Below are 132659 nucleotides of genomic sequence, written 5' to 3' on the forward strand. Positions count from 1 at the left end.
TTTCCCCCAATATACAATGCTTTCCTTAACCTCTGAGACAAGAAGAATGTATTTCTTCAGTACGATGAGAGGGAGCTGTACATGGAATGTGATATTTCTTGTAAATCTCAGCAGGACATTATAATGAATGCATGTATCGTTTTTGTGCAATTGCTCTTGGGATGCCTTCTGCACGGAGTTCCTAAAAAGCATGTTTTCCTAAAGCTCCATCCCACTAAAGGAAGCAGATACACAATATATGCTGGAAATACGATGGCATGGCCTTTCTGTAGCTTGATGGATCTGTCAGATTGATCCATGCTCTAATTTGCTTCTGTCTCCATCATTTAGCTAGACAACGTGTGACACGTCCCAATAAAATTCTTGTCGAGCAATTACTGCCGTATCTATTTTCCATTAGAGGGGTTTAGGCCTCCTGTTGTGCTTCAGGCTCTTACTGCACATGACTGTTGCTCTGGTGATGTCAGGTCGTGGGTTTAAAAAGTGAAAAAGCTCCTAGTGGCAAGTGACTGACTGGAGAAAGCGAATAGAGTTGAGATTTTAAAGAAATATGTTTTTCTATTTCTAAGTCATGTTGAATCAGTTTGAGATTTCATGATTCTGGCATTCGCTGACATGAGACCAAACATTTCATCCACTGGGATCTTTTGTCTCCAGTGGTGCTACAGGTTGAGAGGCCAACAGACTAAACATGCACGCTGACACTCTCTGAAAGCCTGCTGTAAAGTCAAGGCCAGAGCAGTGGTGGCCAGTCTCAAAGAAGAGAGAAGGCCTTTTGTTGTACTTTGAGATTTTAAACAACCTTCAAGTTTCACCACATTATTGCTTACATTCAAGCATCAGATTACAGGGAAACATTTTAATTGAAACATATACCAGCACAGTGTATAAGATGTTTTAGGAAGAGTGCTGCACAGATGCTGTTAAATAAACCAAATATCCCTTTTGCGCTGTGTGACATGAAGCTTTTACTGTCCTGTTTAAAGCCTAAAAGTCACTTTCCTGATTCCTTTCTTCAGAATATTATTATTGTGAAATCCTCCAGCATGAGTTATTCAAACATCATATCATAAAATCATCCAAAGGAAACAGGATATCTATGTATTATTCAGCTATTAGCAAATTATTAATAATACTTCCCTTTCACTTCTTTTCCTTCTATACTCTCTGTATATTTTTTATGTTTTTTTGCTCCAATTTTCTGTGTTTTTCTCTGTTTATACACAGCTTTTTAAAGAAAAAAAATATTACATCCCACTTACAAAAACGAACCCCATAGTAATTGCCCCCATTTAGACTTTACTGTGTGTCTCTGTGTGAGTTTTGTTTTGATGTGTGTGTGTGTTCATATACAACATAAATCTTAGTGATAGATTGTTTCTGGATGAAGCTCAAATGTGGCTTCTGAACAGGAAATGCTAAAATGGTGGTGGTAACTGATATGTCTGCTAGTTATGTGATTGCTTCTGAGTGGTAGAGAGCCAAAGATGAAATGCTTCACGTTGTTTTGAATGAAACACTGGCGGCTTCAGTTCCAGATGTTTAAAAACTGCATGCTTAAAATTTTACATTTCATGTCACCTCACGTTTATGGTTTGGTGCAGCCTACATCTCTTCATGATTGATGGTACACATCCATCTTATCTTAGACTTAAATATTATTATATAAATATTATTTATGAATGGTTTCGGATGTGGTGGACATAAGCTGTTAACAGCGAGTCTGCCTGTAAACTGAAACCTCAGTCTTGGTTCAGTCTTTCTGATTCACACGGCATTTTTCTGAAATGAATAGACTTCCCCTACTGACACAGTGGGAGCAGCAGGGAAGCGGTGTCAGATGTTACACTGCATGTGTGTATTCTGATTGTGTGCGTGTACTCGTGTGAGTGTGTGTTTATGTGTATTTATATTGCGCTCATTACTGCTTTCAATCCCTTGGCAATAGACCATGAGGTCTTCACATTATGTCTCTTGTTTAACCTCTCATATCATCACAGACTGGCTCCACAACCCTGCCATTCAGACTGAAAGGATCCAAACCATGGGATTTTAAAGGAAAAGCTCCTATCAGGCCTCATGAGCCTCAGACTCTATTATGAAGCCTTAATAAAACTCATATACAGTCATGTGAAAAATAAAGATTTCACAGGACTCTCTGAAGTCATGGGGAAAATACTAAGTGCACCCTTCCTGCTTCCATAGGAATAAGGAGGGTAGGTAGCATCCAAGTGCTGATAATAATATGAATTTGATCAGCAGGTCATTAGTAGAAAGCAGATGTTTTTGTCAGTTTGCTGATCTGAAGCATTCAGGTGTGTGTTAACACAATGTCAAGGTAGATGGACACCAGCAAATATCTCACAGAAGCAGTTGTTGCTGCCCATCAGTCTCAGACATTTCCAAACAATATGATATAAGTGTAGCATTTCACACTGAGAAAGATTATTCACAAGCAGAAAACATTCACAGCAGTTGTCATTGTGTCCTGGAAAATTCACCCCAAGACCGTCAGCCTGTGCAATGCTCAGAGAAACTGCTACATCTCAGACTCTACAGGTCTTGGATGGCATGCTAAATATTAATATTCATGACAGCACAATTAGAAAAGACTGAATATGTGTGGCTTATTTGGAAGGGTTGCTAGGTGGATGCTTCTTCACTATAAAAAAAAAGATACATTTGCAAAATTGCACCTGAAAAAAACGACAAGACTTCTGGAACAATGTCGTTTGAAGACAACATGTCTGGCCATAATGCACATGACCATGTGTACATGACCATGTGCACATGGCCATGTGCATTATCAGCAAAAACACCCCATACCAACCATCAGCATAGGGCTGCAGCAGTGATGGGCTTGTTTTCCAGCCACAGGACCATTAATTTGACCATGAACTCCTCAGTATGTCAAAGTATTCTAGATTTAATTGTGAGGCCACTTGTCCCACAGCTAAAGATCGCTCTAAACTAGGCCATGCAACAGGACAATGATCTCAAGCACAGCAGCAAATCTGCAACAGAATGACTAAAAAGAGTAAAGTTTGCCCTGATCAAAACCCAGACCTTAATCTGATTGAAATGCTGGGGCGGGCTCTTAATGCAACACTTAATTTACATAGTGTTGCATAGAGCTTTCCTTTGTTAACACGACTGTAGATGTTCACTCTTCCTCCTATACTCCCCTCTACCTTCTTGTACCTCAGACATGAGGCAAAGACAGATGAGAGATTTTAACCGGAGATGTCTGATGTCATGGTTGGCAGCAAATAAACTTCAAGCAGGAACAACATTCTGTCAGTACAGTGATCCTAATGGAATGGGAAATAAGCTAATTTTTCTGGAAGTGGAAACACTGTGGATCTGTATGTTTTACCTTCTGAATGCATTGCGTATAAATGCATGGCCTCACTATTCGCAAGAGTTTTGTCCTGGAAAACTCATAAAATATCAATTAAATCATAATTAAGTGGCCATGTGTAAGTGTCAGCAGTAGCTATGATCTCACCAGCACATCCATTTTACAAGCATAATAGAGGTGTGGGGCCAGATTTGGGAGATAAAGCTGTAAGGAGAGTGCAGATTGGTTCATGACAGTGTCAGCGGTGAGACATGTGGCACACACCAGAGTACGTCTCCTAACACCCAGACGTCTGCTGTACCACATAGAGCCGATTGTTCTCCAGCCATGGGCTCTTCCATTCAGCGCTTCTCCAGTCCATCCCAGGCCCAGAGAGGACTCCCCTATCCTGGGGTGACTAATGCTGAATGACAGGCAGACAGTGATCAAAGCTGCTCCTGGAAGCCCTCCTGTCACAGTTCAGAGGGGGCAGAGAGGAGACGATAAGTGAAGAGACAGGAGCAGTATGCCCGATCTGGAGCTGGGCCAAGAATCAAGGATCAGACAGCATGGTTGGACTTTATTAGCTTCATCAGAGACAATGCACTCTCCACAGTGGACCTTCACCATGGCCAGATTATCTCATCTCTTTTTATAGCTCAGTGGCTTGGAGCCACACCACACTGGAGTCCTGTAGCCATGAGGTGAAGAGATGCCTGGCTAATAGATGTAGAGTCTGGTCTGCTATCATCTTCTTACATTGTTAGTAATACAGAAAATCACACCAGGGGGAGAGTCAAAATAAGATTTCAGTTTCATTCATTGTTCTTTATACATTGTAAAGTGTATAAAACAGCAAGGTCTTCAGGGGAGAAGCAAATAACTACGTTCTCCTACATTTGTGCCAATATATGTCTATGCACTGCAGTCCCCAAAACACCCCCTGCATGAATTTTAATGTTAAAATGAACCACTGAGCAATGGATGAAGTAGACTCTGTCTTCCATCTCCCTTAAAAATGTTTATATTTTTATTATAAAGTACATGTCATGGTATATCCTGGGTCCTTTCATCCATGGTACCCGTTCTGACTGGAGCCAACAAAAACACTTTGCTTGGCTCTGACCTGCTCTTTACTGTTAGTACACTTGGTGAAAAGCTGGGGTATAAAGTCTTGTTTTCCAGACAGGAAGCACAATACCAGCCTTTAGTTAATCTGTTTTGCAAAATGTTTGCTCAAAAACCTTTGTGTGTATGTCTGCTTAAAAGTATAAAGACGAGATTTGTCAAGAACCCAGAACATTCCTTTTGGGTGAACTTCTTCCCACCTCTGGTGACGACAATAGAAATGTCTCTGTTGTATGAAGGAAATTAAAGCTATTGTGCAATCATGGCCTGAATGATATATCCCATCAGGAGAAAACTGCTCAAGGAGTTTCTCAAGTTTCATATTGCCTTGACACCACCTGATGGCTGTTGTTTCCACTACAAGGGTATGGTTAAGATTTAGGAAGTGCTTCATGACCTCTATGGTCTGTGCCTTAAGGCAGCTTTTACACGGAGCAGCACCCAGTGCTATAGCTCAGTGGCATTAATTGCTTGTAGGAGCTCTGCGTTCAGAAAGCCCTTGATGTGATGGATGAATGAAGGGAGCAGAGAAGCACTCTGGGGCCGATTGTGTTTCTCTTCAGTCACCACATTGCCAATACAAACCTGGACAAGCAAAGACAAACAGGAGAAAAGCCAATAACACTCTCCAACTGTCAAAAGAAGGAACTGTGGGTACTAGAAATTGCATGTAGCTTGTAAGACCATGGCGGGAGACAAATTACATTCAATAAACTACTAATAAAATTATGTAAAATTGTCACTGGCAAAGCAGATCCACTTGGGGCACCCTTTGTGTGCATGTGTGAAGTTGTGATTGACGTTCTTGCTTGCCGCTTCGTGCGCCCAAGGTAAAAGAATATCATTCTGCTTTGCGTCTCTCATCATATCTCAGTATGTCATTAGGATTGTTTATGTTTATGTAATTATTTCCTTTTTGTGGAGCCGGAGGGATAGTTCAGTGTTTTAATATTGCATTTGATCTGGGGATCTTCAAACATGTTCCCATAAATCCTGAAATGCAAATCATAGACCCGGAGGATTGCTGTGGTGCCTTGAGGTCTGAGTGCAGTTTTGATGGGGTGAAATTCAAAAGAATAATCATGGTTTTGGGGAATGAAAACTGAAACTGTAGCCAAGCAGGATCCTCTCTGAAGTGCTTCCGTATGCCTCCTGAGTCAAAAGGCCTATTTCATTGTTGAGCCAGTCGGGTTCTGAGTTCATATCATTCCTATTATTATCCATCCACATCCACCTCATTAACTCAGCCTCTCCTTGTTTCGCTGAAATTGTTTCAGTGAAGCTCAAAAGTGGCTTGTTTAATTTAAAACTCCATCCACAACAATAAAACACTGTTGCTGTGGCCTCCAGGGCTGCTTCTAAAATAGTACTCTAAGTGTCTGCTTTAATAGCAGAGATCCGCGGAAGAGTCTTTGAAAATAGATCTAGCTCTGCTGTTTGGCCGACCACAACAACCAGCTTGAACAGAATGTGGTGGCTGATCCAAATAGAACCAAAATGTGTTTTAGAGCATTTACCCTGCGTATGCCTGGTTATGATGTACAAAGATAGGGGACATTATCTCTGTTTTTGCTCATTTTCTTCCAATTTTAGATAATTTGGCCACCTAAATCACAATACAGAAGAAAACATACACAAAGTCTCCACTTAATCTGTTTGTAATCTAGGTGTGCTAATAGTTTGCCCATTTTTAAAAAAAGATCTGTTCTTTGAATTGTCCAGAGTAAGGAACTGGTTCTCGTGGATTTTATACCCTTAAATCTAATTTCTTTATTGCCTTGTGCACTGCAAATCAGCTTAAATTTACCTCCAACATACTTATTATGAAAGTGGCCACAAACTACAGATTATGCAAAACCCCAAAAATCTGTTTGGAAAATGTGGTTAGACTCTTTATTTAGTCAAAACAATGAAGAAGTAATATTATCCTCACCCAAGAATGGTGATGATATATTTCTGTGGCTCTTACTTCCCAGAATGACAAAAAAAGAAAAGATCATTTAAACTCGCCCAATGACACCCTTGAGATCACCTTTCTGTGCCCCCCTGAACATTGATATTTCTACAGTGTTAATTAAATGACCTGTTTTGACTACTTGTATTGCATGTCTATTTTATCCCAGGATCCAAAACTCATGGGAAGAGAATTTAGCACCTTCTGTGTTTCACTTTCTTGCTGACGAGTCTCTCACTACTACCTAAAGACCAAAACAGCCATTTTTCAGTGGAATATCCCAAAGTGTCCAAGCCTGAAGGCAATAAATCTCACAAGGATCATGACCAGGACTAATATCCAAATCTGAAGGAAAACATTCAACACAAACCACCTAAATTGTGCCAGCGTATAGTGCATATAAAGTAGAGCAGTGAGTCTGTGGCCACACCAACACAATTTTAGCTTATCACCTGGCTTTCTTATCAGATATGGCTCTGTGTGACTCCACCAAACTTCTTGTTGAAGGGTGGGTGTTTTGACACAGTGGCTCAAGTCCAGTACAAATGGTCAAAAGTGGACTTTCATGTAAAAATGACAGCTGGAAGCAAAGACAGGAAAACAACTTTAAAGGGTAGTTATGCCCCATTTAAATTGTATATTGTGTTTTAAGTGGCATCTGGGTGGTTTTCTGACTCCACACAGATTATCAGAGGAGTTTTAAAGGTGTGTGGTGAGATGCCAGTTTTGTCATGCAGGAAGTTTGCAGCTTGGTTAAGGAATATTGGTCCTAAAGAACAACACACGAGTCTAGAATAAATAAAAGACCAGACACTTGGAATAAATTAGTTGTAAAATTGTTTCATGGGATTTCTGAAATCTGTGGATGACACCATCGTAGCTATGTCCATTTTTATACTGTCTATTGTCATTGTTTGGTCAGCTTTTACCTTTTGTGTAAGCAAGCAAAGACATAGAAATGAACGAAAACATTTCTATATTTTAGACTTCTAAAAATAAAAAGCAGTTCGATTCTTCTGAGAGACTGCAAAAGCTGTAGTTTAGTAGTGCTGGTCAGTAGTGTTAATGCAATATGTGGAGAAGCAGGAATAACATGTGTAACATGTGTACCTTATATACTGTAGGGTTTGATTGCTGGATGGCCATTGGGTATGCATGTAGATTTCAGTTCAGGAGACAACTGGAAGGCCAAGGCCATACTTGCAATAAACACGAGGAACAAAGGACCTTTCTATAACAGAGTGGTGTACCAAATGGCACTAAAGGATCAAGTTATGTAGCAATACTCTTATCTTACTACCAACAGGGTATAACACTAGTTTCAGGGTATTATTTGTGCAAACTTGATAAAAACAAAATAAATATTTGACAGAAAGCAAAGTATTTAGACACCAGGCAGCTATCAGTGTAGGCTGTTTAGCAGCAGAGTTGGTGAAAGGTCAGAGGACTTTATAAACTCGTATGGCACATGACCAGTGGTTTTTGACAGCTGTAACAAGAGTCAGTTGATCGTTTTTTGGACACTGTCGCTTCAAAATATTTGTCTCTTGCTGTCACTCTGGCCAAAGCCACATCTCAAGCAGCTCTCAGCAGCATTGCAGTACTATTATAAATAATCAGAGGGGTGTATGATGAGCACCAAAATGTCTTTCTTCTAAAACCTGGCTGCTGCACGATGCCTGGGAGGAAGGAAGTAGAGGGAGATGACAGCTGACAGATGCATCGCTCTTGGTGGCCACTAGTGCTTTTTGGGGACTTGGATTGGATCAGTGGTTGATACTGAGCAACCACTTTTCAATGTCTCCTTCACGAAATGCAGCTGAACAAGGTCCAGAGAGTGTGTAGTGCCCAGCCATGTGGCCTGAAGAAGATGAGAAACTTTGTCCTTCGTTTTCAAACTCCCACGTCTTTTATCTTAATTCTGCTCTTCTGCTTGAGAACTTGCAACTTTCTGTAAAGGCTTTCACGGTGGGTGGGTCATCGGGACCATATGAGTTCCCATGAGAATGGTTGATCTGCCCACTGCTCCAGAAAGGTGATGTAGTTCAGCCGTTTTGTTTTCTTGCTTTACTGCAGCAAGCCTCTCACATGACATGACCCACAGTTAATTTGGATTCCTGAAACCCCAAAGCCAGCACTTTATTCTTTCTTTGTGTTTTATGTCCTTTTTTTCTTCTGTGAAGCTGCTTCGGATTGGAGGAGCTTTATCAGCCTTACTTGCCTGCTGGGATGATAAAACCCCGTGGTGCCGAGTCTAATGAGTCCAGCTTGTTGATTTATTCCTGCATTTAGACCTGCATGTCTCTCTCCAAATCAGTGTTTTCATTCTTTTCCTCTTTGGTTAGGTCAGCGACACAGGGAGGAGTGGATAAAGTTGTTTTTCTTTTACAGACATTCTGTGTTTCACTCAAAACACTCATACAACCTTAGTTTGCCCACTCTCACCAGCTGGCAGCCTCAGACTGTGGAAGAAGAGGGCTTTGTGATTTGAGGGCGGCCTGCTGAGCATGCTCTAAACACACCCACGGTGCTTCAGGGGAGAGGAGCTGGGAAAGGAGAGGCCTAAGAGAACACAGAGGCCTCAAAGCAGCAACTAGTGACCCGGCCTGCTGCTAACACTTTACATTACTGGCCCAATACCATTACAACAAACAAATAGAAACTACTGTAAAAAAAAAAAAAAAGAGTTATAAGTGCTAAAGTATGTGGTGAACTGGCTGCCTCCAAGTCAGGTGAAGAAGCAGAGACAGAAAGAAAGCAGAAGTTTGAGGCTCAGCAGACTTCTATAATGTGCAGGGCACCTCGGCGTTTAAAAGCATAGCCAAATAAACTGAGTGCCAGAGCCAAACGTATAACTGGACCTCAAAAAGTCTGCATGCATAACTCAAAGATAAAACATGTGAGAGGAGAAAGAATAATAAACTCCTGGCAGGAGGAGGCCCGAGCTGAGCTGAGAAAGGCCTGTCAATCGCTTTGTGTATGTGTTGGTGTGCGTATTTGTTCAGAGACAGAATAAGATTGATGAGGCTGTCGTCTTTGGTGGTATCATGGCATCATGGTAGCATGGTAACACTGTAATAGCGTAATGGGGTGGAGATTTGAACTGGGGCGTAATGGCTCTCAGATGTGTGTGTGTGTGTGGCAGCACTCAACAGGTGTGCCCTGGCTTGTCATCACATCATAGTCTTTCTTTTCACATTCATTAGTGCTCTATTTAAAACTATTAGAACCCATATTGACCATGTAATGTGGGAACTGAGAAATTGATTCTGATTTGAAACCCAGAATTCTGTCTGCAAGTGAACATTATTAGATTTCTGTGAAACGTTGGGAAACATCTCATCAGCTGCCAGGGAGCTTGGGTTTCGTGTTTTTCCACGTTTTCGTTTCATGGCCAGGCAGTATAGTGAGATTTTCATACCCAGAAAACATCTGACATTTACACCTGGAATCGAGTTTAATGACAGCAGTGAAAGTGAGCAAAAACAATGAAGAAACAATGAGAAAGAAAGATGCAAAAATAGAAAACTGAAGGGAGTTCCATTTGAGTTTGGTGGTGGCCTCGTTCTAAAAGTCATCCAATACAAAGGTGATAAAAATCTTGCCTTTTAACCATGACATCAGCTGCCAAATGATCCGTGATATTCCATGACACAGTTCATTCTGCCAGTCTGCATCAGCCAGTCTGCTTTCTGCATGTGTGACAGTATGGAAAGAATTAGTGTTGAGATGTTCGGCTTCAGCTTTAATATATTCCAGTCCAAAACTTTGTCCTTCATGAGCAGCTAGTGCCATTTTTTGTTTATCTAAAATCCAATGCTAGGAGTCACCAAATCAATGAAAATGTCATTCTTTTTCATTTGTCACCCTCCCACAACCTCACCAGTGCTAGTATATCTATTAGTTTCCATTGACTTTTTAAAGCTGTATTTCTGCCTTGATATGTATTCACACTAAAATGGTCCCTCTTCCCCACTTCTCTTGTTAAATGTTATGTTTCCAGCCTGTGTTCTCTCTGCAGGCTTTACCTGGTAAACAGCAGAAACACCTAAAATCGTTGGAAAATGTGCGTCATGGAATTGGGGAGCACCCCTTCCCTTTACCCAGCATTCTGCTAAAGTATAAAACACTACAGCCAGATGGAAACCATAAACCAAATAAAACAATTCAAATAAAGTCAAATAAAGTAAAAATATGGATCTAATGAGAAGCAAGAAGGAATATTAATAGTACGAACTTTTCATCACACCCTGGGCTGTCAACATAGGTCTAAAAACTGTAGGAGGTCCTCAAATACACTTCTGGGATTGTTTGTGTCTGTTTTTGTTTATTGTAAATTATTGTATTTTGAAATGTAATGAAAAAATTCAAAAGTAAGGAGGAAATGGATTGACCTTTTTTGCTTCCACCCTGACATATCTGGCTAATAAGTGGACTGAGCTTTGTCATGTGGTTTGTAGTGACCAGTTGTGGTCCAATGAGAGTTTTCTCTGTGCAAATAAAATCCAAAACACAGGAAAAAGCTACAAATTTATGAACTCATCACCTGATTCAGATCAGAGTAAAGAAACTATGGGTGTGAAACAGCCCCTGAGCTCTTGGAATGGTTGGGAAAACGAGCACTTGACTTAGAGACTTGAGAGGGTTCAAAAGTATTATGGAGTTTATATTATTTCTACTGTAATCAGTAAGTTACTAATTCTGTGTACTTACAAGCCCAATACAAAATACTCATTAAAGTGATACTTATAAATGAGGTATATTCATAGATGGTACTATAGGCCACCCCATGTGTTATTTTAGCTTCAGTTCAATATGCAAATAAGGACCCAGATTTACGAGTATTTAACATGCTTGCAATGCACTCTGAAAAGCTGTAGGTGTCTGGTACTGCAATCACTTGAGGTTCTCAGACAATAAAGAAGAATGAATTAGAGCTGCACTGAAGTTCAGTGCTGCTGCACTTCTATGCTCCAGCTATTTGATGTCTTAATAGCATCAGCGAATGCAAACAACCTGCCGACTTCCTGCACGGTTTTATCTTTGTCCAAGAGAAGCAGAAATTAGCATACCTCACTCTCTCTGCATGTATGCATGTCACTGTCTATTAGTGCCTATGAGCGTTGGTGACTGCACGGGTGGAGGAAAAAGCTGTCGGGGAAAGCCCTGGTGAGGTGTCCCCCTCTAACTGTGGCAAGCTAGTTAGAATTTCCAGGCACTTATAAGAAACACTGTTATTTTAACACGCACATGCACACACGCACATACACGTGACCTTTTTTGTTGAAAACAAGGCATCAGTGTTCTCAATTTTGTCTTGGCCTGTCATAGGTCTGTGACTCAATATACATCACAAGACTGTCTACGTAGACGAGAGGGTCGAATAGTTTTTTTTCTCTAAAGGAGTGCGATAGGTGATTCCCGAGAAACTGAAAGAAGTGAATAAAAGCCTCTTTACGTGTTTTACGGCCCCTGTTATAAGGTCACAGGCTCAGAGTAGTCACAGCTCAGTAACGGTTTGACACGGTTGATTTCAGGGATCTGATTGATGCTCTGCAGTAATGATCCCCATATCCCACACTCTGAGGTGTGAGCTTCACTAATTATTAAACAGAATGAAATATGGGTTTGTACTTTAGCAGTAGCATTAGAGGCTTTTGACCTGGGCCCACATGTTTGTTGTTTTAATTAATTTTCTGCTTTTGCAGAGGCTCTGCCTCATTGCATAAAGGTGTAAAAATTGGATTTTTATTGGTGTTACTCCGTTCTCAGATAATAATGTATTTCACAAATATAGGAAGCATTTTTATTAGGGGATGCTCCCCTTACTTACTCGTCAGCAAACATAATGCTTTGCCTTAACTGGGTGTAGAAGAAATTTGATTGATCGTGTGTGTGGGTGGAAAGAGGAAGATAATGAATTCATCAAAGCATTTTTGGCTGTCAGCTCCAAACTTCCTTGACATGTGTGAGAAAATGTCATAAAGTCTGGGTAAGGTCACATGCACGCTCACTCACACACAGAACACACTTACGAATAAAATAACATAAAATACACACTTTTGTATAAAAGTTTTTTACTTAAGCTACATGATTGATGACCGTTCATGCATTTTTTTCTTAATTGTGACAAATGCTTCTTTAAATGGGAATTAATGAGCTCTGCTTTTCTTGCATACATGCACCTAAATGGCAATTTGCACCCATAATGCCTCGTTTGAAAATGAAGATATTTAATGGCAGCTGTCAAAAAATCCCAGAAGAAGCATGTGTCTGCCTTTGCTTGTGGTTTCCCTTTGCAGCATTAGAAATAAACAGTAAAATGCAATGTTTTTATAATTCTGTGGATTAGCATCACTGTTCCATTTTCATTGTTAATTTACATTTACAGGAAAGAAAATATTAGATGCAAGGAAAGTCCATATGAAACACACTCAGCAGATACAGATATACACATCTCTATCTTCTCCTGTCTCTGGCATGGTCGTGCTGCCTTTGCTTTGTGCTCTAAACATCTTCCCATCCTCAAAGAAAGCCTCTGATGGGCCTCTTTGACATGCATTGTTTGTGCAAGAAAATTTAGACCCCTAGCTCCTGGCCTTGGCCCTCATCTGCAATCCAGTCATAGGCGGGGCCGCCACTGTGACTAATGCCTAATAGATCAGCCTCTTTGAGTGTGTGCGTGCATACATGTTCGTGTGTGTGCCCGAGAAAGAGAGTAAGTGTGACTAATGTCTAGAGAATGGTATTTATACATTAGGGGGCCATTAGTGGCTTAGACTCCTGGGTGGAACAGCAAGGGGTGAGACAGGCATTGTCGCGGCCCCCATCACCCCTATCACACCCACTGCTATCCTTGCGGCACCCACAGCCATTTTTAGGATGTTGGAGAAACAAACAACAGCTGCCTAAGCACTGGCACATACTAAATGAACATCCAGACAAGCACTTAGATGTTTAATCCGATTTTAGTTCAGAGTCTTCAACTGAAGAGTCTTTTACATGGATTACATGTTCCAGTACTACGCTTACGTCACAATTTTATTCATTTTAAGCTCTTCTTTTTCTCAGAAACATCCATAGAAGATGAAAACTTAATTCATTCATTGCAAAGAGTTTTCTTTCCCTCCAATTCTGGGGAAAAAATTACACTATCAGAAAGACCAAAATAGAAATATTACTAAAACACAAGCTAAACAAAGATTTTAAATCTTGTCAAGCAAGCAACATAACATTTTAAATGTGAGCAAGCAAACCTGTGTTTTCAGGTCTTTTTCCCCATGATATAGCGTGAGTAACACCACAGAAAGTAATGTAGCTAAAGTTAGCTAGATAGCTAGGGCTAGCAAGCTGACCCTGCTGCTGTAAAACTAACATGCAGAGACGAGAAGATTAGTTTGTGCACTTAAATAACTTTTTTCTATGACTAAAGTAAACACCCTTCTTTTATGATGTTTATTTTATAAAGTATAGTCCTCATTAAGCCCAAAAAGGAGGACAACGCAGGGTAATCTTTATAGGCCAACCCTGGGCTTGTGACGTCTAATTCGAAAATGTCAAGATGGCATAAAGGACGATGCTCAGCTTGATGCTTCAAGGTTCTGCACCATCACACAGTATGCTGCCTTAATTTTTTATGTTTAGTTTGTGCCTTCATTGAATGCTTTTGGACACAATTACAAATAGAAAGAGTTACTGATGGCTGCTCCCTTTCCACGAGGTCACCGGACTGGGTAGCTCTGCATGTTTTTGATTTGAAAGTTTTACACTGGATGTCCTTCCTGACACAAACCTAATGGGGATTTGTATCTCCAGCTAGAATCAAACCAGCGACCTTTCGCTTGCAAAGCAAAGGTCTTACACACATTTACGCAATTGGAAACATGTTACAGAGAGCTTTTTTTTTTTTAACTTCCTGTAAAAGAGAGTAAATTGGAATAATTAAGACTGTCTACTTTTCAGAAACACACAAAGCTGCATGCTAATATAAAAGTGCTCCAAGTTACACTTCCTCTATATAGCATTCATGCATAAAAAAAGATCTTAGTTTCTTACTGTATTACCCGAGAAGAAAAGTTTTATGTATTGTTATTTCTTTTCATCGTGCTTTTGCAGTCCATACTAGTTGTCACAAAAAATATTATCATTCAAGGGAAGGAAAGGCCAGCAGTTCAAAATACTCCAATAGGTGCATCCAGATAAGGAGTTTGTGTAACACAGGAAGTCAGTAATTCCCCAGTGAAGCTTGGTTATGGTGGTGAAAAGCTGTGTACACTGATAACAGAAAAGAACAGAAAAATGTTGAATGATGGTATAAATGAAAAAACACAAGGAGGCAAAAGAACACAATATTAAAAAAAATAAATTTGTGCTTAAAATGAACATGGCTTCCTGTTTTAATTCTAAAATAAATAAAGCAATAGTTGCTGGCCTGACTCACAATAGACATCAGTTTGATCAGTTAACAGAACTCAGCACATCTGTGTTATTTCTTATCGCATCGCTGCATTATATTTGACTGTTTGCTGCCATAGACTGGCTACTGGACTGGTAATGGATGATAAGGTTGTTGCTCAAAAAGTTAATCTATTACAGATTACATGGTATTTTTTTGAACTTCATTGCATTACTTAATTATGCCCCAGAGAAGGTAATTTGTTACTTTACTTTTGTGTTACTCTGTAACATGTCCTAAAATGTCTGTCACATAGTTACCAGTTAACAATATAAGCCTTGGGCTTCAAACACACTGACATAAACCTTTGTCCTAAAGTGGATGCATCCTTAATGTTTAAGTTTAAATGCAAAAATTAAACAACAAATCGAACTTTAGAAGCTGCTAAAAGAGGCCTCAAAGGGATTCTATTGTAGAAATATATGCAGGTATGGATGGAGGCTACAATGAATGCTCAAAACTGCCTTTATTACCTGCTGACTGTTGGAGCCAGTTTTGTGGCATCATCTTGTCTGGGCAGATGTTTCCAAAAGAGCGAACATCTGCACAGACAGCATGATATGTTGATGTTGTGCTAACATTATAAAGCAGTTGCTTCTGTTCTGAAAGTTAGTAAATTTCATATCTCTGGTCCTCTGAAGTTATAACCTCTCCACCACGTTCCTTCCCCCTGCATACAAACTGAAACCAGCCGATTGTAGTCCAAGTATGCGAAAAGAAAAATCTGTTTGATGTTTTTTTTTTCATTCTATCTACTCACCATGCAGCTTATTGAAGAACTTTTGTAGCTCAAATAAATACATAATTATAACTGTAACATTATTGCCTTACTGAATCATGTGATTACTATGAGTCACTTTGTAGCATTATGCCTGGTAATAATGGTGAAATTGGCTCTTTTTCATGGTGCCTTTCATCCAAGGGAGGGTCTGGACTGAATTGAGTGAGTGTGGCTTGTCCTTATCCTATCAGGATTAATGGCAGAGTTTACACATATATACTGGATGAGTTGAATTTAAAGTTGTCCATCCAAATGTAGAGTAGACTCATAAGATTTCTAAATTAGGACTTTTGTTTACCTTAAAAAGCTTGTTGTGGTGCTGGGCCCTGTTACTTGTCTTTATGTTTAATTGCAAAGACATGAGAGGATGTCTTAGAGTAGTATTATGCATTATGCACAGTGAGTTGAACTGGGTGGGCAGTGTTGGAAAACCCAAGTGTGTGTGTAAGAGTGAGGCAGTAATGAAAGGTGTAAAAATACCATCCCACTCCAAGATAAACCCTCTCTCCCACGGTCTGACATTTACAGAGCTCAGGATGGAGCGTGGGAGTACGTGAGGGGTTTGCCCTATGAGGGTGTGCCTGTGCTTGCTGTGCGTATACTTCTGTGTATGAGGTTTCCCTCCATCAGAGAGAAAAGGTCCATTGATGTAAGATGGTGCTGCTGATCCTGTGTCAAGTGCAGCTCAAGGTCAGATGGAAACTCTGGAATTTTCCACCGGTATATAGCTGTTTGTGTTTGTGTGTTTTCAGTGTTTGCATAGAAATGTATGACGTTTTAGAGTGTGTTTCATTCATAACTGAGAAGGGAAATCTGTTTTCATACTGCAGAGTTTTAGAAGCGGGGATGACGCTGCCTAGGAAACCCCGTGTTAGAGGAATGTGTCACAGCGATGCATACATAGTGAGATATACTGTATAACCGCTCTTACACAGATCTTAATGAATTTTAGAAAAATGTCAGTCATTGCAGCTTCTCACTGGTGTTTTGATGAAACCTCCACCAGTGTCTGTCTTAGGGAGTCAGAAAATGGGTTTTTCTAGTGACAGGAATTCCTGTGTAAAGACAGGAAAGTTGCAGCCAGCTGTTTAGCAGTGAAATGTGGACTTTGATTGTAATCACTCTTACTTACACCTTCACATCTGCTCATGTGATAAAAGTGTCTATAAAAAGCAAACATGCATATGTGTACATATTATGTATTTGAATTGCTTCTTGGAAGTCTCATTCCAGCCACTTGCACTTGACCACTATGGATCTCGAAATTCTGTAAGCATGAAGAATCACTAAATGAGTTAAATGGACCCAACCTTCATGTAGTGGTTCATTTAGGGCCCCTGTTACATCCCAGAGACCAAACAGCAGTCCACAATTTCAGAGCTAATGACAGAACATCAGCTGTTTGCTAAGCAGCATGCTTGTCCTTTTTTTTTTTTACATTCCCTGGGATTTTGTGCTGTGAATTCATCCCAAATTTTTATAGCAATTTGGGGAAACAACCCTTTGCTGTGGGCAGTGGCTCATCCACAGCAAATTGAAAAGGCTGGAATTTTCCCTCTTGCACTGTTGTCTCCCGCCTAAAGTGAAATTCAAGTTAAAGGGCTGCCTTTTCTGCAAAGTGTCAGGAATCCAGTGCACATCGTGTATGCTAAAGTGCAAGCAGTCAGTGCAAAAATAGCAGTGATACCAACGGCTGAGGTGCAAAAGGAGATGCACCAACATGTTCAGTAGTTCACCTTATAATGATTGTCAACAAAAAATACCTCTGGCCCCATGTCAGATTTCTTTTTCTTTGAATTGCATTCATTTTTAAGAAACACTCTAATGCAATGAATTAGACACACTAGAAGCAAAAATGGACAATAAATGCTGATTATGAAATGGAGTTTACCTTTGCTAACACAGGATTTTTGAGGAGCTTGAGTGTATCAAAAAGCAGAAACGGAAAAAAAAGCCCAGAAAGACCTTGTTGGTTTCCTTCTCTCAAACGGCCATGTTTGACATTTTCATGTCAAGCACAAACAGCCTTTAACCATCAACCTTTGCTCCAACACTGCAACCCACACAGAAGACCCACAAACGCGAACTCACCAGAGACCTGTCAGGTCACTAAAATATGACCTTTGGCATGATACATCTGATAAAGTTCCCCACTTTACACGCTGACAGCCTTTGCTGAAGTAATTTACTGGGCTTCAATAAAGGAGCACTCAGCTCTTTTGCCTCTTTTGGCTCAGTGGTTTGTGACAGGCGGGCAAGTGGAGGAGCAGCCCATTCAGTGACCCGCCATAGTTGATGTTCATCACAGTGACACTGACCTACTTAACTGCCATCTCCTCTTGAATGTCAAAGAAATCACTGCTTGACATTTGGAGGAAAGCTTGGTCAGTATTAGCCAAGAAGGACAAATAATAGCCTGCACACCCTCTGATAACGACTACTGGCAGAAAGGAGAAAAGAATGACTTTTTAGTGGGTAGCTGCATTGTTTGCGTGTGATTGGTGTTATATTTCAGAAGCTAGGTTAATTTGCCTGGAAAGTGCGCTCAGAGCATAAACACAGGCTTAGGAGAGGCCATCACCGCTAACGTCTCAACTCGAATCAGACACAGATTGATGGTGGTGAGGCAAAAAAGGCTCCTCTGCTGCGTATTTAGCAAGCGGCGAATGTGGGAAGCAGTGACCCGAAGCAGAGGTCTCATCAGTGCCTGTCCCTGTCTGAGCCCCCTCTGCCTGTCAAAGTCACATTTTAATCGCAAACATAATTTGAATTTACACTAATGAATACAAATGACTCCCAGGACTCCACAAGCTGAAAGTAATAAATTATTATCGATGCTAACAATCGCATTTCTGAAGCCCTTTTTCAATTAGCCGCCCCTGTGGAGACGATCGTGGAGGGCCCACTCAAATGAAGATAAACGATGCCCCTCGTATCGCCGTGCGCCTGCTTCCCTGATTTAATAGCTTTCTAATTCAGTAACATCTTCGACGTGACGAGGCATGAGGCTCTTTCCCAACCAAAGCTTGATGAGAAAGTCACTTAATTGAAAGCAGGTGTTAATCAACCTTGCTCTGATGTGGCGTGTGATTTAGGAGGGAGTTTGACAAAGAGAACATCGTCCTTGCCACTCATTGACACAGACCATCCAGTTCACAAAGGGCCCTTTTTGCTACACTTAACAGCTTTTGGAGTATATCCTGCGCCATTTAACCAAATATCCCATTATCACTGACTAAGACGTTTAAATGTGACCATTCAAATATTTGCAAACTTTATTTAGTAGATTATAAATTCATTTATTTTTGGCTACACAAGTAGCCCCCTAAAATTGCACTAAATTGTAATGTACTTTTAATTTCTTGTGGCACATATGTACCGTTGTTCCTTCTGGTAAAGCTCATCAACAAAACCAAAGTTTATGTCCACTGACAGGTGCTCGTTTACTCTGGCTGCTTGGAGAGGGCGCATGATAATTACGGCAAATTATGGTTGTGGAAAAAGGTCTTTGCTGAGCTCTGTTGATGGACTCGGGACTTGCTGCTCCAGAACATACAAACCAACATCAAGAATGCAAAATTATTCACCTCCTTTAGCCTATAAGGACTGCTATGGCTATGTTGTGGTTTGCTTCTAATGTAGCTGTGTGGCTAAAAAAAAAGACACTGTTCATGCTTTATTTTAGACAAAATACTCCACAATGCTCTGTGCCCATTTCCTAAAATTCAAATCACCTGGACCTTATTCCAGAATTATCCAGCAATTTTACATGGATCAGTGGCCCTTGTGATATTGGAGACTAACTTTGCTTTCTTCACTACATAAAAGAACTGTACATTGTACAATAAGTCTTATAACAGCGTCTTACAACTTCAAGCCTTTTATAACTATGCTTTTGTGTTGTCTTCTTGACTAGATGTGTCATTTTTCTCAAAAGAAATACATTCTGTAAAGCTGTTAGGAAATTCCCTGCTCATTTTATTAACTGGGCACATGAACCACAAGAAAACGGAGACCAAGCTGTAATTGTATTTAGTTTGTCTTTTGTTGTATGTTTGTTGTTTTCACATTTAACAGGCACAATAGAACGGAGCAGGAAATGAAACAAAATTTACTGGATTCCTCAGTGAATTAGATCATTTGCACAAAGCACCATAGGGTGTAATTATAGACCCCACTTGCAAGTCAAAACAGAAAACCTAATGACGAGCCCAGCTTACCCATTACCTAACCAACTTAAAAGGGGTCCTTTAATCATAACCATCTTCCTTTGACAAGTCTGTGGTTTTTGAAAATCTTGAAAGCCACAAAAGTGACAATCTGCTCCGAGAGCGGATGAATGGCTCTCTGTGTCTCTGTCAGTGGGCCGTCATCACAGTGGAGCCTATGGGGTCGACTCGCAAAAGGGCATGGTCAACAGCAAATCAGAAAATCACATTAGTGCGCATTTATTTAGCCTGAAAATGAATTAAATGCCAGGTTTTGAAGTCCAGAAAGAGCTCAGATTTCTTCTGTGATGGTAGCGTGTGACAGCTGATATCTGTAATGTGGGAAAGCATATTAGGTTGTTTCACTGCATTGATGACAATGAGTCATCTGCTGTAGCACACACATAGATAAACATTCGTTTTCTTTTCAATGCTCTCACTCAGCACATGGCTATTCAACAGAAACAAGTAAAAGTGACAGTCAGAGAGGAAGTGTCAGGGATGGCCGCAGATGTAACCTGAATTTTTTATATCATTATAGTAACGACTGCCCGGTCCTTTCAGCTCTGCAACTCTTTGTGGCATCTTTTTGATGACAAGTGCCGGTGTTAGGTCACTTATCACTTGCAGAGCATTCTTCTTGGGTTCAAAGGGCAGCTGTTTTCAACCAGTTAGATTCAGTATGTTTTCATTATTCAGAGCAGAGGCAGTACAATGAAATTTGCTGCATCAATCAGGGCAGCACAGCACAACAACTAGCATTCAGAAGACAGAAGGCTAACTGCACTACAGTACAATACCATAGAACATGAACAGTTTAAAGATAATGTGTCAAATAGGTTTATTATTCATCTGTTATCATCATTGATAAATTGGTGGTGCGTGTCAGTCATCATGTTACTCCATAACATCAAAGACAATACAATATTTTTTTCCTCTCATTTTTGCTCAGTGCTTGTTTGTTATCAGTTATTCTTCCTTCCAGCATACACAAGGATGTCATTAAGTCTTCCAGAACCACATTCAACCATTGCGTCTTGACTCAAGCTACTCAGGAAAAGAGATAAGGTGAATATGCAAAACCATGCCAGATTTTTTTTTTCCATATCATGCAAAAATATCCATCTAGTGTTCTTGAATTTCAGGACAGGACACGGTGAGTGTTATTCCTGTTTTAGGGACACTGTGAAAGCTGAAACTTTCATATCATTTGTTCTGGTCTAGCAGTCAGGGATAGTTACACTCTGATGATTTTCTTCTGCAGTACTGTAACACACCTCATTTCTTCACCTCAGTGTTTACAACAAGTTTCCTGATTTGTGGCTGCGGCTCAGGTGGTGGAGTGGGCAGAGGGTCAGTGGACTGATCCCCTGGCTCCTTCTATCCTTGTGTCAAAGTATCCCTGGTCAAGATAAGAACCCCAGTTATTTCCCTGGCACAGCTATCAGAGTGTGAATATTAGGAAAATGCACTTGGGCAGAGATAAAAGCACTGTAGGAATGACACCTGCAGTAGGAGGTGCTTTGAGTGTTCAACTTGAGTAGAAAGGTGCTATAGAAGTAATACTGCATTTTCCAAGTAAGATCTTTTGTTTTTTGTAAAAATGCATTCATTCTTTTAAGAGACCACATGTGGTGTATTTAAATGTTTCTGAGCAAAAAAAGTTCGAGTTTTTTGTGAGCTGAGCTCTGAATCTAAACAAACACTTAAAAAATCCAGTGGACATCTACATCATTTATAGTAAAAATTATGACTTTACACTTCTATTTAATCTATGTTTGTGTGTAAATTGTTTATTAGATTTAAAAAAAAATCATATTACTTAAAGTGATGCATCATCCATTAAATGCCTTGATTTAAGGTTTTCACCCCATGTAATGTGTGAAGAGATACACAGAGGTGAAATATGAGGCGACAGCGAAGCTTTAAAGGAGGATGGTTAAGTGTGTCTGTGTGTGTATATGTGCTGCAGTACATAACTTATGTCCATTTAAAAAAAAATGCTACACAGGTGGAAAGTGAACTGGCTTGTTTCCGTGTTACACTGTGAGAACACAAGATTTACCGTTTTCTTCAAATTTTTATGCCTTTTAAACACATTTTCTGACTCATTGCCTCTGTTAAGAATTTACTACCATTTTTGTTCCCAGTTTGAAATGTCTGTATTGTCAAACTCTTAAGAAGTGTTCCATAAAATATATCCCACTTTGATCCTTGGCCCTTTTTCTTGAACTCATCTGTTTTCACAATGACAATAGGACCCAGCAGCTTTATTTTAATGGCAGTGTTGAGTCCTTGAGCCTGTCAGTAATTCCTGCCTTGTGTTGTGGTTTGAATTTGAAACTGACTATTTAATAAAATGACACACACTGAATTGAGTTGCTGGTGTTTTTGCTATAACTCATAGCAATAAGAAGGTCTGAGCTGGGGAGTGAAAAGAAATAGGAGGAATGGGGGTGGGTAACTGGGGGATTGTATGTGTGTGTGTGAGTGGATCTGGTATAGATATCGTACACAAGAGCAGCGGCTGAGAAAGTGGAGAGAGGGCGAGCAAGTAAATCTGCTCTGTGGCTTCCCCAGCATCAGGTTTAAACGTGCGCAGAGTGTGCAGCGTTTTCCGAGGGATTTCCATGCTGTCACAAAAGACCCCTGTGAGACCAGCTTATTTACTCTGCAGTAAAACTCGAGAGGGAGTAAACCATGCAGTAAAAGTAGAAAAAGGGGCACAGTGAAGTTAGATTTAGGGTTGCCTCCGCCTCTCTGTTCTGTGTGTGCCATCAGGGAAAACCCAATCTGCTGCCCTTGTTCCGTTATTCGAGTTGAATTATGTTGTGTTTGGAGTCAAGGGGTAAAATGTGTTGTATAACACACAAACAAGCTTCAGAATAGCTTTTAATTAAAGAGAGAGGTATTACATTGTTCTCAGTTATTGGTTACATAGTGGCTGGTACAGTGACAAGATATTAATTCAGCATAAATAAGCAGTTGTGCAATCAGAGGTTATTATATTTCACAATGCTACGCATAAGCACTTGCTTAACTGTACAAGATGCATTTTCACAGATGAATGCAAAATGTGCTTTTCTTTTGTTCTTTCAAGAATAACCATTTTCAAATATATCAACGAGTTTCAAATAGAACGCGAACTTGCACATAACAGAGGGTTAGCTATCGTTGGAAACCAACCAACCAGCGTGGAGTGAAAAGATGTTTCATACACAGTACAGAGGCTGATGGCTCTGCATGGCCATCCACATGGCAAAAGTACAGTACTGCATATGTCTAACCAACATGCTCCAAACAGTTTGGAAAACTGGGTAACCGATCCAGACATTCAGTTTCCCTCCTCCTCAGGAGTATTGCTTTGTTACATTCCACATTTTGATCATGTTCAAGTCATTTTGTCAAACTCCAGGCTGTACTGTAAGAGTCTGCATGCAATAAGAGAGCTGGTGTGTGTTTGTTAGCAGCTACAGGAACAAAGCTCACAAGCAGTGACATCCAAAGGTTGAGGTTCAAACCAGCAGCTAGAAATCATTTTAGATTTGACTTTGACCGTTGCTTTGTACAATATCTAAAGTGGCAAAATGGAAAGTTTGTAAACCTGGGAATATTTTTTGCATTTTTGGCTGAGTTTGTATTAAAATAGCCAAAGAATACAGAGAAACGATGCTATCACGTAACAACTTACATGTAATAGCCCAGCAACTAATAATTTAAATTACATCTAAATCATTTTTGTACATTTTACAAAAAAAAGGGAATATTTAGAGTTCAAATTTTAGCAAAATAGTGAATTGAAAATTTATGAATTTTCAAAAATTTGTTATGTGGGGTCATTCTTTATCTGTATTTGGGATGAGCAAGTTGTGATAATGTTTAATAAAATGTTCTTTGTGATAGATATTGTATAAAATGAGCACACAAATTAAAAAGAAAAAAAGACTGGAAGGCAGTGTGCGAACACCACACTGTTTCAGAGTTACAACTTAACGAAAAGGTGAGATGTAATGTTCCTCTGGTTTGAATTAACCAAAGTCCACCTTACAAACAGACCAAAAGCTGCTCGTTCACTCCAACCACTATCAGCTGCTCTCAAATCTGTTTCTTGTCCTCCGTCCCTGACCGCTTCAGACAAGTGGGCTGGGGTCAGTATGGAACAAGTGATGCGTATCTTTCCAAGGCACTTAATGCTTTTCATTCCCTTAGATGATTAATTAAAGACAATCAATAATGTTCTTTTGCTAATACCCTTTTCTGCAGGGTACAAATGCACTTAAATGAAATGATAACACAACCTTGAATCAAACGCTAGTCATCGAGGTTTGAAACAGACACTAACTTTGGTATGATGATCTTACACTTGTGCACTTTGATGACATTACTGCCAAGATGTAAATATTACCGGATTTAAAATAACATGCAACATAAAAATGTAAAGAACATGGAGAAAAAAGATTAGATTTAAAAAAACACAATGTTTGAGACAGAAGGCAAATCACTAAACCTGAAAAGGCAAAACAACCTCAGTGATCTAAAATAACGTGAGATAATCACAGCACCAAGAACACATACACAGACAAAGTCAGTTGAAATCATTGTAGCAAAGCTGAGAAGTACAGATTGCATATTATAGCCAGCTAAACTAAAGGAAGCCAAAGAAAACTGTATCATCAACGTATCGCTCTGCTGGGCGCGACTGCACGCGGTCGAACATTCACAGCTTGTTTCTTACAGGTATGGTGGAAACATTCTCAAACTACTTTGTGGTCTCTTGGGTCTTCTGGTTGCCACTGGCTGCCGTGAAGCTGTAAAATCCCCTGTAAAACCTCCAACCAGACTTTGTAGCAGAAAAGGTATTGCTCCTGAAATAAGGGGGACAAAGGACACGTCTAATTTTGCTCACCATCTATTCCAAAGCCTGAATTTTAACCCTTCTGCTGGCACTGACCTTGGTTTGAATCATCCCGTGCCGCTGAAGTCTCATCTCTTTCACAATGTTGCTTACGTTAATCTAAAGGTAAAAAAAGAAAACTGTTAAGTACAGATGAAAATGCATGCATGTTTTATTTCAAATAACAGTGATTAATGAAGTGGCTGCAACCATGTTAGTGCTGCTGGGTTGCACTTTGGCACAGCGGTGGTTTAAGAATAGCCAGTTATAGTAGGATCTGCCCCTGCTGACCTATGTGAAAAATTTCACAGCAGTCTATCCGATAATTGTTTTTTATTTTTCCGGAATGTGATAGAACTGTGCCAGTTGCATGACTAAAACCACTAAATGCCAATGAAAACCCATCAAAGTGGATTCCACTCACAGGCAAATCATTCTCGATGAGGCTAAGGATGATGTCAGTACAAATAAGAACTCCTGTACGTCCTATGCCAGCGCTGCAGTGCACAGTGACAGGCCCTTTATGGTGCACCGCCCTCAGGTAGCGGATGAAGCGAACCAGCTGCTCGGAGGAGTGCGGCACGCCGTGGTCAGGCCAGTGTGTGAACTTCAGGTGTCGAACAAAATGTGTTTCGGCAGTCTGGAATGGCAATTCATCAAAAATTTGCACAAAACTTGTATTTATTCATTTTTTACAGTAAGTCAGAAAAGAAAGTGCCCCTCTCTCACCTCACTCTCCACCATACGGATGATCTTGATGTGGAAGTATTCCAGGTACTGTTGGTTCTCGAGGTGAAGCTGGTACCTGCCTACATCCAAAGGCACACCCAGCTTCTCTGGCCAGTATTTGTGACATTTAATCCTTCCCCGCTCTACTTCCTGGGTCATCATGGAAACGACATCGGATTTATTTTCCCAGATCATCTGCCAGAAGGTTTGCACAGTAGAAGGTAAAGGGCCCTGACAGGAGATGTAGAAGAACTCTTCATCGCCAACTTGCATGCGGATGTAGCTGGCATTGATATAGTCCTGATTCTCTCCAACCACAACACGAGTTTTGTCGTCTAAAGGAAGAAAGAGCAAAAATAACACGCAAAAATAGTCTCGGTGTGTTTTTGAGTTTGAGCCACAGCCACTCAGTGGTTAATGAAGCCTTGACTTGAGCATTTTTATCACCAGCATCTCGATGTTTTGAAACCAGACGTGATGAGCGAGCGGTGCATCTGACTTAGAAGTCGAAGACACTGTGAGTTTATGAGGTAGTGATTAATTCTATCACAAATCAGACAGCAAACCTCTGGAATTCATGGTGATAACACAGCTTGTAATATTATTTGTTCCTGATGCTCCTTCATTTATTAAAAATATAAATCCTAGATAATTACAACATCACATACTTGGCAGACTCAGAGAAAATTATAAGTGTGGTACCAGTGAGTTATTGAGAAATAATTTGTTCTGTGTAAATTAAATTGCTTAACTGTTGTACACAAACATCTTCACTCCCTTCTTTTTTAGAGTCAGCTTAAAGTGAGACAATGAAACAATGGAATGCCAAGTCCCTGAGTATCCATTTTTACGAGCTTTAAACCATCAACGAGAAAGATGGAACCCCTAAAAAAGGGAACATAAAAAGTGCAAGGTTTGAATAAATAATAACATTAAATTTTTACACTCAACTTACAGGGTAGGATGTCTCTGTAGCGGTTCTTGTCTCTGTTCTCAGGAGCTTTTCCCACTAGGCAGTTGTCAGAAGGCTTCAGATGCTCCAGAGCCTTAAGTATAAACATGGACATAATAACCACAATAACTTAAGATAATGCATTTTATTTATTTTAATAAACGCTGATTTTCTACAGCATGGATGTTTGTCTGCCGCTTCACAGTGGAACCCATATTGTAGTAAGTTACATAATAACTTCCTTTTTATGAATCCAGTAGTTCACACAAACCATGAACTCTTTGACCAGTTCCTGCTGGTCCAGTTGATGCTGGAGAATCTGGATGAGAGCTTTGACTCTGGAGCCTGAGTACTGGCTGGTCTTTGCAGGGGTAATAAGAGCTAGACTGGCCAGTTCCTCCTCTGATACTATGGGAGGGCCTGAGAAAAATATAGATTAAAAGAAGTGGAGAAAAGGGTCACTTTAACCCTTTAATGCAAACATTTATCTATTTTAACTCAGACTTGTCATTACAGTACTACAGAAACAGGCACCTGTTTGGGATGAGGCCATTTCCTGACCTTTGGTGCTGAATACATCGTCGTCATCATCTTCACTGCTCCAGCCGTCTGACTGGGGTTTCCGGATGTCTTTGCAGGAGTGGTCCAAAAGTTTGCTCACAATTTGTTTCCTGGGGGAGTCAGGGGGCAGGGCAGGGGTGAGACCAGACCATTTTTAGTCTTCGGTAGGAGGGGATGAAATCATGCAAGGCTGAGCTTCCTTTCCCTGCGCCTTTTCCACCTAAAATACAGTATAAACAAAAGGCTAAAATATATTTTTACTACTGCTGTACCTTTCTTTTTTTAAGCCTGCATGGAATAGTACTATACACTTCCTAGCTGTTACACTAACTGACATTTTCTTCTAATGGGGATCACAGTTTACAAGCGTCAACGTTTATCCCACAGTCATCTTTTATTTATTGCTCTTTGCTGCCTCCTTATGGATAATGCTGGTACTCCAGCATACAAAGATGCAGGAGGAGGGGGGTTGAAGAAGAGGACACGAAATATGTAGACAATACAAGAGAGTAGTACTACCTTTCAGAAGCTCCATGCAACATGTCAGTGACATTGAGGGATGGGCAGCAAGCTTGATGAGAAGGGGTGCTGTTACAGCTCTCCTGTTCCACAGACAAAAAGCCAGAGGAGGCAACAGAGGGAAGGAGCAAGATGTTAGCAGCAGATGTTAGTAAAGATGTAAAGAAGGGTACGATTTAATTTTAATAGTTAATAATGTTGCAGTTAGTTTATATACAGTACTGTACAAAAGTCTTGGGCTGTCTTTTCTTTTTATTTTACTAGGAAAATGAGAAATAGGTGTAGTCGGGTATTGAAACATGAGCAACCACACATGGAAAATGCTGCATACAAGACAAAAACAGAGTTTGTACAACTGTAATGAGCTTGAAAGTCAATATTTGGTATCACCACTTTTATTCTTTAACACAGCCTGAACTCTCTCTGTTTTTGGGATAATGGTCATGCTGAAAAAGAAAGCCTTTCCCAATCAGACGCTTTCCAGGTAGTATTAAATGGTAATGCATTGTACGTCCCCCAACACCCCCAAAGCTGAAATGCAGCCACAATGACAGGACCTTTACCACGTTTTACAGTTGGCCGTAAACCTCTGCTGTGCTTCTTTCCTGACCTCCTTTGTACACACTGATAAAGTTTTGAATCAAAACGTTCAAATTTGCACTCATCATGTCATAAGACCTGTTGCCACAGATTTTCAGTCCACTTCTTGTGTAATTTTCCAAAGCTCTGACTCTTCTCCCTGTTCCCTTTCCTCAAGAATGGGTGAGTGACACTTATTCTTCCTTGAAGACGATTTCTAGGCAAGTTTCAGCAAACAGTAGACAGATCAACTGAGATGTATCTCTCATGTTAACCTTGATTAGGTACCTTTTTAAGGTTCACAGGTCAGGGTTAAATGACTTAACATGCAAAAAACATCCCGCTGAACATGATCAGGTACAGGGACTGGAGCGAAAATGAGTAAAAAAGCAGCCAATGTCCAAAGAAATCTCTGATAGGCCTTCAGAAAGCTGGAGAACGATTGCTCAAGACCACTTTAAGAATTACAAGAAAGTCTGGCTACTTTGAAGCAAAGTTTAAAGAAATGAGAAGTTGCTCAAGACTTTTGCACACTTCTGTATGCTTGTTAGTGTCCACATTACCTGTTTACCTGTAGTCTCATCGGTTACAACTGTCAGTAGGTGAGGTGAGGGAGGGGGCGATGTTAGAACAACATCTGCTTCATTAACCACAGGGTCTGACGTTGCCTCTAAAACAGCAAATGTAGACAAAATGTCAACAAATAACAAGATTAAAATAATCACGCTTTTTGTTAATGAAATATTACAAATCTCTCTGAGTCTACAGCTTGTTTTAAACATCTGCTTTCTACAAATCCTAATAATAAGAAGGGGCCACACTTTATTTTAGAGTAAACTAATAAGACATAAGAGGCTGTATTTGTATCAAATTACACAGAGCTAGAAATAATGTTTTTATTAGGCAAATTTTACAAGCCATACCTTCATTAGGCATTATTCAAGACTTTGCATGAGCTTATTTGACACTACAGTTGTGCTGTAATGTGTTGCCAATAACCCTCTAAGAAAGTGTGAGCCTCTAATAATAGGAGTTAACGAGGGATTTGACTTTATGTCTCAATATAGAGTTGTAATGACAACATAGTAGCTATCATAGCCTGGTATTAGGGGATTGGAAAGTGGCATGATATTTTTAAAAACGTGTGAGAGTAGACTGTCAACAAAGTACCACCTACACGTTGTAAAAGTCTGGACACCATCAAGATTTTAAGGGATGACTGAACATGTGATCCACTATGCTTTAGATTTCTTCTAATGACCAACGAATGATCCAGTAGTAAGGTGAAAGTCAGAGACAATTTGTAAGTATATCTTACGGCACTAAATCTGGTTTTCAAAGCGATCTTAATGTATATGTAAGGCACTATAAACATACTATTTCTAATTCTAGTTATGCCTAATTAGACACAAAATATGGATTTTTACATCTTTTACCATAAAATTTAGCGCAGCTTAGGAAATGTATTTGTCAGAGAGCATACCAGGGGGACGGTCCACTGGCCTGTTCAGCATGAGGTCAGGTGAAGAGCAATTATCAGGGTTGGACACAAGAGCAGGCTGCTCAGCTAAAATAGCTTCAGTTTGAGCTGACATGTTGGGCGGTGTAGGTGACTCGGAGTAGGTCAGGGGCCGGACGTCTCTGCAGATGGTGAGCTGCACAGTCCCTTCAGCTTTGCGCAGGATTTCCACCACCTTACTGTGGCTCAGTCCAGACACAATCACACCATTCACCTAGCATGGGCACAAAGAAAATCAAAGCCTCCCCCTGACTATGGAGGTAAAAAAAAATTATTTGCATTACATACGTTGTTTTGTTACCTCTAACAGAATATCTCCCACTCTCAGGCGACCGTCCTGCTCAGCTACTCCACCTGAGCAAATTTCTCTCACCCTGAGCATGCTGCCATTTGTTCCCCCGACCAATGCAAAACCGAGACCTCCTCCTTCTGGTTTAGTGAACTCCACTTGCATGATGCAATTCTAAGAAGACAAGAATTGAGAAATAAGGAAACAGATTCTCTTATCAGTTTTATAGCTGTGTATTTACAAGGCCAGATTGTATTCTACATTAATAAATTGCCACTGTGTCGTGTACATAAATGAAGAGTAAAGAATGCTTGTCAAACACACAGATAGAGAATACATTAACAGATTGACACTCAGCAGACTCATGTTACAGTGTCCCCTTAGACGGACAATTGTTTAAGCAAAGCAGAAGGTGTACAGGAGAAAAGACCAGGCTAGTGGACAGAAAATACATTTGCTAGTAAACTTACATCCTGTTCTTGGCCGAGAGAGAGACATCTGAATTGTCCAGCAGTCTGATACACAGCTTCAGCTGAAAAAAAAGCCCATTCAGACAAAAAAAAGAGTTAACATGTATATTATTATGCTTTTAGAAAACATCAAGCAAGTTTAACAAAGGGAACTCCTGGAGTTTGGCTCTAAACCAGCAGTGGAACTTTCCTTCTCTACCGATTTGCATCCATGCCACCTTCTGCATCAAAATAAATTTCAAAACAAGACACTTGGAGAAAAAACAGCAACACACACCAACCTCCCACCTCTTCGGACATTTTGAAAGAGAAGTGTTGAGCGGTGTATTTCTTCTATGACAGCAAAACAAAGCTGATCTTTTCAGACTGACCCTCTCCACTTTATACACCGTCACCAGGCAACTGAGATACCTGCCCTATAGACCACTGGCTGTATGATTCTGACTCTGTGTGCATGTGTGTGCGACGCCTTTGGCCTTGCAGTCCAATACGCCAGTGGAGGGCCAGAGGCTCGCTAATTATTAATCCTGCTGTGAGAGCCCAGGATCTGTCTGTCAGCATTCAGATCACACACATGTAAACGCACACACAGCTGCAAAGAGAGCTATCTGTCAGCACCAAGCTCATGCTTCACCCTGACAATGGGACAGCCGTCAAAGGGATGAATGGTAACTAGTTACTGTGCTGATGATGAAAAGAGTTTGGAAGAAGCAAAAAGAGAAATAAATGAATGCGAGAAAGAAAAAAACTCACCATCTTCAGTAGGAGAGTCTTTCTCTGGGGATACTGGCTCTTCAAAACGAGCAAAGGACTTCCTGTCCTTTTTCCAGTCAAACAGACCTGTCAAAGAAAACAAAGAGATCAAACACTAAAAAATACCTTTGCATTACACACAAGTAATTGTTTTGCTTCCCAGAATTTTAAGGTTTTCTGGTAATGATTGAACCTAAATTATCATTGTTGAGCGCAAACATATTTGGTTTCTAAGCAATGCATCATTGCATATACTGCATAGAAACCAAACTATCCTGTTTAGCTGTCCTTGGAGTCCCGATCAAGTGAAGTCATGCCATAAATTCTTTGGAAGCACTTACCGTTCCACTTACCCCTGGGGGTCACTGGCTGCTCTTCTCTGTAACAGACACAAGAACAGACTCATTCAAAGAAAGAGAGGCAAACACTAAAAACATTATCTCTCGAACCATTAATACCTGATGACTTTTAGTTTCACTTTACGTGGAGCGATCTCACAAGCTTTGACTGCATCCTCTAGTGTCATTCCCAGCGTGCACCTTCCACAGATGTACAGGATCTTGTCATTGGGTTGGACACTACCCTCCTCGCTGGCAGGGGAACCTGGCACCACCTCCAGACAGTAGATGCCCTGCCATTTACTACCAATGCCACCTGTCAGCTTTATTCCTGGAAAGGGCACGCACAGAGATTAATTCAAATAATATATGACTGATGTGCTTCTATGCCGTAAGTCGAAGTTTATATAAAGTCCCACCCAGCTGTCCTGAAGGTGTCTTGTGTAGGACAATATCAGGCAGGCTGTCACAAGAGGGTGGAGCCACCAGGTTGCTCACTGCTCTACCTATTGTCATACTCAGTCTCCTTGGAGATGACCTGAGAATAGTCATGGCAACGTCATCTGCCACACTGGTAACATCGTGGCCATTTACCTGGTAAAAGATGACAGACAAAGAACAGTTGTCATATCAACAGGACACGCTTAATGATTACTTTAAATGTGCAGGCGCAAGTTTTGGTGCATACTGTGACGAGCCTGTCTCCTGCCCTGAGTCGTCCATCTGCCTTGGCTGGATTGTCCAATATTTCCTGTATGTAGTAGCAGTTGTCTAGTTTGCTTCGAGTGATGGTGAACCCAAAGCTTCCACTTCTGGACTTAGTCAGAACCACTGACAGCTCAAATTCTTTAACCAATCCCTGTGAGAATAGAAATTAGAAGGTCATGATTTTAAGAAGAAAACAAGAAATTTTTTAATTTGATGGCAGTGGCAAAAGTTTGTGTGGGGGATATAAAAAGCTTCAAAAGTCAGTGGTCCTAAAAAGAAACACCTGGAGGAACATTTGACACTAATAAGGTTCATTAGCACCAGGTCAGTAACATGTATATAAAGAGTATATAAAGATAATCTTAGAGATGCAGAGGTTCAGAGAATCTGTGGCGACGCTTTTTATATTTTAATGTTTTTTGGAGATTTTTATCACAATTTCTTCTGATAATGAGTAGGTGGCACTCACAGGGATCTTTTTCTTTGGAAGAAGAATCATATGATCCATGCCTTTTAGGTTGGTCAGATGCTGCCAACACCAGCCCTTTGATTTTAACATAGAGGGGAGACCCTGGGTTAACTTAGCCAGTCGATAAACAGCGTGATGTAACTGCTTATCCTGATTGCCAATGTTAGTGAATCCAGAATGGAAAGATACCCGGGGTATGTCAAACTGTCTTCATAGTATAGGGCAGAGTAGCACTGCATTAAAAACAGAGCTGACTGTCGTTCCTGTTTTTAATGCAGCCTGCTCCATAGGCTCAGGAACGCTTCCAGAATCATCCTCTGTGAATCCAGAATGTAAATTCAAGCTTACATATATGAACATGATACAGAAACACCACCATCTCCTCTAGATGTCTTATGAGGGACCATACAGCTTGTTATTGGCACTGAGTTCAAAAGCCTGCATCTCCGTTGGTTTAGGGTTACATTAGTGCCTATGGAACTGGCACCTTGCATATTTGGAAAGGCACCATCAATGCTGAAAGGTATATACAGATTTTAGAGCAACATACGATCCCATCCAGAACACCTCTTTATTAGGGAAGACCCTGCATATTTCAGCAAGACGATGCTAAACACCATACTGCAGCTATTATAACAGTAGAAGAACCGAGGCGCTGAACCGGCCTGACCTTTCACCAGTTGAAAAAATGAACAACATAAGACATAAAAATACAAAATAAGACTCTGGACTGTTGAGCAGCTAGCTATTAGACAAGAATGGGAAAACATTAATCTCTCAAAAGTCCAGTGATGGTTCTCTTCAAAAAACTTAATGGAAAACTAGCAGGCAAACTAATATTGATGAAAACACAGCTAAATTTAAGCAGTGGCATAAAAATAGAACATCATCGACTTGCCTTTCTTCGACTCTCTTCCTCTTCCTCATCATATTCGTCATCATCATAATCTTTGTATTCCTTTTCTTTCTTTTCTGGTTCTTCTCTAAATTGGATCGGAGCAGCCGGGGGCAGCAGTGTGGGGGGCAGCACTGGGGGAGGTGGACTAGGACAGGGAGCCACAGAGATAATCTGAGCTGTGATAGGGGTCAGTGGTGGAGGTTGAGGTGGGGGCACCATGGGGCGGCTGATCTTGGACATGGCTTTGTAGTGACTTGGAAGAAGCCCCTGCTGGATTGGGTGGTGCTTGGTTTTAGGGGGCTGTGTTGTGAGTGGCTGGGAGGGATGTGCCAGGGAACAAGTGGTGGGGGTGTCAGATAAGAGGTTGAGGGCAAAGGTGGTGGGGTTGGGGTGTGGATACTGCAAGCTACTTGATGTTTGAGAGCTAAAGTTGGCTGTTTGAGTGCTAGCGGTGGGAAGCATGTGAGGAGGCTCCAGTGTGGAGCTGATGGTCAGGTACTCTTCATCTGCCATGATAGTGAGTCCATTTCCCATGAGGCAATAGGTGACACTTCCATCTGCCTCCTCTCTGACTCCACTGCCGATTAAAAAAAACATTTATTTTGTAGTCTACTTAAAATTAAGCCAAATGTTCATGTTCATCCTAACAATAAAACTCTGTCCTGATAAAAGACATCTGCACGAGTTTTGAAAATAACCACACAACATGCACATCAACACATGACAGCTGGCATCTGAAACATTACCTGGTATACACAGAGTTGGAGCCAGTCTTAGGACAGACATCAATAAGCATCACAGTAGAGCTTGAGGTTGTTGCATCCTCCTCCTCCACATCTTTGCTCTTCTTTTCTGCTTCTGCTTCCTTTTGTTGCTCGAGCTTCCCAGCAGCTAGTTGGGCCTCTGTTGGAGCAGGTGGAGACCCAGAGCCAGGCGAGGTAGGTGAGGCAGGTGATGCTGGCGAGACTGGTGAAGGAGGAGATGTAGGTGATGTTGGTGAAGGAGGTGAGCGAGGGGAAGATGGTGGAGTCTGTTGTGTCTGCACTTCTGCCTTGAGATCCTCCTGGCTCTCTGGGAGTTGTGAAGCTGCAGGAAGTTCTGAGTTTTTCTCTGTTTTGCTGGTCGGCTCCTCCTCCTGGTTGGAGGGCTTTTTGAGGAGCTCGCTGTAGTCCTCCCCCAACCTGATGTCCAGAGACCGCGATCGAGCATCACGGAGGGATGTAAGAGTCTGTAGAGTCAGACAGAAAGTACAATGGTTTGTCTAAAAATGTCTGCCTTGGGACTGGATTTACAGTGATTCATGAGTATATTAGCTCACCAGTGAGTTATTATCTCCATCATTCAGTGCTCCTGGTCCAGGTCGGCAGATCAGCAGATGAACCTCAGAAGGAGCACCACGTAGCAAAAGCAAAACCCTCTGAGACAAACAGAAAAGAAACTTTGAATTGGTTAAAAATGAGTGTTAAGAGAATTTTTATTTTAGTTAAATCATTAAAGTATAATCAAGTAGAAACAAGTATGCCTTATAATCAAGTGTTTATATATTTTCACACGGTAAAGCTTACTGTTGAAAAGAACACAATGTATTCCTTGCTTAAGTGTGTGAGATGTTTGACAAAGACAGGATATATACATGCATTCTTTACTTCAGTGTCTGCGATGTCAGATAAGCATGAATACTGCTGTGTCGTTGTTTTTCAGTTTGTGTGCAGAAGTTAGATAGCTAAGACAATGCCTGAGCTCTCCCCTCTTCAGTTGAAAGAGGAAGTATTATGTAACCCATTTTGCCTTATAAATAAAGCGAGTAAACGGTGCTCGGTGTGTTAGTCTACTCAGAGACTCTCACCCGTGCGCACGTCTTTGAAACTCTGAGTCGGTCTGCCAGTGTCTCATTTCTCTCTTACTGTGTTTGAACAAATTGTCAACCCTTGACAATGAGACAGACTTACACTCAACAAAAATATAAACACAACACCTTTGTTACTGCTCCCATTCCCCATGGGATGGACGTAGAGACCTAAAATTCATTCCAGATACACAATATAACCATCCCTCCCAAACAGTGGTCACAAATCAGTCCAAATGTGTGGTAGTGGGCACATCTGCTATATTGAGATAATCCATCCCACCTCACAGGTGTGCCACATCAGGATGCTGATCTGACATCATGAGTAGTGCACAGGTGTACCTCAGACTGCCCACAACAAAAGGCCACCCTGGAATGTGCAGTTTTGTCTCACAGCAAAATGCCACAGATGCCACAAGCAATGAGGGAGCGTGCAATTGGCATGCTGACAGCAGGAATGTCAACCAGATCTGTCGCCCGTGCATTGAATGTTCATTTCTCAACCATAAGCCGTCTCCACAGGCGTTTCAGAGAATATGGCAGCACATCCAACTGGCCTCACAACCGCAGACCTCGTGTAACCACACCAGCCCAGGACCTCCACATCCAGCAGGTTCACCTCCAAGATCGTCTGAGACCAGCCACCCAGACAGCTGCTGGAACAATTGGTTTGCACAACCAAACAATTTCTGCACAAACTGTCAGAAACCGTCTCAGGGACGCTCAACTGCATGCCCGTCGTCCTCATCGGGGTCTTGACCTGACTCCAGCTCGTCGCCGTAACAGACTTGTGTGGGCAAATGCTCACATTCGATGGCGTCTGGCACGTTGGAGAGGTGTGCGCTTCACGGATGAATCATGGTTCACATTGTTCAGGGCAGATGGCAGCTGAGAATGTCCCAGTTCTTGGACTGATTTGTGACCACTGTTTGGGAGGGATGGTTATATTGTGTATCTGGAATGAATTTTAGGTCTCTACGTCCATCCCGTGGGGAATGGGAGCAGTAACAAAGGTGTTGCGTTTATATTTTTGTTGAGTGTAAAATGTGCACAGATATCTGACCAACATATGTGTAAAAGCAACGCTGCTAATACCATTGTAACTTCTTGGCAGTACAGAGAAGATTAAATGACACAAGCACAATGACACAAACTGCTTTCTATTTCAAGTGGTACAAGATTAAAGGATTAGTGAAACAATGAAGTGAATGAGACTTGAGAGAGAACAAGGTCACTTGTGTTACTTATACACTCGGCAGTCCATTCATGATTATCCATTGTTCTTCCACAGGTTTACACAGTTTTAAGGCTACATTGGCTATTTTGCAAACAGGTTTATTTTGCTTTTTAGCTTCTTATGGTCCAATTGTCCACACACATTCTTGTCCTCTTATAAATATAAGAAATAAAAAACAAACTAAACAAAAAATACACTATCTGATATAAACATATAAATTCTACCTGATAGGGAAGATTCTTGAGAGGCTCTTTGTTGACAGTCAGGATGATGTCTCCTTCCCGCAGCAGGCCACTTTCCTGCGCTGGCTGACCTGGGAACAGACGTTTGATGCGGACCACGCTGCTGCGGTCTGGTCCTGAGTGCAGCTGGGAGATATAAAAGCTGAAGCCGAGGCCAGACAAGCTCTTCCTCAGCACCACCTCACGTGTGTTTTCTACGAACGAGATGAAAGGAAACACTTGAGCATTAACATGTGAATTATGATCTTTAGCAACGTGCTAAGAACATTTTTCAATTCAGTGTCACAAATGCATGTATATTTCTTTTCTGTAATTATTATTTGGTAATACATTTTTCCCAATTTATTTGACTTTTTTTCCTACTATTACCAGTAAAGAAGGGAAGGCTACGTGCCAGCGAACAGGAAGCTTTAAGGTTTCAGTGGATGCAATCCCAAGGGACTGAGGCGGCATCAGCCCTAGATGACTCTGACAGCAACCACAATGTAGCTGTCAGATGACTCACAGTCACCTCTGGGCCATGTGTGCATGAGTGTGTGTCCCTGACACTGTCTATCTTTTCTTTTTTATTACGAGGGTAAATGCCCCTTCGTCTCCCCTCTCACCATCCGTTACAAAGCTGTAGTCCTTGGCTCGACCACTCAAGGTCGTTTCCATGGAGACTTCAGTCCTGAGGGGCTGTGTGTGTGATGCACTGTGGACCAAGGTAGGGCAGGGCGAGTCAGGTCTAGGCTCCAGAATTACTGTGGGCTCCCTCTCGAGCAGCAGGCTCACCACCTATAGGGAGCAGATGACGCACATACTTCCCCTTAATATGCTTGATAAATTTAATTGAACAAATAGCGTCACAGCGGGAACAGAGAATAATGTGTAGCAGCACTGGTTCCTGCCATTTTTTCACTGTGAATAACGCTTCCTTAAAAAAGGTTATGGTGGAAAGGTCTAAAGAGTCAGGTCAAGTCCTTGTAATAGTGAATTCAATAGTTTGGACTTTAGTGCTTTTGTCATTATGTTAACTTTTATGGTTTTATATTTAAGTTAATTTAACTAAAACAGACTCATTAGGGAAGGATTATCATCATGGATCACAAAAACATGGATTTAAAGAGATGAAGAAATATGTAACCTCTGTGAAGGACAGTCACTTAGCACTGATATTAATGTAATCATATCAGCAAACGAGAACATTTGTGTGTGTGATTGTGTTTCATTGCATGAGCAAGTGTTCATGCCCGTGTATGTATACCTCCCCAGTCCTCTTCAGGAACTCGACAGCTTGATGGTGAGTCACGCCCCTCAGGTTGGACCTGTCAACCTCCAGCAGTCTGTCACCTGTCATACGCACAAACACAAACCTCATCATCATTAGCAGCATCCGAACCGAAACGGTTTGCGATGTGTGTGCGTGTGTGTGTATATGTGTGATGACATATCACCAAACTTTAAAGTCTCTCCTGCTCACTGAGGCACGAAACAAGTCACAGCACAGAGGTTTACAAAATGTAAATAACAGCAACAGCAAATGTTTTATAATATAATTTCTCAAATACATTTTTATGATCTTTGGGGTTTAGACTTTTATTATCTTACTGTTCAATACACAGTCACTTATGTAATATGCTGCATATGGAAGCTTAAGAACTTTTGTGTCAGATTCATACTTTATAATGCTGCGATGATGATGATGATGTTAGGGGGACTGTTATTAAGGATATAATTACAATGTAACAACTGATAAACTTAGAATTTATCCAGAATTTAGAAGTTTGATATGGATCCTGCACATTTTAATCATTTATTTTTTTATAACCCTTTACCTTTTTCAACACCTGATCATATCTTCTACTTCCAAATTAAAAGATTACCAATTTGAATGCGACCATCCTGCTCAGCAGCACCTCCAGGCACCAGACTCTTGATGTAAATGCCTCCATCATGCACATTAGTGTTAATTCCTCCCTTTGGCAAGACAGAAAAAAAGAGGAAATTCATTTGGCTGACAGTAAAGCAGTGATCTTACAAAGTTTATATGATTCATATCAATTCAAATTCAGTAAGTCAAGATAAAGTATTTGACATCATATCAAGAACATATTGTATTTTTACAGCTTCCTTATCCAAAATGATTTTTCTTCAAAAATGATTCCGTAAAGAAACCAAACTCTACTTTCTTTTACAACTAGAGAAAATGAGGAAAGCACTCTTCATTAAAACATTTCACTCACAGCAACACTGATGCCAAGGCTTCCACTGCTTTTCTTCAGCTCCACTACAAACCGCTCGCCTGTTTTAAGGCTCAAGATAGAGGGCGACCGAGAGTAAATGTCCTGAAAAAGACGCAGAACAGAGGATTAATGTTAGATTACAAGAAATGATTTCATGAAAAATTACATACAGTAACATGAAAATGTATTGTAATGTTTAGAGGTTATTTCTGCAAGTAAAATGTGAAATTAAAAAACATTTTGATTTAGAGTGTTCGTACTTGTTACTTGAGACTTTTGCAAAATGTGGCAGTTATTCAAAACAATTCTGTAAATGTATGCAAGTTTAAATTAAGTGTCTGCAGCCTATAATATTATAGGTAACAGTGTAAATGTTGCAGTTATAATGACTTTGAAATAATTTAACATCTGTACTGAACTGAAAATAAATAGATCGTTAAAGTGTTCCTAAAAAAGAAAGGAATGAATGAGGGCATATCTTTGGGACACTTCTGAATCCTGTGAATGATGACATCTCTTAGTTTTATCCAATTAATGTGAGCACTTAATCTGTTTATCAGTTGGCATTGGACTCTAATATCAGCTTTGACAGCATTGCTTCTTTTAAAAACAGTAAAGTCAATCGTCTCTAACCGCTGTCTTCTGAGCACTGGTTCTAACCTGGGCATCGTGTATTCGCACCACAGGAATGTGAAGCTTCCTGTTGTGTTTTGGAGTTGCCATGCTGGACAATGTGATGACATCCTCGAGTTCCTCCACTCCGGGACGGTACTCTGTGCTACTCAGGGTAGTCTGTGACCCAAAGTTCCTCTCCAACGCTAATCCAAGAGTACTCTGACTCAAAGAACTTTGTCTGTCCTTCAGTGACTCTGAGAGGAAAACAACCAGGTGGCATTAAAACCATGAAATAACTACTACTCTGCACAGTATGATCTGATAATAATTTATAAATATTTGAAGGATGGACGGAGAAAGCAGTGGGCCGATCTTACGCTTAGGCTGGGACACAATGAGCTCCACCTCATCGGGGCTGCTCTGTAAGATGGCAGCAGCATCACTGAATGTCACTCCTTCCAAACTAGTCTTATTTAGTGAGATGAGACGTCCACCTGGAAAAATCAGCAAATCACCTTCAAGTCCTTATGACAGATCACGTCCAATCTAATTGTGTATCTTGCTCTAGATATTTTATTATACATTTTCATCCCGTATCTATATTTTTAATCTGCATCGTTTGAACTTTGCACCTGGTTTAATTCGTCCATCTTTCTCTGCAGGGCCATCAGGCACAATGGAAGCAATGAAGATCCCAAGGTCAAGTTTGCCTGTATTGTCCTCTCCCACTATCACAAAGCCTGAAACAGGAGCAGAGAATATGAAGACTTTTACTAAAGAATCACTTGTTGTTGCTGTTGTTGTTATACCAGGAATTTTATCTCTCTCAGCTAAATCTGAGCTAATAAACTCACCAAAGCCCAGTTTGGGATCTTTCTTCAGGGTCACGCAGACTATCTCTCTCTCTGGTGGGGTCCGGGTTGGTGTATCAACTGCAAAACGTATGTTTTTAATATGATAAACAGGCAGCAGTAAACTATTTATATACTTTGTTTGCCTCGTTATTGTGCACTGGGTCACAGGGGCAGGTCAAATGTATGGTGTGGGTTTAGGTCATAAACAGACCAAAACATTAAGACTTGTACGCACTTTAGAAATGTTCAAATCAACATATCTGGAATTAGATCTAAACACATGAAGAAAACATGTGGACTCCACATAGGAGAGCCCCTACTGAAAAGAAGAAGAACTATTGTTGTGAGGGGACAATGTCAGCCAGACAACCAGACTGTCACTCTACTTTAACTCTGTGACCATCAAATTTCAAAAACCTAATATGACTTAGAGGCTACCAAACAGATGTCAGGTGCTCCATGCTGATTTAGTGTGTTACTCAAAGACTTGTTGTATTTATATTTTATTTGTCAGCTCACCTCGAATGGAGGATGAGGCATCAGAGTCCTGCTTCTGTAGTGACATACTGGACATCATCCTGGGAAGAAGCTCTGGCGTACTACAACATATGTTCACGGTAACATTTAGCTAAATCCACCTATATTTTTGTGATAATAACATGAAACTCATTATTAAGGGCTACCTCCAACACTGTCGCTCTTTTACATCCCTGAGGTCTCCCGTTTCGGGCAGATCCTTGTTCAGCTCTCTACTCATCTCTCTCCTCATCTCTCTCTGTTGGCGGAGCCGAGCCTCCAATTTGGCAGTCAGGTCGTCACAGGACTTGGACAGGGAGTCTGGTTGACCGGGCGCCAATCCTACATGGTTCAACATGCCCTCTGAGCAGGATATCCGCCTTAAGTTCAGGTTACGACCCCTGTAGGCGGATATGTACTTTTCCATGTTTTCATCTGGAGAAACAAAGTAGAATCAGGTGCTGCTTGCTCTTTGTTATACTTGGTTAAAACCTTTTTTTTAATATTAGCACTGCTAAACCCTGAAACAATATTTTTTGCTCACAGTACTCATTTCTTTCTCCATTTAGGAATAAATATGATCAGTTTTTCCTACCAATCCCATCTCCAGAAGAAATGAGAAAACAATCAATCAATCTAAGACAAGTTATCCTATCCAGTGAGAGAAGAAAAAACAAACACATTTTAAAGTCTTAATTGGGATCAGGCTGGACAGAGAAGAGCTCTTAGTCTGATTTCTCTTTTTTTTTTGTGCAGTTTAAATTTTAAACAATCAAAATATTCCCACCTGGGATTAAGGTGTGGTTTAGCTGTCGTGACGTCATCTCGCTGTGAAACTTGTGCTGTGCTGAGCAAAGGTTCAGGAGGTATTGTGCTATTTTTGAGCTTTCCGTTACAAAACCATGCTTTTTCCCACTGGGGCCACCACACTCTATAATCAGTTTACGCCGCTGAAAGACATAAATCATTATTTAGTTCCTCTGAGCTTCATAGCAATACTACCTCTGCAAAGTAATGTCTTACACAGCTTAGCAAAGTCTGACTGAAAGGCCATATTTTTTTACCCCAGTGGATATGGAGTCAGTTTCCCTCCAGAGGAAGCGTCTGGTAACAGTCCGGACGTGGTTCTTCATCTCGTACACGATGATTCCTTTGGCACAGACTCCCAAGACCAACTCTCCAACCACCGACCTTTTCTCTCGCCCCACACGGTGGAACATAACTCCATACTCTGGTAGCTGCTGTGCAATCTGATGTGCACATGGTTTTCAGATTTTGTGGGACTCAAAATCTGGGAGTTTAGCTCTTGATCCTAACTCTCATATATACATGTATTTATAAACTAAGCAGGACAGTAAAACTGTCAAATTAAAAAAAAAAATAGTAGTAGTAATAAAAAAGTTCACCGAGACTTATGACTATAGCATACATACAGTAACTAAAGGACAATATAAGCTACTTTTTAAACGAGTCTGTGTACATGTGTGGGAATAAATGCATTATTAGTGTGGTTACCTTTAGGTACTCCATTTCTGCCTCTTCTGGCAGCATCTGTGCATGACTTGCATGTAGTCTTGGCAACTCTTCCTTGACGCTGGGCAGGGCAAGCTTCTCAAGCATCCTCTTGGACACATAGTGCTCTGGTTGGTAATAGTTCTTGCCATATAACTAAAAAAGAGACACAAAAAGGATGAGGATACACACTGACAGATAATGCTGCTCCTTAAAGACATGCTGCAAACATGATTGTTATGTCCTCTGTACCTCTGACATGTAATCACCAAACTCAGCCTGCAGCGCAAGAGCAGCCAGGAATAAGCCTGTCTCCTCATTACAGTAAAGCCTGTCCTCCAAGATATCCTTACGCAGCTGTAAGTAGTACTGGTGACGAGTCAGTTTGTGCCTAGGAAGGAGGAACAAAAAAAGAAGAAAAAAGGCAACAGTGGGTTTAACTAAATACATTTCTGAAAATGAGCTTCCCGCATATGAGTTAATCGTGAAACCACTGCAGCACTTACAGAATGAAGGAGATATCATCAACAAAAAATTTGACTCGAAGAAACACCAAAAAGGATGATATCTGCCCTTTTTTCCAACTGTCAGGGGCAACTTTGGAGATTTTTGTTTCATGTTCCAAAAAGAAATATTCATCATCTGCAGAATGCCAAAGAAAAGCTTCTTTAGCCACATTTGTCTGAAGTGACTAAAACATCCAGTTGCGGAAAGACAGATTCAAAGTCATTTCAGTTTTTTCTGGAAAGGTATTCAGATAAATTACATATTCAAATATTTTTTTTACTGTCAATCCTTTCTCACAACCAGTGCACTCAAGATAGATCAGGTCCTATTTATTATGGGCTCTTACCATCTAGGAAGGCAAGACCAAAGTAAAAGTGTTCCACCAAGTTTGCGTGCGCGACCACCATGTCAAACACATCTCTTGCTCTGGACTTAATATCACAGCGAACCACCACGTACTGTCCATTAGGCATCACAACAGTCACTTCTCTCTGAGACGAACATGAACGGCCCTTTCTGGACTGTGGCGTGTACACACAAAACACACAGACACACACGTACATGTACATACATATACAAATACTATACATGCAATTATGCAAATAGACACAGTTCAGCATGCGAGAAAGGAAAAGCTAAAAGAATAGGAGCAAACAGAAGTGTAAACCGAAATTGCTTATGGGCAAGGCAAGTGAGCCGAGATTATTCATTTACCACAATAGATCCTGGAAGCTCAAGAACAATTTGTTGCTCATCTGGCATTCTGACGAACTCGGGACCCAATGCCTGGAAAATAAAATTAATTAAACAAAAAAAAATAATATGTATATATTATTAGCTGGAATACATCTGACAGGTTGTCATTCCTCACTAAATGATCAACTGTATACAGAGATTTTAGTTCACCTGCACTGACTACTCTACAGTTCACTGTCATTCTAATACAGCTACATGCACACAGATCCACAGCATGCCCGTTTACTCCGTGCCCTGCAAAAACATTTCACTTGACTTATGTCACTGATACATTCAAGTTCGTTTCTGAGCTTACCTTAGATTTTCTCTGGCTCAGACTAAGCGAGGAGTCGCTGAATGTGATGGAAGGACTGTGAGATCTGCCTGATGTCTTCGGAGAGATGTCGTGATGGGGACTCCTACCGAGCCAACTGCAATTGCTGTCCCTGTGACGAACCCCACGAGGGATTCTGAAGGGAGAGAGGTGGGTGGGGAAGGACAGATTGTGTAATGGTTGTGCAGGCGAGTTGGAAAAGTCAAACAACGAGAAAATGTCAGATCCCCTCAAAGTCAGTACAGACAATAAGGACGGGGGAAATGAGGAGCGGAAAGATTTATCTGTGCTGACATGAATGCACAGATAGCATCCTTCTACACTCTTGGTAGAAGGTCCAGTGATGGTGTGTATATATGCATGCATATATACATGCCTTTCTAAAGAAGATTGGTACAACGATGTGGGAGAGCTTCTCGGTCTTTGTCTCCATGGTCTTTGAGGTAAACTCCCTATAAAACATATTAAAAATGTTGTTGTTTTTTAAATAGTACACATATATATGTTCTGACTGTAAAATGCATTAAACAAAAATAGATACAAAACATAAAAGCATGCATAATTCAAGGATTACATCCAGACACTAAAGTGATGCATTTTGACATGAAACAAACTTCTTTGAAAGACATCCTGTGACTTCTGTTCAGGATTTGGTTTCAGCCAAACGAAACGCATACCTGACTTTGAGTCAGAGTCCGTTGAATATCTTCTACCTTCAGCACTTCCTTCGCTGAAGTCTGAAAATGGCCCTCTCTTTCCTGTCATCCAGGTAAGAAATAAAAGATGACAGCAATGTTTAATCTGGTTCTTTGTCTCTGCTGCCCTGAGACACTAAGATGTTTGGACAGACCTGCAGGAGGTTTTAGCTTGGAGCATCTCGCTCAGTATCTGATTACTGGCTCTCGCAGGATCCTAATCCTGGGCTTGCTTTAGGTTAAGATTTTAATCCTGTTGTCCGGTGTTCAGTCTTGAGTCAAACCAACAGTGACTGCAGCTACGTCCAGGAAATATGTAGATGACACCTCTTAAAGGTCAAATTTATTTAGGACGCATTAGGATTATTTAGAAATTAAATGAAATGACTCAGCTTTTTATGTGTGTGTTGTATGGACCTAGTTTAAATCAAACATTTATCTCAACTGTATCACGCTCACCATGAAGTCTTTCTCTGATCATCAGACTTCTGCCGCTCAGAGGGACATTGCTGTCTGGCAGAGATGTCTGGTCCATCTGGAGGAAAAAGAACCCCTGCTATTCACAGACACTTTCTTTTTTTTTTCATTAGTGCACAGTATGGCATTAATTTCACACACAGAATAGGCTGATGAGAACATAAAATATCATCAGACATGACCTTAGTGTAGAAAGTCTTTTTTTTCCGACTCACTGATTCATGAAAAACCTCCTCCACCAGCTGCCTGATGACTTTGGCGGGGGGCAGCAGGATGGAGGCTTTGAGCTGGGATTCGCAGGCTTCCAGGATGGAGTTGAGGTTTACCCGGCGGTGAGACAGGTCCTCACACATGCTGAGGAGGAGGCTGTTTAGATGGTCACTCAACTGAACCGGCTGAAAGTGAGAATTTAAATAATAATTACAACAGCTGAGTTGTGATGGTTAATGAGAAAATAACTGATGATTTTATATAAGGGGCTACTACCTGATTTTGAGGTAGGTGAAAATCAACTGACCAGTAGAGAGTCATACCCAGTGAATACACCAGCATCTATGCAACAGATAAAACCAGGTTTACTTTTGCATTCCTTCATAATGTGTTATAATAGTGACGATACTTATATATGAATGAGAGTGAAGTTTTTCCAGTAAGAAGCAAGTAAGAGTAAGAACAAGATAGATACAGTAGATCAACGTGAGCTGGTTTGCACAGAGAATCTTTAAAACAATAAAAATAAATCTATTTCAAGCATGATTGATTAAATCGGGGGTATGCCATATACTGGATGTATAAAATAGAAATGCAGATTACTGAAGCAAAAGGGAGCAGGCAACAACACATTGTGCTTTCTTTTTTGGAGTTTTAAGGCATATTTCTTGAACATGAATTCTATATAGTGGTTTTTCAAATACGAAATATTGTTATATATATAAATGTATGATCATTTTCACATTATAATTTGTTTTTAATAGTTACTTTTTTGGACAATGTACACACGTAAGGCTCACAAGTGCAGATTTCAGGTCGTGATTCTCTTTCTTCAGCCACTAGATGGCGCACTTACACCTTATTCGACCTTCAGCTCCAGACATCCTAAGATTTTCCACTCAATGAAAGAGACACATCAGTTTATGTCTGGATTGATTCTTAACGTCGCGAAGTCACTGCAGAGTTTAAAGTTGCTAATAAGCTGTAAAGCTACAGGCTCTAGTACTCTGCACTATTTGAGAAATCTGCCTTCCACTTTCACGTGAGATACGGGTACGAAAACACGCGCACTGACCCTCTCTGTGGCAGGTTTGGTTGAGCTGGCACGGCCCTGCAGCATCTCCGGAGCGGCGAATGTGGAAACCTCATCTGATAGGCCACAGTTCTTAAATGCTAAGGTACCAGTGGCTGACAGCAGCAAGGAGGTGGGGCTTATGATACTGCACATATTGTTTTGACCTGAAAAAAAGGAAACATTTATGTACTATCGGCTTTACTGTAGTTTTACACTAAAGTCCCACTGAGGGAAGCAAGAATGCACGATATGTTTAAATGGTTTCATAGATTTTCCACTGGCGCAACATGATAGTATGGTCGTGGCGTTATAAGGCATGATGTATGTGAGGCTAAAATAACAGGGAGTGAGGTGGGGAGGGTCCTAAATGCTTTACCCTTATAAGAGACATCCACTAAAGACTCTGCAGTGCCCAGCAGCAAGGACCAGACCTCCTCCTCCAGCAGAGGTCCCCCTCGTGCCTCCAGTACTTCAGCTAATGTAACAAACGTGCTGCTCATTCTGCACACACTCCACGTATGCACCTGAGGGGGAATGCACACGGAGAACATATGCATAATACACACCGTTACATATGCAAATTGCGACTCATTATAGGCATTTTTGATAGTAATATTCTAAAGAGAGGGTTAATTTTCCTCGCTTTACATGCAAATCAGGTATGTACAAGAGGCTGTATGTGAAAGTAAGACATGCACACATGACACTTAGTTGTTATTCTTTATGCCAGACTTATTATATATTTCCCTCAATATTTTTGACTTTAGAGGGAGAGCTGTAAGAGATTCTGGGACATTTCATAAACACAAAAATCCTTTTCACTGATTCAGACTACTTTAGTGCTTTGATCTTACTGCCTGTCACTTTCTCTGCCACTCCCATCTACTAATTGGCTTTTCTCTGACCTGGGGGCAGTCCTGAGGAAGCTTTCATTCTTGCACCAAAGCAAGTGTGTCATTATCCCAAGTTAGTTTGTTACATACTATGCAGTTACCACATCTATATACAGCACTTTGAGTGCTGCATATAGATGTATTTTTCTTACTTTGAGCATTATGGTGGTTGCTGAGCAGTTTACTATTTTATATAGATGAACATCCAGTTGGACTGGACCTAAACTTGCCATTGTTTGGGACGACTGTGATAAAAACAAGTAATGACGCTTATGGGTGGTCTCAAATGGATAAACAGTCTTACTTGCTTTCTATGAAAACATGAGGAATAACACTGTGAGTAAAACAGACATGTTGATTTTCCCAAAGCTAAAGGTTAAACTGAGTTTTCTCAGTGGCCAATGGCAGAATCTGGTTGTTATTGGTGAATGATTAAGTCCAGTATAACCTGATCACCCGGCCTCTTATTCTACCAGATCGATTGGTTTTAGTGTGACTCTAAGTTAGTCTAAATCTTTCAAAGCAGTAATATAATAGGCTTGTTTCTACAGATACAAACCAACCTAATTACTTTAGACCTGATTAAATCTCCCTCTTAAACTGAACTTATCCTTGGCTTACAAGATTAAATTCGGTAGCAAAAAACAAATACTCTAATCAAATTGTAAGGCTATGAGGTTTAAAATCTAAAATGATACAACTGTAAAATTACATCGATGAGATCATAGAATCATCCTGCTGCAGATTACAGAAGGGTGCTTTGAATGAACCTTAAAAGTATGAAATTTGTCTGTACCCCCACCGATCTAGTCTTCAGTAAAAGTTCAGCAACTGTGCTTCTGTAGAGCTATTAGAGTAACTTTTGTAAAGAGGCACACTGCTACTGGAGCCTGAAGAAAAACCTGGTTATTGGATGGTAGTTATAGCAACAATAGTTTTATGTGTTACTAAATTTGTGAGGAAACTGTAAGGGAATCATGCTGTACATACAACAACATGGATCTGCTGATGGTCTAGGTCAAGTATGTGAACTCACCATCAACATCAAACTTTCAGTTTCTATTAGAACATCTATATTCCCGTGCAGACAATGATAATTACATTATAATTGTAGAACATATAGACATTCATTTAAACTCATTATAATTGGAGCGTGCAAACACAGTGTTTTGTCCTTCATACATTATGTTTGGACTAAGATACAGAACATACTATGATTTAATGAACCACTAGATGACTAGCCTTCCTACACTGTTAGTAAAACATTCTTACTTAATCATGAAGCAGACAGACACTTGATGTAGATTCACATCCAAATGCTGCGATATATTCTGGGGAATTTAGGACATCACGCTTCTTCAAGGATCTAGGTCTCATGCAACCTTCTTTCTGGCTACAAGGTGAGAATAAACCCTACCTTCCAGTAATGTGAATCGAAAGTATGATACAGTGGGCGTAAAGCTATCATGGTGAGTGATTGTTTGTTGTGATTACAGCATAAGCAGTCTATAACATACAACCATTTTCACCCAGACCATTTTTGTCCTTACAGGCCTCAACATCACAGCTACACATTTTATAGTTCGTTCTCTTTACAGTCTTGTGGCTGTATCTCTGGGGTTTGTGCCTAAAGCAGATTAGATATCTTCTCAAATCTGCAATCAATAAAATGTAATTAAAATATGAAGACACCAGTATCACACATGTGGCAAACAGCAGTGTAAAATGAATTGATAAAGAGCGTTACCTGGTACCATATGTAACCTGTGTCAGCGGTCTGATCCTTAGTATTATCTTCAATACTCCCAGGGATTCAAAGTAATCCTCGTGATCATCGCATTGTTGTTTTGATGTCCTCGCTGTGAAGGCTGCTCGGTTCTGGCAGGCAATTCATCAATGACATTAACTATACATGGTGCCCCATTCATTTGCACTATTACCACACTCACCACGCTGAAGATCTGAAACTTTTTACTGTAATTGGCGCTATTCTTGGCGTCTCGTCTTTAAACACTTGATTGGATTAGCCCCGCGGTTTGACAACGACGGGTCAGAGCCACCAATAGCCGGTGGGGTGAGATCAGCTACACCGATTTAACTAATCCGTCTGACGCCCAAAGGTGCGGTGGATCCCCGGTGTTGGTGCGCTACAGAGAAGCCCGGGTAGAACGGACGATCTCGGCCACGCCAGTGGGCAGGAGCTCGCTGCTGTGGGGCTGCTCCAGAACAATGATCATAACACTGCGGGCTCTCTTCGAACAGGGGGTAAGAAACCGTAGTAGCCTCGTCTTGCTGCGGGAGTCTGTACTGGGACGTTTATCCATCGCTGTCCAGGTCGGGTTTTTTTTTTTGCGCGCAGCTTGTCTCTGCAGGGTCTGTACCTACGCAGGGACAAAGATGAATAACGACCGTCCAGGGTTGTGAGGTGGGCGCTGGGAGAATTTAAACTACTCAGCGCTAAGTTAACATAATTTTATCTCATGTCCTTACTCAGTCACATGCCTTCGCAGGCTCCGTGCAGCGTACGCTGGTGTAGTGTACGCCGGTGTGGGTGAAGGAAGGAACTGATGGATGGACTGTAGATGGTACCCTTTTTCATAATATGCTGTGGATTTCTGCAGAGCATTCATCCTTTACAAATTACCCAACAGCTTACAGGGGATAATAAATATTGACTTCGATTCAATATTATATCTTCTGTTCCGCTACATCAGTGACTATTCCGGGAAAATACGAGTCCAACTTTGAAATAATTTTATTGAAACCACTGTAATATAGCATATATATGATAAATACTGACAGTTTAACTAAGGTAAAATAGAAATTTAAACTAGCATCATTGATGTAAGAAACCCATCATTTACTACGTTGAAAAATGGATAGATAGATAGATAGATAGATAGATAGATAGATAGATAGATAGATAGATAGATAGATAGATAGATAGATAGATAGATAGATAGATAGATAGATAGATAGATAGATAGATAGATAGATTAAAGGAAATATCTTCAGTTCTAGACTATTAAAAATATCCGAATAACCTAACAGACTTGACAAAGGAGGGAAAACAGTATAAAAAACTATGAATTCCCTTTGCTTGAAGCTGTTCCAGAGCTTCACTTCATACCTTCACGTCATACCCCTGTGAAGGATTTGCAACAAGGTCAGTTTTAGGAAGAGGTTGGGATCTGTTTCCAAGGTGTTTTGTTTTGGACACTATTCTGTCTGACCTGTGTGTTCAGTGATCCACACAGCCTGGAACTTCCACTGTCTTTATGGCTGTGTGGGTAAATTGTATGACATTCACTTTGATTATTCACTTTTCATTACAAACTGAAAGCTGGAAATCACATTTCTGCATTGCTGAGCTTTGTTGACTGGAAGTATGATCATTATTTTTAGGGCTCTGATTAATTTCCCTTAACAATAGAATATTTATTAATTTTCGGCACTGCCACTGTGTTCATAACGAGTATAAAGCATGCAGAATAAATATATTTTTCAAACGGAAGTTGGCCAAAACTATTTTTAAATAGCTGGATACATAAGCGGAAGCGAGGATGGATGTAGGAGGAGGAGGTGGGTGTGTCTCTGTGCACGAGTGACGTCTTGTTGGTGGGACGCATGCCCCGTGCGCACTGCGCGTCCCGGCCTGTCAGTGGCAGTCAGATGGAAACGTAGGCAATAAATTTGGTGAGGTCATGTATTTTTAAGCCGCGCAGCCGAATAAATGATCATTCAGCGGCGGCATAAACAAATAGCCCGCAGCCCCGGAACGTTTCACCGCTGAACGAGCAGCCGGGGGATCGATAGTTTGATGATTTGATGACAGAGGTAAGAGGAGGATTCGCACCTCCGCTCCTCAGACGTGCTTATTGTTTGGTCGTGGGGGGAGGGTCACAAGTGGCTACGTTCACGCCGCTTCACCGAGCGGCTGTTGTGTTACATTGTAGCCTCACTGATTAACAGAATCCCTCTTGTTTGTTTTAAATGTCGTCAAAGTCTGATAGTCCGTGTACGGTTCGCTCACAGATTCAGGGAGAAGCCGACCGGTGTCATCACCGACTGTGTCAAAATCAGGGCCTGGCTGTCATATCGCGATGTGGCCGTTATTATCACCGTCAGCTATCTCTGCCATCGACTGGACAAGGCAGAGGGGTCGTGTGTCCAAGGTTAACACTCTGACATGGGTTGAAGATGAATAATAGCGGTCCTTCACTCGGTCTCTGTTATTAATGTGTATCGCTGAGGCGCAGCGCGGTCATTTTCTTCTTGTAGTCTTTTTCCGTACATTCTCTGCGCGTATGCGCTGGAAAGCAGGTTGTCTAAACTTTTGATTGAGCATATTTTAAGGTTGCTATATGACAAAAAGTGTCCACGAGGCAAACTCTAATAAACATGTACATGGCTGACATATCCCTTGTGTCTGTTGATGAGTGATGCATGTAAGCTGGGACAATGGGAGATTGTATTCTGCTGTGGTAAATTGCAAATGCTGGTTTTCTTGTGTTCATGTTTATATGTATCGCTAGGAGCTGACTGAATGAAGTATAGACTTTGGAAGCTATTTGTTAAATCGATAGAGTGAAGCAACTTTTTCTTTTTATAGAAAATAAATGGTGAATCATTAGAAGGCAGTGAACTCTGTGAATGACCTGCTGTATTTGTGCTTTTGCAGAAAGCCTGGGGCTGCTCGATGATTCGCAGCACTCTGCATGCCTTTAAATCCGTCCAAACTCCCAGCTTCTTGAGTGCTGCATGAGACTACTAATGTGGCTGCTGAAACCCTTATAAATACTGCAGCTGACACATAACTGCAATCTAGCAGTGAGGCAATTGATTTTAGGGGAATTTGCTGCTGCCACGTGCAGTTCTAGGCATCAATACCGGTTATTTCACATTAGGGACATTGATATTAACACAGTGTGTGACCAAGTATGAATATAGGGCACAAGAAGATATCAAGTGCAATTTCCTCACTGTAATAATCTGGCCCGAATTATCATCACAGATAGCCATTACTGCAAAAAATAATGGCTTAGATCATCCGTCATATGTGCAGCTAATAACTATTCATATCACGGCCATCGCTACATACCAACAGCGGTGCCGTTTAAGCCGTCATAACTTGGATGAGCACAATTGTCTTCCGGTCTGGAATATAAAAAGAAGCAGCATGTCTATTTTCATATTGTGAGGGAGGTGGATGTTATGGACGTCTTTGTGACGTTGGAGGAACAGAAGGAGAGCTGACTCACTTCATTCTGGCAATTATATCCCTCATATGGACTGTCTGTCGGAAGAGTGGAAGAATGAGAATGGGGAGGGTGATTATGTCACTTATGTAAGAACTGAAGAAAGTGAAAGGAAGCTGCTTAGTTTTTCTCCTTTTTTAGGTTTTAGGCATTTCAGTTTGATGAACATCGTGCGCACCAGTCGGCATCCATGTGTTGTGTATTATCTGGGCTCGCAGTCTCATGGTGGAAACTGACCCAGTTAACATGTGCCCGTGGAGGACCTGCTTGTAGAACTGAGCTGGATTCCTGGGCTGGGGTCCAAACTCAGCGGAATTATCACCGGGCTTGATTTTCCATGTGATAGAGTCACTCTCTGAGTTGCTTCATATGATGAAGTAGACCTCCCCGCGGCCTGCTGTTCTGCCACCACGGCTGACGATATCAAATCTGCCGTCTTGGTGCGTTTCAGAGTTTGCTGAGATGAGGAATTGCCCGCAATGCTTTTAGTGTGAAATTCAGCACTCTCTTTTCTCCTTTACTCCTAATCTGCTTTCTCTGGAGCAGGGAAGGACAAGTGGGATATCTATTGTGTAGTTCTGGCTCTGCAAAATATTTAAACGCGTCTCCGTCTCCACAGAGGACATTTTTGGATGCACAGAAGGCAGTAATCAAAGATTTCACCATGAATAAAAACAAGAGAGAAAAGGAGTTCTACAGCGTCGATGTGGGGGACTCAACATTCACCGTGCTGAAGCGATACCAGAATTTAAGACCCATTGGATCAGGAGCACAGGGTATCGTCTGGTGAGTGGTTCAGCCTCATTCTTATTCAGTCAACAGCTGCTTGGAGAAATAGCGGTCACTCTTTCCATTAGTCCACGACAATCTAATTTAATGACACCTTCTGTTACTGATAAAACTAAAATTCAAGCCCACATCAGTTGTAAATTGTGCCACTTTATGTTACAAGCTCAGACCTCGAAGGTGTTGAACTTGAGTATCGTTATTTTTTTATCATGTCTTACACCCATTTATGCTGATTTATGTGCTCTTCAGCTCTGCTTACGACCAAATCCTTGAAAGAAATGTTGCCATCAAGAAGCTGAGCCGGCCGTTTCAAAATCAGACCCACGCCAAGAGGGCGTACAGAGAGCTAGTCCTAATGAAATGTGTCAATCACAAAAATGTAAGTGGGCTAAGTACTCAGATACTTTTCACCAGTAGGAGACATTGTAATGGTTTCAGTGTGTTTGAGTGTGCGTGCGACCCAAGTTGTATTTTATTTTGAAATGCCACGATTTTGATTAATGCAACTTTATACCCGCAGATCATTGGTCTGTTAAATGTATTTACACCACAAAAATCATTCGAAGAATTCCAAGATGTGTAAGTATCAAGTTACACAGGCAGTGTACAATCTAAATATAATAAATCCTGTCACGTGTTTTCTTGAAATGCCTCTTTAGCTTAAACTGTAAATGGTTTCCGCTCCGTCAGATACTTGGTGATGGAGCTGATGGATGCCAACCTGTGCCAGGTCATACAGATGGAGCTAGACCACGAGAGGCTCTCCTATCTGCTCTATCAGATGTTGTGCGGAATAAAACACCTCCATGCTGCCGGCATCATTCACAGGGTAAGCATCAGCTGGCCATGAACACACACACTAATGCCAGGGAGTGTTCTGACCTGTTAAACCTGCTGTGATACTTGACGCTGAGGTGTTAGGGCAAACGGTCATCCGGCACGCCTTTAAGTGGTGAATGCAGTCTTTCAATACAGTTTTAATGACTAAACCCCAACAGAAATCGGATTACTTCATAATTATATTGTTATTATAAAGCATATGTTGTTATAGCTACTAAATGACAGAGCAAACATTCCTAATAAAACATCTTTGAACAAAATCCTGATTTTCTATCCGTTCTTGTAAGCTGATACAGACTTCTCACCTCCTCTGACGATGGAAGCTGAATCATTTTCTCATATGGATCAGTGAGAAGCAGGTGTGAAATGAATGGGTGCGCTGTGATTTACAAGAGCAACGCATCAGTGCTGCAAGAAACATGCAGCCAAGTGTGCTTGTGGCACCCATACCTGACAATTGCTGCTTACTGACACGAGTATTGATCAAACATTGTTCAAGAAAGAAGCATTATTTTCTCCTTAGCATGAAACATCAGCCTGTTGCCATGAGATTTATGTGAAAGTGAGGAAAGCATCTCAGTAAACACGTCTGCCTTTTGTTGAAACGGAGAAGGAGGTTCTAAGCCTTTTTGCTTGTTTGCTCCTCTGTAGGACCTCAAGCCCAGTAATATTGTCGTCAAGTCAGACTGCACACTAAAGATTTTAGACTTCGGCTTGGCTCGGACAGCTGCGACGGGCCTCCTGATGACACCGTATGTAGTTACACGGTACTACAGAGCACCTGAGGTTATCCTGGGCATGGGCTACCAAGCCAATGGTGGGTGATTTCCTTTGTGCTGTATCTTATTAGTCTACACCGTCTGCCTTTTTAGATTTTCAGTGTAAAAAAATGAACTTCCATTGCACCATAGTATGAGGCTTTAGAGATAAATCTTGCTTGCTTTAAGCTGCATGCTTCTTTACACAAAGGGAAATTGCTTGCTAACTCACCTTTTATATATAACTAACCTGTTGCTGTGCATTCTCCTTACCTCTTATTGGCTTTGTTCAGTGGACATATGGTCAGTGGGCTGCATACTAGCGGAAATGGTTCGGCATAAAATCCTTTTCCCAGGAAGGGACTGTATCCTTGTGTCTTTTAAATTCTTCCTCGCCGTTTTTTTTAACAGTCTTTTATAAAGTTTCTGTCAGATTTTTCTCTGTTTCATCATCACGTCATTAACTGTCTGTTCAACAATGCTTTCTCCCACTCGAGCTCACCCACATCCGGCTGTCGCGGCTTCGCTTCTGTTCTAATCGCCGCACCTCTTCTGTTCCGTTTTACATTCTTCTCACTTTGTTTTATTTTTGTTCATTTGTGTCCTTTTTTTCCCTTCTCTTCACCGTTTTTGTTTGCATGTCCACCTCCCTGCCATCTAAATGTCCACCTCCAGTGGATGTATGGTCAGTGGGATGCATTGTGGCTGAGATGATCAGGGGAAGTGTGTTGTTCCCTGGCACTGATCGTATCCTTCCCCATCATTGATTTATCACTGTGTCATCGCTTCATCTAGTGTGAAGAGATCCACCACCATCCCGAGAGTTTTTCACTCCGCCATTCCACCAACATTACCTCTGTCATTCCTTTGCTGCTTCCACATATCGAGATAAAATGCAGGCAAATCTAGATAATAAATGGTGGTAGCCGGCGAGAGAGTACACACTATAGTTATTTATTGGCTGAATAGAAAAGAAGTGAATAGCCATGCCACCATAGATCCTGTGTGCAGATATGTGAGTAGAGCTGTTAGTGTTTGCACCTCAAAGAAAGCTAAATGTCATGTTGCCCTTATGGTCTTTTGGAGCGTATGTATGTGGCCTTTTCCCTTAACATTTACGCTTCAGACATCGACCAGTGGAACAAGGTAATTGAGCAGCTAGGCACTCCATCTCAGGACTTTCTAATGAAGCTGAACCATTCAGTAAGAACGTACGTAGAAAACAGGCCCCGCTATGCTGGATACAGCTTTGAGAAACTCTTCCCAGATGTTCTCTTCCCTGCCGACTCTGATCACAACAAACTGAAAGGTGGTGTTTCTTGTCATGACTTAAACAACCAATAACTGATTCATCAAATGACATCCTTGTGATCAATAGCACGGGATCTTAATTGCCATCATTTTTTTTGTTAACCCCCACAGCAAGCCAAGCTAGAGATCTCTTATCCAAGATGTTAGTAATTGACGCCTCCAAGCGTATTTCGGTAGACGAGGCCCTGCAGCACCCCTATATTAACGTTTGGTATGATCCAGCTGAAGTGGAAGCGGTAAGTGGATCGCCGATACTGCGTGATTCTTGAATGTGTTACATGAGATTTTAAGTGGAAACTTGGCATCACTCTTGTACCACCAATGTGCCATTTAAACCATTTTTTCGTTCTCAGCCCCCACCAAAGATCCCGGACAAACAACTGGATGAACGGGAGCACACCGTGGAAGAGTGGAAAGGTTAGACAGCTTCCTGTGACTGTAAATGTTTGACTCTTAATTTATTATTTACCTGCCAGACAGAAGCCACACAGAAGTGAACCAGAAAGCTATGATGTTTGAAAGTGATACTTAGTATGATGTGCACGCTGTGGCAAATTACCAGGTGGTCAGAGTTTGTGATAAGGATGTTATGAATGGTGATGAAGCGACCTAATCAAATTCTATTAAAATAAAGCACAAAAAAAACATATCCAAAGAGATCCAGTAGAGCAGGATTGACTGTATAAATGCAAAGAAACATCAGGTGAAGCTCTGCATCTTTGCCATGGCTGCCAGATGGTGTATTTAGTGACTTTAGACACCTTTTTAAAGCCTCTCAGTTAGTGTTTTCCACTGTGGGAAACCTGACTCTATTGGGCATGAGAGGACTTAAGATTGTGAGTAAATATCACTTTCAGTTATGCAGCAGGATGAGCTCATCCTTATCCCTGCCAGGTGATAATGACCCCTCAATCATTTTTAGAAGGGTCACACCAGCACAGCCAGTCCAAATTAGTAACATGTTGCTATTTGGACCGTACAGTATGCAGTACACTCCAGCTATACGGGAAAGCATATGATGATTCCTCTTTCCCTCCCACCAGATTGAATGAAAACAAATTTCCTTTTTTTTGCAGAGCTGATTTATAAGGAAGTGAGTGAATGGGAGGAATGGAAAAGGAACGGAGTTATAAGAGGCCAGCCGTCTCCTTTAGGTGAGTGATCTTGAGAACTTAGGGAGATAAGAAGGTGGAAAGGATTCATCTGCAATATTTTTTTTTCACATAATGTTTGTTTATCAGATAACAAGACAAGTTGTAGTTTCATAAGATTCAGACACCCACTCTCTGTGCATGACTGAGTAATGCACAAATGGTTTATTAGTAAAGCCAGTGAGACATCAGGATGGACTGCACTGATATATCTTGGCTTTCTAGTCTTACTGACCTCTTAGAGGGCTATACAGTACGAGCTGAAGAGAGTGGGATGACCCACTTAACCTCCCGAGCCAAAGTAAATGATGCACATCCTGCTTGCCCAGTCCCATCCTAATATAAATCATTTGTAGCAGAAAGTAGCTTATTTTCTTGTAAAAGACCAGAAAATATCACTAACCTGTGTATTTTTGACGAAACGTAGGCGTTGATGTGTGTTTTTCGCAGCACAGGTGCAGCAGTGATTGACAGCCCTCCTCAGCCCACATCTTCCTCTTCCTCTTCGGCCAACGACATCTCGTCCATGTCCACAGAGCCCACTGACCCAAGCAGTGACCCCACCATGACCTCGGAAACAGACAGCAGCTTAGACGGTCACACCTCTTTGGGCGCGCTGGCCTGCTGCAGATAACGTTAGACACGCGGTGCACATACACGCGAACAACGCGGAAATGTCCTTTCTCATCAGCGTGTGTGATGGGAGAGGGTTTAGGCCAATGAAACTTGTCATGTTAGTTTGTAGAGCCGTGCTTTTTAATGTACAGATTGTCCCCCCATATAAAGCTGTAAATGACTGTGGTTTGCAATTGTATCATTATTACTGTATTTTTGCTGCAGAGAGTTTTGATGTGAAACTGTGATGTATGTTATGAAAGAGATGGATCTGATTTTTTTTTCTTCTTTTTTTAGCTAGTACTACAAATTCAGATGCCATACCGTTAGCACTACCATTATGTTGAGTATATTTTTGTATAGTTTTTTCTTTTTGGGTGGGGGGTGGGTTGGGTGGGGCATTTGAATGAACACTAATTCTGTCTAACAGTAAACTATAGCACACTTGATCTTGGATCTTGATGCAAACCGATGATTTTATTTTGATATTGTTCCTCATCTTGTAGAAAGTGCCCCTTGCTGCATCCAAGTTAGCATATTTATAGCAAACAGTCTAACGGTCAATGCCCTGACACTGACCTTTTTTTTGTTACTATAGCGTACTGTAAACTGATTGTATTCTGACTAGTTCTTTTACTTAGATGTAATTTGTAGTTGACGGTCTGTTGGATGAGCAAGAGCTGGATGAAAAGAGAGCGAGTAGAAATGTAGAATGAGTCGATGATTACTGTGAGCGCTGTAACAACCCTACTGGCTAGATTGAGTGCTGTTTTGGGGACATCACCAGACACCAAGTCTAAATTAGTCACTTTATCCTACTGTCTGATATTATCTACAGCTGTCTGATATTTAAGATATTTAATTTAAGTGCCCTTACTCAATTCCATGATTTTTAGTTCTCTTCCATTGCCGATGCTCCTCTCTTCTGTGGTGCATCTTTCTGAGTTCTACCTCACACATGCACTCATTCAAACATGTTTGTGAAGAAACAGTATCTTGGCACACATCATTTTGAAAGAAATGCAAAAAAGTATATATTTTTTTCTGTATTGTTTTCTGTATTTATTTATTTATTTGTTTATTTCAAGCTAGGATGCATTGTATGTAATGTACATTTAATCCAGAAGCACTATTTATATGCATTTTGTTTTCTGTGCAGTATAGTTCATGGATTAGTAAAGTTAGTGACAGATCTGTACATTTTACTGTAGATTGCACTGTACTTATGCTTTCAGAGAGTTGGGAAACAGACATTTGCTTTTGCCAGGATAACTTTTTGTAAGGCTCAAATTCCCAAAATGTCCTTTTTGCCTGATTTTTTTTTTCATGGTAGGGCACTCCAGGCAGTAACCCCTAGCATCAGCTCCCAAAATGCACTTTGGGGAATGTGACGCTGTCCTGACTCTTGGCCACAATTCAACTTTTTATTCTTTTTTATTTTTTTGCTCCTCCTTCATTGTCCTTAGAAATAAAACCAATAGAAGAGACTAAGCAGGATTTTGCCTCTGAGTAAATCTGATATTAGTGCAGGTACACGTGGGGAAAAAAGAGCCATTCAGCACTACTGGTACAATGCATTCTTCTGATTGGCCAAACACTGTCAGCAACGAGTTAACCTTTTATGGTGTCTTTTGGGAAGGTCACTTGCCTCACTAACAGACCAAATATATACATCAGAAAATGGAAACTGTCAACCTTCAACTCCTGCAAATAAAAGAGTTGAATTTTAACGTCTCACATTATTCTTTCTTTTACTAAAAGCTTACCTTTCTTTCTAGAATATCAGCATCAACAATAACGTATCTATGTATTATGTACCTCATAATTTTTAGTAAGGCCTTTTCTGGTTTCTTACAAGGAAATTTCAATTGCTAATTAAATGACCTATGGTGTATAACAGCAAGGAATGACAAATAAGAGGTGCTTGGTCCAGAGGAGTTCTTGTTTGGCACCGGCACTGGTCAGTGTAGGCACAAGAGAGCTGTACTAAAAGATGGCAATTAGTACTGCGCTAGAGGTATTTGGTCTTCAAAGCTTTGGGGCTGGTTGGGCGTCCCAGTAACTGAGCTCCTCCTCCACTGATGGACCAGATGAAGGCAGGCTGGTCTGGTCTATTTGGTCCGTGTTGCTCCTGTAGTTAGATCTCCGAGGGTTTTGAAGAATTCCTCCATCTCTTGCTGAAGGAGAATGTTGCGATTTTCTGCATCTTGATGAGCCCGCTCTGAGTTCCTGAGTCGGATCTCCAGCATGTGAAACTTCTTCTTCTCCTGGTCTAGCTCCTCCTCGAGGCGGTTTATCTGGGACTGGTAGTTGGAACAGGACTCTTCCAACCTCAAATGAAATAAATATAATTAATAATAAGTATTACATGTATGAATAATAATGAATAAATAAATAATACATTTTGATTTTGAATGGCTATTCTAAACAGAATGACAAATGACTCATTCGTACTTGCGGATACGGACTTCATAGCTCGCCCTCTGTTTCTTCAGTTCCTGCTTGAGCTGGGCCACCTTGCTTGTGGCATCTTCATTTGTTTCTGCAAGATCATCATCTTCATTGCAGCTTGGACTGTGATCCAAAGTATTTGCACAGTCCTTCAACTGTGTGGGCCTCTCTTGACTCGGTTCTAATTTTGTTGCTTTATCACTCCCTTCTGGCTCAGACAATGAAATTTCGTAAGACGTCCAGATGGACGAAGTGTCAGCAGGTAGACTTAGACTGGAGGGGGCCACGTTGTCATAAGCAGACAGTCTGTGGGATTGGTGGAGAGCTCTGTGAGACAAGGATGTTCGAGAAGAATCTTCATCAGAGTCTCTGTGAGAGTCTTTAAGAGTAGTTTCTTTAAGGGAGAGGGTTGAATCCTTTAGCGATACAGTTGAGTCTTTTAGTCTCTCCCCAGATGAGGTGGTACGTCTGTGTGCTCGGAGGGATGACAGACCATTCATTAACCAGTTGCTCCCCCCGGCAGCCGACACGTCCCCTGCAGATCCCCCTATTTTCCCTCTTGGCCCACCTGAGGTTGCACTGCCCTTGAAGGTGGATCTCCAGGAAGGCAATGCTTTAGCCTGTTTGCTAGGGCTAACAGCTGCATCGCTTCCAACTTTTCCTTCAGTCTTGATGTCTTCCTCTGTCTTGCTTTTGCTCTTCCCTTCAGTCTGACTTTCCTCACCCTTGTCCAGTGTAACAGGGCTCACTGCTGTTACTTTAATGTCTGTAGAAGAAGTGGAAGGTTGGGCTTTTTCATTAGGCATTTTGGAGCTTGTCCCTGAGGGATGTGGGTGGTCAGGGTCTTCTTGTGAAAGCCATTCCACCTTGCACCTTTGGCTCTCCTGGCGCTGTATGGGAACTTTAATCTCTGTTTCTGGCTCCTCACGTTGGTAAAGTCGTGAGTGTTCACTAATCAGCACAGTCATTAGGTGCTGCACCTGCGTACTTCCTGTTTAGAATGGCAAACAAAAATACAACAAATTTCTCAAGTTATCTTGAAACTTTGTACACACTGATTGAAATTCATGCTTTTATTCACAAATTTGCATTAAATTAGCAAAGATCGATGTGCTCTCTAACCCTCCATCATGGTGACTGGATCCTCCACTCTGGGCCGAAGGATATTAGGTCCAAACACAGTGGCCAGGTTCTGAACACTCATCTTATTCTCATTGGAGTGAGACTGCACCTCATCCAGAAACCTGAACAGACACAACCAAAAGCAAAACTTATTTTCATATAATCATCAGTGCTAAGCTTTGCTAAAGCTGGCTTTAAAAAATAATCAGGTCGGATGATTGAGAGGTCTCATTGTGACTGGTGCGTGGGATTTTTTTTCCATAATGTAAGGAGTTAGAGAAGATATGCAATTATGCACAGTGATGTCACTTCCCCTGATGAAGACAATGTGGGTGTAATGAATGTCTCTGGTTTGATAAGCTGACAAATCATCAGTTGTGAAGCCGTGAAGGCAGAATAATGAGTCCCATCACAATGACATCAGCACTGATATATATATATATAGGTGACAAGATACACTTTACGTACTTGCAGATGTACTCAAGGAGGTTGTAGTTGACCTGAGGAAGTGATTTCACCTGTTTGCCGAGCTCTGTAATACCCTTGGAAAAAAGTAGATGTTTATTGCTAAGAACAGATTTTGAAATGTACCAGTAAAGTCTTAAGTAGACAATTCAATACCATTTCTTTATCCTTGGTAAGAAGCTGAGCGCAAGAGAGAAACTGTGTGTATTTGGAGAATGGGATTATAGGCTCTGGCAGCTCTCGTATGTACAGCTTTAACAGTGATGCCACTGTGTGGACGTCTGTGGAACTGAAAGAGAAAAGGACTGCACAATATAGAGTACTATTCCATACAGATAATGGCTTAGCATACTGTTGTGGATAAAATTCCCCCTCCCACTGCCTCACCTGTCAAACACTGGCTTCTCACCGCGGTCAAAGGCATCCTGCAGTTCTCTAACATGATTGGTCTGTCCGGGGGCCCTGAAAAGGCCTTCCTCCTTGAGTCCATTTTCACGGATGAAGCATACACACTGCTCAACCAGCACAGGGACTAGTCTCTGAGGGCCACATTGGGATTCATACAACATTGTCTCCTCTAGGTGCTGCCCAAAGACACCTTCAGTCACAAAACCAAGAAATTCATGTGACTAATAGCTCAAAAATTTTCTTATGCAAACCCCGTATCCCTTTTTTAAGGCATGCAGACCCTTCTGTGTTCATGTGTGTCTATATTAGGACATTTTAAAGACTCAAACCTCCACCAAGTGGAGCCCATATAGCTCTACGTATGGCTCTGACCCATTCTTCCATGTCGCTCTGGGAGCTGGCCATCAGCAGGAATGATTCATGGCTTATACCAGTTCGATCCTTTTCTCCAGCCCCTGCTGAAAAGAAAGCCATGCTTCAATTTTGTCTTGGTCCCTATAGAATAATGACTAGAACATTTCAAATTCACTATTAATCATATGGAATCAAACACAAAACAGATAGCACCTCTGCAAATTAGATTGCAAGTGACTTTGCAGAATTACTTTGTTTACAGATCCAGCTGCTAACATCAATATCAGTATTCTCAATAACCTCATTAGCTCAAGCGCCCCTGTAAAGTACAAAGACACAATCATGCAGCTCTGCCTTTTCTTCCTCTGGGTGAACACAGCTTGATGCCACCCCGGATGACATTTCAGTTTGACATTTAGTTCATTTCAGCACAGCTTTGATTACCCTATGTGGAATTCTCTCCCGTTGTACCCCTTTGCCTTTGAAGAGGTGGAAATACTCAGCAGAGATAAAAGCATAAAACTTAACTCACATATTTTGGAAAAAGCAATACAAAACACAGGATTTGAAAAGGGGGTTTAGCACGGATTGCACACGGCTCATTGTGGAGAATACATATTAGTACCCGCATTCATTGCTAAGTCCTGCACTGTGGTGCATAGTGTGTTGTGTGTGAGAGACAAACAACCCAGAAAGAGAAGGCTTCCCATGGGACACCAGCAACTGCAGCATGCTTTTCACTCTTTTCTCTCTCTGTCCTGGACCTTTCCTCACATGTGTTTTCACACTGTTTTTTTCAACTAGACAGTCTTTTCCTACAAGGTCACATGAGACTGAGGGCAGTGTATTTGCACATAATAAACCATTTATTACAAACTCTACATTTTTATTGCCAGCCATTTTCCTAAAATAAATGTGTTTTATATATTTCTGGAACAGCTAAATTGAATGTATGAGGGAAAAAAAATCCACTTATATTCCAATGGAAATTTGATATTCATGCTTCTGTAAAAAGAAATGAAACAGCTGATTTTATGTAAGGTGGTAAATAAACAAAAGTAAAGTACTCCATAAAAAAATTAAAGTACATTTGGATATTAATATTCAAATCCATTGAGCAGCAGGAAGGTGTTCATGGTAAAAAGAAAGTACACCCCCTTTTAAATTGGGATTTTATGCATCTAGATATGATAAAAAAGAATCTGCATGTCTTAAAATTATGTAAATACAACCTCAGATGAACTACAAAACTGTGTTGTTATTTATTTAACACGTGCTAAGCCATAATGCAGAGGCAGTGTGTCAAAAATTAAGTGCACCCTTACTACTTTGATAGGAATTAAGGAGGTAAGTAAGAGCCAGGTACTGCTGATCAAATGTATTTAATTTCCTGATCATCAGACAGTGATCATCTAGAAAGTAGATGTTTGGCAGTTTGCTTCTGTGGAGGATTCAGATATTAACCAACACAATGCCTAGGAGGAAATATGTCACTAATGATCTTAGAGATGCAATTGTTGATTTCCAAACAATTTGAAGTCTATTATTTTACAGTTAGAAAGATTATTCCGAAGGGGAAAACGTTTAAGACCTTTGCCAGCCTTCCCCAGAAGTCGAAGTCCCAGTAAATTCACCCAATGGTCGGACCATGAAATACTCAGAGAAACTGAAAACAAACAAACAAAAACCTTAAGAGATAAGACTCTACAGGCCTCAGTTAGCATGTTAACAGTTAAAGTTCATGACAGTAGAATGACCTGTCCGAACAGTTGCCAATAAAAAGCATCTTATTTCCAAAAAGAGCATTGCAGCTTGGCTTAGGAGGGTTAAAAACCTTCTTTGGACAGACAAAATCAAACACAGCATTTTAGCACAAACTGTCAAGCCCAGTGGTGGATTGTGATTTGGGCTTATTTTGCAGCCAGAGGACCTGAGGTCAAATGTGAGGTCATCAATCTGAAAGATAAAGCTTAGATGAAGCAGCAAATCTACAAGAAAATGGTTGAAAATAAAAAGAATCAAAGTGTGAAATGTCCCAGTCAAGGTCGAGACCTCAACCATGAAATACTGTGGAGGGATCTCAAGCATGCTGTGGACAAATGAATGCCCACAAACCTCGATGAGCTGAAGCAATGTTGTAAAGAAGAGTGGGACACAATTCTTTGACAATAATTTAGGACACTGATAAAATCATACAAGAAATAATAACGTGAAGTTATTATTGCTAAAAGTGGTTTTACAAGATCATGTCAATGTGAATCACATAGTTTTTATACACTGCTTTGGCATTTTGGATTCATTTTGGTTAAAGAAATAATCATGTAATATGTATGTGTTGTTGTTGTTCACTTCAGGTTGTATTGAAATGGTTTTAGACCTCGTTAAGGATCAGATTATTATTATTTTTATCACATCGTGATATATGAAGCCTTAGAATTAGCAAAGTAAAAACTGTAATATCTACATAGAGTACAGTGGCTCAAACATACACCTAGTGAATGCATTTAGCATTATCAGTATCAAAAGTAAAAGTGCTCACTGTGTACGAAAATGGCCCCAGTCCGGGATACATTATATTCTAATTACATTAATTATTAATGCATGCATTACTGGAGGATCTTGCTTTTACGTTTAGTTGCAGTGGGGCACATTTATTTACAGCTGGGTACTTTTATCTGTTAGAATTCATTGCACTTTAAGCTCATTGTAAGCATGATTTATGTATATCTATATATAGTGACATTTTGAACAATGACATCAGGGAGGCATCTTAATATCCTAAAATCATTCTTCACTGTGACCATCTAAAACTACCAGATGGTACAAGAGATACTTGGATCAGCACAGGTTAAACAGAGGTTTGCTGCATGTATAGTCTGATCACAATTTTAAGCAACACAGAGAAAGGTACCGCTAGGTAAAACATAAAGTTTGACTTAAAAATCTAAAGGGAGCCAAGTGCGAAGTTTTCTATTTGGCACTCGGTGCTAAACAGATTGTTCAGCATCTCTTGAACAAGGCTTATTTACTTACTTGTTTCCTTATATAACAGAACTGTCACTATGCCAACTCACCTGGAACTATTTCAAAAAGGTGGCGGCCAGGCTCGTCCTGATTGGCAGGCACCTCATTGACCTGACTACCCTGTAGAGGAATACAACCCTGCCGGAGAAAGGCGAGGAAGGTGTGAGATATCAGAGGTTCTGGACAAGGGCGTGTAGTGAATGTTAAATATTATGGAGCGCTGAGTACACGGGACTCTGGGCAATTGTCCAACAGAGGGAGGCAATGATGATGGAGGGAGGAATGACTCAGGGAAACATCTCTTCATCTACTTATCCTACTGGTGCTTCCTGATGTACTAGCATTTTTGATCCTTTCAGCACAGATAGGGTCAAAGGTCAAAAACTAAGTGCTTCAGACACAACCACAGGGTAGGTAGTTACCACATAATCAGTGTATGTGTCAGGGCAGTAACAACACGCTATGGCTTTAATGGAGACTGTGGGGAGGTCTTAATGGAGCTGATTTTCTGTGTTAAAGATAATGATATTTACCCAGCCATAGCTCGACACCAAGTATTTCATTTAGCAAACAGTTTTTTAAAAAAAAACACACGGTCACTTTTATTTCACTTGGCTATTTAAGAGAATGGAAAACACATTTGGTTTTATTTTAGTTGAAAAACACAGTCGAGTGATCAGTTTTGGGTTCTAAATACTAATCGGATCAGTTCAAGAAGTTGGCTCAGATGTTTCAGGGGGAATACGATGGAATATAACAGAGCAGCCTTGCAACAGGTGTCAATATCTCATATGTGCTATTTTGCAATACCTGTGCTTTGTTTTCATCCTGATCCTTGTAGAAATACAGAGCTTCGGTCCTCAGGACAAACCAGCGCAGCTGCCAGTTTTTCATGATACTCCGCTGTCTCTTGAGCCAGCCCGCCTTCAGCGCTTTCTCATGATCCAGAGGAGAACAGGGCCTGGAAACCCTTGTCAACTCTCCGAGAACCATGCTTTTGGACCGCGCTGCATGGGTACACACATTGAGATCAGAAAAAGAGTGACAGAGACAGTATTCCACAAAGACACGGGATAAGTAATTTTCTAAATCTTTCTTTGTAGTCTCCCTCGGGTACCGCTAAGCCCACAGCATGGGCCATGCATCAAGATTTCATCTGAATTCAGCCTACAAAGGGAATGCCTCCATTTCACTGCAAAGCCATCTTGTTTTAAGAAACTCGTCTATTTCTGTACATGTTTTAATTTGTTTCAGATATTAACAAGGGCATCCATTATTTCCAGTCTCATTGCTATACATAGACAGGTTTTGCTTTGGATCAGACTGTGCTTTGACTGCTACAGCCGGAATTAAAATATGGATTATATATTAGCATCTGTATGCCAAAGGAATGGAGCAAAAACTGTGACAGTAGAGCGATCCCTGGGGAGTCAACCAGCAAGAGAAAAGAGAGAGATAAACACAAGGCACAGGCAGAGGGGAGAAGAGAGAAATCAATGGCATCTTTTTTCCTTGTTAATTGCATTTTGCTTTCTGCTGAGGACAGCAGGGAAGGTATCTTTAAAGGCCTGGACAGAGATCTCTCTTTCCTTTCCCTCTCCTGTTTCTTCTCTTCATCTCTCTCTTCCTCTCCCTCCCTCTCTCTTTCTCTCGCTCTGTTATCAGCTCTCTGTCTGGACTCCTCATTTCTATTTCTCCCCTTGCTGGACATCCTTCCTTTGCAGAGTCATGATTGCTGAGAAGGAAGAAGAATGACTGTGTGAAGCAGTCATTTCCAAAATGACAGCTGAAGCAGGCTCATCAAGGTTTATAAATACAGCAGATATAATGTAACCGTGTCTCATACTTCTATATAAAAACAAAACAAAACAAAACAAAACACATAGAAAGTAAAGCTTAAAAATTGTATTACTGAAGTAAAGTACAGCATCTTCAGCAGTATTTGAGTGAATGTAAGCCTTGAACAGAACTATAGTCATACGTTCTGGTGCAAACATGACAGCTATACATCCGCCCACCGTAGTATCAAAAGTAAAAGGGCTCACGCTGGTTAAGATTATTAATGGTGCATTACTGTAGCGTTTTGCTGTTTGGTTTCATGTTTGGTTGCAGTGAAGCTGACTGAAACTATTTTATTCACCACTGAGTAGTTTGCAATTTAAGCCGATTGTAAGTGTTGTAAAGGTATATATAAACAGTTTAATCTAAAGTAACAAGGTCTCACTGTGGTGGTAGCAACAGTAGTGGTATTTGAATATATTCTATGAGGTTTTACCTTGTGGATAGCTGCTCCAACCTTTAAATGATTGAAATGTAAATTATTTATGTATTATTGAAATAATTCAGTTATTAATATAAAATGTATTATATGTCATTACCATTTGAATGAGATAAGGGTGCAATAATACATTTATTAGTGATGATGATAAACACAGCTCAGTTCACAATGGTTTTCCTCTCAATTTTGAATCTATGGTATCTCAAAAGGACCACATAATATTTGCTAAAGCCCTTATGTTATCCACTCAAATGTTTCAGTAATCATCCAACTATACAGATAATAGAGAAGCTTCATCTACATCATTCACAGTTTTGTAAATGTCTTCCAGCATAACAGAGTAGGATCCAGACCCAGCTCTGAGATGCTGTTTGAATTTGCCCTAAAAGATGCTGCATAAAAGGGTCAGTGGAGAGCAGAGCTGGGAATCTAATCAAAGGAGGATACCATTACAGCAAATGAGAGATGGCAAGCGCACAAGACATGGCAAGCAACTACTGCACTCTCTGACTGTATTCGTGAAGGAGAAAGAGGAGGCACTTCTCCACCCCATCATCTTTTATGATCCGATTTTTACGGCTGGTCTAGAACAAGTGATCAGCTGCCAGGGGGGAAACGAAGGAACATCTTCGCCTAAAGACACAGAAAAATGAAGCTTCACGAAGAAGATGTATCGGAACAGCAATTTCAATAATAATCATTTTTTCCTCAAATTAAGGTGGCAGCTGTCACAACTGCCCGTGGCACCTGCAACAGTGTGCCAAACTGTGTGTTATCTAGCAACCGCTTGCTATGAAGAGCACAGGAAGTATTTATACACTGCATCATGATGATTTCGGTGGCAGGAGCTGTTCCTCTGATTTACAGCTTCCATATTAATCTTCACAATATCATGTGAGAGGAACATATATTTGGTGTCCCAACTTCTGTGGTCACAAATGGATTTTACCCAGCATTAGAGGAACTATGTTTGAGAGTCAGCTGTTGGGATTTACAGGGGCAGAGAGTCACGCATTCCTCCCAATTGAATCTCTGTCACCTGCCAAAAACCCACAGCCGAATAGCTGGGGGAAACCTTGAACAGAGATACAGTCATGCGTTCAGGTGCACACGTCAGAATACAAGTGATTTTGAGACCGATAATTATCTTCCCAGCACCGATGCTTACTACAACGTGCCTCATCTCCATCAGAATTAAATCTTCTAGGAATAAGGGTAGTGTAATCACCTGAGGAAGACATGTCGGATTACATCACCCTATAGTAGAGCCTGTTAACACTCAGTGAGCTCTCCACAGAACAGCTGAAGCCACTACACTCAGGATCATGCAAGAAAATGAATCAAATTGCTAGTAAAATGCTCACTAGGATGCAAGGACACACTGCTCTGCATGTCATTATCAGTGAAAGCACTAATGACAATATTGATGATAGACAATGAAAAAGACAGCAGACTAAGCTCTGCAGCAGCAGCAAGTTAAATAAAAAAGGAAAAGAAAAAAGAAGCAGAAAGCAGCAAGAAAGGAAGGCAAGACAGAAAAATGAAGCCAGGATGAAGGATAGAGGAAAGGGAGGAGGGACTGTGCTTACCCCGGCGTGCCTGTTTTATCTTGGGGCTCAGCATGGTTACCGTTGCTATACTGCTTCTTCTCACAGAGACATGACCGCATCCCTCTGTTCACACACTATTCCTCACATACACGCTCTACCGGCTCCTCTCGCTGTTGCCTCGCCCTGTTACTCCTCATCCTCTTCGAGCATCTCTCTCCCTGGCTCACAGTCTTGCACTCTGTCTGATTTTACACTCACACACACATACACACACACACACTTAACCTCACACTCTCCTCTGGATCCCCTCTTTCCTTTACGTCTGACTCCCCCTCTCTGTCCCACTGGCCCAGTACGCTGTTGTTCCTTACATACCTAGAGCCCTGCCTACTCTCTCCCTCTCTTTCTCTTTGGTCTGTCTCTTTATCAGTCACTCTGCCTTCTGCTGCACACTCTCAGTATCAATTTCTCACCATCTATACATACGTCTGGCTTGGTGTCCTCTGTCTTGTCATCCTTTTCTGTGTTTTTAGCTTCGCTATTGCTCCACAGTCTTCACAATCCCCACAGCTGGTTGTGGAGATTTGATTATGGGCTCATGTGAACCCTGATGTACAACCTCAGATCAATATATTTGATTCCACTGACATCAGTCTCACCACTAAGTGTTATGATGCAGTGAAAGTAGATGTGACACCGCGATGTCGACGTATAGCTGTAAATCTCAGAAGTTTTGCTGATATCTTTAAATGGAATTAAATACATTCAACCCCTGTGACAAGCAGGCATTTAGAAATGTAACATTTATTCAGCTGTTTTAAGACTTTAGAATAGACATATAAAAAAACTGCAATGTATGTGAAAATGTCTGGATATCCTTCTAGTTCTAAATTCATCAACATCAACTTTTTTTCCTAAGGACATCTTCAGAACTTCACGATTTTTCTATTTCTTCAGACCTGAAGAAGCACCTACCGCTGACTCCCCTGAGGTCCTGAGTCAGCCGAGCACCTGGTGAGGATCTAAAAATGAAGCTTATTGATGCACAACAATCAGAGACAAGTTATAAAAAGGTTTCAATTTCCTCTGTCTGAAAATGTCATTAAAAATGTCACTTAGAGGAAGTCAAGACAAGAACTAGAAATCCATTAATAACCTTTAGAAAAAACTGTCTGCTTGGGAGGAGAGATGGTGCATCATCCACAGCCACAAGTCAGTGTATGAAGTTTGTAAGGCAACATCTTGATCTGACAGCTATTATCAGATAAAGTAAAATTAAGTCACAATCACTCGGACTTTGGAGAAAAGTCCATTAGACTTTTCTAAAGCATTAGAGCAGTGGATCCACATAAAGTGGAAAACACTGAAATCCACTTAGAAAGCTTTTCCCCTGTCAGGAGATTAAACTGAGGCCAATCTTGCTGGGAGGCAACATCCCCATCCACTGGACCGCCCTAACATTAACATTTTAAAAGAATGTCTTTTTAAATCTCTGTGTTTTTTGTGTGTTTTTTTAAAGTATATAAGCTTTGACCATATAATCCATCGCAGACATTTGGCAGAACAGATTTTGGGTGGACATATGTTCAAATCAAACAAAACTGTATTGTAAACACTCATATTAAGTATCCTGTTTCACTCAGGGTGAGATTTACAGTCGGACAGTAAATGCCAAACTACCTCAATCACTCAGTAATTTGTGTGGTAAAAACCAAAAGTCTCGAGGGTGTGATGTTCTTGTTCCTGTTCAGCTTGTTCTAAGGTTGTAGTCTGTTTAAAAGCCTCCAAATCATGAAATCAAGAGGGTGGATGAGACCAATATACATTACAGAGACACTGTAAGAAGAAAGAGCTGACTGAGATTTCTGTAACAGTCCGTTATTTACAAATGACACCAAACGTTAGGACTTTATGAAGGAGAAGCATTTGTAATAACATAACTTTGGCCATAGAAACAGCTTAAACTCTCACAGGCAGTACAAGGATCACACAGATGGATACAGAAACACTGATGAAAAAGACAAAACAAAATTACTACTTAACTTCATTTGAGAGCTCAGATGAAGTTAAGCTTGTATTATATGGTGACATTCAACACAAAACAAGTTAAAAACTGAGCTTTACCTGCTAGTTCCTTTGCTTTGTCACTGATATATGGAGTCCTGTTAGGATTCATGGCATTGAACTTGTGTGCACCGTAGGTATCCTTCTCCACCGGGGCCATCTCTAGAGCCATAACACAAGCAAGCAAGCACATTCAGGCTCTAAACAATGACAATACTGAAGTCTCAGTCCTCTGCTTAATAGCCAATCTCCAAGAAACAAATCAAATGACATTCACATGCTCACAGAAAAGGGACCACTATAGTTGCTATCAGTAACGCCTCTGACTTGTCTCTCAGGAATGCTGATGTGAACAGACGGTGATAGAGGGAAGGAAATAGAGACTGTCATGCGAGCATTACTTGCCATGTCGTCTTGGATGGATAGACCGGACGACTCTCTCTCTCTGGAGCCAGACTCTCCGTGCAGCGAAAAAAAAAAAAGTCACACTGTCTGAGGCATCTGCAGTGATAGGTACTGCTTTATAGGGAAATAACACACAGCTGTGGGGTTCTCCCACTGTCCTTGTCCTCATTTTTAGTCTGTCTCTCACTCAGGAAGTGAGCTGGCCCGATGAAGAAGTGAAAACTGCTGACTTGTGTACAAAAATAATATTAGTTTCTCCTTTAAATGGCATCACTGTACTGCTCGTATCACTAACAAGACAGCAAAATAAAGCGCTGTAAATGGTTTTCCAATATGTAAATCAAGGGGGTGATGTCAGGTCAGAAAATTGTGTGAAACATATTTTCTTACAGCATAAAAACATCGTCAGTATAAATAAAATAAATCGGGATATCAAGTGGCAACCAGCTGGAGATGAAATCAAGACAAGAGAATACAGAAGGTTAAAAAGCCTTTATGTGATCAACTTGATCACTCCATATGTACAAGCGGCAGTACAGCAGACACTGAATTATGTCACACGACATGGCCACTCACACAGACCAGACACACCAGCCTCTGGGGTGTGTGGAATATCATCTATAATCTAGAAATACAGTCCTGAGGGACACATAGGAAATGAGTGTGTGTAATTGAAGGCATGAAAAAAGCATATCCCATTAATGAGAGCAGAGGAAGTGTCATGGCACAAATGACTCGGAGCAGGTTAGAGAGGTAACGACATTAGGTTGGGAAGAAAGTCTTTTGGGTCGTCTGTTGTTAACCATTATCTCCAGCTAATCACTGGACTTGCTAATTTTATGAAAACACAGTAAACTTTGATCAGTTGTATGTTTTACAGTTTTACAAAAGTTTATTTAGAGCAGCAATAAAGAATGACATTTAAAAATGATTACTGGGATACAAAAACGAGTATAAACACAGGCTTTCATGTAGACGCTCGCTGCTAAAACACAGTGTCAAAAATATTGAGTACTTTACACAAACAATATAAAACAACGAGAAAATAAAAACACTGTTTCTTAAAGTATGAGTTTTCAGTGAGGTCTCTAAAAACTAGGCGAATGTCTACATTTGTGGTAGATACCCTGCAAGTCACTTTGTGAACTATTGTCCTGGCAAATCTACTCTATAGCCTATTTAATATCAAAATATATTAGATATACTAAAATCAAGTACCAGATATGGCATTAAAGTTACTGAATCTAAAAAGGACATTATCACAAACCACCTTACACAGAGGAACTAAGAGTGAGTATTTGTACTTGAGCAATACTGGAAATGTTTTCAAATAAGCTGCACAAAGGTCAGAGTGACAGTTTTAAATGTCTATGGCAGTTTTGTCCTCTCTGGCTTGTCTGCTGCCCACCCGTCTCCGACCCTCCATCAGAAATGACAGCACTATCACCCAGCGCTGTGCTAGTGACCGCTGTCGTGCGGCGCTTTCGCATTGTTTAAAGTAGGTGGTTGTTCCAGTGGCGACAGCATCAAACTGCTCAGTTAGAAGCCACACCTCCCAGATGAGTGTCAGTCCATTCATGATCATCATTACAACAACCCAGAAATCCTCACCTAACAATGTGAGCCACAATGAGAAGCTGTGGCTGCCTCCAGGCATCTTGCTGTACAGGTAACTTATTCCCGTGGCAACAAAAAGAAGGTGGGCAGCCACCATGGAGAGGATGAAGACCAGGAACAGGCGGTGGTTACCTCGGCCAATGCACCGGTTGAGGAAAAGGCAGTGATGGTCGTAGTCTTTAATGCACATTTCACACAGCTTGCAGTGTTTAGTGTAGTCAGGCTGAAAGAGCTGTGATGAAGACAGGAGAAGGTCATCAAAATATTAGAAAGAAGTAATGCATTTTTATGTATAGACTTTACCAAAAAAAATGGACAGGGCTTTAAACCTGCATTCTTTCTAATGACCCACATAAGGCCACTCAAAAAAATGTGTCTGCTTGGTAATATTCAACTAATTTACATTTTTCATCCCAGAAAAAAAATGTATATGTGTGACACAAGCTGTACGGAAGAAGGATGAGAATGAAGATGACAGATTAATTTCAAAGCAAGAACTTTGATTCAGCGAGCTAAATTTTATAATCTGGAAATTTAAATCTTGCATATAAAGTTCTATTTCATTTAATAGTTTTTAATCAGATATTGGCTCTTTACATGATGTGTTACTGAGGGGCTCAATAGAGCTGTGGTTACAGATTTGCCTAACAAGCAAAACATCCGCGGCTTGATCCCGGGAGGAGACACAAAGCCATTTTTGATTCCATCAAGAAGAGCATCTGGCATAGAAATCAAACATGTGGAGCTACCTGCTGTGGTGATATTTGTTAAAAAGGGAGCAGACGAAAATAGGCAAAAAAACTGAAGTATACTAATACTACTACTACTAGTCAGTTTAGTCTTTCTAAACTAGATAGCTTCAGTACTGTGGTGAAGTTTACATCAATTTATGCTGTTGTAAGGAGACATCCAGAGCAGATGGTGATGATGCTGATTAAATTCACTTACTAAATTCTACCTTTTATACTAGCTTTAGGCTGTCTGAATCTGGAATCTATGTGCTAATGTATCTTGTTCAATTTTTTCTTTTTGCTAAATCCACAGGAAACAGTGAATACTTGAGTAGCAGTACATGTCACAGCCTGTAGACAAAGAAAAATATATCAGATCTCACAAATCAAGTCATTATGTGACTTATTACCAAGTGATTCTTTTCCTCTCACCTCACTGCAACATCAGATCTTAGGGTTCCCCCACCTACCAAATCCCTGCATATATTACCTGGCAGCTCTGATATCTGTGGTCTTAACACACGTGCGTGAAGACCTTTTCTAATGTGAGGGGAGTTACAATTAGCAGAAAGGCTATGCATAAATTTCAAGATCTAAACAGAAAGAGTGATAATTAGAAAAATAACTACATACAATATAAAGTGTGGCATGTAAAACAAGTTACCAACATGCCCATATGAATGTCTCACCTCACAGTATGGACAGAACCTTTGTGGGCTCTGGTTCTTCTCCACCAGATCAGCGATACAAGAGAACTGAGGATCTGATTCTGCTCTGTCTAGTGTCCCAGGGTCTTGTGTCAGAACCGTACAGAATAACCCAAGGAGTATGGAAAAGTGGACCATCGACACCTGGGTTAAACTACTGGTTGGCCACACACATTCACAACATTAAGGATAAAAATTTTAATAGCACACTTTACATACATTTAAACAGACTCGGTAGAATACCAAATAAACTAGCTGCAGTTTACATCAGTGTTTGCTGGAATTCATATAAAATTGTAAAATGTATATATATGAAAATGTGAAAAATGTAACAGTCAGTAACCAAAGATTAGTGTAACCAATTCAAAATGGTAAATATGGTTAAATTTTCATCTTTTCCCTTTCCTGAGTTACACCATTTTTTTTTTGTTTTCGAGTGGTTTATAATGTTGCAGTGAAGTTGAGTTTTGACTTCTTCTTCGCCACACCTGCCTCCATATCACCATATCCCTATCCTCTTTTCCTTCAACCCTCTGCATGTCCTTCTTCGCTCCATCTGTGAATCTCTCCCATGGTCTTCCTCGCTGCCCATATTTAGCATCCTTCACCCAGTGTATCCACTATCCCTCCATCTCAGCCTTGTATCTCTAACTTTGTCTCCAAACTGCTCATACTCTTTTCTAACCCTGTCCCTCCTGGTCACTTGCACCAAACTCTTAGCATCTTCATCTCCCCCACCTGTATTTTTGTCAGCGCCACCATCCACAAATAATACATCACAGCAGGTCTCACTACCATCTTGTAAACCTTCCCTATGACTCCATCTGTCACAAATAACCTTGTTCACTTTGATTACACCCAATGCTTTGGATGGTTGACCCCCAGGTACTTAAACTTTCACTACCTCTACTCCTCGCATCTTCACTGTTACACCTGCCTCCCTCTCATTCACACATGTATTCTGTCTTGCTTCTAATTACTTCCATTCCTCTTCTCTCCAGAGCACATCCACAGCTCTTCAGACTCCAGACTCACAATCACAATATCGTCTGCAAACATCGTCGTCCACGGAGACTGCTGCCTGACCTTATCTGTCAACCTGTTCATCACCAGTGCAAAGGAGAAGGGGCTCAAAGCTGATCCCTGATGTAATCCCACCTCCATCTTCAACCCATCTGTCACTCCTACCACACACCTCAACAATGCCTTGCTCACTATTGTCCTCACTCTCTCCAAGATTAGATTAAACAAAGGTCCCCTCTATCCTACATATCTCCATATGTGACTATTTGAATATAAAATGTAGTCACTTCATCATACAGTGGCATTCTATTTTGTCATAAATAGTGTATGATTCTGATGTGTTCATCCATGCAGTTGAACAATTGTGCTGAACTCCTCCAAGACTCACAGCTCAGCTAACGTAGGTGTGTGAAAAGCTGAATTATCAAGAAATATGTATGAGCAAAAGACCTAGTATATGCTAGCGTTTCAAAAGGATATTAGGCATCATTTTTCCATAGAAGCAGAGCAGAGAATGGATCAAACCAGCAATGAGGGTTCCCAAGTAGATCGGGTTAGGTAACCTAGAAAGAAGACATATGCTATGTGATATAATAGCAGTAAAGGATGATTATTTACATGCACTGCAATTTTTGCCAAACCTTTGGTATGTGGTCATGCGGTGGTATTGTGTGAAAATGCTTCTGGCAAGCCATGGGAAGAGCAAACCACAGATTAAACCCCCATAGCCTCCCAACATGGCTGCAATCAGCAGGATGGCAGCTCCACTCAGCGATGGAAAAAACAGTGTCCAGTAGTATAAAACTGTTAAGAAAGAAGAACACAAAACACCCTTTTACCTGTTTATAAGATCACATTCAGCATAAAACATCTAAAAAAAAAAATCCAATTTCAGAGTTGTAACATGAACTGTTTTGCAATTATTATCTTTGTGTTTTTATTGTAAAATAAATGAATAGAGCTCATATACAGATCCAAATGTACCATGAGACTCTCTGGGCTTGTGGTGTATTGGCTCATTAATGTACCGACTCAGTAGTTTGGTGAGTTGCTGATGTCTAGAGAAAAAATACAGCAGAGTAATAATCAGCATCATAATCCCAAGAGAAAGATCGAATCAGGAAAAGCAAACATACTGGATATTTCATAGGTACCAAAGGATGCTAGAATGAAATGCAGCATCCTTCTAGTTTTATGAGGGGGGTGTCACATATTTCTGGAAGCAGCAGATTCACCTAAATGTTTTGCCCTGTTTGCTGAGCTCCAGTGGTGTCAGGCCGCTATGATTCTTCTGATGGAGCATCCCGCACCCTGTTCTCTGCAGTAGTATCCAGCACACTTCCACTCCACCCCTCTCTGCTGCGACGTGAAGCGCTGTCGCACCCTGCTGGTCAACTGCATCCACAGCACACCTCTGAAACATATTTGCAAATCCCAGAAAATGTACATAATTTAAGCCTTAGTTTACATTTTAAACAGTTTAAAAGTGGAAAAGTAAAAAGAAGAAAAAACAAATATTTGCAAAAAAAGTGAAAAAGATAAAAACACCAACAGAATGCCTATTATTTTCAGACCCATTAAAACAGGTACAGGCATTGGTGGAAATCACTGCTCAGGCTCTTGAAAACAGTCAGTGACTACACTTCAATGCTCCATCCCCAAAATGCAAGTTGAAACCATGCATTCATCATGCAAATATATACTCTGTGTGCTACATGCAACACACAGAGTGAGAGACAACCAGTCACACTATTTACATTATTAATAATCCATACTCTAAATGTTTGGGTTAAAGAAGCACAAAGATCAAAAGTTGACTAAAGCATAAAGTCACAGTACATTTTTGTATGATGACGTTCGTCATCCCGGCAGCTTTTACACAATATATATTTGACTCAACATTGTTATTAAAACTTTTAGATTGGGCATTATCTTGTGTATTACTGTGTAATAATACTGTTGCACAACTAAAGAGGGTGAAAGAGGCAGACAGTGAAAACTGTATCATACCTGGTCCTTGAGCAAATACCGAATAACTTCTGTGTTTCCTGTGGATGCAGCCAGGTGAAGGGGAGTCACCTGGTACATGTCTGTGTCTGTGAATCTAAACATTCCTGTCTCCCACAAATAGTGCACTGCAATGCTGGGAAAAACAACTAACAGTTAGTGCATGCATAATACAGTACTTTGCAAAAGTCACCCCACATTTCTTTATACTTTCCTTCCAAGAAGCCAGACTTTCTTCTCATTTTTATAAATGTCTTGAGCAATAGTTCTCCAGGCTTTCTGGAGGGTTTTTGTTTTTGTTTTAATTGAATTTTGGCTGCTTTTGCACTCATTTTCTGTTCAGGACATACAGGAATGTTCTGTCTGTTAACCCCCTTAACGCTGACCTGGACTAAAAATCAGTCCAATAGTTTTTTGGGGTTTTTTTTGGAGTGATCAATGCAAATTTGGAAATGTTGGTTCTATCTATTTATGTTCAAATCAGTATACATACAGTGAGTGTCTACAGCCATCTGTAAAACTGGCAGAGGCTCTTTCATGGCATGGGACTGCATTTCAGCCAGTGGTGCTGGGAATCGTGTAAAAAATTATGAATGCAGAAAAGTACGGTAGGATTTTCATCCACCATGCAATACCATCTGGACAGTAACTGACTGTCAACAGCTTCTTTTGTCATTGTGACAATGATCCCAAACACCCTGCCAGTGTAGTAAAAGCATACCTGGACAGAAACACATATAGTAAAAGACTATCAGTGGACTGGGTTCACCAAAGCCCGGACCTTCTTATTAAAGCGGTGTGGAATTATTTTGACAGAAAATGGGAGCAAAGGCAGACAAGATTTAAGGAAGAGCTTTGAATGTCCTTCAAGAAGCCTGAAGAACAATTCCTGAAGTCATCTTAAAGAAATTCAGTTCAGGCTGTGTTGAAGAATAAAGGAGATATTAATGACTTTGAAACTTATTAGAACTGTATATCCTCTATGTCAACCTTATATACTGTATTTCTATTTCTATTTATGTTTATACATGTATCAATAGATCACTGCACCTATTTCCCATTCTTATAGCAAAATATAAAGAAATTAGGAGTGGTTCAGGGCTTTTGCATAGCACTGTATATATAACTGTGTAGTAGCCCATGGCAAAAACGACTAAGTTTGTGATACAATGTTTCATCCACTTACATGCTCCCCCCAGTGACCGCATGGTGCAGTGATGTTTTTCCCTGTAGGTCTATGAGACGTAAATCGGCCCCATACTGCATCATTTGATGTATGATGTAGATGTTCCCTTGCCTGATAGTAGTACAAAGTGCACAAGCTCAAATCAAGCTCTCACCTTGAAAATCCAGGCTTTAACTAAATATGCAGCTGCTGCTCACCTGCAGGCAAAATGAAAAGCTGTCTGTCCTGCATCACATGTCAGGTTAGGACCAGCTCCTGCACTAAGGAAAAGGTCGACCAAGGCTCGGTTACCATGCAGAGCAGCATAGTGGAGTGGGGTAAAGCCACCCCAACCTGAATGATGAGAAACGCATTTACATTACACAATCAAGCTTGATGACACTGACCTTCAACTCTGACTTTGACTAACAATATGAGACTGGCATAAATGCATCGACTGTCAGCCTGTTGACGCTGAAAGCCCTCTCAAGTTTGGGGGTTGGAGTAGTTCAGCACAATGTGACTTTGTGCTGTGTTGTCACTGGATCTGTCCATCTCTTCATCACAGGATCTGTGCCAGACCATCTCACAGAAGAGCTGCAGCAGAGTTAGGTTTCTTTTTGGCATTGTGGCAAAATCAAACCAAGAGAGACCAGAAAATGATCAAATATACAATAACATCCGGTAAAACTATAGTTAACTCCCAAACACATTTGCACATTATTCCAAAGTTCTAAAGCCAGGCATGGCAAACAGCATAAAGTGGGTATAAACGTTCTCTTTCTAACTAATGTTTCAGCAGTTTTCTCGCAATAAAATGAGGAAATTGAGAAATCCCGTCGCGATAAGGTTGAATAATGACCTTTTAAAAAAGCCAGATCTGAAGTTTGCACTGTATCTCTTCCTAGCTTACCTTTGTGCTTGAGTATAGATCGGTTACTCTGAACGAAGTGTATACACTCTTCAATATTTCCTCTCTGTATACAATCAAATATGTCCCCACCGCTGACGGAGGACACGGGCATCGGATGCATTATGATGGGTACACGGAGGCCACCTTCTAGTGTTACCACCGACAGAAACTGCAAAGGAAGCAAAATCAACTCCTGGGAAGCGGCGCTACAACATCATAAGGTAAAGTGAGAAGGGATCTCATGTATCGCTACAAAGCAACCGACATCTTTCATTGTGTCAAACTGATTGAGGCAATCCACGCCCTGGACACCGCATTGGTTGCAAGGTGTCACGTGGCCGCGCTTTGCCCAAAGCACGTGGTCGCTATAAATACCATGACGCCTCCAAAGTAAGCAGTAGCGCTGTGCTGTGCCGCGATACCAACTATTACTAATACCAGTACCAATACTTTAAAAACATAATGACAGCTTATGTGGGGGAAGCAGAATGTCGTTTTGAAAATAAAACATAGATGATCCTATTTCACGATTTCTTAAAAAATAAATAAAAATAACAGTCAAAGTAGCCATTCATTTTTCCTGACTCTTTGAATACCCCCCTTCCTAATTATCTCCCTTCATCTATTTTCTTGTGTTAATTTAGTCTTTCTCCATCTCTTCCTCACTTCTCCACAGATGGTGCATCAGGATCAGTTGTTGCTGGTACTACTGTTCATGGTGCAGCAGCCCAGATAGTTAACATGTTGGTTAATTTGACACATTGGGCTGCATTTCTTTTTCTTTTATTTTCATTGTTTTATCTCAGCTTTCCATCTTTTACCCACTTCTTCCACACTGAACCTTTTCTACAAGCTGCATGAGCGTGCAGCAAAGGTAGAGGAGGGAATGGGCTGTAAGTGCTTGTATCCACTGGGTCGCTCTTCAGGCCGGCCCATCGGCCGAAAAGTGCATCGGGAAAATGCCCTGTATGCCAGAGTACCTGACTTAGAGGATAGAAACAACATATTGATCCGATCGCAATGCCAGTGTTGGTATCGATATTTGGATGGCCCCGCCCACCTCTAGTAAACTGAAAGTGGCCTGGGGAACTTACCAGAATAGTGTAAAAGAAATGCAAACACCACGGTCATTTAATGGAAGTGTAAGGCATATACTGAAGGAAAAGAGAGCATGCCTTTTTTATTACTTGCCCCTTGCATTTAGTCGTGTAAGATTATGTAAGAATAGCATGGTTTAACCTATAGTGCTCAGGAGGTGAGCTTGTTGGAGTCGGAGGATAAAATAAGAGTCCAGCTTTTTAACTTCAGAAGGAGCTCGTCAGTTACACATGTCGTCAGCTTACAAAGGTTGGTTAACACTTCTCGTTTTGAAAGTGGTTACTATATGACAGCTTGACCCTACAAAAGAGAGGGCAACTTTGACTGGGGAGCTGACTCATATGTGTGAAAACGTATGTGTGATTTCCATAGCCACACTGTTATCTTTACTCTTTAATTTGCATTCGCTAATTCTGGAACCCTCTTTAAGTGCAGGCATTTTCACTTGTGATACTTAATCTCAGTACTAATACTGAGCTATGCGGAAGGACATTGCTAAGCCATTTTCTTTGCTACATCAGCGTCTCTGCTCTCTTTACTGAAAAACACCGGTTCACTTAACTTATCAAGCTTGAAAGTCTGTGTAATTTTGAGCCTTTTCTTTTACTCCCAACTGCTGTTGATGACACGTTTCTGTATCGTCAATACTCACAAGATGGCGCCGTTTAGTCATTTAGCTAAACACTTCACAAGTGCCGCACACGTCTGTGTGCAGAGTTTCTGCTGTGGTTATTGGCTTTAATTCACATTCACGAATTGTGGTGTGTTCTGCAACGTTGCTAAAGGCTAGTTTCTGTATTTAAAATACTACTTTAGCATATAAATACATCAACTGTCAACTTGCATGGGTTGCTCTTCTCATAGGTTGGTTTTGAAAAGTCCTTCCTAAACACAAACAGTCCAGCCATTCTATTTATTACCAGCAAACAAACAAAAAGCACTTTGTTTCCAATTGTTTCACCAGCAAGTCAATTCCTTCACGCCAATTCGTGACTAAAAGCCAGGTTTGTGGCTTTTGTTGGTGAGTCATGGGCCATGCCACTGTGATTAAATATCACAATAACCTTACAAGACCGGTCTATAAAAAGAAAAGGGACGTTTCTTTGAGCTGCAGTGGGAGGGCCTCATCTAGCCAGCTAAACAACTGTTATTTCACTTCTGCTTCTCTAAGGAAGTGGGAAAGCACATGACTCGCACCAGCTGATTTGAGTTGCTCAAAGTTCAGTCTACTTGGTGGAGATTAGTAAGAGGCGGGTACTTTTACAAAGGGGGCTGCAATGTATGCACTAGTCATGTCTTAGCAGGTTTCTTCTTGTCCATTCCTCCTGACATGGGAACAGAAACAGACCACTCAAGTAGTTGGAATAACACAGCACAGATGACAACATCACCTTAGTGCCAGGAAAACCCCAGATGGCTCTTACACAAACTCAGGTAAAGAATGATCTGTTGCATCTAAGTATTCATGAATTTTGTGGGAAATATGAAAAATGTGTTGGCTTTAAGTTAAGCCCTCTGATTCTTACCACCATTGTTCGTTATGAGTACGTGATTCAAAATGGAAAGTAGTCGAAATAGAGCGACTATAATATGGAAACGACTGGCTACAATTGCCATGCAGTACAATGGCATGAATGTTTAGCAGTAAAACTCCTCACCTCCTGATATGCTGTTAAGCAGAAGTGAAACACATTGCCTCGCAGTATTTAAATAAAGGGCTTATTCAGAGTCACTTACTCCCAACAATGTTGTCCTATTATAAGGATAACAAGCTTTTGATTTTGGAAGTGCAGTTGTATTGAATTGACTTAGGAGTGCTTATTGTGTCATTTTCACACGAGCGATAACTGGTGCTGGTCATTTAACACTACACTACCGGCCTATTCTTAGCAAAAGATCAGTCTTATTTTTTTGACAAAGCAATGGTGCGTGTGAAGCGTGAAAAGTATCACACAGTAGCTCTCAAAGTACTGAAAGTTGGACATCCTTTGTAAAATGCAGACCCTTCATAAAGATGGTAATCAGTAAATGAGAATGGCACATGACTGCCAGTGGTTTGTCCTTCTGCCTATTTCTGAATTGAGACAGTGTGACCAGGGTTGACGGCAGAAGGTTTAGCTTGGGACAAATTAAACTGAGTGACACAAGTGAAGAAAATGTGATTAGATAATATTGTGAAGATTATATAACCTTGCTGTATCTAAAAAGAAAAAAGATGGAACTGTCATATATATATTTTTTTCTTACCCCCTCCAGGAGCAAACCTTTAGAGGGGAGAGGATCAATAAGGAAACTGGAGAGCTGAGTGCTTCGGGAGAGTTAACAGTCTCTGTGGAGTTGAAGTCAGAGAAAGTGGAGGGCTCTTGTAGCAACCCTCAACTCACACAAGTGCTCAAAGAACAACTGCAGGAGCTGAGAATTCAAACAGCCTGTACCCCTGACCACAGAGCTGTTACTCTGGAGCAAAGAAAGGACCATCTGCGGAAAGTCCTGCCTCTATACATACAGGTATAGACCACTATAAGCAAATAAGTGCATACTTGCCACGGATTGTTCTTCTGTTTATTGTTTTCAGAATTATGTCTTGCACCTCAGTAGTCTACCAAGCATGTTATGTATTTCTGAATATTGTATAACACAGAACAAATTTTCTTCTTGAGAGCCTTTATTAGATTATGTCATTCCAGTTTGCAGTGGGGCCTAAGTTCAAATTTATAATCAACTTTGAAATGGGTAAGTAGATTGCTGGAGACAGTGTGGCATCTGGAAATGCTTCAAACCACAGGAATGAAGACTTAAAGCAACATTAGATGACAGTCAGATGTTTCAACCTTAGGTGATCTTATCACTGAGTGGTTCCAGAACTATTGTGTATGTTGTTCCTGTATCTTTAGATAATAATAAAAAAACAAAAACTCCTTTAAATTGGTGGCTTCATGCCTTACTTTGATTAACTGGTGAAAGAGGTTTTTCTGTTTTTTCCTCTCTCGATGCATCCCAGTTATGAGGAACCCTTACTGTTTTTTGTAACACTTGCATGCACTGTTTCACCACTGTGCTCTTACAAATGCAGACATAATTAGTCTCCATACAACCACACGGAACCTGATGGCTGTGTGTGGTTGTATGTGAAAACCTCACAACCTCATAAGTCCATCTTTAGCAAACTAAGTAAAATCTGATATTTTCTCATGGAACTGAAGACTGTATAGTGTGTGGTACCTTTCATTATTTATAGTATAAAACAGCGGTCTAAATGTAATATTTTACTTAACTTAATGCCAAGTACTTAGTTAAGTAAAATATTAGTTATCTTAATGTCAAGCTGACGAGATTGGCTACTGAGAGGCAAAAATCGGTTGCATTTTAACTTACTCTTACACTCAGTTTCAAAGTAATTCGCAGAGAGAACTCTTATTAATTAAATTAGTTACATCAAACATGTTGATAGTACATCAAATCCAAATAAATATTTCTGTTCTCAGTTTTTACTTAAAGGTTTTCAGAGAGGTATTGGGACTGTATTTTGTTGTATAGAGAGGGAAATGGTGTGCACAACATGTAACTTAGTACATGGCTACATTTACAAAAATCAGCTTCTTCTTCGTCGTCTTCTTCTTCTTCTTCTTCTTCTTCTTCTTCTTCTTTTATTAGTCTTTTATTTATCCAGGTAAAACATCTCACTGAGATTAAAAATCTAATTTCCAAGAGAGACCTGGCTTCATGGCGACATAAGTCAAAATACATGTGATGGTTTCTATCCTCCTCGATTCCAGGCCTGTGAAGATGGTGGCCGATTTGAAGGTTTGGACATCAAGGAGCTCGCAGCTCTCACCGCTGACACTGTCATCAGCATTGTCCACAAGAGACTGGCAGACAGACCTGCAGGTACTGCTTCTTACAGTAAATATAGCACAGTAAATTAAGACTTTGGGACTTTCCTCCACCTACTTCTGCTATTTCTGGGTGTCGCTGTTTTTTTTCAGTCAGTTATTTTGGCCACTTGGTAAATGGGATGCATATTGAAAATCAAAAGCATACAGTACAGTGTAATGCAGACTGTTCTAAAAAATTATGAAAACACAGAAAGAGGTTACCACTTTTCTGGTTTTATATTTCTATTTCTCTGTCTCTCTCCCGTCTTACTCTCTGTTCCAACTGTTGCCCGTTGTTTATGAAACTGTATATTTCTTTAGATAAGAAAGAGAAAGTTATTTGAGGAAGTAAATGCTTCTTCTTTTTGACACGTGATTTAATTTAGAAAAAGGCCAGCATGGTCCCTGTAGTAGCTTATTAGTGATTTACCTCTTCTCAAGTTTAACCTTCATTTCATTTTAAATGAGTTTACTAGAAACTGTTGTGTATTAAATAAATTCAATTTAGTTATACTTTACTGAAACACTTCTAACTTAAAAAAAATCTGTTTGTTAATTTGGATTTATAATTATGCCAGCTAAGCACATGGTAAAGAACTAAATTGAGCAAAACCGCCGTATTTAACTGTTTTTGAGTTGCATTAATGCCTTCAGATTGTCACAATAAATCTGTTTAATTTGTTTGTTTTTAATCTCTCAGAGGAGGCCCGTGAAAAGGTGGTGCAGTTCTTCAAGAGGCCAGATAATGACACAAATCATGAAATGGAAGAAAGTTTAGGATGGCTGCTGTTAAAGTCTCTCTTGCTGCTTACAGCTGACAGCTCAGTGAGTCATTAACAGTTTTAAAGCATAGTAAAGTTTCAGTCGGGTTGCTACTCCATATTTTTAGTTGATCAGGTGAATTAATTATGTGTTTGTTTTCAGGATATACTGTCATGTATAAATCAAGAACTCCCTGGTGCTTTGATGAAATGTCTGTACCTTCTAGTGTGCCTTCCATCTAAAAAGGAGAGCATCAAAATAGAAGAAACCTTTCAGGAAACATTAACACAGGTTAGTAACAACTGACTTCTCCCTTTAGATGGCAATGGGTTATTTTTGTTTCTGTGATTTTTGGTTTTCTGTTGTGCAAACTCACATTTTCTTCTTTCCCCAATTTTTGACAAACCATACTTCTCTCGTCTTTCTCTTTTAGGTTATTCTTCAGCTGTGTAGGCTGCCAGTCAACGTGGAGATACTGGTAGAGACTCAGGAACTGCAGTGTCTTATTATTGGTCTCACGTCATTATGGGATCAGACCAGTGCCACCTGGAGGTATCAAGCCTCCCGCATCCTCAAAGCAGTCTCTGCTGTAGCAACAAGCAACACTGTCCCCAGCTTACTAGGTAAGATAAAACACAAATATTTGCAGTAATTAACATTTTTGTAGCAAGTATAGTCTTCTTACTGATTTGCTTCTTACTTGTAATAGGCCTCATTGCACTCTTAAATATTGTGTCAAAACAGGATACATAGTAGCATGAGTGGGAAGTGATTTGTGCAGTAATGAATTAATTATAGCAAGAAACATGATCTAACATCTCAACAGAGTTGTACTGAAAGTCACATGAAGCCTTAATAAGCACAAATAATTCTTTCGAATGTTCTAGTGCACATGGGTTTACTCAATTTATTTTGGATACCAAGATGCTATCAACACTTTTCCATGTGGTATTTTGGTCAATTGACTCTGTGCCACTTTGCTGTGGAATTAACATTCTACTGCAGTTTGTGGAACTTTGCACTAAGAAAAACATTTTATTAAGTCACTATTCAAGACTGCTATAAAGATGTATGGTTGAAAAAAATTGTTTGATTCAACTGTAAACTTTTATGCAAATGGATGTTGTTGTCAATTCGCTAACCAAGAACACTGCTTTTCTTATTAGGCAAGAACTGTGTTCGCATCTGCATCCAGAACCTCTTGCACATCACTGGTGATGTCTCAGGATCACTGCTAGCTGAGGTGGCTGTGGCTGTGTTTAGCTTCATTAGAGACACCTATCACCTCAGTCCAGCCCTGTTCATCGAGTTTGACACAAACAATGGTTACAAGGCCCTCGAGAATATCCTGAAACGGTGAGAATAAAGGTCGCTGACACAAAAAACAATGAAACAGAAGCTGAAGTTAATGATACTCAATTAAAAACATATTAAGCAGACATACTTATCTAAAGACAATTAAATATGTTAAAAGAATTGTATTGTTGTTTTGTTGGTCTTTGTAAGCAAGGAGATGCACATTAGTGAAAGTTAAGTGGAATTTATTAGGATACAACCACTTCAAGTAATGAAATGTTTCATATAAAATCAATTTGGTTGGCCAGCACAGAGGAAGCTTTATTTATCTTTAGTAAAGAGCTTATCTTTAAATATTTATTTCTACTCATCATTTCTTATCTTTGTTGTCTCCTATTGTTATAAAATCATTAGCTGTGAGGAGGGCGTGTCCTTAGAGCAGTTTCAGCCTGTGGAGGAGTTACTGGCTCTCATTGGGTCTTTCACTCTTCTTGGAAAAACTGAACTGAAAGTGGCTCTTTGTGTCACCAACCCCCAACCTTCAGGCTTTAAATTTGACCCTCCACTCACTAAAGGTAGGCCAAGCCTTCATAATAAGCTCTCTATTGTTATTCTCAGGACACCTGTCACTAATTATCAGTTAAGAGCTGATTGTACTTTGAGGATAAACTCTGTATTTGGAAGAGATGCTTCATATTCCAAACCATCTAATTAATATCAGTTGCATGGCTCAGCAAAGACAGAATCAGATTTCCCTCCCAGAAGAACCACACAGGTCATCCCTCCTTTGCACTTTTGCCTTTATATAACCCACCCAAACTACACTACCCACTTCCTATGATTTCCCACACATCCTGACTCCCCATACAGCTACCCCCACTGCAGCACACAACGCCCCTCGGGTTAACAGGAAGCTGAGGTGATTATGTCTGGGATGATGAAGTGGAGGCTTCCCCTCTAACTCTGTTAGGATGCCCCACATCCATTCACCACTGGCCTACAGCAACCAGTCATCTATCATGGATGCACACACATCTCTATCAACACTCATAAATAGAGTGTCCATAACAAACACATACATATCATCCCAGCATACACACAGACACGCACTCAACACCCATCTATCACATCAAGGAGTAGATCTGTTTCCAGCAGAGGGACCAGGGACTGTTTTATGCTGACCTTATTTGGTTTTGATGCAATTTTGTGTAATCGAGAAAATGAATCCTATTACTAACCAGCCTTTTATTTATTCATGACAAACACAAGTGTGTTTTGGCACCTAAATGTAAGGCCTCCTCTTAATATTTTGACAGTACAGTAAACAAACTCTATCAAGGTAGATCATGCTACTTTTCTTTTGCACTTATGCATGCGACACTATCAAATCTTTGCTTGTATAACTCAATAGGTTTGTGAGATTGAACATGTGCTCTGTTGTTTATGTCTTTGTTTTCCTATGACATTCACATTGTGATGCCAGGAATTTGCACGGATAATTCAGGTTTTAAATTCAAAACATCTTTTAGCTAAATTGACCTCAAACTGATATTGTTTCACATTACTCTGTGTCATAAAGTAGTATAAGAGTGCATTCCCTACCCATTCATATAGAACATATTTTCTCAAATCTGATCAGATCTAAAAGCAAAAATCTTATTTTGAGAAGTGTTCTAGTCTTTGGACACATTTTAGTTTCCATACTCGTGTCTCCAGGTTTGGCAGTGAAGAACCTTCGTGCCTTCCACTTGCTGCAGGCCTCCTTGATGCATTCTGAGGATTCTCTGCTTGCCTGCCAGCTTCTTCGAACCTTACAGACAATATGGGAGAGAGACCCAGCCAATTTCTTCCTCTTGGAGTGGACTGTTCAGTCAGTGGCCCAGCTGGCTACTTGTGTGTGGCGTAAACCAGCTCCCGTCCAGAAACTCTTCTTTTCCCTTGTAGAGATGGTATGATTTCTGATATTGACAGTAAAATACATATGCATCCTTTGTCATCAATGCAACAAGCATACAGGGCCTGATTAAATATCTTTTATTTATTTTTTATTTTAAACAGGTGATATTTAAATTGAACTACATCCCCCATGAGACTTTGCGTGCGCTGTTGAATGTGTTGAAGCAGAGCTGGGCTGGGACTCTGGCCGGTGCGGTGGCAGGGATAGAATTTGGAGTGGTGGCTCTTAAGAGTTTTCACAAGTAAGCAGTGCAAGTTGTTAAAATATTTATCTTTTCAGTACGTTCCTGCTTGCTCGTTTATTTTTATATATATATATATATATATATATATATATATATTTTAATCCTAAAATAAAAAATATATATATTGTTTTTGGTCTTGTTAGTGAAATTACTTTAAAAAAAGAATGCAGCCAAAAAACAGTTGTCTTTAAAAGCAAAAAAGGTGGGTTATTCAGATCATTTAAATGTCTGTCTTTAAATATTAAAAATGATGTGTACTGCTCTTTTAATTTCTTTAAATAAAATCTCTGTTTTTGAAGGATGACTATGCACAGTGCAATGCTTTCCGAGGCGCTAACTGACTTGGGTCTGCTGGAGCTGCTGCTTGGAGAACTCCGCAGGAGAGCTAAAATCCTGAGGAAGGCTGGAGTAGTCTCTTGTCCTAAAATGGGTATAAATGATTGTTTCAGTTTCCTCAACTTGTCATATAATTAGTTGTACAAGTACTAAGTGCAGACAAAGGGTGCTTGTGTGACATAATGCCTGCCGTTACAAAAAACTTGGGAATGAACAGAACACTTGGCCATGAAAGAGTACTTAAGAATACAAAGTGTGTCATTGTGAAATGAAACTCGTATGCTTCTTTGTATTTGGCCATGTACCTTCGGTCTAGCAGGCAAATGTAACCTGAAAAGTGCATCTTTCATCCTGACTATGTGCCCTGCGGTTCACACCTTCTCTTTAGATTCTCAGCAGCTGCCATGTATCGAGGAAGGCGAGAAACTGCTCACTACTTGCATGCTTCAAGTTGTGTCAGCCCTTACTCTGCGTTCAATCAAAAACACAGGTACATGCAGTCATACTTTCCATATCCAGTCACTTGTGTACCAGGCATAATAAATATTTCTTTCTTTCATTTGTCTTGAAGCTGCACACTGTTTTTGCTAAATGTTTTGCACATGTATTCCAGTTTCAGTGCGAGACCTTGGTATGATTCCCTATATCAAGATCTTCTTGGATGTTGATCAGTATCGAGAGTCCACTTTGAGCATTTTGGAGCAGCTAGCTGAGATTAACCCAGAGGAATTCATGAGTACAGCCATTGGAGCTCTCTGCTCCTCCACACAGCAGGAACTTGGATTAAAGCAAGACCTTTTGCAGGTACTTTACATGGACCCTCCATCAGAGACAACCTCACACACACACACACATCCAGTGATCTAAGTTGAACTGTGCATGTAGCCTCTATATCACATCATAACAAATAGTAATACACTTAAAACATAATAAGCTTCTGAATTTATTTTCTTAGCATGTGGGACTCTTATTCCATTATGGACAAATGCAGATTGATTTGCTAAAATGCGTTTAGCTGTTAACTCTGGACCGATTTGATTAGACCTGCAGCCTTGTGCTGTGGCACTCAGAAGATTACCACCTCTATCAGATCAGTGAATGGGACAGATCTGATTAGACTTAACCAAGTTACACACCTACTGTATGTGTCCATTTTTATAGATGGCAGCAAGAAGACCACTTACTTGCTGATATTATGTGTACTTTGTGTGTGAGCGCGTGTGCTTGTTTGTGCACACATGCACGCTTTTTTTCTGGAAGTGTGGGTATGTGTGTATGTGTGTGTCTGTTCTTTGTGCTAACATGGTTATAGCAGGTGGCAATCAGATTGGGTGCGACCTGGGCTAGCAAGTGTTGAGAGCCATTGTGATTACTCCAGTTTCAGTTAATCACATTTCCCCCTGCGTTCTGTCTCACACATTACCTACCTGATGGATTAGTTCTCTAAATTTGATAAAGGCTAATGGGATTTTGTTCACTTCCAAAAACTAGTTACCAGAAATGATTTATGATTTATCTATACGTTTCATCTATTTTTTATGACACTGTTTTAATTGAATGGGGAGATCTTTTAAAAGCCAAGATTTTAGGCTTAGTGCCTATTACATTGCTTTATCTGTCAATGCTTGATCAGAATCTACTGGGTAAATGTATTATTAAGCTAAAATGTGTTTTAGTGTACATGCAGATTGTTCAAATGGTCTCAGTTCTGTCTTTGGTATTTCAGTCTTTGTTGAAGGTCTTGGAAAGCCCCAACAGTTGGGATGCCTTCAGGAGGGCAGGAGGCTTCACTGGACTGTTGTCTCTGGTGACGGACATGGAAGGAGCCCTATCTAACCCTCCGCAGGGAGAAGTGTGGAAGTCACTGGGGCATCAACCACTAGTTGACCACCTCCTCCTCACATTGCACATTTTGTCTGTGGTTGTGCATCTTCACACTGCAAATGCCCATCATTTTGAGACTGGTGGCTTTTATGAAAAACTGGCAGAGGCTCTACTTCAGCTTGGCTGCTTCCATGCTGAAGGCTCTGGGAGAGAGAAGTGGGTTGGTGAAAAGTGCTCCTGTCCCTGGACTGGAGAAGAAAACCAGGCTCCTGGAAAGAGCTTCTACCAGTTTGTTGATTTGGCAGAATCCCCTGTAGCTTCTGCCTCTCCCTCCACACCACAGCCCAATCTGCCTCTCACTCTTCAGACATGTATAAGGCTGCTCTCCTTTCTCGACCAGTTTGCCACAGGAACATACTCTCCTCAGAAGTTAAATTTGGGACCAGAGCGAGAGGATGGATGTGATGACAATAAAAGAAAATCAAATGGAACAGCAGCACATGAAGGAGTTTATTCAGGATCTCCTCCTGCCCACTTGGGATCAGGCTCACAGTCCATGGAGGACAAACAGGGAAGTTCCAGAAACATGGTGCCCAGGAGTCCCTCAGTTTGCACGGAGTCTCAGTACAGGTGGATATTTCATTTTGGAGGGTTTTTCTTAATATAAATTTATGCATTCACATCTAAATTGTACACATAAATGTACTAATTGTCTGTGATGTCAAGTATTGACCCTTTCCCCCCCCCCCCCCCCTTTTTTTTTTTTTTTTTTTTTTTTTAAATCTCTTTTTTTATTTTTATGTTGCCTGGTTTATAGTAGGTTCAGTTGTGATCCTGTTATTCTTCACCCAGGAGCAATCAGAGTTATTATGACTCTCCTTCCATCGGTTTTTACTCACGAGGACCCACAGGTACCTTTCCATACCTGACATTTTACAATCTCTAATGTGCCATACTTTTTAATCCTCAAAGAGGCCCGGCATTAGAGAAATTTATTTTCCTCTTTCACAGCTCTCAATGGAAGTCCAACTCTCACTTGCACACCACATCCAGGCAATGGTCAAATCTGAGCGAAACCGTCAGATTATGTGTGAGGGTGGGCTGGTCTCCATCCTCCTGGCCCACTGTCAGAGCATGTTGCTCACTCCTAACCACCCACTACATCTACCTGTTACACGCATTTTGGAGAAGCTCTCTTCCCAGTGCATCACTCCTTCAGACTTCAGGTCAGTTATGCACATAAACTGGAGTTTATATTCAAAGTATTTCTTTTTTGTACTGAACCCACAATATTGTCTATATAACCTTTCCCTCCTCAGAAAATTCCTGTGTTTGGGGGATCCTCTCATGTGTTTGGGAGACAAAACAGCCAAGCAAATACAGTCAGAATGTAACCCAGAAACCAACGGACCTGTATCAAATGGTACACATGTGTCAGGTTTTTTTTTTTTTTTTTTTTTTTAAATCAATAAATATTTCATTTCATCCTCTTGAGATTTAGCTTTGGTTTTAATACATGAAACACATTAGATTTTGCTTGTTGTCTAAACCAGGTCACAATACAGGGGTAAAGACATTGAAGCGCAGCTTCAGTTTGTTGCAGTCTACAAACTCCATTGGTTCAGCAATCCCTGTCCACCAGATCCTCAGTCTCGTGTCCATGACTTCACCGCGGACCTTTAAACCACACAGACTCTCTTGCTCACCTGCTTTTGTGGAGTTTGACATGAGTGAGAGTGGATATGGGTGAGTTCTTGCTTCACTGAGCTTCTGACTACTCTTGCAATATTAAATAGAGTAGATGATTAGATGGGGTTTTGTTTGTTTTTTTGTTGTTTTTTGCTGCAGTATCAGATTTCATCAAGTGATAAGAAAGGAAAAATAGTGAGAATACAGTAGTGAAAAGAGATAAGAATTTTAAATCATTATGTTAATAAAATATTGTGCTGTAAGTGTTGCACATAAAATTACCTTATAATTAAAATAAATAAATAAATCAGCCATTTGCTAAATACTTGTAATGTAACATTTTGCTTTGTAGCTGTCTTTTCCTCCCCTCTCTGGCCACAGTGAAAGGCGTGACTGCTGATTCAGTCTCAACAGGTGGAATTGGAGGAGGCAAGTCCCCATACTTTATTATTGCAGATTTGTGCATGATTCTGAATAACTGTTTAATCAGTTCCCTCTCATATTTCAGACTGCAGAAGTTTTCCACCTACAGCTGGTCTTTCATTTACCTGCTGGTTCCAGATCAACAGGTTCAGTTCAGCCTGCGATTCCCACCCAATCCGCTTACTGTCTGTGGTTCGCCACATGTCCCGCACTGAACAACAGTACATCTGTTTGTCCATCTCCTTCTCAGCCTATGACGGCTGTCTGGTAATATCTACAGAGGAGGAAGCATTAACATATCTAGGTGAGAGTACTGTTTGTTCTTGGTATGAACTTAGCAGAATTTGTTTTGAATTTTAATTAATTTTTAGTTAAAAACATCAGTGTTTTTGCAGTGAGGTGTTTAAACTACAGAGACCATTATCCTCCATGTTTTTCAACAGATATGATGGAGCCGGAAGCTGAAGTAAGCAGTCCCACATCTTTGCCTACGTCGCTGAGGTTCCGTTGCTCCAGTATGCTGGTCCCAGGTCAGTGGCACCATCTGGCTGTGGTCATGGCCAAAGACTTGAAGAAGAGCTGTGTGACCTCGGCCTACTTCAATGGCAAAGCAGTGGGGACAGGAAAGGTATGCTGCTGAGAGGAGAGAGGAGCTGCACTGATTCAAAGTCTTACTGTAGCATTCATGTGTTCATTCATGTGTCCATTTCCTGTCAGATGAAGTATATTCAGCCATTCCCTGGTCAGCATGTCTCCATGGACCCCTCAGCTGTGATTGATGTATATGGAGTAATGGGGACACCTCCTCTCTGGAAGGAATATGCTGCTGTAGTGTGGCGAGTGGGTCCGTCTTACCTTTTCGAAGAGGCTTTGAGCTCTGAGGCAGTGGGTGCTATATACACACAAGGCACCGCATACCTTGGCAATTTTCTGGCTTTGCGAAACACAAGTGAGTCAGCGTTGCACTAATTTCACACATCTCTAATTTGTTCACTTTTAGTGAGTCATCCTAAATGGGCACTTTAGGTTTAGTCTGATTTTGTCTTTTGTCATGAGTTTTCATCATGTGAACCTACAATTAAGTACAAGTTTAATAGTGTCATAACAGTTCTCATTCAAAAAAAACATCATGGTAGATTATTTTAAATTATTACATCAGTTGCATGTAATTGCACAAGTAGTTTTTCTTAATATACAGAATTTGACAGTTTATTGTGATCCATTATGTGAATCCATCCATTGTGCATTGTTTAGCTTCACTCGCTGGACTTGATATACTTCACCGGTCTGTATTTACCTCTCTGCTTGTGTCCAGGCCATGATCGAGATCATGACTCTCTCCCTCTCAGACTTGTTCCTGAGGAGAGGATCTCATTTGGCATTAACCCAGCAGTTTCCACATTAACAACTGTTGTTCAGATCAGAGAGGATTACAACGAGGTGGATTGCAGGCTGATTGCTAAAGAGGTAAGGTGAGCCTTTTGTTGAAACTAATTGTTTGTTGTTTTAATAGATTGTAGTAATCCATGTGTCTAATTGCAGATGGGGATAACATGTCGCGATCAGTCCACCCCTGTGTTCCTTGCTCAAAACATCAGCCAACACCTGAGTGGTACAGCTCGTACCATAGGAGCAGCGCTGGTTGGACATTTTGGTAATTCAAATATTGTCCTGAAACTGTTGTTCCCTATTACTGACACTTTATTTATTCATTTATTCATTTATTGTTTTACGTTTGACTACTTCCTTCTAGGTGTGCGTACGTTCACCCCTAGTTCTGCATCTAATGGTTTTCTGTACGTCGGTGGACCTGCTGTTGTTCTCAGTCTGGTTGCAATGGCACCAGATGATAGCTCTTTGTATGCAGCAGTTAAAGTCCTTCATTCTGTTTTGGAGACCAACTCTGCCATGCAGCAGGAAATGAACCGCATAAATGGATACAAGGTCTGTGAGATCTTCATGTGCTGGAGTAGCACAGTTGATTCATTAAAAGACATAAATATCTGCTGTTTACAGTTGTTATCTCTTTTTATGTGTGTCCTTGTAGCTGCTAGCTTTCCTGCTGAAGATGAAGAGCAGTCTGGTCAGCCACCGAACCTTTCAGTTGGTTCTGCATCTCACAAATTCATTTGAGCCGGGCTATGGATCTGGTTGCCTACAGAAAACACCTGCTTTCCAAGCTCTGCTGTGTGACCTAGATGTGGGTATCCAAATTTTACCCTGTTATTGTTTTATTTTATTTTTGAAGGCTAGTGAGAATCTTAATGTCTCTCTGTTTTTCAGGTGTGGCAGAATACTCCAGACAGTCTGCATCTTTCAGTTCTGAACTACTTTGCTGAAATCCTGAATTCCTCAGGGTAATTTCCACTGTTATCAACGTGTAACCCGACCACAGTGTCTACATATGTAGTAGCTAATTTATTATTAACTCAGATGATTGACAAGGTACGGGGCACAAAAGAGGCTTTTGTTCAGAATTGATGACAGACTTTATCGGTTGTTCTGTCAACATTTATAACGGCTTCCCATCGATATCCTGGAACTGTATGACAGAAAGTCAAGGGAATGTTCAACAGAATCAGCGACAGAGGCTGAAGAGAAGACTGAATGTTTGAGTGGATTGCTGTATTAGATTTTCTGTCTGTGGGAACAGATTGCGATTGATATTAATACTGTTTGCCTTTCCTTCACTGTATCCTCAACAGTGACAACGGGAATGCAGCAGTCATCCACAGCGTGGACATGTTACCAAAGCTGCTATTTGAGTTGTGTGACCCTGCTGTGACCATTCAGAAGGTTGTGATTATTTCTCGTGTCATCACATCTCTCCTTAAGGTTTACTTGACCGCCACTGACATAAGCAGGTATAGACAGGGAACGCACTGTCAACAACAACTGTCCTTTTGTTACATTTTTTAAAAAGTATGTTATCTCATTATGGTTGGTAAGGGCTCATACTTTCTCTGGATTCCTTTTATTTGATTAGACTTGGGCTTTTCCTGGTCTACACTCTTCCTCCTTCCAGTAATGCACCTGAAAGCGGTGAAATATCTGATGTTTCACAAGATGTGCCAGGTACAGCACAAAAAACCAAAACTGTATCTCATAGTGTGTCATGTTTAACTCAAGTTGTTACTTGTACTGAGCCAGGCCTGTCTCCCCTGTGCTGCAGCTCAGAGTACCGGCCCAGCCAGCCTCATCTGGATCCGCAACCAGATGCTGCTTTTGCTTTGCGAAATCCTTGAGCCAGACAACTTTTTAAACAAAGAGTGAGTCTGTTACCTTTTAGCTATCCAAATTCTGAGCATAAAGAATTTATCCATTTTCTTGCTTAACCTTGAAAATTTTTTTCCCCCCTGCTAGTCAACAGAAGGTCGTATTTGATGCCTTGGGCAGTGATTGGTTCCTGTTCTTCCTTCAGCCACACCTTCATCCTTCCACATTTAAACTGGGTCTCATTCTCCTCACACACTTTCTGTCAAGTCCAAGCCAGCAGAGAAGCTTCAGAGAGGGAGTTCTTCCAGGAACACTCATTGGGGGCATGGAAGAACCCTTTGCTGTCATGGGTACATAAAGTTTAACATTATATTTACTTGTTTAATTAGAAGTTTGATTGCTTTTAAGTACTAATACAACCACACTAAACAGCAGTTTTTATAGAGAACGTTACTTATTAATTTTACACATATAAGTATTTCACCTAAAACCAACTAATATCAGTAATTTTTTGCCATGCTGCCAGACAATCTTCAAGCCAATTCTTGGTCTCACGAGTGCGTCAGTACCACGTGTTCTGGTTTTGATGTACTGCGGGAGTTGCTGATCAAACAGTCTCATCTACCTCACGTGTATGAAGCTCTGGCTGCTCTGCTCCAGGGGAAGAAGACCAGTCACACTGCAAAGGGAAATGTGGGTAATTTGTTGTTTATTTATTTTTAAATGTAGTAATCTGTCTTGGTCATAATTTATGATATACTGTAGGTTTGTTTGGATGATATCCTGCAGCCACTTATTGACAACCAAGTGGAGACTCCTGCCCAGCCCCTCTGTGTTGAAGCTGGTTTAATAATGGTGGAATTGGTCAAAGTTGTTGTCACTCAGGTAATATAAATAAGCATAGCACTTCAGTTTTTCACCAGAAATGGATCATGTTTAATAACTTTGCTTTTGTTCTTACAGCCCTTTTCGCCATCGAAGTGCAAGTCAGTCACTGATACATCATGGGAGTCACAGCTTCCAGCAAGCGTGATGCAGTTTCTTTGTCTCATTCATAACCTCCGGCCAAGAGACCCACTGTGGGCATCACCCACATTCCTGCACGCGCTCGCTGGCGTTGTTTTCCCTCTGGATATTTCAGAGGTCTGTGTGGTGTTCTAGTTCCACAAAATTCTTTAGCAGTTCTCCTCTCTCTGGTCTTATTCACTCATTTTCTCATGTCTTTCAGGGGGCCAGGAAGTGCAACATAGTGAGTGAAGGCGAGGATACAGTCAAGAGTCATCAAACCCAGAAACCAGTCCTTGATTTCATCCGTATTCTTCTTATGGACAGTCTTCTCAATGTGTCTGCCAACACCAACGCTCATCCTTTTGTTCTGCTACTGGAGGTGAATTTACATGAGTACAAGTTATTGTGTAATGTTTCGGCATAAAATATATCAAACATAGACAACATGTCCTTATCACAAACAAAAATATATTTCCATTGAAGAGGCCTCTTTATTTTACACTAATACTGTAAAACTCTCATTTGTCCAGAAGGTGCCACTCTATACTCGGTTACTAAAACAAGCATAGTCAAGCTATTCTCAATTAAATTATTCACCACTAGGAGGGCAAAGCACAAAGAGGGCAAGCAGTGCAGAGTTCTACACGTTTTCAGCTAGACACTGCAAGTGCAGATGCTGATGGCAACAAACATCAAATTAAAAGAGAAAACTTTTACCTATCAACATGTTGTCTCATTAATTTCTAACCACTTAACTACTTAAATGTTGCAGTTTTCCCCTGATGGTGCATCATTTGAACAGAGCCAGAGTTTTCAGAGTGAGTTGCTGGAGCTGGTCATAAATATCATCTACATGCTCAGCAATGAGGAAGACAACAACACTCATCTGAGTTCACAAGGTAGAATTACAATCCATGCTTTATACGAATACTTGAATTCTGTACACAAAAGTGTGTTTACTTTTTTTATTTTAATTTCCCAGACTCCAGTAGCGAGAGGCCTGAAGGACGGATGGTTACACTGATGGAGAATGTGGTGCTTTTCAGTCAGACTTTGCTATTGAAACTTTACATCGGAACTTATTTGGCAGACTGTGAGATTTTGCTCAACTTCCTCGCAGATCAGATTGTGGTGGTGAGACAAATGCACATACACAAACATGCATGTAATGGTATGTGAATGTTTCCTCTAAAAAGTGTACATATTAAATTAACAAAACTTGCAAAGCTGCTCTATAAATTGTTAATTTGGAGACAATTTTATAATCAGTGGGAACTTTAAATTATGATGGTGCAACATCTGCCCACAGTGCGCAAATGACTCATTTTGTTTCGGTTTTATTTTAACTGATGATAAATGCACTGCTGTATTCTTCTAGGCTCTAGAGAAAGGCCAAAGTCAAAAAGAGAAGATTGTGTCTGACCTCTACTCATGCACCAATAAAGTCCTCCTTTACTTCTTGTCTCAACCGCGACATTCCCAAGAAGAAAAGGAAGTGGTCATCAAGGCATTGCAGACCTTAATGGAACGCTGGGATGTTGTAATGGCAACTTACAATGGAAATGCCAACTTTGTTACTTGCCTTCTTCACTGTTTGTTACTGATACGTTCTGGCAGGTAACAGAAAAACAAAACCCACACACAAGTGCGCACACAGTGAAACCTGATTCACTGGTAATTCACACTCTCACATTTTTGTAGCTATCCTGAAGGTTTTGGGTGTGTGGCACAAAAACGGAGCAGAAGTTCATCCAGCCTGTCTCTTGCCAAAACTAAGCAATCCAGATCCCTGAGCAATGGAGGAGATGGTTTGACAGGTATATGAATTTTCCTTTACTTTTACCACTTTAGTCTGACATTTTGTCAATTTTAAGTCCACCAGGTCACTCAGAACAATTTGGTGCTTGTGTGTTCCAGATGAGAGCCAGCTAGTGTCCTTAGTGGAGGCCTGCTGGTCAAAGGTCATATTGGAGAGGCAACGCATGCTTGAAGAAACCTATAAGATAGAGATCTCAGCGAGCCACAAAGTGCAGACAGAGCCTGTCGGCATGACTGACATTAGTCCTCTTTGGGAGGAGATGGCACGCAAAGCCTGGCTTCTACACACAGGTTAGTTCCTGCCATGGGAGGTAATGCCTGACCATTAGTGCCATGATACTGACATCTAAACCCTGACTTTCTTTCAGAGTATCAGAATAAGAAAGTGGCCAGCAGCTCTCAGAAGAAGTTTGACATCAGCAGTGCTCTTCGCTCAGCTTTGGGAAAATCAGTTCCAGAGTCAGTAACTGTAGAGGTAATTGTGCACTTACGTTGTCTCAGTATTTGGTTCTTCTGCACAGAGCAGGCCCAAGCTCTGTGACTGTTGCCCCCTGTGAGGATTGTGGGGTTGTTACCTTTCCCATGTGTCTCTGCATCCTAGAGCTCTGTGCCAAACACTCATCCCAAAGTCACCACTATCCTTGTGCTGTGGGCCATCCAGCCCTGTGGGGGTGTTTGATTATTTCTTTAAATAGATTTGGATTATCACAGCTGATTGCCCCTGAGTGGGCATTGTAATTGATATCTGTTAGGCCAATCCATGGGAACACTCACTACAACACACTGTTTGCAGCTGAAGGTTAAAGACGCGTTTATTGTTGTTTTTTTTCCCCCGAAAAACACGTGGCCCACATCATTAGTTCCCCCACAACGCTTAAGACGTCGAGCCATCTGGAGCAGGGAGCAGGGACATATTACTCAGGCACACAGGCATGAAATTACCGCGTCTGTGTGTCTGTCTCACACCCTTAAAGTGTGTGTGTTCTTGCGCACGTCTCTTGCCCACAGAAATCGGGTTGGCAATTATAGTGGTACCAATCTGATGAAAACATTATTCATTTGATGTTATTCTTTATCATATCAGTCTTTGACAGGCTATCAGAGAGGGTGATGAATTGTTTTTCCATCTGAGATGCAGGAAAGAAGAGGGAGGAGAATTTTTTTTTTTTTTTTTTTTTCCCTCTCTGCAGTGAGTTGCACCACTTTGCTCAAAATAGGTTGCAGCATGCACTGAGTGCTCAGGAAAAAAAATGGAATCATCAGCTACGGTCAGCCAGTCAGCTCCTTTTTTTTTTTTTTTTTTTTTTCCCCCATCCTTCCTCATGAAGAAACAAGTGAGTCATTAATTAATTTCTGGATCATCAACTTATGACCTTTGTTTGGCATGTGACGAGCTTATGGGGAGTCTCTTTTCAGACACAGGATCCATGGTTGCATAGAGCACTGAGCATAGTTTCTTGGGCTCAGAAATGTACATTTGTTGAACAAAAAAGAGTTTTAAAGCCCACTGTAGGTAATGAATGAGAATATAGAGACTGATGGGCAGACTGTGTCCTCAGTCAAGCTTCAGTGCAATCCTTCCAGAGATTTATTTCATCACCGAATGCAGTTTCCATAATCATATCTGTGTCCTCATATTAGAAAGATAATTAACAGCACTAATGATCACGTTAAGTTCATTACACATTCACTGCCAGCCCAGAATGAAGTTGACATTATGTTGCCTTATCATCAAAGGTGGCGTATTGTTGGGAAGTCATTAAAATGGAAATGAGTGTGATGTTCTGATGTTAATTGCAGAGGGAAGAGATGAGTTATGTATTTAATGCAGCATTTAAAAAGCCAATGAGGTTCCTATCTGCTAAATGGGGTAATTAATGCTATATATTACTTATGTTTGTCAAAATGAAGGAATGAAATTAGGAGATGATGACGCCGACTTGCTGTTTATCTGTCACAACATGGCTCTAGCTTGCAAACTTCATTATTACACTCTTTTCTGTCTGTAATATTTCTATAATCTCCCCTCAGATTACCCCTTTATTTCTTTTTCCCTACAACTTCTCATTTGAATAGGCAGTCAGTCATTTAGAGAAACACTTTTCATTCTCTGGCGAGCTTGTCAAAGTTTGGAACATTTTTGGGTTTCACTTTTATTCCCCCCCCCCCCCCCCCCCCCCCCCCCCCCCGAATTCTTTTTCCTTTTTCCTGCATCTCTTGTAATGCAGAACTAGTTGTTTTTCCTTTTATTCTACTTGAAATCAATTATTCTGTTCGTGGGTTTATAGTTCACAAAATAGAATTAGTATCTGTAAATAAGACTCTATATAAAGACTTACCGCATTTTCATTCAGTCAATTAAACTGCTTTCCTGGGTCAGCTGTGAGGATGGACACATGTTGTTTCACTAGTCTCTCAGCGAGCACTGCTGTGATGATGGGCTTAATGAAGCAGTTAACAGTCAGAATATGATCCCAGTGTGTCTGCTGAACATGAGCATCCTGCAGTGTCAACACGGCTTTGTTTTATTTTTTTCCCTCATTTTTCATTTCTATCCTCTTTTAATCGACGCATAAACTCTGACTCGCACAATATAAAAGCATAGACACACACTTACCTTGCCCTTTACGGTGGTGTGGCTCAGCAATATTAATGTTTATGTTAATTAGATAATACCAACAAATGATTACATTTCCAGACAGGGTTATTGTAAGACTGTAGCCACTAGCTTATTTTGCCCAGTGAATGCAATTTAGAGCAGATGTAATTGTATGAATGCATTGTAATTGCATGAAGAAACAACAATACTATTATGCATATACAATTTATGTGAACATGATGTGTACTGTGTGTGTTTGTACGATATGAGCTGGGGGAAGAGTGATTGTGCTGCCCCTCTTTTCATTTGCACCCATCAGGTTACTCTTGTTGCTTTGCAGGAGTTTTTGTCCAACATGGAATCGCATCGACAGAGAGGCTACAAAGTGTTGGAAAAAATGAGGGCAAACCACTTACAGGTTTGATGGAAATTTTTAACATGAATACGCTGCAGTGTATTTTATTACAAATTTAAAAGCGGGTCTAATGCTGTTTACCTCTGTGGCTCTTCACCCCCCACTATTCTGCTTCGTTTCGCAGGTACGTGCCTCTGAGTGGGAGCATTTGAGCTTCACGTGGCTGAAACTGGAGGCCGAGCTGCTGAGGGAAAGAGCCGTTTTCGGACCTGGCCCAGGAGTGCTGTTGAGCCAAGATTGGGTGCAAGACGCTGCTGAAGGACGCAATCGAACGAGATCACGTATTCGCAGAAAGACTCTGAGACAGTCCAAACGGGTATAACACTTTTGTGTGAAACACATTTGATGTTCAGATAGTGCACAGTCTAACCTGTTACAATGTCATATGTTTTTACAACAGGCGCTAGGAATGCTGGGTATAAGGCCCGACATGTCCGAAGTTGGCAAAAACAGATCAGAAAGTGACGCGGGTAAAGATGATACCTGATTGTTTAATTTATTTTTTTGTATTGACTCATTATGCTCAGTGGGGAAATGTATTTTCATTCTAACAGAGCCTAAGCTCTTGTGTGAAGTTGCTGCTGAGGTTAAAGACGAGGAAGAGGATGGAGGACATTTATGTGATCGACTGACTTTTTTCCCTGCACTGAAAGACACACCTGTTATCACCGAGGATCTACCCGACCCTTTAGCTCCTGTGCCCTGCTCCCTCACGCAAGACTGCCCGGACATACGTGTCATCCTGCAGGAGCTGCTCCCAGGAGAGGAGGTACTTTGGGTTGGAGTGTGTGTTGGTATGCTGGGCTGCAAACATGGTCCTAAAAAGAAGCACAACTGCTTCCCACCCTACTAATATTCACAATCATAATTATCTGATGTAGACTAAGGGATTCCAATTGCCCAGTGCTGCTATCAGAATTTCATCTTTCCTCATTAGTATAATGTTTTAATGTTGAGGCCCAGCACAGCTCTTCTCATTCTTACAGTGAGTTAGAAACCAGTGCACATGTTGACAGGGACTCTCATCGCTCCGGCAACCAGCCGCGGCTTTTAATGTTTCTGACAGAAGTATTAATAAAAACAGTAGGAGGTGATGCAAGCTGTCTTACATCCGCTTAGTAAGTGTGTGATGTGTGCAAGTGTGTCCTGTTGTCTTGCAGTGGTTGAGTGCATGAGTCCTGCTGAGCTTCCTGTCAAATGAACACAGTCATTAGCTCTGAAAAATGCACACACATGCACAGACTTAACACACACACATGCAGTAACACACAAAGGGAGACCCACTCATAATTAGCTTGCCAGCGCCAATAGTGTGATTATGACAATAATGTGTGTGGGGAGAAATCAATGGTCTGACATTAAGGCTCTTAGTCAATAAAAGTCCTCCTTTTCTCTCCTTCTTCCCATCATCAGCTAAATCGCTCTCAGACTGATAATGCGTATCTGTCCAGTGCACAGTAAGGAGATAAGGAAACAAGTTTATTGTTATGTATTTAATCTTTGATAACAATAAATTTAACTATTTTTTTCTGAAATATAGTCATTGTTGGAGACAGTAGGCTGGGTGCCAGTTTGCTTTCACTGTTGGAAACTGCTTCACAATCTGAACATGATATAACTCAGTGCAAGATTTCTCTACCATGTCGCTAAGACTCACTCACCTTGACTCTTCTTAAACACTTAAGTGATATTATTCATAGCGTATCCCTGCGTGTGCATTCAGACAAGAGGTTCTGATCACTTATCAGGTTTTCTATTGTGTGTGTGGCAGTGATTAATTCTCCTAATAATGGCCAGGCAGGGCCTTCTCCTCCGTGTGTGTGTGTGTGTGTGTGTGTGTGTGTGTGTGTGTGTGTCTGGGGGTAAGGAGTCTGATTTGATTAGTATAAATTGTGAGGAGCCTGCGGGTGTGTAAGGGCCCCATATGGTTTTTGGGCGCTATGTCTCAGAGGGCCTGCAGAGGGGCCAACACATGGAGACAGCCAGGTGCATGCACTCGTGGTGAAATGAGGGGAGACAATAGAATTATCCACGCATTATCACAATGCAGTTAGCATTAGCTACAACCAGTACTGAAAGCAGCATGTGGGTTCACTTTGGCACTGGATGGAACACACACTGCTGGAAAAAAGGGGGCCGGGCCTGCTAAACCCCATCAATCAGTTCAGATAATGAAGTGTTCAACTGTGTCTTTTTAATAATGATTAAAATATGTGATTAAAATGATCAATCAAATAAGGCCTGAAGTGCCTGTGTTGCTGCCATGTCATGTCCTTAGAGATTGAGCGAGATGGGCGCTGATGTGGATTGTGCTCCTCACATGGGGTTTAATGTATATCTCCTACTCTATGCTCAATGAAATTCAGTTTGAAAGGATTTTACTGGCATGAAAGTTCAAAAGAACAAGTTAATTTCATTTTTATTTCATTTTTATTTATTTAAATGGGACAGTGCAATTTAACATAGTCCAAGTACAAAACATGACACTGATGTAACGCACATACGTTTATAGCTGTTGCTAATTTTCAACAATTGTCCTATGTTGGGTTTACAATCACAATACATACATTGTAAAGTACTTTACACAATAACAGCAGTATGAACATTAATGCAAGAACTCTTTCTCTCTTGCTGTAGGTAATCTCTAAGATATGTGTTGTGATGGTGAGCGGCCTCAGAATCACAGAGGGTTTGCTGCTGTTTGGGCAGGAGAGCCTGCTCTTGTGTGAGGGATTCACCCTCAGCCCTGCTGGAGATGTTTGTTGCAGGAAGCACCACCCCAGCAGGTATAACTGTGCATGTTTACAGTTCTGCACACCATGGATCTTCACTTGTCGGTCATTCATCATCCTGTGTGTCTCTTTCTGCCAGTGTGAGGGATTCCTTTATTTCTACCATGCTAAATAAAGACCTGCCAGCAGCCAGTTGCAAATGCTGGCTGTATGAAGATATCAAGGAGGCACGCTTCATGCGTTTCCTTTTAGAGGTCAGACACCCATACACCTACAGATATCAATCACATTTGATCTTAAACTTCCTCTTCTTACACACATTTTATTTGCTCTTATCTTTGTGGAAAAGCGAATCTGATAGAATTTCTGTTTAAAGTGGGGGAAAATATGCACTTTAAAAAGGCTACTGTCCCTCTCTCTGTAACTGTAAGGATGATGCTATTGAGATCTTCATGAAAAACGGTCACTCAGCCTTCCTGGTATTCCTGAATAAAGACCATGTCTCTGCTTATAAAAGGTAACATATTTATATATACTGGATAATAAGAAAGATTTATTTTCAGCATTCTGATCTTTGTCTTTGGTCTTTTTCTCCCTACAGGTTGAGCAGAGTAGTGCCAGCCTTAAAGGGCAGAGGAGTTGCTGAGGTCATTGCTAATGCCAAGTAAGTGTCATGCGTTTCTTAGAACCACCCATAGGCAATATTTCAACAAATTTCTTTTTAATCATCAGTAGAAACATTAAGCTTACAAAAATAGTCACAGCTTGATATAATGCACACGCCTATTAAATGCTGTGTGACTGACCTATCATTCCATCCTTTCCTGCTGTTTTGTTTTTTGATAAGTTGACATCAGGAGACCTGCTGGTCATTTGACTTGCACACATTCAAGCTTTTCTCGTAGTCTCCACAAATCCTGATTGACTGTAGCCACTGAGTTTGGTGCCACCAGGCCAGGAAATGCGCTTTTCTTTTTCTTTTCAGACATGCAACTATCTACTCCTTCTGCTTCCCTTCCCCTTCTCCCTTCCGCACCTCCTTTAATAAGCTTTTCCCTCTCTGCTTTACACCTTTTAAGGCAGGTCCTACACAAGCTGCTCTCATGGACCAGATACACATCCTCCTTATGCTCTGACTTTCCCTTCAGTAATGTCTCATCTTTCCTTTGATGGTATGATAGAGGATTTCGTTTCACATTCACCTTGGTGAGGTTGCGTAGGCCTTGCAGAAATTGTGGTAACTTTTTAAAGAGATTATCAAACAGGCCCAATTCTTGAAGATTTTCCAAGGCCACCAAAGTGAGAGGCAGGTCATCAAGCTGATTCATTCCTAGATTGAGACTCTTCAGATTAGTCAGGGAGCCCAGGGTGGAGGGTAAACCTGAAAAGGTTAAGCAGTTGTTGGAGAGGTTTAGGTGTGTAAGTCCCCTATGGTTGCCAATGGACTCGGGCACAGACACTAGCTTGTTACTGTGTAGATCCAGCCATCTGAGTGATGACAAGTCCCCAAAGTTTTCTGGGAGTTTCTCTATGAGGTTGCGGCTCAAGTCCAACTCGTCCACAAAGGTTATCTTGAAGAGGCACTTTGGGAATATGGTTATTCCCATGTTGCTAAGAACGAGTCTACGCCGTCCATCTGGGGTTGTGCGTATAGCCTTCTTTGCAGTTTTGAGGGTCACCTTTGTTCCTTTTGCTTCCTTTCTCTTGGGCATGGTACTGCAATGCACAGAGAATTACTGAACAAGTCGGTTTAAAATTTCAACTTGGCCTCCCTTTTGAGATTATTTCACCAAGAGACCAATTTACAATAATTTATCTAATCTACACCACCACACAGTACTCTAGCAAACAAAAGGGTTGTGAGTTTATGCGTAAAGATGTGAGCGTGTGTGTGCGTTGTGTGAGGCTGATGTGATTTATTCAAATACACGGGCTTATGTAGGCCTCGGGCGGTGGGGAAAGCATGCTCTCTGAGGAATGAGAGCTCGAACAGCGTGTGTGTCTCCATGAGTGTGCATGTATCGCAGTGTTGTGACTGCACTAGTGCGTGCTCACCCAGTGTTGCCCATGGGGGTATTTAAGAGCATGACTCTCTAATTAAGGCTAATGCTGGGGAACAATAGGGGAGAGGCGACACTGGGTAATACAGCAAAAACAAATGAGTGCTGATGCTCCCTCACCATTCAGTGGATTGCGTTGCTTGGCTCTTCTCAGGCAAGAAAAGTGTGTGCGTGTGACATATTGCCATGCAGGTGTGTTGACAGACATGGGTGTGTGTGTGTGTGTGTGTGTGTGTGTGTGTGTGTGTGTGTGTGTGTGTGTGCAAAGAATCAAATCAGGACTTTGATAAATGATAGTTGGTGAGTGTTGGGAGTGTAATGAGGGCTTCGCTCTTCTCCCCTCCCTGTCTAAAAGAGCAAGGTGTGTGTCTGTTTGTGTCTGTGTTACACCCCAAGGCCCTCTCTCGCCTCATTCATCATCCTCAGGATGAGAGAGGTTATCCACTGGTGCTTGTTCCCATTATAACTCCTATAGAAAACTATTGCATGAAATTATTGCCTGCAATTAGATAACACGTACTGAGCCAAATGCAATGATTGATTTAGTGCAGTTTTACAAAATATTTGGTCAGGAGTTATTGGCGTTCGAAACGGACACACTTTAAGAGGCTCTTGATCATTTGAACTCATTTCCCACGTGCATCCTTATTTCATCTTTGAGTTTCTGTCTGTACTGTACTTTTAAGACTTTCATCCGCAGTTTGTTTTAGGTGCAATATGCCTTTAATTGCCAAGCCAAATGAAAGGACGGACAACAAGAAGCAACTAATCCTTACAGTACTTACAATTTAACAACAAAAAAAGCATGGCAGTACATCATATTGATCATATGTCTCACTTGTAAATGAGACATTGAGTCTCAATGGGGCCACCTGTATAAATAAAGGTATTTGTCTAACAGTTTACAGTTTATAATTTTAAGGGTGTATAATGTCAAAACATAAATAACGTATACATACCATGCTAATGCTAACATATAATTCTAGTTGTCTGACTTTTATTGAAATGTTTTAAGTATAACAACTTTAACTAAAATAGTGTTTTCTGTGTTAGTGTTAGTCTAAGTTTGTTGTTGTTGTCTTGCTTCATGATCATCACTTGTTTCTGACCTGTGTGGCTATATAAGATTTCTCTTTTAAGTTCTAAATTTAGACAACAGTAGGTTATTTGTAAGGATAGCTTTAGAGCTTGGACTTGTACCACTTATTATCAAAATGGATGAAGGCAGGCACTTACCATATTTTTCCCTTTGGATTGTTGTTAATCAAGTGAAGAGCATTCCTTAAGCTTCTGTGAACTGGTTGCTCATCTCACAGTCTCTCACTTCTGTGCAAAAAACAAAACACGTTTTATTGAGATGCAACACCTTCAAAGTACATTTACAATGATCAGTACAATTTGGTTGGTATGTGAAAGTTTTTGTGATTAAATGACAAGGAAAGACCATTCTTCTATATCAAAATTTTCCTTGCCTTCCTGATCTGAACGGGGATAGTTGAGGTTCTTCTTGTTTTATAACGTTACTTAGCAACTGGGCTGCTTGGCGCCTGGACTTTATTGCCCTGTTACTAGTCCACAGAGGAAGAGAGGAGATTTCAGGAGCAGTTGATCACTTTCCTTATTTAGATTAAGCACATTTAGGCAGGAGTATAATACTGAATAAAATGTTTAGTCACACTGTTATTAAGTATCTATTTTCTCAAGCCAGTCACACACTTTCTTGTAATTAGAGATAAGCAAACTGGTTTAGTTTCTTAAAAAGCAGCTTTTATTGTAGTGCCTGAAGAAATGGGGCAAATTCAGCATGTCTGTTCAAACATCAGTATCACCTGATATGGATCTGTCTGGAAATAAGCTGACATTTAGCAGTGAACAGCTAAAAGACTTTAAACAGTTGTTACTTTTTGTGACTTTTTTGTTTCCTTCTCGCAAAGAGTGGAATCAGAACCTAAACAGGACAAATTGACCTGTCAGCATTGATATTTCCCAGTCAGTTATAAAAAATAACTATACAACAATACAATACCTAAATAAAGTAAAAACAGCTGACACCAAGTTAGATATTAACCGTTGTTTCTCATTGCTGGGAAACAGGAATTTCACAAGATGATGGTGCCCCTGTTGTCCAAGTAATCATCAACTTCCGTTAGGGAAAAATGGTGCCACATGTCAAAACATGCCCTTCAAGTCATCAAATCTTCTTTCAAACATTCCAGTTTGCTGAAGTAGCTCCAAGTCAAAGAACCTAGTCTTAATTACCTCGTTTCCTCATCATGTGCTATATCCTTCACATGTCTGCTCACTATTTATGCTACATACTGTAGCTCACATCAGCCCCTTAACTGCTCCTGCAGCTGTGTACACACACTCTGTTTTCCAAGTTCGCTCACTCACCTCAGCTACGCTGCTGTTGCTGAACTCTGCTGTGCATACATTTAAACTGTGGTTGCTAGGCAACAAAGCAAGCAGGAAAACTTTGTGTTGATAGGCACTGCTCAGTGATCAGCTTCTGTTGCTAATTCAAAGTATTTTCTCTTGTTGTGCTTTAGAAAGACTCCTGTGGTTGAAAAGACGGCCCTTGTTAAATGGCAGGTAATGCATGTTACGAAGTTGTTTGTGCTCACAGATTGTTTTGGGAAGACATCCATTGCCAATGTTGAAGGAGCAGCCAACAAAGTTGAATAAATGGCATTGATGTAATCCACTTTATTCTGAATTGACTTGTTTCTAAGTTGTTTTTTTTTCTTGTCTGTCCTTTAGAAGGGGGAGATAAGTAACTTTGAGTACTTGATGCATTTGAATACGATCGCTGGGAGGACATACAATGACTTGATGCAGTATCCGGTTTTCCCCTGGATCATTGCTGACTACAAGTCAGAGGTAAACCTTACACATGACGTCTCTGTCTTAAATATTGTCTCAAACTGTGGTTTTTCAAGAGTCCACAACCAGAAGCTAACGGGTCTGCAAAAGATTTGCTCTAAATTGTAACAATTTACTCTATCAATCAAAAGTGCATCAATGAAGATGGGGATTGTTAATTCTAATTTTAAAAAAGCATTTTGTGTCCATTTTTATCCTTCCCTGCTGTAACTGCAACATGTCACATCAGGTGTCACTCATTTCTCTCAGGGTGAAACAAATCCTTCCTGCTGCTCTGTAGCTTGGCTTAGCAAGCTATCCGGTGAGCCTGGAGAAATTTCAGTCGGCCCAAGTAATACCAAGTCCAGCTAAATTGGTCCAATAAATGTAACGAGATCCTTTGAGGGAGGTGGGGACAAAGATGTGTCAAATGTATGATTTATCTGTGTCCTTCACAGATTCTTGATTTGTCAAATCCTGCAACGTTCCGGGATTTGTCCAAGCCGATGGGAGCTCAAACAGAGAAAAGGAAACGGATGTTTATCCAGAGATACGAAGAAGTTGAAGGCAAAGAGAGTGAAGGTATCCATTTGGCTCAATTTTATTTACTTGTACTGCTTTATTCATGTCACTGTTAGTATCTTTAAAGTGATTTTCTCTAACAGACCTGACAGCACAATGCCACTACTGTACCCACTACTCCTCGGCCATTATTGTGGCATCCTTCCTTGTCAGGATGGAGCCATTTTCGCACACCTTCCAGGCGCTACAGGTGAGTCCAATAACAGAAATTTAACAAAATACTATTTGCATGTAGGAAAAAGTAGACCTTGTTACTGACATGTCTGTAAAAGTGGTTTAGATTAAAGATGATGACACACAAAGTATAAAATTCAAGACTTTTCATTTGGCAGTCACATTTTTGCCAGTTAGGCATCATAACTTCACATTATTATTAAAGTCCAGAATTTGACCAATTGGAGCAACTCTAGCAGCAAAAAGAAATATTAACCATTTTGCAGAGGTTCATGTCATTGCTGTGGAGTGCTGTGGCTCATAAGACTGAAAACATGCAAAATTTGTTGTGGTTGATAAGGTTACAGCATAAATGAGATCATTAAAGAAGTTTTGTCTTAATTTGTCAGATGAAATGACGGGGAAAGTTGTGTTCAGTATGTTTTAGTAACCCACAGGGCTTTCTGCAAACCCTGTGCTTTCGATGCCCACTGGCATTCATCACATTGTCATTTTTTTTAAATGTAATCTTGCTATTAATATGAAACTAATGTGAGCTATTTTCAGCTGTCCAGATCCCATTTTAATGCTGTTTTTGGTACAAAAACAGATTATAAGGACATTTTAATATGTATGCAAATAATTACACATAGCGTCCAAAAGAAGCCAGTGGAAATAGCCACAGATGTTACCAATTTACAACACAGCATCCAGTTGATTATAATGAAAAGGCATGCATATTTGATAGTCAGAATAAAACAATAAAGATGTTGAATTAGGAAGCCTTTTTGTCTTCTGAAGCACATAATGGGTGTGTAGTAATATCCATAACTGGATTTACATCTCTAACCCAGTTTACCAGTATATATGCTATTTTCATTCATTGAGGTAATTGTTTTACTCTAAATTACATTCACTCTCATGAGATTCGCATCACAGATGATGGAATTTTACAGAAAGATGAAAAGCTTTCTTCTAATGGTAGCAAATATTCTGTGCTTACATAATACAATAAAGAACATAAAATATGATTCTCTGCACTGTATCAGGCAGACTGCTTTATTAATATGCCCAAAGAAAAGTTTATCTCAGTGATGTTCTGCGGGTCTGACAGGGTTTTGTCTGCTCTCCTCACAGGGAGGGTTTGATATCCCAGAGCGGATGTTTTACAGTATAAAGAAAGAGTGGGAGTCTGCCTCAAGAGACAACATGGGGGACGTCAGAGAGCTGATCCCGGAGTTCTTCTACCTGCCAGACTTCCTGATCAACTCCAACCAAATCCAGCTAGGTCAGCTTTTTGAATCCTCTGTGTACCTAATGTTCGTAAATGAAAACAAAAGAATGTAAAGTGATTAATTCAGACTTCCCTACCCTGTCTCTTGTTTTTTTTGTTTTGTTTGTTTTGTTTCTGCGAGGTCAGAATGTGTACTGTATGTCCTCAGTCATATATGCTACATACAATCAGCAGTCACTTTATCAGGTGTACCTTGCTAGTAAAGGGTTGGACCTCTTTTGCCTTCTGTGCTGCCTTCATCATGGCATACATTCAACAAGGTGCTGACCTTGTTGAAAACACCAAATATTGACATGAAGTTGCTGCACAATTGTTTGCTGCCCATCCTGTTCTGGTGACGTTTGACTACAGTCTGTGTGCCCACATACACCCAATTGCTATCATGTCATTGGCTTTTTGCATATTTGCATTAATAAGCAATTGAACAGGTATATCTAATGAAATGGCCAGTGTATTTTCATCATGTTGGTGATTAAGCAATGATTCAAATGAGAGGAACTCCATGTGGAGTTATGTCCTGATTGGATTCTGAAGCACTCTATGTTAATTTGCATATGAGTGATCAACGATATTGCAGAATTTGCTATAACTATTCTTCTAAGCTTCTGGATAATAAGCTGCATAAGTGATAACAGATATGAAGCATCCAAAGAAATGGTGTGAAATTTAATCAAATCATTTCTTTATAATTCTTTTGTTGCTTAACTGATGAACTAATTAGCTTAATTTGAATGAAAGACGATACAGTAGAAACTGCACATGTATCCCACAGATTGACTGATTAGGTTTTGCATACATTTGTTCATGGTAATGAGGGAGCATATAACAGATCACACCACAGTGGTTTGCTGGAGTGTTCGTTGGCCATCAATGAAGGTGTGGCACAGAATAATAAGCTATATTAATCTCTGGCCTGTTCCTATTACAGTCATGTCGTTGGTCTTTCTTTATTTGGCAATAAAAATATATAGTATGCCACATGAGGATACCACTTTTTTCCCTTTATTTTTTTTTTAATCAGAAAGGCCTTAAACATTTGCAAAGCCAATTTGATTGTATATTGTTTCTTGGCACATTTTCGCCAGTTGGTGTCAGTCAGTGTAATTGCATGAAGCCGTTGGCAATATTGTGAATGGCATTATTCAAGTGTTAATGCATGTATATGTGTGTCTCTGCACACAAATGACACGCAAACAAAAACGGTATTTACTAATTAAAACACTGCTTCACCCATGTCACCAGTGGCTCCTCTTGATTTCTTTTTCCTACACAGTTCACGTAGTCAATAATGCATATGTGTGTCTTTTTAGGCTGTATGGAAGATGGCACAGCTCTGGGAGATGTCGAGCTACCTCCATGGGCAAAAGGTGACCCCCAGGAGTTCATTAGAATCCATCGAGAGGTCAGTGACACCTAGACTTTCCCCTCCAAACCGCTAGCCTGGCCTGTTGTGTACTCTGACTTATTTACCCACAACACCTAATAATGATAGTCATTACCGGCTGATGTATACAGAAGATTCACTGTATTAAGTATCTCCGCACATACATTCACTACATGTGTGGCACTGTAATAGTGTAGGTTGCAGTTTGTTGTTCATATCACAGATGTTGGTCAGTTCAGTAAATTCTCAGAAGGCAGTTTTGTCTCGCTGAGTTTGGTTCAGTTATGTTCTTGTGGTACTAACTGTTAGTCAAGTATAATGACCAGTTGTTTTCCTATACAGAAGATGCATAAAAAGGCATTTATCTGAAGCTTAGATGACAGACAATACAGGACAACAAGCCTATTTAACAGGATTCGGGGAACACATACGACTCTCTCTTTTTCATAATGTCATTATTTCTGCCAGTTGTTGATTGGTTGAATATTCTCACTATCTTTCTTCTTCTTCTTCTTTTTTTCCCAGCTTACCCTCATCTATCCCTCTGTGGGGTTATTGTACCCGTCTGTTCATTTTCTTTCTGTTTCTACATGATGACCCTCCCTTTTTCCATTCCTGGGGCATATGTGATGGTTATCACTCTGTAATCTACTGAACTACTCTTATTGCCTACCATTCTCATAAAATTAGTGACTTTAGAAGATTTTTTTTTTCTTCCACAGACAAATTAACTCAGGACAATATATCCTTGTTATGATACTTTTTTTCTTTTTTTCCACCTTTCTGTTCATCCAGGACGTGTTTATTAAAATGTGGCGCTAGGATATAGCTGGTCATAATGCCCACTTTTCCTCATTAACTCTTCAAAACCAATCTCTGGCTAATTCAACCCAAATCATTCTTTAATTGTAACATGAAGATATGCTCATAACACAGCTGTTCGGTCTCTTGCTGTCCTGGACTTCTAAATTGACTTTTGGAAGGAATTGTAGGGTACCTTAATAATTTGATTGGCTGTACAGTCTTAGAAGTTTTGTGCATTGGTGTCATATTAGCAGTTTGACTGATGGTTTGGGGACCACAATAATAACGAGTGCTAAACACTGCTGGGTTTTTTTTTTTTTTTTTTTAAAAGACTGTTGTATGCATGTTTTAATAGCTTTATAATATTATGTGACTAGATGGCTTTAGTTTGTGCAACAATCTCCTGCTCTGTTTGCTTTAGGCACTGGAAAGTGACTATGTGAGCGCCAACCTACACCTGTGGATCGATCTGATTTTTGGATATCGGCAACGAGGTCAAGCTGCAATAGAAAGTGTGAACACGTTCCACCCTTACTTTTACCCCCAGAAACGCTGGCAGGACACTAAAGACCCTGTCATCAAGAGCACAATCTTGGGATATGTCAGCAACTTTGGACAAGTTCCCAAACAGGTTTAAAAAAAAAAAAAAAAAGATGATAATAATAATGTGACGATGAATTAGTGTAATTGGAGTATATTTACTGTATTATGTATTTCCCATAGCTCTTCATCAAGCCCCATCCGCCTCGCAGTGGCTCTAAGAAAGAAGGGTCATCAACACATCAGCCAACTCCATTTTATTTCAAACTGGATAAGCTAAAGACCCCTGCGCAACCATTCAGAGGTATACCTAAACACAAAGATGTTCAGAGAATATGAAACATATCTTAGAGAATTTCTGGCTTCCTGCCCCTCAAAAGCTTTTTTTCCCCCTTCTTTGCTTTTCCTTTCTTTTCTTTCTTCCTTAAAATAAAAAATCTTTATTGTAAGCTGCTTTGTTGCTACAGGCCTTGGTTTCATATTTGGTGTAATTGCGGCAAAACTGTCAAACTATTCTAGTCTTCAAACTATGGTATAAGATAAAAACAAATCTTAATACAGCCTCATGAATGATACACATTAAACACTTTTATGCTGAGTAAACTAAATTGAATCAATTATAGTGATCTTCGTTGTTTTGCATTGTTCCACCTTTATTTTATTCCCTACTATTTGATGTTGGTTATTATACACCGGATGTGCCCAAATCTTAGGGGAATCATTGAAATGGAGTGAGAATGCCCATAGATTAATTTACACTACAGAAAGATAGAAGCTATCTGTTAGAGCTACAATATGGAGATGACTCTGCTGCTGAGCCCTACTTAATAATCGGAATATCCCTATAGGCCCACTGAGGGATAGGAGATGAATCTGCGAATGCTCAGGGAGAGATTCCTGCATATTACATTTCATATTAAATCTTAGAGTGTCTGATCTGATCAATAAGCAGATAGAGATGAATAGGACGAGGAACACTAAGAACGAATGCAGACAGAGCTTCTTTCTGGGGATTATAGAAGCAGAACTGGCAATCGGATGTAATGATTTTGCCTCTTCCTGCATGAATAGGTCAGTTACAAGCGCAATCACTGCCTTACCCCCAGATGCAGGTGCCCCCTAGGACCAAGCCTCAGCTCGTAACCATGAGGATGGCTGTTTTAATTGCCCAGTTTTTCTGTTCTCTCTTTAATGAAACACTTTACAAGTTTACTGAGATACGAAACTCTTTAATATGATATTTTTGAAGAGCTATTATCTTTATTACAGGTACACGTAATATAGAAAAAGGTCATTTTCTTTACTTTCTTTCTTTTTTTCTTTTCTTTTTTTTAAGACTATAACATTTTTGTGTTGGGTTTGACAAGTTATATATACTGTTCTAAATATTACTGTAGAGCTGTCAAGAGGCCCGGTAGGTCAGATACTGTGCTTGGAAAAAGAGGTCTTGGTTCTGGAGAAAAACCAGCTCCTCCTGTCACCGCTACGGTGCTGCTTCTTCAGCTGGGGATTTCCTGACAACAGTTGTGCCTTTGGAAACCATGCCACAGAAAAGGTATTATGTAATGTCAATGCATTTTACACATTTCCATAACTAGTTGATTGAAGTTGATGCTCATTAAACTTGAGCTCAGATTTTATCATAATATAGTGTAATTCTAAACACTTTATGTATGTCGACTTGTAGACGTTTGCAGTGTGTGAGAGTTTATGTGACTGGGGAGACATATTGTGCGCCGCCTGTCCCAATGTGACCACCGTCATCACTGCAGGAACCAGCACTGTCGTTTGTGTGTGGGATGTGGCAGTCACTAAGGATAAACTCACTCACATGAAACTCAGACAGGTTCGTCTGTCCAAATGTTTGTATGCTCTTGAAATGTAACAGTATTGTTGACAACTTATTTGCAACACACACGCACTAATACTGACCCCACTGTCCTTCACAGCCGTTATATGGTCATACGGATGCAGTGGTGTGTCTCGCTGTGTCTGAGGTCCACAGCATAATAGTGAGCGGCTCTCATGACCTCACCTGTATCCTGTGGGACTTGGAAGAGCTAAGTTATATCACTCAGTTAGCAGGACACACAACCATCGTCTCTGCACTGGCTATCAATGATCTAACTGTAAGTCCACCTTCTGGGTCCCCTTCTTTCCACTGCTCTGTCTCTCCTGCTCTTTTCCTCCTGTCCTTTGAATTTTTTGGCTCACTGTCATCACATTGTTCCTTTTCACTCATCTCGCAGCATGAGGAAGGGAGGGTTCTCACTGTTAACAGCATGAATATCCTGTTTGTGTGTGTTCTTCTCCTTTTGTTCCCTCTTTCTGTCTGTATGTCTGCACACCTGAACGTCAACACTATGTTAATATGTCCAAGGGAGAGATTGTGTCATGTGCTGGACCGCAACTCTACCTGTGGACCATGAAGGGCCAGCTGTTGACCTGCACTGACACTTCCTGTGGGCCTCAGTCAAACATCCTGTGCATCAGCTTTACACAGAGACACGAGTGGGATTCCAGGAATGTCATCATCACAGGCTGTGAGGATGGCATTATACGGGTGAGTTTTGTTTTAGTTTTTTCATGCAGGTAAATAACATAATGGTTGTGTGTATGATGTAGAATGTTTTTTGTTGTTGTTGTTGTTGTTAATGCTATCACAATTCTCTATAGCTCCTAATAGATCAGTGGGAGTGTTTCTGTACAGTATTCAACTGTGGCAGTCATTACTTTGGTTTTAGCCTTGCTGGTACCAGCTTGGGTGTCCATCAAAGTATTAATAACAGTATATGAGTTGTGTGCAGTGTGTGACTGTTTTTTGCTTAAGATTAATATAAGCATGTGTTGCCTTTCTGCAATCAAAGCTGCAAACAGTAAATTGTGCTTCACTTTGGAGTGGGTGCCCATGCCACGTGGACAGCACGCACACATAAACAGAATTATTACGGTGTGTGTGTGTGTGTGTGTGTGTGCATATGTGCATGCATGTTGGTGCATATATGAGTGTATTTGTTATTATCTTGAATTATATTTATGATTTTGTTACTCGTTATGTGTCTCTCATACAGATATGGCGGGCAGAGTACACCAGAACACAATTACCTGCCCCTCCAGAAGAGCCTGTGTCCCCAGGGCAAGACCAAACAGAGAGAGACGGTAATGGCAGAACGATGGGATATACATGCAGGTGTTGTGTTCATAATAAAATGAATAAGAGTGGTCGACAATAACAAAACTGTGAAACCAATTGAAAAGCAACTGCACACAAAGACCATCATTATTTATAGTGTTTAAAAAAAAGAAGACGACGAAAGAACCATTGCTATCTAATTAGATAAATTCTTAAGTGAGATGATTATTTTTAACCGCTCATCTCAGAGCTAGACAGTGTGGTTTCCAGATGAGAGCTTGTAATGTTCATCCTATCCCTCACTAGCATTAGGGCTAGCAGGAATTATGTTGTTATAAAGTTATTAAACATAGAGGCAGTAAACACTGATGAGTAATTTTGCTGACGTGTGTGAGCGTGTATAATTTAGAAAGCAATAATACCCAGATCCAATTTGGCATACGTTGGTTACAGCCTCGCGTCACCTCATAGGAGTATTATGCTTTCCAATTACATTGAGACAAGTTTTTACGTAACACTGAAGCATTTATATTTGAGGGCTTTTTCTCCCTTTTGCAGCCTGCTGACTGCAGATGGACACATGCTTAATACACTCTGAATTTTTTTTTTTTGGTTTTTGGGGTGGGGAGGACCACTGAGGTTCTGATTTCAGGCGGGGTGGACAACTGCCCTGTAATTCACTATTAAGTAGATGCTAATGTATTCTCACGAATCCACAGTGAGCAACTCCAGCCAGGCTAAAGGCTGGGAGAGACATCTGGTGTTACATCAAGAGCTGAACAGAAGTCAAGCTGTGTCACAGCGGCGCTACAAAAATAATCCAGCCATCACAGCGCTGGCTATGTCCAGGTACAGTAAATAAAAAGCACCCACTCATAGGAATGCCAGCTGGGGTTTAGTTTCTGTTTATTACTGTACTTTAAACTTTATTCATCTCTGTGTTCGAAGAAAAATAGTATGAGTTTATATTTAATTATATGCAGTATTTGAAAGCTTCTAATTCTCTTTGTATGTATATCACTGCATGCTTTACAGCACAACACTGCATTTCCCTTGCTGTATTCTTTGCAGGACTCATGCTACTCTGTTGGCAGGCGATGCCTGGGGCCAAGTTTTCACCTGGACGTGTGAGTGAAAACACAATTTCTGCACGCCCTTTATCCTCCCAGAGAGACTCTGATGGGAAATTCATTAGTATCTCAGGTCTGACTGCAGCTGAGAAGCAGAAGTGCTGTGTGTGTGTGTGTGTGTGTGTGTGTGTGTGTGTGTGTGTTCTCAGAAAACAGTGTTACAACATTTGATGCATTTAGACGAAACATGACTTTTACCTTCTACACAAATATTTAATTTTGTATTTTTCTGTGTGTAAATACAGAATTTCAGTATATTTGAATAAAACTAGAAAGTGCATTTTCTGAAGAAACTGCAGTGTGAATGCTTGAATCTGAATGTATGCACTGAAATGAATTAATTACTGAATTTAAGTTAAAAATCTTGAATGAGATAAAAAAAAAAACCCGAATTTAACCTGAAAACAAAAGTGCTGAACTGCTAAAAGCTGAAGGTTACACAGAAGAAGAAGTTGGAAAAAAGCTGAAAATGTTTTAATTGTAAATTAGAAAAACCTAAGAAATGAGAAAAGAACATTTAGAGTCAGAAAACATCTTTAAAAGGTCATATTCTTTGAATCACTGAATGACTAAAATGTGATCCCTCCACTTGGACCCACACAGTTTAAAAAGTTTACATCTCTGAGCTTTGAAAGACAAAATGTTGGAAAGAGAACAACGATGGCGACGTTTTGAGGGTAAAATGATGGCTTTAACACTGTGGACACAGCAGCAGTTGAAAGAGAAGTGTTTAAGATGAATTTTGGCAGAGTGGCAGAGAGAGCTCGTTAAGCAGGCAGGTGTGAGCCTGGTTGCTATAGTGACCGCACCCAATGGCTCCATACACACGTACACAGACATGCGCCTCACTTTTGCTCCTTAAAATGAACAGAAAAGTCAGGCCGAAACAAATCGCTCCCAAATGAAAAGTAAAAGTCGTATTGACAAAATTCTTTCACCGTGAGCGACAGCAATGTCTAGTCTACTGAATTCTCAGTTTTCATGCCTGTGGAGTTTATTATATGGTCGTGGTGACAGTGGAAAGACACCATGCTCTTCTGATTTTCAAACGGACCGTCTGAGCCATTTTAACATTAGAGTCTATGGAAGAGTTGGAGGGAGGAGGCTGTGCATTGGTGACATTTATGAAAGAACCATAACACCTAGTACAATAGTAAACACATTGGATGAAAGAGGACAGCGATGGCTACGTTTTGAGGGTAAAATCATACCTGTAGAGCAAACGCTGTGGACACAGCAGCAGTTTTAAAAAAGATTTTAAGATTAATTTTTTTGCTCCTCTCACTCTAGCAGTTGAGCTGCCTCACTCTAGCCCCAACATTCCGTCCCATACACACCCATTATAAACTGTGAAACGGGTGAAAAAACATCATGAAACTTAAACTGGAACTGAAGAAAAAGTATAATAGATATTGAAAAGATAAATACAAGTTGAATAGTTGAATGTCTTGTCTTCGTTTTAAAGTTTGAATGGTGGCTCTATGTCAACGTATGTGGAAGTAGTAGGAGTTTAAAAATGAGTAAGTTGAATGAGAATTTGAAGGGTCTCCCCATTGAAATACATGGGAAATTTTTGTTGAATAAAGTTGAATAAAATTAAAAATATAAATGTTAAAAATGAGAAAAGTAGAAGCAGTCATGTCCAAAAGAATAGGAATCTAATGGTGTTTGAATGGTTTTTCTAAGTTGAACGGTTTTGAAGGAGATAGATTACAAAAAACGTACGGAATAGATAATAATAAAATAGAACTAGAAAGTGCATTTTCTGAAGAAACTGCAGTGTGAATGCTTGAATCTGAATGTATGCACTGAAATGAATTAATTGCTGAATTTTGAGTTAAAAATATTGAATGAGATAAAAAAAACAAACAAAAAAAAACGAATTCAACCTGAAAACAAAGGTGCTGAACTGCTAAAAGCTGAAGGTTACACAGAAGAAGAAGTTGGAAAAAAGCTGAAAATGTTTTAATTGTAAATTAGAAAAACCTAAGAAATGAGAAAAGAACATTTAGAGTCAGAAAACATCTGAAAGAATATTAAAAGGTCATATTCTTTGAATCACTGAATGACTAAAATGTGATCCCTCCACTTGGACCCACACAGTTTAAAAAGTTTACATCTCTGAGCTTTGAAAGACAAGATGTTGGAAAAAGAACAACGATGGCGACGTTTTGAGGGTAAAATGATGGCTTTAACACTGTGGACACAGCAGCAGTTGAAAGAGAAGTGTTTAAGATGAATCTTGGTACAGTGGCAGAGAGAGCTCGTTAAGCAGGCAGGTGTGAGCCTGGTTGCTATAGTGACCGCACCCAATGGCTCCATACACACGCACACAGACATGCACCTCACTTTTGCTGCTTAAAATGAACAGAAAAGTCAGGCCGAAACAAATCGCTCCCAAATGAAAAGTAAAAGTCGTATTGACAAAATTCTTTCACCGTGAGCGACAGCAATGTCTAGTCTACCTAATTCTCAGTTTTCATGCCTGTGGAGCTTATTATATGGACATGGTGACAGTGGAAAGACACCATGCTCTTCTGATTTTCAAACGAACCTTCTGAGCCATTTTAACATTAGAGTCTATGGAAGAGTTGGAAGGAGGAGGCTGTGCATTGGTGACATTTATGAAAGAACCGTAACACCTAGGACAATAGTAAACACATTGGATGAAAGAGGACAGACATGGCTACGTTTTGAGGGTAAAATGATGGCTGTAGAGCAAACGCTGTGGACACAGCAGCAGTTTTAAAAAAGATTTTAAGATTAATTTTTTTGCTCCTCTCACTCTAGCAGTTGAGCTGTCTCACTCTAGCCCCAACATTCCGTCCCATACACACCCATTATAAACTCTGAAACGGGTGAAAAAACATCATGAAACTTAAACTGGAACTGAAGAAAAAGTATAATAGATATTGAAAAGATAAATACAAGTTGAATAGTTGAATGTCTTGTCTTCGTTTTAAAGTTTGAATGGTGGCTCTATGTGAACGTATGTTGAAGTAGTAAGAGTTTAAAAATGAGTAAGTTGAATGAGAATTTGAAGGGTCTCCCCATTGAAATACATGGGAAATTTTTGTTGAATAAAGTTGAATAAAATAAAAAATATAAATGTTAAAAATGAGAAAAATACAAGCAATCATGTCCAAAAGAATAGGAATCTAATGGTGTTTGAATGGTTTTTCTAAGTTGAACGGTTTTGAAGGAGTAGGCTTTCAAAAAACGTACGGAATAGATAATAATAAAATAGAACTAGAAAGTGCATTTTCTGAAGAAACTGCAGTGTGAATGCTTGAATCTGAATGTATGGACTGAAATGAATTAATTGCTGAATTTTGAGTTAAAAATCTTGAATGAGATAAAAAAACAAAAAAAACAACCTGAATTTAACCTGAAAACAAAAGTGCTGAACTGCTAAAAGCTGAAGGTTACACAGAAGAAGAAGTTGGAAAAAAAGCTGAAAATGTTTTAATTGTAAATTAGAAAAACCTAAGAAATGAGAAAAGAACATTTAGAGTCAGAAAACATCTGAAAGAATATTAAAAGGTCATATTCTTTGAATCACTGAATGACTAAAATGTGATCCCTCCACTTGGACCCACACAGTTTAAAAAGTTTACATCTCTGAGCTTTGAAAGACAAGATGTTGGAAAAAGAACAACGATGGCAACGTTTTGAGGGTAAAATGATGGCTGTAACACTGTGGACACAGCAGCAGTTGAAAGAGAAGTGCTTAAGATGAATCTTGGTACAGTGGCAGGCAGAGCTCGTTAAGCAGGCAGGTGTGAGCCTGGTTGCTATAGTGACTGCACCCAACGGCTCCATACACACGTACACAGACATGCGCCTCACTTTTGCTGCTTAAAATGAACAGAAAAGTCAGGCCGAAACAAATCGCTCCCAAATGAAAAGTATAGGTCGTATTGACGAAATTCTTTCACCGTGAGCGGCAGCAATGTCCAGTCTACCTAATTCTCAGTTTTCATGCCTGTGGAGTTTATTATATGGACGTGGTGATAGTGTAAAGACACCATGCTCTTCTGATTTTCAAACGAACCTTCTGAGCCATTTTAACATTAGAGTCTATGGAAGAGTTGGAGGGAGGAGGCTGTGCATTGGTGACATTTACGAAAGAACCATAACACCTAGGACAATAGTAAACACATTGGATGAAAGAGGACAGCGATGGCTACGTTTTGAGGGTAAAATCATACCTGTAGAGCAAACGCTGCGGACACAGCAGCAGTTTTAAAAAAGATTTTAAGATTAATTTTTTTGCTCCTCTCACTCTAGCAGTTGAGCTGCCTCACTCTAGCCCCAACATTCCGTCCCATACACACCCATTATAAACTCTGAAACGGGTGAAAAAACATCATGAAACTTAAACTGGAACTGAAGAAAAAGTATAATAGATATTGAAAAGATAAATACAAGTTGAATAGTTGAATGTCTTGTCTTCGTTTTAAAGTTTGAATGGTGGCTCTATGTGAACGTATGTTGAAGTAGTAAGAGTTTAAAAATGAGTAAGTTGAATGAGAATTTGAAGGGTCTCCCCATTGAAATACATGGGAAATTTTTGTTGAATAAAGTTGAATAAAATTAAAAATATAAATGTTAAAAATGAGAAAAGTAGAAGCAGTCATGTCCAAAAGAATAGGAATCTAATGGTGTTTGAATGGTTTTTCTAAGTTGAACGGTTTTGAAGGAGATAGATTACAAAAAACGTACGGAATAGATAATAATAAAATAGAACTAGAAAGTGCATTTTCTGAAGAAACTGCAGTGTGAATGCTTGAATCTGAATGTATGCACTGAAATGAATTAATTGCTGAATTTTGAGTTAAAAATATTGAATGAGATTAAAAAAAAACAAAAAAAAAAAACCGAATTTAACCTGAAAACAAAGGTGCTGAACTGCTAAAAGCTGAAGGTTACACAGAAGAAGGAGTTGGAAAAAAACTGAAAATGTTTTAAATGTAAATTAGAAAAACCTAAGAAATGAGAAAAGAACATTTAGAGTCAGAAAACATCTGAATGAATATTAAAAGGTCATATTCTTTGAATCACTGAATGACTCAAATGTGATCCCTCCACTTTGATCCACACAGTTTAAAAAGTTTAAATGCCTGAGCTTTGAAAGATACGGTGTTGGAAAGAGAACAATAATGGCGACAATTTGAGGGTAAAATGATGGCTGTGACACTGTGGACACAGCAGCAGTTGAAAGAGAAGTGCTTAAGATGAATCTTGGTACAGTGGCAGGCAGAGCTCGTTAAGCAGGCAGGTGTGAGCCTGGTTGCTATAGTGACTGCACCCAATGGCTCCATACACACGTACACAGACATGCACCTCACTTTTGCTGCTTAAAATGAACAGAAAAGTCAGGCCGAAACAAATTCTTCCCAAATGAAAAGTACATGTCGTATTGACAAAATTCTTTCACCGTGAGCGACAGCCATGTCTAGTCTACCTAATTCTCAGTTTTCATGCCTGTGGAGTTTATTATATGGACGTGGTGACAGTGTAAAGACACCATGCTCTTCTGATTTTCAAACGAACCTTCTGAGCCATTTTAACATTAGAGTCTATGGAAGAGTTGGAGGGAGGAGGCTGTGCATTGGTGACATTTATGAAAGAACCATAACACCTAGTACAATAGTAAACACATTGGATGAAAGAGGACAGCCATGGCTACGTTTTGAGGGTAAAATCATACCTGTAGAGCAAACGCTGTGGACACAGCAGCAGTTTTAAAAAAGATTTTAAGATTAATTTTTTTGCTCCTCTCACTCTAGCAGTTGAGCTGTCTCACTCTAGCCCCAACATTCCGTCCCATACACACCCATTATAAACTCTGAAACGGGTGAAAAAACATCATGAAACTTAAACTGGAACTGAAGAAAAAGTATAATAGATATTGAAAAGATAAATACAAGTTGAATAGTTGAATGTCTTGTCTTCGTTTTAAAGTTTGAATGGTGGCTCTATGTCAATGTATGTGGAAGTAGTAAGAGTTTAAAAATGAGTAAGTTGAATGAGGATTTGAAGGGTCTCCCCATTGAAATACATTATAAATTTTTGTTGAATAAAGTTGAATAAAATTAAAAATATAAATGTTAAAAATATGAAAAATAGAAGCAGTGTTGTCCAAAAGAATAGGAATCTAACGGTGTTTGAATGGTTTTTCTAAGTTGAACGGTTTTGAAGTTATAGGATTACAAAAAACGTACGGAATAGATAAAATATAATAATAATAATAATAATAAAGATTAGAAGAACAATACTGTGAATGCTTTTCAAGCATTCACACTAATAAAGATTCGAATAACAATACTGTGAATGCTTTTCAAGCATTCACACTAATAATAAAGATTAGAAGAACAATACTGTGAATGCTTTTCAAGCATTCACACTAACTAGAAAGTGCATTTTCTGAAGAAACTGCAGTGTGAATGCTTGAATCTGAATGTATGCACTGAAATGAATTAATTGCTGAATTTTGAGTTAAAAATATTGAATGAGATTAAAAAAAAACAAAAAAAAAAAAACGAATTTAACCTGAAAACAAAGGTGCTGAACTGCTAAAATCTGAAGGTTACACAGAAGGAGTTGGAAAAAAACTGAAAATGTTTTAAATGTAAATTAGAAAACCCTAAGAAATGAGAAAAGAACATTTAGAGTCAGAAAACATCTGAAAGAATATTAAAAGGTCATATTCTTTGAATCACTGAATGACTCAAATGTGATCCCTCCACTTTGATCCACACAGTTTAAAAAGTTTAAATGCCTGAGCTTTGAAAGATACGGTGTTGGAAAGAGAACAATAATGGCGACAATTTGAGGGTAAAATGATGGCTGTAACACTGTGGACACAGCAGCAGTTGAAAGAGAAGTGCTTAAGATGAATCTTGGTACAGTGGCAGGCAGAGCTCGTTAAGCAGGCAGGTGTGAGCCTGGTTGCTATAGTGACCGCACCCAATGGCTCCATACACACGTACACAGACATGCGCCTCACTTTTGCTGCTTAAAATGAACAGAAAAGTCAGGCCGAAACAAATCGTTCCCAAATGAAAAGTAAAAGTCGTACTGACAAAATTCTTTCACCGTGAGCGACAGCCATGTCTAGTCTACCAAATTCTCAGTTTTCATGCCTGTGGAGTTTATTATATGGACGTGGTGACAGTGTAAAGACACCATGCTCTTCTGATTTTCAAACGAACCTTCTGAGCCATTTTAACATTAGAGTCTATGGAAGAGTTGGAGGGAGGAGGCTGTGCATTGGTGACATTTATGAAAGAACCGTAACACCTAGGACAATAGTAAACACATTGGATGAAAGAGGACAGCCATGGCTACGTTTTGAGGGTAAAATCATACCTGTAGAGCAAACGCTGCGGACACAGCAGCAGTTTTAAAAAAGATTTTAAGATTAATTTTTTTGCTCCTCTCACTCTAGCAGTTGAGCTGTCTCACTCTAGCCCCAACATTCCGTCCCATACACACCAATTATAAATTTTGAAACGGGTGAAAAAACATCATGAAACTTAAACTGGAACTGAAGAAAAAGTATAATAGATATTGAAAAGATAAATACAAGTTGAATAGTTGAATGTCTTGTCTTCGTTTTAAAGTTTGAATGGTGGCTCTATGTGAACGTATGTGGAAGTAGTAAGAGTTTAAAAATGAGTAAGTTGAATGAGAATTTGAAGGGTCTCCCCATTGAAATACATGGGAAATTTTTGTTGAATAAAGTTGAATAAAATTAAAAATATAAATGTTAAAAATGAGAAAAATACAAGCAATCATGTCCAAAAGAATAGGAATCTAATGGTGTTTGAATGGTTTTTCTAAGTTGAACGGTTTTGAAGGAGTAGGCTTTCAAAAAACGTACGGAATAGATAATAATAAAATGGAATAATAAAGATTAGAAGAACAATACTGTGAATGCTTTTCAAGCATTCACACTAATAAAGATTAGAAGAACAATACTGTGAATGCTTTTCAAGCATTCACACTAATTATTGATAGACACTTGCCAAAACCTTTTTCTGCTGGTCTCCTTGATTTTTGACTGAATTCTGTGTTGGATTTAATTGAATTTAATTCGAGTTAAACCAGAAGGACACTGGCTAAATTTTTCCAGAGTTGGTGGAAGGATACGGATGAGAGAAACACTCGTACAGTCATTTAAATGGACCCTTACTGCTTTAGCAGAGCTTTCTAGGGCCCACAGCAGAAGCCTGTGGTTGAAATGGGCACTGCTAAACTGAACATGAGAAGGAGTGTATGAATGATGACCAGGGGCATGTGCGCTTCATAAACTGTTCCTGAGAAATGCAGCTTTTTCACTTAAACATCTCTGAGAAAAACTGGAAGTCAAGCAAACACTGTTGTGAAGAGACAAATAAGTCAGCGTTTAATCAAGTAAGCGTTGTAATGTTTTGGTCTGGTAAATGTTCGTGGCAAGAAAAATTCAGGCTGTTTAGTTTGATGTGAATAGTTTGCTGGCTTTACTATTTTGAGTTTCACAATGTGCTTTCATTTTGCTTTGTAATACGGTATTTATGAGGGTTTTTTTTGGACAGCCCATTTTGTACCACTTAAATTTTGCACCGCCTTAAATTTTCTGTGATCATATTATGTCTATAATAGAGATGGACCGATCCGATATTACGTATCGGTATCGGTCCGATACTGACCTAAATGACTGGATCGGATATCGGAGAAAAATAAAAAATGTAATCCGATCCATTAAATATCACGAAAGCACCTCACAAAACTTGCAACACGCCGTAACTCACCTCAGAACGTTAGCATGTCGGAGCAGTATGCATCACGTGATAGAGCGGCTGTGGCATGCGGGACCTGTGGTCTGGATAGCATTTGGAGCTTCGCTAGCAACCCGGCATTTCATCTCCGACAAAGTTATCCCCGAGAGAAGTAAAGCAAGTGTGTAAGTCCATCTCTGAATGTTTGTAAAGCATTCCTGCGTTAAGCTTAACGAGCGACTGCCTCTCGCTCTCCGGCTGCTTAAATGATCAGCTGATCGGCTTTTCTGTCGTGAGTCCATCTTTGTTTTTGGCCCACTTTGCACCAGAAAGAGGAAACCAGCGGCTGAACAACAGCAGCACGTTTAAGCTTGATAAGCTGTTGTTAGAATTTATTTAATATTACTTTCTACACCAGGATCTTTTTCTACAGCTGACGTAACTGTGCAGGGGCGGATCTAGCAAAGTTTAGCCAGGGGGGCCGATAGGGCATTAACAGGGAAAAGGGGGCACAAAGACATACTTTTCTTTCTTATTCTCATTTAAAATGTCTAGCTTTTAATAAATAATTATCTGACACACAAAGTTTTAATTTGATGTAAAATGAATAGAAGTCAATTACTGTATATAGTGACTATTAAGTCTAATATATATACCCTAGTAAGCTATAGTGCTTTTTCCTTTGGGAAGGTACCATCTGTGCAGTCTGCAATTTTGTTGAAGAAAGATGTTGAATCTATTTAATATTTCTTGAAAAATAATTGATTTCTGTGCATTTTTTTTTTCACACTGCATCAAATTAAGGTTGATTACGTCGATTAAGCATCATGAGGTGGAGCGTGAGGGGTGGTTCCCTATTTTTTATTTATTTATTTTTGTTGTTGCTGGGAGTTGGAACCCTATTAGTTAGGTTGCTTAATATTTACGCTAAGTACTCTTTAAAATACCAGAATAGGGAGGATGGTGTAGGTCTAAGTTTATTAGATTGATCAGTATTGCTGAACTATGAAATATTTTTTTTGTATACAGGTATAACAAAATAGCTTTAGTGTAGTTGTTGTTTTAAACTTAAGTATGAACTTGCAGACTTGCAAAATGCAGCAAGATATTTTAAAAAACAGTTTTGTTGATTAAAAAACACTATATCGGATTCATATCGGTATCGGCAGATATCCAAATTTATGATATCGGTATCGGTATCGGACATAAAAAAGTGGTATCGTGCCATCTCTAGTCTATAATGGGTGATTTTCTCTCTCTCTCTCTCTCTCTGTGTGTGTGTGTGTGTGTGTGTGTGTGTGTGTGTGTGTGTGTGTCCAAAGATATTAGAGACCAAATAAACAGAGTATCTGACAAATTTCACAAGATGTGGTATGAAACTCGTCCCAACTTGCAGATGAAAAGTGTAATAGCAACATTATCACACTTGCACTCCAGTGAATAAGTGGGCATGTTAGGCTGTTGATTGTGGAGGTTTGTTTGCTTTCTGTTTCCTACTTGCTCTCTCATGCACATGCGCCACTCCTCTCTATCATAAAGGAAGAGGTCTCTCTCTTTAACCTTTGTGTGTGTGGCTAATTGTGCTAAGTGGAGTAGCTTAATAGAGTGGAAAATAGTCCTCATAATTTTCCCAGAGAGCTAGCAGTGACCTTCTCTAAAGACAACGGCTATCTCATTCTCTCTACATCGCTGGTTTTATGATATGAAATGTCAAACCATTGGGTTCCTCAGAATAATTAAATCAAATAAATTATTGCACCTAGGCAGAACCATCTTGTAGCCTAACCCAATTATAATGCACTGTAAAGCTAATTATTAACCATGATTACAATTAGTCTAATTTGAATAAATGTAGTCATTAGTGGGTTCATTGTAGTCAGTGAGTATGAACTGTGGGGGATGATGGTCTCTCTCAATCTCTCCCACTCACCAAGGGAAAGGTGTGGATTTGCATCATTCTCTTCCTCCATCTTCATCCCATTTTTCACACAGTGACCTTCACAAAATCGCCTGCACCCTTCACCTTTCCTGAGCTTTATGTCTGCTGCTTCTAAGATTTATATTTGCTATTTATGCTTGTGCCACAGTGAGTACACTTTGAAATTAGAGGCACTTTGTGCTGTTTCTATTCTTTCTACTATTTTATTAGGAATCATGCATGTTTATTGTTGATGGATGAGAAGATTGATACGTATATTAGATTGTTAGCTTAGCATAAATACTGGAAACTGTTGGCCTGCCTTTTGTCTGAAGGTGGCAAAGTATTGGATCCATTACACCAGTTTATTAAATGTTTCATCTTATCCATGCTATTGTGTTAATATAGACCAGAGACATGATGGCGTCACGCAGTCAGCTGCACATCCACGATCAGAATCTCCGGTTTCACCACATGCCCAAAGTGCACCGTTGGGTTGAACTTGATTTGATGATTTGATCTTTGTACCATGTTGGAAGCAGCTATCAGAAGATGGGTACACTGTGATCATAAAGGCATTGGCATGCTGAGCAACAACACAAAATATCTTCCATGCCGTTACACCAGCAGCAGCAAACTCGAATCATTGATCCAAGATGGGATGAAGACATCCCACCAAATTCTGAGTCTTCTATCTAAATGTCGCAGGACAAATTGAGACTCATGAGACCAGGCAACTTTCTTCAAATCTTCTGTTGTGCAATTTTGGTTAGCCCCTATGAATTGCAGCCTCAGTTTCCTGTTCATAGCCAACAGGAGTGGCTGCTTCATCATTCAGAAACTCTTTTCTGTGCACCTTAGTGTGAAGCAGTCTGTCTGTTCTCCAAACTCAACAAGGCATTTTGACCACCTTTTTTTTTTTTTTTTTTTTCCCCCCTCTCTTAGCCGTTCTCTGTAAACCCTAGAGACAGTTGAATGGTTTCAATCTTGTGTAACTTTCATCATTAGACGCAGAAAGGACATTTCCCAACTTTGAAAGATTATCAAACATTCCTGTTATGTTTGTATATGTGTCTAAAATTTCCAGATTCGTAAGCAAACTGGAATCCACCCTTCTTTAGAGAAAAGATGCACTTAAAAACTGTATTTACAGAAATCAAACACTGTACTCTTTAGCATCTCTTAATATGATGTATTAGTACTGTAATCAAATGCATTTCAAAACTGACTTTTACAATGCCTTATTACACTGCGGTAAGAGAGCCTGGACAACAGTTTCTTCCCACACAGTCTCCTGAGTTTATAAAGAATAGTTAACGGTAAGAGCATTCTATAAACATCTGGCTCACAGGCCAGTGATGCCAACAAACAAAGAAACAAAGTTATGAGACCCGAAGCTGCTGTGCTGGAACTGAACACAGCAAGCACAAGCCTCCCATTTACCCACACATGACATTCTTGCATCCAAAAAAGAAAACCAATGTCATACTAACAGTTCATAAATATAGTCCTTCGGCTGCTGCACGGTTCCGATCGGAGAGCTGGATCTCTGCAGGAGGTACCAAGCTTACATGTTTACAGGCATTTCTCCTGGAAGAGGATCTGAGCATAGACTGTGTCGGGGCTGGAGGGTGTGGGGTCGGGGGTGGAAGGGACCGGGGGCTCCTGTCTTGGTCGGACAAGCTCCAGCTCTGCATATGTCAGGCTTTCTTCCTGTGATATTCGAGGCTAGAGGAGAAAGGAATTGGGTAAAAGTAAGTTCAGCTACAAAAAAAGAATTGCTGCAGTATATACAGTGGGGCAAAAAAGTATTTAGTCAGCCACCGATTGTGCAAGTTCCCCCACTTAAAGTGATGACAGAGGTCAGTAATTTGCACCAGAGGTACACTTCAACTGTGAGAGACAGAATGTGGAAAAAAAAAATCCATGAATTCACATGGTAGGATTTGTAAAGAATTTATTCGTAAATCAGGGTGGAAAATAAGTATTTGGTCAATAACAAAAATACAACTCAATACTTTCTAACATAACCTTTGTTGGCAATAACAGAGGTCAAACGTTTACTATAGGTCTTTACCAGGTTTGCACACACAGTAGCTGGTATTTTGGCCCATTCCTCCATGCAGATCTTCTCGAGAGCAGTGATGTTTTGGGGCTGTCGCCGAGCAACACTGACTTTCAACTCCCACCACAGATTTTCTATGGGGTTGAGGTCTGGA

The 132659-nt window shown here is 40.3% G+C and overlaps 7 protein-coding genes across 25 annotated transcripts in view; 2 read left to right on the forward strand and 5 right to left on the reverse strand.

Annotated features, from left to right (window-relative positions):
- Positions 1-22740: 22740 nt before the first annotated feature.
- ptpn20 (protein tyrosine phosphatase non-receptor type 20) lies at positions 22741-49535 on the reverse strand. 6 transcript variants are annotated; one of them, XM_085296955.1, is made up of 47 exons: positions 49265-49535; positions 47001-47148; positions 46625-46788; positions 45826-45891; positions 45555-45734; positions 45322-45397; positions 44845-44925; positions 44544-44619; positions 44150-44303; positions 43813-43884; positions 43445-43619; positions 43098-43233; positions 42844-42982; positions 42595-42747; positions 42144-42329; positions 41867-42029; positions 41247-41514; positions 41083-41162; positions 40564-40641; positions 40342-40449; positions 40087-40203; positions 39755-39963; positions 39095-39196; positions 38735-38828; positions 38116-38201; positions 37475-37646; positions 36852-37063; positions 34863-34961; positions 34291-34772; positions 33545-34121; positions 32158-32328; positions 31889-32063; positions 31590-31800; positions 31473-31510; positions 31132-31218; positions 30379-30440; positions 29921-30082; positions 29584-29833; positions 28664-28770; positions 27522-27604; positions 27003-27112; positions 26713-26861; positions 26445-26535; positions 25490-25824; positions 25185-25400; positions 24818-24880; positions 22741-24731 (listed from the first exon to the last, which is right to left on the reverse strand). In XM_085296955.1, exons 2-47 carry the CDS (start codon positions 47122-47124, stop codon positions 24621-24623), a joined length of 7050 nt encoding a protein of 2349 aa, XP_085153081.1. In that variant the 5' UTR covers positions 47125-47148; positions 49265-49535; the 3' UTR covers positions 22741-24620. The 6 variants fall into 6 exon arrangements, 4 of the variants coding, with proteins under 4 accessions (XP_085153081.1, XP_085153080.1, XP_085153083.1 ...); XM_085296954.1 differs by having other exon boundaries at positions 26976-27112; XM_085296956.1 differs by lacking the exons at positions 22741-24731; positions 24818-24880; positions 25185-25400; ... (1 more) ...; positions 26445-26535; positions 26713-26861 and having other exon boundaries at positions 27014-27222.
- Positions 49536-49655: 120 nt separating this feature from the next.
- On the forward strand, positions 49656-58619 carry mapk8a (mitogen-activated protein kinase 8a). Of its 2 annotated transcripts, none has more exons than XM_085296964.1 (12): positions 49656-49782; positions 53395-53561; positions 53814-53943; positions 54085-54143; positions 54255-54393; positions 55056-55221; positions 55456-55527; positions 56289-56471; positions 56585-56709; positions 56827-56890; positions 57550-57627; positions 58080-58619. In XM_085296964.1, the coding sequence occupies exons 1-12, from the start codon at positions 49747-49749 to the stop codon at positions 58256-58258; spliced, it is 1398 nt and encodes a 465-aa protein (XP_085153090.1). In that variant the 5' UTR covers positions 49656-49746; the 3' UTR covers positions 58259-58619. The 2 variants fall into 2 exon arrangements, with proteins under 2 accessions (XP_085153090.1, XP_085153089.1); XM_085296963.1 differs by lacking the exon at positions 55456-55527 and adding an exon at positions 55838-55909.
- Positions 58620-59276: 657 nt separating this feature from the next.
- arhgap22a (Rho GTPase activating protein 22a) lies at positions 59277-72538 on the reverse strand. 5 transcript variants are annotated; one of them, XM_085296959.1, is made up of 11 exons: positions 72361-72538; positions 72016-72117; positions 66874-67070; positions 66114-66201; positions 63015-63140; positions 62665-62875; positions 62434-62566; positions 62281-62354; positions 61813-61934; positions 60694-61681; positions 59277-60570 (listed from the first exon to the last, which is right to left on the reverse strand). In XM_085296959.1, the coding sequence occupies exons 1-11, from the start codon at positions 72527-72529 to the stop codon at positions 60351-60353; spliced, it is 2430 nt and encodes an 809-aa protein (XP_085153085.1). In that variant the 5' UTR covers positions 72530-72538; the 3' UTR covers positions 59277-60350. The 5 variants fall into 5 exon arrangements, with proteins under 5 accessions (XP_085153085.1, XP_085153084.1, XP_085153086.1 ...); XM_085296958.1 differs by having other exon boundaries at positions 63015-63143; XM_085296960.1 differs by lacking the exon at positions 72361-72538 and having other exon boundaries at positions 63015-63143; positions 72016-72285.
- A 309-nt stretch (positions 72539-72847) lies between these two features.
- On the reverse strand, positions 72848-80832 carry LOC146561144 (uncharacterized). Of its 2 annotated transcripts, none has more exons than XM_085296966.1 (10): positions 80524-80832; positions 79829-79964; positions 79632-79742; positions 78449-78581; positions 77674-77852; positions 77423-77496; positions 77080-77242; positions 76919-77001; positions 75398-75588; positions 72848-74209 (listed from the first exon to the last, which is right to left on the reverse strand). In XM_085296966.1, exons 1-10 carry the CDS (start codon positions 80642-80644, stop codon positions 73721-73723), a joined length of 1680 nt encoding a protein of 559 aa, XP_085153092.1. In that variant the 5' UTR covers positions 80645-80832; the 3' UTR covers positions 72848-73720. The 2 variants fall into 2 exon arrangements, with proteins under 2 accessions (XP_085153092.1, XP_085153093.1); XM_085296967.1 differs by having other exon boundaries at positions 79829-80207; positions 80524-80654.
- Positions 80833-81678: 846 nt separating this feature from the next.
- Positions 81679-120050, forward strand: wdfy4 (WDFY family member 4). 3 transcript variants are annotated; one of them, XM_085296968.1, is made up of 65 exons: positions 81679-81870; positions 82926-83055; positions 83878-84129; positions 85398-85509; positions 86197-86321; positions 86421-86549; positions 86692-86881; positions 87425-87614; positions 87969-88129; positions 89271-89503; positions 89613-89752; positions 90055-90185; positions 90480-90581; positions 90705-90895; positions 91818-92545; positions 92733-92826; positions 92927-93141; positions 93235-93338; positions 93469-93661; positions 93957-94033; positions 94113-94331; positions 94471-94655; positions 94745-94976; positions 95343-95494; positions 95570-95681; positions 95781-95971; positions 96075-96227; positions 96311-96384; positions 96733-96891; positions 97014-97102; positions 97200-97296; positions 97391-97593; positions 97770-97936; positions 98009-98128; positions 98207-98386; positions 98472-98630; positions 99024-99150; positions 99234-99385; positions 99630-99868; positions 99953-100068; positions 100169-100360; positions 100438-100544; positions 103009-103086; positions 103208-103399; positions 103484-103553; positions 103638-103852; positions 105721-105869; positions 105955-106069; positions 106247-106332; positions 106417-106479; positions 110425-110467; positions 110636-110755; positions 111196-111319; positions 111403-111509; positions 112610-112760; positions 114077-114168; positions 115376-115585; positions 115678-115798; positions 116892-117049; positions 117182-117340; positions 117444-117623; positions 117875-118057; positions 118566-118653; positions 119347-119476; positions 119699-120050. In XM_085296968.1, the coding sequence occupies exons 2-65, from the start codon at positions 83035-83037 to the stop codon at positions 119760-119762; spliced, it is 9711 nt and encodes a 3236-aa protein (XP_085153094.1). In that variant the 5' UTR covers positions 81679-81870; positions 82926-83034; the 3' UTR covers positions 119763-120050. The 3 variants fall into 3 exon arrangements, 2 of the variants coding, with proteins under 2 accessions (XP_085153094.1, XP_085153095.1); XM_085296969.1 differs by having other exon boundaries at positions 82962-83055; XR_014894843.1 differs by lacking the exon at positions 81679-81870 and having other exon boundaries at positions 82887-83055; positions 118566-118684.
- On the reverse strand, positions 106520-110301 carry lrrc18a (leucine rich repeat containing 18a). Of its 6 annotated transcripts, none has more exons than XM_085296972.1 (4): positions 110270-110301; positions 109348-109443; positions 109112-109201; positions 106520-107531 (listed from the first exon to the last, which is right to left on the reverse strand). In XM_085296972.1, exon 4 carries the CDS (start codon positions 107525-107527, stop codon positions 106685-106687), a length of 843 nt encoding a protein of 280 aa, XP_085153098.1. In that variant the 5' UTR covers positions 107528-107531; positions 109112-109201; positions 109348-109443; positions 110270-110301; the 3' UTR covers positions 106520-106684. The 6 variants fall into 6 exon arrangements, with proteins under 6 accessions (XP_085153098.1, XP_085153097.1, XP_085153100.1 ...); XM_085296971.1 differs by having other exon boundaries at positions 110135-110271; XM_085296974.1 differs by lacking the exon at positions 110270-110301 and adding an exon at positions 109944-110111 and having other exon boundaries at positions 109348-109437.
- Positions 120051-131618: 11568 nt separating the features above from the next.
- Positions 131619-132659, reverse strand: part of vstm4a (V-set and transmembrane domain containing 4a) — a 9052-nt gene continuing 8011 nt past the window's right edge. Inside the window, exon 8 of the mRNA XM_085296977.1 lies at positions 131619-132168. Within this exon, the coding sequence (XP_085153103.1) occupies positions 132016-132168 (153 nt within the window). The 3' untranslated portion in view covers positions 131619-132015. The remainder of the gene's footprint in view (positions 132169-132659) is intronic.

This window comes from Mchenga conophoros, linkage group LG13, assembly GCF_057382185.1.
Source record: "Mchenga conophoros isolate Kocher_MC1m ecotype Shallow Benthic linkage group LG13, M_conophoros_male_GT1.1, whole genome shotgun sequence".
Taxonomy (NCBI): Eukaryota; Metazoa; Chordata; class Actinopteri; order Cichliformes; family Cichlidae; genus Mchenga; species Mchenga conophoros.

Excerpts from the sequence above, each read along its gene's own strand:
- ptpn20 (XM_085296954.1), bottom strand. The coding sequence starts at position 47,124 with ATGAGCAGCACGTTTGTTACATTAGCTGAAGTACTGGAGGCACGAGGG. Across the intron at positions 44,304-44,543 it reads TACCAATCTTCTTTAGAAAG|AATCCCTCGTGGGGTTCGTC; the intron begins GCATGTATATAT and ends CTCTCCCTTCAG. Across the intron at positions 26,536-26,712 it reads AACTGGTCAAAGAGTTCATG|GCTCTGGAGCATCTGAAGCC; the intron begins GTTTGTGTGAAC and ends TTTATACTTAAG.
- mapk8a (XM_085296964.1), top strand. The coding sequence starts at position 49,747 with ATGATCATAACACTGCGGGCTCTCTTCGAACAGGGG. Across the intron at positions 53,562-53,813 it reads GGAGCACAGGGTATCGTCTG|CTCTGCTTACGACCAAATCC; the intron begins GTGAGTGGTTCA and ends TGTGCTCTTCAG. Across the intron at positions 56,472-56,584 it reads TGATCACAACAAACTGAAAG|CAAGCCAAGCTAGAGATCTC; the intron begins GTGGTGTTTCTT and ends TAACCCCCACAG.
- arhgap22a (XM_085296958.1), bottom strand. The coding sequence starts at position 72,529 with ATGAGGACAAGGACAGTGGGAGAACCCCACAGCTGTGTGTTATTTCCC. Across the intron at positions 67,071-72,015 it reads CAAAGCAAAGGAACTAGCAG|CGCGGTCCAAAAGCATGGTT; the intron begins GTAAAGCTCAGT and ends GTACCCATGCAG. Across the intron at positions 61,682-61,812 it reads TCCAGTCACCATGATGGAGG|GAAGTACGCAGGTGCAGCAC; the intron begins GTTAGAGAGCAC and ends CATTCTAAACAG.
- LOC146561144 (XM_085296966.1), bottom strand. The coding sequence starts at position 80,644 with ATGCATCCGATGCCCGTGTCCTCCGTCAGCGGTGGGGACATATTTGAT. Across the intron at positions 79,965-80,523 it reads ATCTATACTCAAGCACAAAG|GTTGGGGTGGCTTTACCCCA; the intron begins GTAAGCTAGGAA and ends CTCATCATTCAG. Across the intron at positions 77,002-77,079 it reads CGCATGACCACATACCAAAG|GTTACCTAACCCGATCTACT; the intron begins GTTTGGCAAAAA and ends TCTTCTTTCTAG.
- wdfy4 (XM_085296968.1), top strand. The coding sequence starts at position 83,035 with ATGGCTCTTACACAAACTCAG. Across the intron at positions 86,550-86,691 it reads TTCAGGAAACATTAACACAG|GTTATTCTTCAGCTGTGTAG; the intron begins GTTAGTAACAAC and ends TTTCTCTTTTAG. Across the intron at positions 105,870-105,954 it reads AGGAAGCACCACCCCAGCAG|TGTGAGGGATTCCTTTATTT; the intron begins GTATAACTGTGC and ends TCTTTCTGCCAG.
- lrrc18a (XM_085296976.1), bottom strand. The coding sequence starts at position 107,527 with ATGCCCAAGAGAAAGGAAGCAAAAGGAACAAAGGTGACCCTCAAAACT.